At 37.6% G+C, this 144,179-nt stretch overlaps 5 protein-coding genes across 10 annotated transcripts in view; 1 reads left to right on the top strand and 4 right to left on the bottom strand.

Annotated features, from left to right (window-relative positions):
* palm1b (paralemmin 1b) overlaps positions 1-13,028 on the bottom strand; it is a 13,709-nt gene extending 681 nt beyond the window's left edge. Inside the window, exons 1-7 of one of the 3 annotated variants that reach the window (XM_043223854.1) lie at positions 12,546-13,028; positions 6,915-6,960; positions 4,939-5,019; positions 1,593-1,714; positions 1,456-1,513; positions 1,350-1,371; positions 1-1,084 (exon numbers count right to left, since the gene is read on the bottom strand). The exon at positions 1-1,084 is cut by the window's left edge and continues 681 nt beyond it. In XM_043223854.1, coding sequence (XP_043079789.1) covers positions 678-1,084; positions 1,350-1,371; positions 1,456-1,513; positions 1,593-1,714; positions 4,939-5,019; positions 6,915-6,959 — 735 coding nt within the window. In that variant the 5' untranslated portion in view covers position 6,960; positions 12,546-13,028 and the 3' untranslated portion in view covers positions 1-677. Of the gene's footprint in view, positions 1,085-1,349; positions 1,372-1,455; positions 1,514-1,592; positions 1,715-2,896; positions 2,970-4,938; positions 5,020-6,914; positions 6,961-12,545 lie in introns of those variants that run through there. The other 2 variants (XM_043223860.1, XM_043223867.1) reach the window with 2 other exon arrangements.
* A 7,310-nt stretch (positions 13,029-20,338) lies between these two features.
* Positions 20,339-33,162, bottom strand: plppr3a (phospholipid phosphatase related 3a). The gene is made up of 8 exons (XM_043254130.1): positions 31,872-33,162; positions 27,852-27,955; positions 26,511-26,696; positions 26,132-26,261; positions 25,116-25,311; positions 24,542-24,599; positions 23,050-23,223; positions 20,339-22,374 (listed from the first exon to the last, which is right to left on the bottom strand). Exons 1-8 carry the CDS (start codon positions 31,897-31,899, stop codon positions 21,061-21,063), a joined length of 2,190 nt encoding a protein of 729 aa, XP_043110065.1. The 5' UTR covers positions 31,900-33,162; the 3' UTR covers positions 20,339-21,060.
* A 5,924-nt stretch (positions 33,163-39,086) lies between these two features.
* On the bottom strand, positions 39,087-77,300 carry grin3ba (glutamate receptor, ionotropic, N-methyl-D-aspartate 3Ba). Its single transcript, XM_043256052.1, has 9 exons — positions 76,454-77,300; positions 58,914-59,551; positions 51,211-52,303; positions 50,004-50,149; positions 48,110-48,225; positions 45,740-45,891; positions 42,400-42,564; positions 41,999-42,069; positions 39,087-40,969 (listed from the first exon to the last, which is right to left on the bottom strand). Exons 1-9 carry the CDS (start codon positions 76,904-76,906, stop codon positions 40,438-40,440), a joined length of 3,366 nt encoding a protein of 1,121 aa, XP_043111987.1. The 5' UTR covers positions 76,907-77,300; the 3' UTR covers positions 39,087-40,437.
* Positions 77,301-94,674: 17,374 nt separating this feature from the next.
* On the top strand, positions 94,675-96,891 carry cldn11a (claudin 11a). The gene is made up of 3 exons (XM_043218296.1): positions 94,675-95,314; positions 95,655-95,819; positions 96,093-96,891. Exons 1-3 carry the CDS (start codon positions 95,089-95,091, stop codon positions 96,347-96,349), a joined length of 648 nt encoding a protein of 215 aa, XP_043074231.1. The 5' UTR covers positions 94,675-95,088; the 3' UTR covers positions 96,350-96,891.
* A 2,438-nt stretch (positions 96,892-99,329) lies between these two features.
* On the bottom strand, positions 99,330-120,995 carry slc7a14a (solute carrier family 7 member 14a). Of its 4 annotated transcripts, none has more exons than XM_043218259.1 (9): positions 120,279-120,995; positions 117,732-117,863; positions 111,008-111,492; positions 108,237-108,473; positions 106,266-106,483; positions 106,006-106,152; positions 104,488-104,696; positions 102,612-103,489; positions 99,330-102,287 (listed from the first exon to the last, which is right to left on the bottom strand). In XM_043218259.1, the coding sequence occupies exons 3-9, from the start codon at positions 111,309-111,311 to the stop codon at positions 101,908-101,910; spliced, it is 2,373 nt and encodes a 790-aa protein (XP_043074194.1). In that variant the 5' UTR covers positions 111,312-111,492; positions 117,732-117,863; positions 120,279-120,995; the 3' UTR covers positions 99,330-101,907. The 4 variants fall into 4 exon arrangements, with proteins under 4 accessions (XP_043074194.1, XP_043074212.1, XP_043074203.1 ...); XM_043218277.1 differs by having other exon boundaries at positions 120,453-120,995; XM_043218268.1 differs by lacking the exon at positions 117,732-117,863.
* Positions 120,996-144,179: the final 23,184 nt, after the last annotated feature.

Raw genomic sequence — 144,179 nt, 5'->3', positions numbered from 1 at the left:
AATTATTTATTTTAATAAAACGTGATTACATGTATTCTACCATAGCATGAACAGTCATAAATAATTGCATCATATTTACAAACATATCGGCCTACTATGTGGTGTAATGCAGAATGTATGATTGTGGACAAAGACGACACTCCATGTACCAGTGTTCACAGTGGTCTGAGATGATTTGGCAAAAACAAAAAACAAAACAAAAGGCTCAAAATATATATTAAAAGCATAACATTGTAATATCAATATAGTAATTTCTTCTCAGTTATAAAGTAATATCTTAAAAACACAAATGCATATGGGAGATAAATAGCTAGTTCATATATATCGAGACGTTCATCTTATTTTTCTTAAAACAAAATAAGGATGAGGGCCACAAAATTGTTCTTTTAACTGTGTTTTTGTCTAAAGCGGAATCTGTCGTGGTCCTCATTTTTCTGTTCTTCAACAAGCAAAATACTGGACTTCATAAGATTACATAATGAAAATATATGTATATATAGATATATAAATGTCAAGACAGAAATATAGAAAAATATTAATAGAAATAAAAAAAGAAATACATACTAGACAACAAAAGTTAATTATAAGTATACGGGGTATACTTATTCATTGTTGTGTTATGGTCAGGGGGTCAGTTTTCTGTCAGAGTCTTAACTTCAGGGTGAGCGGTTGCTCACTCACATGACTGTGCAGCACTTGCACGGCTGCTTTTCTTTCGAATTGCCTTCTTCTTTCGATTCCTCCTTCTTGGCTTCATCCTGAGCTTTGTCGGGACTGGAGGTGCTGCCGTTAGGTGGGGCCTGGTCCTCTTTGGCCCCTTCGTTCCCAGCTTTGCTCTCGCCGTCCTCAATGACCACAAATTCAGCTTTCACTGTCTCCTCTATGCCCAGCGTCTTCTTGGTCTCGGCCTCGTCCTCTACATTCTTGTAGCCCATGAACACCATGGTGACGGGATGCTCTGCGCTGGCATTCTCAATGGCTACGTCGGGGTTGGTGCACTGCAGTTTGGCCTCGATGCCTGTGATCTGTTTCTTGCTATTTTGATCTGCGTTCGGGCTGGGCTGCTGTATGCCGTTCTCAACTGCTGGGGACAGAAAAAGACACTCGTTCAACTTTCACTACTGTTCACGCCAAATGGAAGAATCGGTTAACGATTTAAATGAAGCTGCTATTCGGTATTTATTAATAAAACTATAATACAAACATTCATTGAACTCTGTTAGACCTGTTGGATCTTTCAAGAGTGAAATGACACGGTGGCCATTACTGCAAACAAACCGATAACAAGTCAATCCTTTCTGTTACGTTTATGCAGAGATGGAGAACTCAAAATATATTTCCACACTCACCCTTCGCTGGACCATCAGGTGCCTAGGAGAGAAGACATGACACAAAGTCATTATTATTATCAAAATTAAAACCTTTACTAAACTAACTAAAAACCTAATAGCTTACATTTTCTCCTTTATTCAAAGGCACTCCAGTCTCAAGCTCATCAATCTCCTGTTCTAGTCTGTTAAGGGAAAAGATAAGCGAACATGAGCAATGCATGCTAGAATAAGGTAGCAAATGACTAATTGACCGGTCTTAACCTGAGGATGGTCTGCTCCAGTAGTTTGGTCTTGGCTTCATCCTCTTGTAATTGTTTCTGTGCCTCGTCTTCTCCACTGGATGGCGCTCCGTCCAACAGCCACCGCTCTCTCAATGCCTTTGACTGTGGAAACAAACAACAGGGCTTAGAGATTTCTTTTTAAAGGATTTAACATCACTTCAACAGAATGAACAGATCTTGCAAATACTGCATGGTAAAAAATAATGAAATATTACAATTTAAAAGACTGTTTCTTATTTAAATATATTTGACACTGAAACGAAGCAAAGCTGAATTGCAAGCTTCAGTTTCACGTGATCCTTCAGAAACCTAATACGGTGCTCATTTTTGTACAAAGATTATCTTCAGTATTTTAGTAGTTTAAAAGAAGAGCATTTACATTATAAATGCATTTTTGCCGAGTAAGCTTGTGTGTGTATATGTATGTATAAAAATGGCCCCTAATTGCATTATATTGACAAAATGAATGCTTGAAAAATGAGTTAATGTCAGCCTGATTCATTGTGCTGACGTGAACAAATCTGCACCATTAAGGCTAGTGTAGCGCATGACCATTAGCTGTCCATTAGTTTTTCACTTTAGGGCATTCTCCATGGTTGCTAATGCACACTATGCACATTTCTGGATAGTGAAACATTTTGACAGGCGCCTGCTCAAACGGGGCTTCCTGCCAGAGCTCTGTTTTAGACTGGCAGGACCAGAATGAACCACTGCTGTCTGAAGAGAATTCTGACATCTGCGTCTGGCACAGGGATGGGAAATATTTCGGGTACAAGCATAGGTGGCACTAGAGATGGCAATGCACTGCAATTAGAAATGCGAGGCATCCTGCCACTCTGGATATCCTGACATGTAGCCTAATATAAACAAAGACTGCCCTACTTTTTTCACTGAATAATCTGTCACATTATGAGGCAAATGAAAACAGAGCGCTAGTGATTTATAAGCTTTTTTATGACAAACATATTCATCATCATCATTACAAACTGCCGCTGCCACCAGCGCTGCTTCTATTCTAGTGCAGCAGAGACTGTTCAACCTGCAGCAAACATCTGCTGAACATCAAACAGTGAACCCAAGACCCACGATAAGACAAAACAGAAGAGAAACATCACAGAGCCCTCGATAACACCTGTTGTTTCCTAAAGAGCTGAAAACCTGAACAACAAGGAAGCTGAGATGTAGATGATGACGTTATTTGAGAATGAAATTAATAAACGGATGAGTCGAGAAAAATTTTATAAAGCCGCCGTAGGGTTTAATATCTTTTTTCCTTTCATTCTTAGTTTCTACTGCACAGACAGCGGCGTCTGAGCTCTGCGAGGTTGACATCTGAAAGATTCATTCAGACAGGCCTCTAGAGAAGAAAATGAAAAGAAAGAAAGGAGAGGAAAGGTGAGATGAAAACCACGAAAGCATGAAGACAAAGGTCAATAGACAAACAAGAGACCTCATCTGCTAGACTAGAAAGAAGAGTATGGTAAATAAAAATATGAAGACAGCACGAGCGTTCAGTAATAGTAAACTATCGTTGCATTGTAAAGCTGAGGTCTGAGGATATCTTCTCTTGATTATCTTCACTTCTAATTAATTTTATAACCACTATGCTTTAGAGTGTGTGTGTGTGTGTGTGAACTATTTTTGTAAAGTTTAATGAAATCAAATATATTACTGAACTTGAAAAATTGATTCGCAGAATGTCAAAAAGAGTCATTCATGGAAAAAGCAGAGTCACATGAACTAAAAAAGACTGAGGCAATCGCTGACATTTTTGTGTGCACTCTGAAAATGACCAAATGGAAAAAACATGAGATCTTACGTTGTGCCTTCTTAAAATGTCTTACCTACTCCCTATTCTCACGAAACTGGGTCAGTTTTAGACGCAATCCTTCACATAGAATTAGCAACAAGTTACTTCATTTTGTATAATGTCTTGTGACTTCCACGTTCGAAACGGTCCGAAATGACCCTCTCCTGCTCTCTTTCTCGTCCCTCAGCCCCCTCCCTCAGCTTTGGCTTTGTGACTGCAAATTCTGGCACGATGACAGATGTGCTGACATCACCACACGTTCACACCCATCCACATGCACACGCAATACAATCCCAGCACAGGGGGAGGACAAAGGATCTGAGTGTCGCTCGGTAGGAAACTGAGGCCTGCTCCATTGTTCCCTATTGAGCAAAATCCCTTATGCACAAAAAAACAATGGTAGGTATAAAACTAACAAACAAAAAATATCACGTTGTGTCAGATAACAAAAGGGAAACAATCGCCTTGCCGGATACTTGGGAGATGAGGATAGGCACGCAGGCAAGTTATTTTTGACCACTGATCCTCTGTAGCAGACCTGGGATCTTTAGGATTTACATAAATTTAGCAGTTTTAATATTTTGGCTTAAATTTTCAAAGAAAATAACTGTGGTAATAATGCATGCTGGCATTCAGAGATCATAAATATTACACCATATATAAATTTATTTAAAAAGTGATTATACAACACCTGATTGTTTGGCTGTTGTACATAATTACATAATTTATTATTGCACGTTTAAAATATTTATGACTATGATTAAATATGCATGGATGTGTCTATGTAAAGCAAGGTTCTGATCTGTTAAGAAAAGTCAGAACCGTTACATTTTTATTATTTTTCTTAAAACACTTTCTTCTATTTAGGTCTAATTTGCAGAGCCAACTAATATATATATATATATATATATATATATATATATATATATATATATATATATATATTTATTTATTTTTTTTTTGTGCAAACAGAGGAGAAGAGAGGGCAAATTTCTGCTATAAAAACGGTTATAATTTTTGCTTTTTCATTTAATGCCTGTTGTTGTAAATATTTATAAATTATAAAATATTTTCTTTTACCGAGGTGTACTTTGTATGATTAACTTTAAATAAAATAAAAATAGTAATAAAATGAAAAGAATTTCATGATTCCCATGAAAAGTAAAAACTTTCTAAAAACTACAATTTGTGAGAGGTCTGACTTATCATAACAAGGCAGAACTTTAAGGGAGGATACAGATTTCTTCCCTCGTCCCCTCAAACAGGAAACTGCTGTTAAAACTTCCCCCTCTCCTTTCAGCAACTTCAAAATCCTGAAAAATCATTGTCACATTATGACTTTCAACACTAGGGCTTTAAATAGACATTTGAAGTGTGGGACCAGACAGACAGTAAATTACATAAGAGTGACGCGCCACAGCCCTCTGACTCTTCACCTCTGGGTTAAAACCACAGCAAACACCTGCTCAGCTTTTTAAAATGTATCCACAACCTATTAGCGGTTATGTCTTGGTACCTTGAGGTGCTGGAGTTGTCTGCGGTCATCCTCAAGTTGTCTTCTTTTGTTTTCAATCTCAGCCTCCCTCTTTCTCTTCTCCTGAAAGACAGACAACATATTAAACTGATGCAGAATCTCCCAGTTCACAAAATCAAATAACCAAGGAATATAGTTAAAGAAATGGTAAGAATTCATTATTATTAAACATTATTCACAATTTGATTTTAACATTGTTGACTGTATATATATATAAAATATATTTACTTTCAATTCCATTTTTTTATTTTATTAAATTTTTTTTGTACAATGTTATGTTTGTCTGTTTTATTGTCTAAATAGTTTTCTGTTTCATTTTATTTTGGTTTTAGTTTTTGTTATTTTATTACATCGAGCTAACCTAAATGAAAAATGAAAATGTGTGACTTGTTCAGAGGAGAGGATTAAATACAATCTAAATGAACTAATAACTAAAGCACCTTTTCTATTTCCACAGCAATATCAAGTAAATATCAATGATTCTGAATTACATAACACCGAAAAAGTTCTCATTTGAAACACTGTTTATAAACGACTCCAGTCAAAGCACTAGTTAATCTGTCAAATCTTAATTACCCAACAGTGGCTTCAAAATATATATTGTAACTGAATGTGTAATGCAGCAATCGAGTGATGCCCAGGCCACAAAACACTGACTCTGATAAAAGACAGTGACAGTATCTAAAAGCATCTAACGACATAAACCCCCTCTGCTCCTGTGTAAACATATTAGCCAAAGATTCATTAATCGGAAAAACGAAACTCTTGACCACGCACATCCTGGAAGCCTCCACTTTTCAGAGGACGGACAAATGACAGTTAAAGGCAACGTTAGTCTGGTCGTTCACAAGACAATGCTAAGCCCCATCAATAATTAAACTCACAGAAGTGCTTTAGTGCTGATGGCTGGACATGCATTAGCAGGTATAGATGGTCATGACGCACTGTGGCCATCAGTGCATCTGTATCCTGACATCTGTCCTCATGCTGATCCGGTGCGATTGTGTTGCGTAATGAGGAGTTTAGCTGGCAAAAGTTCTGAAAGCGCTAGTCACGTATGGTAGTATTTATTTATTTATTTATATTATAATTGTTAGAATAGATTTTTTGATTATAAATTACTTGGCCACGTTTTATTTTAAGGTCTAATAAACAGACAAAATATTAATTGGCATGCGAAAAAGCTGTCACGGTGTGGCTGAGGGAAGGAACGCTCGACGAGGATATAACTTTTAATTTTCTACACAAGAACAACTAATAATACAGGCAGGCAAGCAGGCAGGCAGGCAGACTTCCACACACATTAAAGAAGAACCTGAACTAAACCAAACTGGAACTTATAAACACATAGGAAATTACTAAATTAACAAGGCACACCTGAATACAATCAGACAATTAACAGAAAGTAGGGCGCACAGAGCACATGGGACAAGAAAAACAACAACAAAGAATCCATAGACCTGACAAAAGCAACCAGTTAATATTGAGAATTGGTCCCTACACTAAAGTGTTACCAATTCGGTATACACTACTGTTTAAATGGTGGGTTGGTGAGATATTTTCAGTCATTTGTGCATTTATTTGACAAAAAAAGTTAATAAAACAGTAATATTGTGAAATATGATTACAAGTTAAAACTGTTTACAATTTTAATATATTTACAACGTGTTTATTCCTTTTATGGTAAAACTGAATGTCATCCATCTTTGATGAATAGGAGTTTTAAAAGAACAGCACTTGTTTGAAACCATTAAAAATATCTTTACTAAATAATGCATCATTGCTGATTAAATGAATTGATTTATTTAAAAAATAATAATGATAATAATATACAATTGGTATTTATTCATTATTTTTATTATCAATTACTTTTAGTAATTAGTTGTGGCAAGCTTAATCGAAATAAACCGAATTTAATTAAATGAAAAGTATAATTAAAAGTGTAATTATTTACTTACAGCAATGGCTCGAAGTCTCTCTTCCTGTGACAAAGCTTCCGACATCCTGCAAAAGAAATATATACATATATTAACAATTTAAACAACAGGAGTAACTGAGTAATAGTTGACACTTTTATCTGAAAGCATAGCATTCAGTATAGCACTTCTGTTTCATAATGCATGGCCGGATCCCTGCCGGATCTTTAGACATACACATCATTTCCTCTTTAAATACACACATCTCACACTACCTTGTAGTACACTGCTATACCTGCAAGTTTGAACTAACATCTTGCACACTTCCGCAATGCATTATAGATGGACCACATGCTTCTCTCCTGTAAAATATGAGCCCGGCCGGTCAAGAGTGTTTTGCACTTCTATCCTTTGAGGAAAAACAGGTCGATGAGAATCGATAGAAGAAGTGGGCAGCTCTTTTTCTCTTCTCAGAAATCAAACTCCAGATATGAACCAATATCGGCATTTTTGGCAGCAGTGGAAAACACCGGTCCAACAGCTATAAAGGGAGAAGTTATGAATGGCATGCAAATTTCAAGACTGTTAACAGTCCTTTGCATTCCAACCTAAATTGATTCCAGAGCTCTAACATAAAGCCCAATCCAAGGGCAGACCAACGTGGCTGGCTCCAATAGTTCTCTATGACTTTGATATGGGCATGAATACTGTTAAAAGAGAAACCAAAACTCCTCTTTGCGGTCAAGACAGGGTTAATATTAATACAAGCAGTCCAAACATTTGTGGTTACATGCTTTTTGGCTACTTTGATAAGCATTCTGTGAAAAGGAGGCAAATCATACAATGCATGGATTGAGGAAACTTACAAAAAAAAAATCAAAGGAAAAGGGACACATGGATAAAAAAAAGAGGTCAGCTGTGGAATAGGGGCAGTGGAAAGCCATCTTGAACCTGGCACAATGACGTCTTTTGTCAAAGCCTGTTTTACTGCAAGCTTCTGCACTAGTCCACAGAAAAAGAGCTCCTCTACTAAAAAATTGGCTGCAGGGGAGAGTCATCCAGCTGATTGGTGATCTCAATGGCCCACCCGAACATAGCTAGTCACATGTTCACTCCCTCACAGGGAATGTTTGTCGATATGTTATCTCTCTCTGATTTCAGAGCTAAAGAATCATTTTACAATGGAACTGATCATGCAAGATAAAATCTAATGCTTCTCTACAATCAGACCAAAGGATTAACTGTTGACCGATGGAATAACTGTTGAACTCAAGCTCACCCCAAAACCTCTCCTTGGTGCAAAAACACTCAATGTTGCATTAACACCTGCATTTTAAACCACTAGTGTAGATAGTCACAAATGCAGCACTTGAGATCACGCCGAGGATGATTCATGAAGCAAGCCCACTCATGAAAAGTGGAGCAGCATGGACGGTAACAAAAGTGATAAGCAATGATTCAGGGATAACAGATAACAAAACATACATAACCATTTTCTCAAGGTCTAACAGGGCTGCCGAGCTGGTTGACCAATGAAATTCCACGATTTTTCATATGTATCAGATCTCTGAGATTAGATCTCTGTGTGGAACACTAGCTGTTGTCAAAAAAAACCCTCACTGTATTATTAATGTCCAAATAAATGCTTGGAAATGTAAAGTGATATTTTGACAAACTGCAGCAAAAGATACAAATAACTGACTTTTTTTATATCCATCATATCCAATAGATCTGCTTTGCTGCTGCTGTTGGTTATTGCTGTTTTTGTAGATTACTGCAGCTGCAAAGCAAATACAGGAACTTGCTGCAGCCAACACATATGCTTAGTGAGTATTTAAGACATAGTGCTGCTGCACACACACAGCATTCATAATAACCCACAGCACAGGTGGAGCTGGGGAAGGTGGAGGCTTTGAAAGGCTTTGGAACTCTGAAAGCACACTGGGATCTGATCTAGTGAATGCTAACCAGCAAGTATTAAGTAGCAACTTCATTGGCTGCATATGCAACATAAACCAATCATATTGCAAAGTAGTTTAACTGTGAATATCATCAGGATATGGCTACTATTATACATATAAATAGTGTATTATAAAAACAAAGACTGCACTCATAAAATAAATTTGTAGTACTAAAACAGAAAAACGTACGGTATGTAAATTCAAGATTTTACCTGTTATTATTTATTTGCACTACTCCTGTCCAAATAATCAGTTTCTGGAAATCTATAGTCTGACAAACATTTCTGTACAACTTCTAGCTGTTTGTTTAAACTGTATGGTCACAGCAGATTACTATCCTGAAATTAGATTAAAAAAAATATTAGCTAGCCTATATCAAATATGCATTATTAATACAAAATGACAATAATCTTCTTCCCATCAATAGCATGTATGTAATCATACCAGTTGTTGGGTTTGTTCAACTAATCTGCAATAAATTTCACTAGTTCAAAAACTCTTAGCAAATTAGTACAGTGCTGTATCAGTGGTTTAGGAATAAAGGAATAAGGAGAAACTCTTTGAAAAGTTTCAACACCATGCAGCCATTTCCTTTCGCCACATCTCATTGACAGCATTGGAAAAGCACTTGGGAGTCCAGGAAAAACACAACACTGGCCAGCTTTATCCAATCTGTGAAGTCTCCAGTGTGGGTGCACTTATCTTACAGCTTGTTTCCCCTCTCTAGTCCACTGCTGGGCAACACACTGAAGCCATGCTGTGACCTTTTCACTGGTTCACTCTCTGGCCAACAAAAGTGTTTGAAATGCCAAAAGTGACAAAGAGCAGCCAATAGATAATCATGGCTAGATTTCTATAGAGAAAATCAAATGCTTAAAAAACATGCCACAACATTAACCAAAGGCTCCTTTTTGTGTATATGAATTAAACTTGGGGCTAACAAAAATGTCTGGTCCTATTCATATGCATTGGGTTCCAATTACAAATTACAATGACAGTTACAACAAAGCAGGCACATCTTCTTGGTGATGTAAACCTCTCCTGAGAGTCCTCTCCTGGTAGATTTTAATGGCTTGTAGGATATATAACTCAATTTTAAGGGCCGCTACATTAAGCAAATCATGCCGTCTGCAGGGATTCTTGTTACTGCAAACTGCAGATGTTCAATCAGTTAATTTGTAGTGAAACAGGATTGCACTTTAAGAAAGCAATCCTGGCTAATCTTAGAAGCTTTCTGATGGTTGTTAAGAAACAAATTAAGGGACATTTGACACTTACAAAATATGCATGTTCAGGAAATCAAAACGTACCCTCTAAGAGCTAAAAAGTCCACCCAAACTAACTCAGGAACATGAAAAGAGTTACAGACTAAGTGCTGTTTGATTGCAAAGAATGTGGGAGGGAGACTTGAGAAACTTCAACATTTGGATTTTGAGAAAGCCCAGCTTGACTGGTAAAGGACTGTACCAGTAGTTTCATGTGCTCCCTTTTCTCTGAGACATGCAATGAGCCAGGTCTCAACCAACCATGGAGAGAAGAAAAGAAAGGGAGGATACAACCCCCAAAAGTTGTTAGACCATGAGTGCATACATACACATTTTAAACATAGAATGTAGGTCACCTTTTTAACCGGTAACACTTAAATAGTTTCTCTTGCCGTTTTCTAGAGATGGAATGAGATGACTCTTACAGTTCATAAAACTGCAGTGGATTTTCCACCCTAAGCAAAACACAGTCCATAAACACTTTCCAAAATATTCTGATGGACATTAGCTGGGTTGAAATGTGTGGTATTACGCTCATTAAGTGCGCACTCGTGTTTTGTAGCAGTCATTAAGATATTTTCATGAAGGCTGGAGTGAGCAGGAAGGGCTTGAGTAAATGAGGAGAGTCTGTTATGGGTTATTATCTGCTACAGAGTTCCGATAGAGAACAGAAGAGATATGGGTGAAAGGTTAAAACATCAGCGACAGTCCAGAGCTGTTCAGTCTGAGCTGTGTCAAATCACGGCAGCTGTCAGGAGTCTTTGCTGCTGGACGGCAACACCCATGAAGTGTCAGACCTCATGTGACTACTTGCGTTATACCAGATGTCATATTTAAACAGTGGTGTAAAATATATGAATGCACTCGTGTCACAGATTATACATTGATAGGGGATTCTTACATTTAATGCGAATTTTAAAAAATCAGATTAGAGATTATCCATAACATTACACATGCTTCTCAGCCAGGAATGTGACCCTGGCAGATAAGGGTTGCTGTGTTGGAAAAATGGCATAGATATTCTTTGGGTCCTTATTGGAAGCTTGCCGATTGAAACATTTATAAGTAATAATGTTGGTCTAATATTTACAAGCATGTTTCAATAGCTAATAGCATGTTCATTCAAAAATACAGTAGCTTGACAGTTATTAAAGGTTAAACGCAATACAGCCTGTAGTATTCCAAATATATAAGGCCAGCTATTTATGATATGTTTATCATATCACCGCACAGCATAGATTATCATTGTTGTTGCATAGCAGTATTGTTATGTCAGTGTTGACAGTGTGCCTTATGGGGAAGCATGTTAATTAATACAATATTAATTAATAAATATAACATTTTTAATAAACATCTGTGCAATTAAAAGCTACAAAATTGCCATGCGCTATTTAAATTATAAATTAAACTATTCTAAACACAGATAAGAAAATCCCCAAAAGCTTCTAACTCTAAGTTAAATTAAATGAAATCCTTTCCACAGAGCTTCTGCGGTTCTTCTTTATGAACTATGAGCACACACTCTAGGCTACAACATTTACAAGAGCACCAACCCTAATTCCAGCATCACCTTATTGATTTTTTCCCCCTTTAGGAACCTGCTTTTGTGGGTCCAATGACCCAGTGCCTCACATGTTTATGGGAGCGTAAACTTGACTGACAAAGCTTTGGCGTTGGACGCGTCCCAGGGTTGACATCACCGTCCAATTCCCGCTTCCAGCGCCTCTCGTTATTATCACACAAAACGATACGTTTCACAAATAAACTATTTTACGTAACGGTATAATACAAAACGCTTCACGGTTCCCGTCTCGCCCTTGGCGAAAATAAACCATTTCCATCTGGGGAATGAACGCACCGTGGACGCGGTGGGTGTGGAGAAGATTTGACACAGAAAAAAAACCCCGCATCAGAAGCCCCGTCAGACGCGAAGCGTATTTGATTTCACGCGCGGGGAAATTGTGTCAGAAAATGGCCAAAAATCCAAATGTATACGAAAACAGTTTACATCATATGCCGCTAAATCCAGGTCTACACGGCCATATTGGATCATCCCACCCAGTTTCATCAGTGTATCGCTAGATGTGGTTCTCCCACACCCGAGCACGTACTGCTGTTACACGGGGATGCGCTGCAAAGCGCACCAGCGTGTTATTGGGCCACAGAAGATACTTCAATTTATGTAAACGTATGATGACAGACATAACCTTTGCATATCTTATTAACCATTCTCTGCTCTCTGCGAACGTGCAAATGTAACTTATCTCGCATTGTTACATTGCAATCCTGTCATTTCGCGGTTGTTGCAATGCATTCTAGACATTCGGGCGATTTAAAGCGCCATCGCAACGCAAAGCTTTCGGCATAACAACAATACAGAGATGTCAGGGAACGAAAGACAATAAAACCCGCAGGAAACGAACAATTGTTCTGAAACGAATACTTACTCAGTGGTCAGACCGTTCCCTTTTGATAGCAAATGTTTCTCTCGCGCCCGCTCAGGAAAAAAAAACAAACCCCCGCTCGGAGGCGTAAACGATACAGGCGATCAATACGACTGGGTTACTACTATCTACTGATGGGCATAAATTCGGTTATTTTCTCGGGTTGCAAAAACGGTTCTTGGCGGGGACGTGTGCTCTCTGTTTTCCGGGGAGCGGCGCTCAACCCGACGGTCAGTGCGTTCTGGCGTCCCTTTGCAGCAGCGGATCTCTCACATGGCTTTAGGATGGAGCGCGCGACTGTTGACTCCACGGCAGCCGAGCCTTTGTTTCCCGCGCGACAGTGATTCCGCGAGCGTGTTAAGGGCAATGTCTGGCATCTCCTCCTCCGAGTGAGTGTGAGAGGAGACGCTTGGATACGCCTCCCTCCGGACACTCGAGGGGCTGTATAAACGATGTCAACACAAACCCAAAGCACACGACACATTCATTGTAGTTTTACAAATAGCCTAGCTGTATTGTAGCGTGACACGATTCGTGTTTGTGTTTACGTGTCACCTTATTAGCATATTCCCATGAACTTTTTATACTAAATAATCATTTTACACATTTTATTTATGTTAATATTGTTCAAATTGGAAATGAAAGCTTGTTTGAGCATTTTTTATAGTAGCCTATTATACAAAAATGAAGTGGGGGAAAAACGCACACCCATTTTTTTTTTGTTGTAGCCTAACTCTTTACAATAAGGTTTCATTTGTTAACATTAGTTAAGTGCATCAATTAATATAAACTAATAATTAAAACAGCATACTTCTAAAGCAATATTTAATCTTAATTTCAACATTTAGCCTACTAATAAAGCCTACTATTAAAAATTGTAATGCAAATCAAATCTGTATCTGTCAATAGCCTATTATTTAGACCTTTAGAACTTTAAAACCAACTATGAACATATTTTTAATTAGTTTGCTGTAACAAAGATCAGCGAACATGTTAACAAATGTATTGCTCATTGTTAGTTAGTCTAATAGCCTAACTAACCTATCAGTCTAATAGCCTTATGTTAACTAATGGGTCTTAAAAATAAAATTAAAATTATACCTTTTTTCTTTTACATTTGAACAGTAAGCTTAGACCAAGTTTTCTGAAGTGAAATTAAAGATTAAAGAGTAAAACACAGCCTACAGCAAACCCTATGGCGACTGAGAAAAGTGTTTGAAATATTCTTGATCATTCACAGTTTAAAGTGATCATATCACGAGGAATCACTGACAACCCAGATACTGTTAGTCCCAACATCAGAAGAGATAATAATAATAAAGAAAAAGAAGCTGAACAAACCCCGCAGTGTTCCTGGCTGCAAATAGTTCCTGTTTGTCTCTGCGTTATGTTTCCTTCTGAAGAATCCAAAGAAGGAACAAACAGATAAAGAAAAAAAAAAGTCATTTCAACATTAACCGTTTCAGTGCAAACTATTTTAAATATGCAGTATGCAAGTAGAGTATATTTAACATGTCCATAGGGCTGGTGAGCTTGTTTGCTTTAGCCCCTGCTGGTATTTGCTGGAACTGCATGGTGACAAAAAGCATTTTCCTCCACTGACACCCATTCAAAAGCGTGTTCTAAATAAGTACATTTCAGTGTGTGCTAACTAAGCAACTGTCACAGAGAGGAACTGAAACAGAGCTTGTCTAGGTATTATAAGATATCCTTAAGCAGACCTGAACCCAAATGTAATGCATGCACAGGGAGCATGTCTGTAGTGTTCTTATTGGCTAGAATTGGGTGGATTTCCAAATGCACAAATTGGTTAAAAACAGAAAGTATCAAGCCTGTTGTTGAAAAAGATTAAGTTCAAACAATATATTTCAGATAAATAGTTTATTAGTTTAAAACACTTAAAAAAAGTAAAAACAACAACAACAACAACAATCATGCCTGTCATGCTAATGCACATTCACATTCCACGCTAACTGATTAGCTTTGGTTGGGTTTTAGCTGGAGATGCTGATTTATGTTTCTGGTGGTTCTGTCAGTTTCTCAGGGTTTATGTTTTAGTTTTTTTGCACCCATCTCAATGCTGCTGTTATCTCTATAAATGCATATAATAATGCAATGTCAACTAATTATGGTGTTAGCCGAAGTTTAAACGTTCAATTATAAACTGCAAACGAATTGCAAAACCAAATTCTGTTGGAGCATTTTATGAGAGATCCACCAATTTGAGAGATTCCCAATCAATTTTTTTTTTGGTTAAAATGAATAAGGAATATACTGATTTCCGTGGTTCCTTGGTCACTGAGATGTAAGATGGGACTGCATATTTAGCTCCCATTTATATCCAAATGTCTAGTGCCATTGGACATGTGCATGAATGCATTACCCTGACTGTGCATGGCTTCTTGTTTTGGCCAATCTCCAATTATTTTAGCTGTACAAAAACCATCTGTTACACTGCTTGAAGGTCCAAACTGTTTGTTATCATATTTTTTTATCATTGTTTTTATTAAGCACAAATAGTTTAGCATTTTTTGACTTTATTTACTTACAAAAATGCCAGAGCATAATGGGATAATGGGAGCATAATTATTTATTAGCAGCGGCTACTGAACCAGAAGTATTGCACATTCATAGAAAATGAATTTACTTCCTTGTTGAAATATAATATGGATATGATCGACCTATCTCTGCTGTAATGTTTCTGATCAAGTGTTTATTTAATCTAGAATTACACTTTAAACCTCAGGGTATCATTAATGCATTTCTGAAGTAACGTTCTAATAATGCACCTTAAATAGTGACTAAAGCTTTTAAAAGTTCTGTTAAACGTTGAAAAGCAATTGCCAATTAAAATATGATCCTGGATCAACATTTTTTGTTGATCCTGAATCAACATTACTGTCAAAAAAAAAATAGACTTATTTCAATCCCTACCCCTAAACCTAACCCTACCAAAAATGTATTCCTGAAATCAGTGGGAAATGGTAGCTTATGAACAAGGACGTAGCAGCACCTAACCCTGTTCATAAGCCTAAAACCAATATTTCTCAAATCCGATTGGTTGATTGGAATATTGTTCCAGGATCAACAAGAATGTTGACTTGTACTTGGTGAAGTTATGGTCACTGAGCAGGCAAGACTTCTGATTTATGAATAGTGATTTTGCATGAATAGATAAAATGATTGTTGATGAAGTGTTGTAATGTATATCCATACAGTTTCACAGCAGTTTGTATATATCATATATAATTATATATATCATATATTATTTAACACACACAGACAGACACACACACACAAACACACATACACATTGTTTGTTGCTTGTACATCAGTGTCATTCATCTATCATTTCCTCTGAAATTATATTTTTGGATTAAAATGTTATTCCAGGGTCAATAAAATATGTTGACCGAGAAACACATAGAACTCAGCAATATCAGGACATGCATCTCCTTTTATGTCCAGCAGAAGAAATACATACAGGTTTGAGGGTGAGAAAATGAAGATTTATGTATTTTTTAGTTTGTGTGTTTATGTTACAAAAAAAAAAAAACATTCACAAAAGAATACAAATATATATCTGGAATTAGAGATAAATTTAAAGCCTACTTACAGACTGTAAATGTCACGCACTGGCATCCTGTCTCCTGCAGAGGGCGTAAAGGCTCCATTCAGGAAACAAGTACTTTCTCAAACGCAGGGGGTTATAAACATGACTTGCATGCATTTCCTCATATTAAGTGAGCGTTGTGTTTCCTGCGCTTTTTGTTTTCATCCATATACAAGATAAGATTTTAAACCTTAAGCGAATTCATGAGCAAATGCATTTTGTAATTTGCAGCTAGAACAAAATGCAGGCTGTTAAAAACATGGTGATCAAATGCAGTGACAATAGCATTGCCATAAAAGAAAGTTCTAATCCTCTAAAAATAACATGAGTACAGAGTTGTTCTTCTGGCCTGTGCATATAGACACGATTTCTGCTGTCGAAATTGTATTAATCAGCATTGGGAGATATTACTAAACACATGCGAGATTTAGTGATACTTTGAATGAATTGGACATTGTGTGTTCTCCTGGGAGACCACGATTCAAAAAGGCTGTTGCTACCTACATTTGTCGAGTCCTGCGTGCGTATTTGTGTTTATGAGCCAGCATAAATGTGAGAAAATAAAGATGTTAGTTATCCCTCTGATAACTTTAATATGAACCGGTCTGTTTCTGACATTTGAAGGTCAGCTCTCGTACGAGACCAATTCATTTAATCTCCGTTCTGCGAGGGAAGGGCTAGAGGTAGAAGAAAAAGGAAGTGAAGACTGAATCTCAAGCCTGTTAGCACTGCAGCAGCAGGGGTTTGCCATGGGGCTATCACACCTAAAGATCAAACAAGTGATGTATCTGCTCACACCAAAGACTTATTTTGGAATAAATTGAGTTAAAACTAATGCTTAACGTTTTTTTTCCTCCAAAGATGTAAGAGATTTGTTATACGCTTAAGGATACGTTCAGGGGGATTTTGAGGTTAGAAAGATGAATGGTGGCTTTTGGTTGATAATTGCTGTATTACTGGTATGGGAAATGAGACTGAAGCTGCTTGTAATTCATAAAACAGTAAGAGAGATGAAAGTAATTAAAAAAGGTTTGGTACTGTAGTCTGGAGGCCTTCGGTCCTCTGCTTTTCATACGACTACAGAGAACACACGAAATCCTTTGCTATTGTCCTTGTATTCTGTGAAAAAAAATAGTGTGTCACAAACTGTTGCCCTGTCTAGGAGTTTTTTTTTCACCAGCTTTCTGCTATTTTCGTGCAGAGCATCTGTGCCACAGAAATCACCTGGGTTTTGAGCTAGGAGAGGGCAGGAATCATGCAGTGGAGACCCAGCAGATTTTAGGACAGTAAATTCAAAGAGCAAGAACCTGCCATTGTTACCTTAAGGAGCTTTTCTTATCGATCTAACCCATAAACGTTGCTTTGTTAATGTTCATTAATATTTTTATTATCAATTATAATAAAATCCGTTCATTTAGCTTTTTACCACATAAAGCACAATTCGGGGCATTCCAAACATCGCTTTTGCCATTAATTTTAATAATCCAGTAGGGTTTTTGTAAGGGAGAGGATTCTTGCAACAGCTAGCGCTCCACACTGTCATCCACTCCGTCTGGAAATACGTGAAGAATCACAAAAATTGAGACAGACTACATCCAAGGAAAATTGTACCAACATCTCCAAGATATTTGAAGGAACCTTTGAAACGTTTGAATTCCTTGTGTGAAAATGCTGTAAATTGGATATGTCATGAGTTTATCAATTGATACCTATAACTGAATCAAATCAGTTTGCCGCATTTGCAAATCAGCTTTTGTTCTAGGTGCTTCACCATGCCATAGAAGAAACATCTTCTCTAAATGGTTCCACAAAGAACCTTTAACATCTGAAGAACCTTTCAGTTTCACAAAGAGTAATTCTTCAGATTATAAAAAGGTAAGAAAGAGATTATTTAAAGAACCTTTGAGCGAGTGGTTCTTCTGTGGCACTGGCATTTTAAAGCACGTTTATTTTTAAGTGTATTTGTTTATACTGCCACGTCATGCTGTAATATATTTCGTTTTAAATAAACGACCTATATTAGTAGTGAATCACTAAAATAAAAATAAAAACTGTGCATAATTTCACACAGTCTCATCTTGTTCTCCCTTCCTTGCCTGTTTTGAGAGGCCAGGTGTCTTACTCTCAGCAAACCAATTCACTGAAAATAAAACACATGCTACAAGTGAGACAATCGAGGAGGCATTTGCGCATTAGCAGTAATACAAGTGAAGTCTAGGCCTAATAAACAAATCACACTGACATTTCCTCCCTGCTCTCCGCCTGTGTATGCAGAACATGAACACATAAACAAGTAAGCATACAGTCCTCCCAATTATCTGCTGTAAGAACAGTGTAAGTGTGTCAGAGCGGCAGCCTGAAGGACATGCTCACAGCGATGTTACCGTTTAGAATCTTCATGCATCTGCAAGCAAATTCAAATCAATTCACTCATGCTCAAATCACCCTTCAGACCGCCTACACTTCATATTGTGATTGTGAGATGTAGTAGGCACACACATGTAAATGAGAGTAGGACAAGAAGTTGCATTTCCAAATGACTGTGATTTCATGTTATTTGCTTCTTTCTCTTAAATGAAATGTAGTCACTATTTGTTCTGAATAGCAATTCGTATACTGAAATAGCAGTGTGATGTTTCTTATCACCACTTTCAGCACACACTTGATGAATATAGGCAGTTGATATGGATTGAGAAATGTAGCTTTAGCTTCTCAGATGTTTCCTCACATTCACTAGTGAATTTTGATGCTTTTGTTACTGAATCAAAATGATGGACGGTAAAACTTTATTAAGCCAATTAGAGTTTGTTCTTGCCTTTCCATCTGTGGTCTTGTAATGTGTGCCAGCTTCTCCATTTGTGGCTTAATCTGTTTTATTAAGAAGTCGAGTTGTTCACCTCCTTTATCTGGTTAGATTGGGATATCATTTTCAAAAATTATTTACCAATACGGTTGCAAACGTTAACATTAGTTGATTAAACCTAATTTTTAAACCTTTGATGTAGAATACACTTCTTCTTCAATAAACATGTACATACTGTTAATATTAGAGCATTAATAATATTAAAGCCACATAGAGCACTTGTAGATTCTGTTTGACAATAACTGACAATGATTTAGTCTTCTTGGACTAAACCCCTTATTACTATTATAATACTGATCTCTAGCCCAGAACATTTTCACATTGTGTCCTGCAGGACAGTTTTGGTCTTGATTAATAAAATGAGTGTGATCTTGTCAAGAGGAAGATACCGAATGTCTCCTCAATCACAAGATATCGACAAATTTAACATTCCTGATATTATCTTACATTCTAGTCCAAAATATTTTGCACCACTTCTGTAAAAAGCTCAATCTCTGCATGTTTCTTCTTTTTGCTTCTTTTAATTTTGAATCACCACAAGGAGGTCAAGTCTGTGCTATAGGAGTGGCTCATACAAGTCACTTTTACAGAAGCCTAGGCTGCAGATCTTTTTATGACCCACTAAGGGAACATTCACTCTTCTATTAGAGCTGCAATATTGAGTCACAGTCTGACTTGGCCCAGGGCACTGAATGTTTAATGCACTATTCTGAAATGAGTATATGATTTGATCACTGTCTTTACAACAGGCATGTCACGCCATATTCTCTCCAAATATTTTAATAAACACAGTCCTTTCCTTAAATAGCCACACGGTAGGCCTCTTTTAGGACATTTGTGTCTTCAGCAGCTATGCTTTATACATTTTTAAAGATTAATATCACATTATGTTGGGTGTCTTTTTAGCAAATTCATTAAAAAGGGCCGATATGATCTGGGCAGTAATTTATAAATCAGGGCGTGTATTCACAAAACATTTTAAGGCTAAAAATAAGTCCTAACTTGTTGATTTCTGAAAAAAATCTAAAAAAAAATAGTGGGTGTGTCACTAAGGATTTAGGATTCCTATATTTTTGCTCTAGGAGTGCTTTACAAACGTTTTAGCACTAAAACTAGTTTCTAAATCTGTTATCTAAATGTTAAGAGTCCTGAAAATATCAACTCACAACTATACTAAAATGGATGTTAAATCTCACACCAAATAATCAAAGAAATACTGACTTATATTATGGATGTAGTACTGAAAATCTCACACATGGATCAAGGATTTTGACACAAAATGTCTATCGGAATACACTAGACTAACCGATTAAAAGCAGGTAGTATTATTACAATTTTATTTTTCAAAGTTTGTTACAAAAACCTTAACATTAGGGCAGCAAAATGAAAGAGACCATCCCTGCTGATATATAACAGTCCATCCAAAGTCAAGAAGACATAAATAAACACACATGCAACACGTACAAACAAGCAAGAGTACTTCATATTTTAGTATAAAAAGGAGAACGTGACTAGGCCTACTTAAAACTGATTCCATACACAGCAAAGTCATGGGACTGCTTACCTGTCCATATTCCCAGGATAAAACTGTCCCCAAATGAGTCTGAATCAATAAAGAACTAAAACATAACTTCTTGTACAACACAACATAAGTCTTTGTGTATGAATTAAAATGTAAACCTCAAATGTAAATATGGTTGGTTGTTATGTCTTTACTCATAAAAACGTAGCTTCTTGAAAGTGGCAAAGTTTTCTGGAAAGAACAGAAAGACGTAATGCATTAATTACAACTTGATTTTGTATTTCATTTTTTGAGGTTTGTGGGTCATCATTCCTCACAGATTGAGCATGTATACTCAGCAGCCTCCTCAAGTCTGTGTGATCCTTCTGGTGCTCCACCGCACTAATCCACCCCAGATGCTCCATGTGAGATAACCAAAAAGGCTGTCTTCTCTCGCCATCCACCGAAAACACAATTATTCACATTGGGTTCCACCCAAAAGAAGTCTGCTGCGTCTCTGCTTTGGCCTACAGTAACATCTTTAGTCTTTAAATGGCCTGTTTGTTTGCAAGTTCTTAAAGAAGTGGTCCGGCTCAGGGTGAGGCTGCCCAGGCTCCCAGTCTTTAGCTGAGATTGAGGAGTTACGATGAAGCGAGGAATCTCGACTTAGACTGCTGTCAAGAAGCAGGTCAGGATGAGGTGGTGGAGGAAGGATCCCAGGATCAGGATCACTTATAGAAGAGCAGAGGGAGTCTGTTTTCAGGGGACGATAATCACGGACACATTCCTGTCTAGGGAGCGTCCGGCTTGTCTCATGGACTTCAGTGCTGCCATTGGAGGTGCTCCTCCAATCCCACGTGTTTCCGTTACCTGAAGAAAGACGAACCACTGGGTGATGAGGAGCGTGAGCATCTACTGTGACAATGCTGCTCCTGTCTTGCTCCGATGGGATGCGGTAGTATGGAGACTCTGAGCCAGTGCTGGAGGTGGCACAGGATGAGGCGGTCTCTGAGGACTTTGGTGTGGAGATGCTACCTGGACCATGTTGCTTAGACATTGCAATCACCTGCATAACCCGCGGCTGGTTGGGTAGTCGTGGAGGTTCTGGTGTGGCGGCTGGCACTGGACCTCCTTTCTCCGTCATGGACAACCATTTTGCCCGTGTGATGGCGCTTTTAGGTGACACTGGTGGTGGTCTTGTGGCTTCCTCTGGGATATGAACCAACTGCGGGGCACCGGGCCTCTGAGGCATCATCGCCCTAGCTCCTGCTGTCGCCGTCGCTCCCCTATTGGCTTGCACGGTAGGATAAAGAGAGGACGGCATGCCCAGATCCTCTGGAGCTTCTCCTTCAATTCCTTCAACTCCCTCTGCAGTTGTTCCTTCCTCCTCTTCCTCATCCCTCAAGCTGAGACTGCGCATCTCCATTGATTTCTGCTTCCATTCGGACACCAGCTGTTTGGAACGCTGAGAGTCCATTGGCACATGGAAGGTCATGTGACGCTGAGCAGGCTCTTCCATAGCATTGGTGTTAGCACGGGGCAGTGTGTTACTGAAGGTCACCATGGTCTCCTTCCCCATTGGGCTGCGAGGAGCCAGGAGCTCAACATCTGCACTAGCCCTCTTCAGACTGCCCATTGAGGCCTTCTCACGACGCACCTTGCGGTTCAGGCCAGCAACATGTGGCGGGGCAGACAGCTCATCGTTGCTCTCAGAAGCATGGGCCTTTTGGTACACTGAATCATGTCCACGCTGTGTCAGTTCTCTTAGAGGATCTTTTTGTGGAGGAGGGGGCTGCTTCAGAGGCCTGTGGTAGGACTCTTCATTGGACCTAAAGTTCCCCACTGCATATAGTGCCTAGAGTGTGAGAAAGAGTTGTTATTTCAAGTTTAGCAAGAGTTCATTAGATATGTTTTACCTCATAAAGACAAACTGATTTGATTGCAAAAATGTGCTTATTTCACAGTTCATATTAGAACATTTGGCCATTAATAATAGAGAGTTGGTTATCTCTTTGCTGCTATAACAGCTTCTATATGAACCTGGGGAGGTCTTCTTCTAACATTTAGAGACACATTTATTTTGTGTTTCATTGTATTTTTTAATGTAAAAACTAACCACTTATAGGTATTCAGTCCTACTGTGTTTAGGTTTTATTACTTTTACTTTTTGCCTGTTGACTTTTTTTCTTGTACCTATTTACTATTGTAATGTAAATGACATTTTTAGAAATTGTTTTAACCCACTTGACTGGTTAGGGAGATTACAACACAAAAGCATATCAGAGGAAGAGAAGAAGCAAAGAGATGACATGGAGAGAGTGAAAAGGAGCTGTGAAATTGTTCCTGATGAATCCTGGAGGATTTCTCTTCCTCTAATAGAAAAGAAATCCTAAATATAGAGCTTGCAGTCGGCAGATTATAAAACAGTGAAAAGAGGAAGATAAATAAATCTTGATATCCTCTGCTAACCCAAAATCATGCTGTCAAAGCAAAAGTTGTTCGGAGAAGCAAAATAAAAACAAAGACTCACAAGATAAACAGCGATGCCAGCCCCTATCACAAATCCCACGTAGACGTCAATCGGGTGGCTCCGATACTGGGTGATTTGGGTCAAGCTCGCCAGGGCTGCTGCTATGGCAAACGCAAACACCAGCACGGGCTTCAGTAGCTTAGTACGGTCTGATATGGTGGCATTGAAGTACATCTGAGTAGAGAAAACATAAGTATCACAACAACATCACAACTGCTCTGGTAAAAACCTCATGAATATGAAATGACCTCTGAAATCTCAAATGAAACTTTTTTCGCTTAAAATTCTTTAAAACTTGTTTGTTTTAATTAAAGTGATAGTTCACCCCCAAAGTGAAAATTCTGTCATTAACTTTTTAACCTCACATCGTTCCAAACCCGTAAGACATTCATCTTCAGAATACAAATTAAGATATTTTTGATAAAATCTGAGAACTCCACAGACAGCAATGCCACTACCATGTTCAAAGCCCAAAAAGGTAGTGAGGTTGCAAAAATACTTCTTGTCTAAAAAAATTAAAATACTGACTAATGATCAACAATTTCTTCTCTGTTCAAGGTCATAAATATCTTAATTTATGTTCCAAACATGAACAAAGGTCTTACGCGTTCGGAACAACATGAGGCAGAATATTCATTTTGCGGTGAACTAGTGAAGTTGATGTTTCACTGTTAACCTGGACATTTTTACTTTAGCACTTTAGTAATACTCTTCTTTTTTAATGAATTTATAATGTTTCTAAATAAAATATTATTGGAGGTTTTAGCTTCTTTGATTATTGTTTTTTTCATTGACTTTGTCCAGGCATAAATTCCCTTCCATTCCATTTACTAGAATATGATATTTTTTGATGTTTGATCATAACAGAATCCAAGAGTTAAATCTAAAAATTTAGCCCAGCTATCTAATTTTACTTAAAAATTCTTCAATTTACTTAAATGATTGTGTTTGATATTTCAGACATACATACTTCCATGGCGAAATACATACAATTCCTATTCCACTTAGTTACACAGTTACCTCTGTTTCATTTTTTTTTTTTACAAAAACTGGTTTATATGTGTTTCTTAAGGTCTGCCACTTCTGTTCTATAGGATAACACTAATACCAATTAGAATTACCTAAAATACTCCAAATGTAGTTAAAGCAGCTTGACTGTCTCTCTTAACCGTCCAGAGAGAATGACTTCATTAACAGTTGGAATCCCACACTGAATTCAACGAGGCATAGCTAACAAAAGAAGACTAATGAGCATCTCAGGCTCTACGGCTGTGAGACGCCAAGCTGGGTGTAGACTATATACTCTACACTTATTAGGAAATCAGCAGAGGTCAATCAGTTGACAGTATTCTACGCTACTTAATGCTGGATCCTTCTAATAACAGTGCTTCCTCAGTGATCACAGTGGCACTTTTTTTTCAAATTACAAGCATTTCGCATTAGATCATTTTTAAATCAAAGTTCCCTGAGAAAAGCAAAGAGAAATGCTTACCGAGATGTAGACAGCTGCAAAGCCAGACAGAGTGGCGTGTTGGGAGGGGAAAGTTTTCCTGATAACACAGAGACAGACAAAAAAGAGGAAAAAGTGACAGCGACTTCAGTAACACATCACATGAATTATCACAGAGCGCAGCCAAGAGTTTTAGCACGTGAGGAAGAAATGTAAATGAGCCAAGGAAGAGATGAAGCAGAAAAGTGCTATGCCTCAGCAAGCAAAACACCATTTCATATCTTTTCCATAGCTTCCTCGCTCTGTGTCCCGCTTGACAAGGATTTGGGGAGAAAAAAGGCAAAAATCCATTTGTAATCCTTGTAGGAAAATGCCGCAAAGGGATAGAAACTAAAAACCTTGAAATAAACACAAAGAATATCTATTTTGTCATCCCGCTTAGTCCACACATTGGGTGTGCTGCACTACATGAGCAAAAATGCGTGTGAATTGCATACAAATAAACTACACTTTGTGTTTTTATATGCATATGCAAATCAGGTAGCACCTAAACACATCAACAAAATAAATTTACCCTGGCATATGCGAGAAGGCACGGTGTTGTTTGTGTATTCACCTTGCTGACAGGATGGCATACTGGTCCCGGCCTGAGCAGATGTCCTGGGTTATGTAGGGGTTTTTATCGCAGGCCACACCCGGCAGTGTGTAGTTGGGTTTGCACACAGTCAGGAAGAAGGGAGCGTGATAGCCAGTGGCCAGCTGGATAACGTCAGTCACCAATGCAGTGGCGCACAGCCCAAACACATGAACACCTGTGCGGGGACGAGAAACTGTCAGTGTGGAACCGTGTGAACAGAGCCAGACTTGTTTTTGTTTGTCTGTGTGAGTCTTGCATAGCCAAAACTCAACTGTATGCTTCTACCAAAATAGAAAAACCTGTAAACATGTTTGAATGCTGTCAGTGCATGACAGAAGAGGTCCCAACTCCTGAGTATTAAAGCTAAGAATGAGAGATCCAGTGGACTGTCAAATTGTTCGCAAGGAGTACCATCTAAAGCTTTTAACTAGTTGCTTATTAGCTTGCTTATTTAAAACATATTGGAATGCGTATTAGCATTTATTCTACGTGATCATATTCTACATCTCCAATGCTACCCAATACGAAAACTTAACATTTACCTTACATTAATGCAGCAAATTTTTTGAGGCCAAAGTTAGTAGTTAATGGTTTGTTAATTGAAGAATTGACTTAAAATAAAGTGTAACTAACGTGACTGTACTAACTTGATATTATTACACTGTTAAACTAGCAGTCAAACGTTTGGGATCAGTAAAAAATGCAATTAAAGTTAAATCTAATTAAAGTTAAGTTAAATCAGCAGAATGATTTTTGAAGGATCATGTGACACTGAAAATAAAATACAATTAAATTAAATACATAACATATATAAAAATAGAAAATAGTTGTTTTAAATTGTAATACTATTTCACATAAAATTTCTTTTAACTATATTTTGAATCAAATAAATACAGCTTTGAGACTTCTTTAAAAACATGGAAACATGTCTGACCCCCAAATATGATTTAATTGTAAAGTTTCCCATTCCTACAGTGAGGTATCTTTTAACATACCCACAAAGCGCACTGTTCTGCGTAAGAAGGAGTTGAAGTTGCAGCCTCCTGCATTTATACTCCCTTCTGTCCCAGAGCGAATCTTCAGTTTGGACTGCATGCAGTACATCAAGGCTTCACCCAGCATGATCTAAGCCAAAAATGCACAGAAGAATGAGAGCTGCCTGAAGCAACATTACAGAAATCCAATCTGTCAAGTGTTTAATTATGCTTTATACAAGATGTTAAAATTCAGTCACTGACCATGCATTTCACTGGCCATGCTGTTACTGTCCACATTGCATCAATGAATAGAGTAACAGGATTTTGTGTAATATTCACAGTAGCAACAGTGAGATAAATAGGTTAGGCCGTTTATGAATAGAGTATGAACACTCACAGACGCTGCCGGGCCAGCGAAGGCCAGGCTGAGCAGCATGAGCAGAGGGATGAGCTCGTCTCCTGTTTCCACATAGGGCATGCTCAGTGTGCGGTCATGGCAACGGAACCCAACTTTGGCTGGCTGTAATATGTCTGTCAGCTCCAAGAAGTAAAGAGAGATCATGGAGGATGCCACAATTGGCAGCTAAAAAGGGAAGAAATAGAGGAAGAATAGTTGGGTTATGGGAAAGGTGGCACAGGAGCGGATTATGCAGGGAAGAATCAGTCAACATTTACTGCATGGATACCTTCGTGAATTATTCATGCAAGCAGTATTAGGCATACAGTGGTCCCAAAAATGTTTGAACACTTAAGCCAAGTTTAAAAATGCATGAATGCCTTGGACTGAAATAACAAAACATTGCATTTTCTTGAGGAAAAAATATAAAGACTTTTTATATTTTTATATATTTTTATATATTCTTCAAACATTCAAAAACAAATTTATTTAAACTATTTTATCTATCTATCTATCTATCTATCTATCTATCTATCTATCTATCTATCTATCTATCTATCTATCAAACAACTATTATTATTTATCTATTAAACATATTGTTAGTAATGTGTTTAACAAAACTTTTAGTAACTAGCTAGAGGAACTGACTTTATGCAACCACTAAAACATAATTAATTGCAAAAAAAAAATAGTTCTGAGGAAATCTCTAGTATCATTTGTTTGCAGATGCCACTTTGTTTTATTTATTTGTTTGTAATCCAATTTAATTAAATTCAGAATAGTATATATTCAGGCATTTCCAGCATGTGTATAATTATCTAAGTAAACATTAAAAAATAGGTCTAGTTGTAAATACTGACATTTTACATTGATATTTCATATTTCAACATTTTTTCTTAATGTTTCCATCAATATTATCTCATAGAATACGAATAAAGCAGTTTAAGCCCAAATAATCCTTTGCTGAAATCCTGTTAAAACCTCTTAACCCTGGTTAAAACACGTACTTGACATCACCTACATAGGATAAGAAGTTGAGCATTCCCGTATCCCGCTAATGATTCATTATATGTCAAATAAATGGCATGTGTGTTAAATATCAGCTCTGTGACATTTTTGAAGTCATTTAATTCATCACCCAGCTAAAACCACAATTCATTTTACAGGCTCTTATGCTTCATCATGTCATTATATTATAACTCAAAACGGCCTTCTATGCAGATGAAGCAGTGGTGTGTCACACGTCATGCTATGCTTTGGGCAGTTCAGCGGTAAGATGAAGATATCGTGTAGAGAAATTTAAAGCGTCATCAAAACAACTGAAACGTGTTGATAGCACACCTCTACAAAGTAGAAACATGGCAGCAGGGTCATGCTGTCTTTGGGAGGCTTCTTCTTGGGCTTGTCTTTTGGAGACATCATTTTGGCATTTGGCCGAGTAAAATCTGAAAGTGAGAACAGAATAAGATCAAAAACAGGGTACCTACTAATAATAAAATGTCCCTCACATGGCTCTGGGGCTGAATAAAGGCCTCCTGTAGTGAATCCATGCCTTTTTGGAAGATAAATATCTCTTTCAAACACTTTTTTCTCACACCTCTTGGCCTGAACAATTTTTAATATAACTCAAATCGGATTCATCTGAAAGAAGAAAGTCACATATACCTAGATTGCTTCGGAGATGAGTAAAACACAGCCTAATTTAGATTTTTGAGCGAACTAACCCTTTAAGCAACGCTATCCTGACTAAGAGCTGTCTAAGAGAAAAACATCTGTGCCTATGCTCGTGGTATACAACTTCCTGCAACTTTTATTTGGCTCAACCTCAAATGGTCTTGGAACATCGAAGTGCTCGAATCAGCCTAGTAAATGGATAACTTGGCATGTTTATAATTTGTCTTGCCAAGCGCGCAAATATTCTGTGCTACTAATGCGAAAGGGGGGGCAAAGACAGATACAGGGAGTATAAAATGAATACATCCATTAAAGCATCATTAGGGTTAAAGTTAGATGATCTGTCTCATCACTGTGTACTTTAAATGACGGGGCATAACAAACAAACATTACGTATTCCTTGTATTTATTGGCCTTAAAATGAAAAACTGCATTTCACATTTGGAAAACTGATTTCTTTTTTATGGATATAGGTTACTTTCAGTAATGGTAATCAATTGGAAAACAAGACATGTTGTGAATAAAAGGCTCATCGCCTGTATCCTCATGCATTTAATGAAATACACTGGTCTTAAAAATAAAAAGAAACTACTTTTTGTTTCATGACACTGCAAGATATCATCCGTTCAGGATGTTCTGTAATGTCTAATGGCACCGCTTTTAAGGTTTCAGAAACAGAGCTTTATGCAGTCCAACCAGAAATGTTGAGATTGAGGTTTTGGACGATATTACAGCATTGTGGTGCTATGTAGGGAGGTAGACTGCATAGGCAGTCAATATCAGGATTCAATACTGCTGCCTAGGATCTGATTAAAACCAGTGCTGTGACTATTAGCACTGTTCAGTTCTGCATATGTCCACATAACCGCTTAGTGACTGAGCTTCCCTTACTGGAGTTACCTTGAGGAATTCAGTATTGACTTGGCATGCAATAGCCTGAATGGCCTCATCTCTCTCCAGGCGGACAGCTAATGAAAGTTGGGTGACACATGGTGGCCGTATCAGCTTCCACACCCCACGCTGCACAAACAAAGAAGGCTCTTTTCAAGGGAGAAGGGACTATTTATCCTGCGCAACTTTGTTTGTCTCTGAAGAGAGATGGGGATAAGGAGAGGGCCGGGAATGAACAGACTCAAGTCTGTGCTGTCAAGGAGTCTATTGGCTGGCAAATAAAAGGAGCTTAGCAATAAAGCAGCAATCAAGTCAGTCTGTGAGTCTCTTCAGCAATATGTCAGAGCTGGTGGGAAGCTTGCGTTGAATAAATACATACTAAATATAGAGACAATTAGAGATTTTTTCAGCTCATTTAAGTTATCCATCCTTTCCAGTGTTCCTTAATCAAAACCGGAAGAACGTTTGAAAATAACTTGAAAGAAAGTCTGCAGACTCTTAGATAATGTAAAATGTCTGCAGTGAAGTGAGGGAAGGGAATTACAGATATATTAATGGGTTGTGTAATTTAGGCAAAATCCTGCTTAGAAAAAAAACCTTTTTTATTTATTTTTTTCTCAAGGTATAAAAGCAATGTAGAGGTTTTTACCTTGGAAATCCACTCGTGATCTAACATCTGCCGAGGTATTTTTCTATCTTTTTAAGCAGAACTTTGCATTTTAATGAAAATACTAAATAGTATTTCAAATAAGTGCTGTCAAATGATCGTAATTAATCACATTTAAAATAAAAGGTTTTGTTTACATAGAGTAAACAAGAGTACAAACATTTTTAAAAAATTAAATTTCATTCCCGATCTCATTAAAGTGCGTATAAATAGTACGCCAAATAAAATGATTTAAGAACTATTTTATAATTTTTGTGATTTCTATGATTTCCTCTGATTTTAGGCATCACTCATGGGTAAGGTTAGGCTTAAAAAATAACTGTGATTTTAACAGTAAAAACTTGTTAAATTGTTAATGGTAAATTCCTGTAAAATTTACAGGGAAAACCTGTAAACTGACATTCCCAGAATTCCCTGCGTTGCATTTAAAATTTTGTAAAAATTTTTACTTTGAAATAATTATGTTTCTTCTTCTTCGTCTTTTTGAGTACGAGTTATGTTTATGAGTTAACTCATTATCTTAACGAGTTATGTTTATTAGGGTTGTATGTTACATGTAATGTTATTAAATGAATGTTTATTGCACATTTCACCGTGACGGTGTTTAGTGCTTGTGTGATAGACACTGAGCACCTTCTATATATGTACATATTTAAAAGCTGCTTGTGATAGGCTTTGGTTCATCATGTGACTTTCTCATCACCGCCTGCATTAATTTAAACTGTAAATTAAAAAATATTAAACTTAAAATGTTACCATATTTTTTTTTATGGTACTTGAATTCCAGCAACCCCAGCTGCCGTTTTTTTTACAGATTTTTTTTTTTTACAGTGTAGGTGTACAGGTATGGTCAAGACTAAAATTTGGGATTAAAATGTTGTTCCATAATCAAAAAAATATAGACCATGTCGAACTCAGCAAAATCAGGACGTGCCTTAGAACGTATCTGTACCTGCTGAGGGTCATCTGTACTAGATTATTAAACACATAAGACTTTATATTTATCACCCTTGGTATGATAGAGCTATGGACCTTTATGTTTGGTCGATGTCTAACTTGAGTTGCATACTGTTGCTATGGTTACTTGCTGGGTGAATGCAACTTCTTTTCCTGAGCCTCTTATTTAGTGCACTCTTTTACGTTTTTAGCTTTGACTTACTTCTATATGACATTTTGGTGACAGAAATGTTAACAATATGTAATGAAATGTGGGTTGCACTTTATTTTACAGTGGATGTACTTACAATGTACTTACAGAGTACTTATCCAAGAAAGTACTTGTAATATAAAGTAACTACAGGGTTAGTACATAGTTATTACCTAGTTGTTGTAATCACTACAATAAGTACATAGTATGTACACATGAGTTACGTGAATGTATAATAAAGCATTACTGAAGTGGGTTTGTACAGCCTATATTATTCGTAAAAATATTATATATATTATTAATGGGAAAATATAGACACCCATCTATCTTTAGGGACCCCCAAGCCCCAACCCCCAAACAAAACACACACACACACACACACACACACACTTCCCACCCTTGAATCACTCATCTACTGTACCAGCTGCGCCGCTGTCCACTACATGGTACTGAACTGCTGGGACTGAACAGTGCTCTGAACACATGGCTACAACCGAGACGTTCATCGCAGGAGGATGAAGAAGAGGGTCATCCTTGCAGAACACAGCTCACGCGACTGCACCGGACTAATTTAACCTTTGTTATTTTTTAGCGCATAAGGCACACATTAAATGAAAGCCCCGCTTAAAGTAGAATATAAAAATTTCCTCAGATTTTTTTTATTTCTCGAGCTCGCAGATTTGGCATTTCAAAATGTCCTCGTGGTCAGTTACCATCTCACACACACACACACACACACACACACACACACACACACACTCTCCTGAAATGGTGTCATGAATTATTCTGGGATGTCGTACAGAAACACCCAGCCTGATGCTAAAATTGAACTTTTTTTTTTATATTTAATGTGCATTTCGGAAAACAGACGTACAACCCCGGCGCGTAATCTTGATTCCACACGGCGGGTTTGAGCGTGTCTGCTTTTTAAGGGCTCCCGGGAACGAGCTCGGTCACCGTCAGACAGACACCGCTTTCTCACCTCTTTCTCGTTGATGTTGGAAATTCATCGACTCCCTCCGACCCCTTCGCCGTCGCTTGGTTCGTCTGTGGTGCTCCAGCTTTCCTCAATGCGACTTAATCCATTTCACGCTTGTACAAAATATCTTTGTGTTCACTTCCCCCTGTCCGCTGACGGTGAGTGAACGGATAAAAGTATGAATGGGGCTGGAGGCTCCGCTCGTATTTCCTCAACGTCGCGAAGTCCCAGAAGTAGATGGGAGTAATTTCCTCGCGATCGGGCCACTTTCTCGCGGAGATCTCGAGCGCGGAGCCCTCGGATGAGCGGATAGTAAACGAAACGGGAATGCAGTGACTGTGTAGGGCACCGTGAACACAAAAGGCTACTGGAAGGGGGTTTCTTGAGGGAGGGGACAGAAATGAGGGAGGAGGCGGTCCACTTTTTAACACAAACACGCGGAGAGCGTCTTAACCCCCGCTTATTTCCAGCCGTCAGCCCGTAACGTGTAACAAAAGAGACGTAGAGACGCGACAGATTGCGAGGGAGTCCCGTTCACGACCGCAAGGGTTAATTCGCGCGTCTCTTTGTGCGTGCGCGTCGACCGCTCAATCACGCCGGACGTTATCCGTACTTTTAGACGCCGAGACGTTCTTAACGGAGCACACGTCTCATGTGGACCCACATAAGCGCGCTCATGCTCTTTGCTTATTTGTCTGGGGTGGGGCAGCCTGAGGACCACGCGCTCCTTTGTGTCTAGGTATGTTTCCCGTCAGGAGCGGACAGCAGCACATGGCGCAGCACGCCTCCGGTGAGAACATGTCAGCGCGTCATCGCGGACGCACGCACGCACGCACGCACGCTCGCTCCTCGCCGCTCTTCGCTCGAGTGAACCTCGCTTCGTCCTAGAACCATAGGGTGACCGCGAGGGATCCTGGTCTGGGGTTGTTTTGCGTTTTCTGCAGCATTCGTGATATTTTGTTTAGCTTTATAAGGAAGATACAGCATACAGAATTAAAACATGACAGAACATAGCCTACTCATATCTCGTATTATGAAAATGGCAAAATGCAAAATCGAATTATAGGCAATGCATTCAGCCAATAAATATATACAGGAGAACTGTGTGTAAATGCTGTTTCAGCTTGATAAATGCCAGAAAACACATGTATTTTTGCAGCAATGTCCAACACTGTATTGTATGGTTCAAAATTATACATTTTTCTATTATGCCATTTTTTTTGGTTAGGATATTACGTAAATATCATGTTCCATAAAGATATTTGTAAATATCTTTCCATAAATAGGCCATATACCGTAATGGAATTTTTTGATGATTATGCATTCATGTGCTTTTCTCCATATTTAGATTCCTTGCACTCTCAGATTCCTATCAAACCATATGGAATGCTTATTTATTAAAGATTCAGATGATGTATAAATCTCAATTTCATAAAATTGACCATTATGACCGATTTCGTGGTCCAGGATCCCAAATCAGGTTTATTATAATAATGTTTAATGTAATCATCAGTGGAAGTGTTTTTGTATTTTTTTTAAATTTAGTTTTACTGCTTTTGGAAAACAATATTTTAACTCATATAACTTTAATATGTAGAATGTATTAAGAATATTTTAATGCTATTAATAAAATTGTAATAATTTAAGGTCTGCAGTCTTATTAACTTCAGAATGAATGTTCAAGATAAACAATATAGTTACAATTATCATTATTTTGTATGGATGAATTCCACTTCATTTTCATAGTTACTCAAATTGATCTGACCAAAATGTGTGTGTTTTTTTAAACAACAATAGTAAAAGACTAACTATTCATGGCCAAAAATAGGGTTCAAGAATTTCTGCTTTCCTACAAAAATATATACAATTTATAGAAAAATAAAAACTGTAATTTTTGTTCACGTTGAAACATTTGTTTACATTTGCTGATTACATGTGCGTTTGTAATGTATCATTGAATAACTAAACCATCACTATCCGACAAGTAAAAGGGCACTAAATGCAAACACGAATGCAAAACTCTACTGCAAGATCTCTGCTCCATTGCTCCAAATGTGCCATACCGGAAAACTGAAGCCAGGGTGAAAAAAAAGAAAGAAAAGAAATCAGCTCCTCCCCCTATGTCCCCCCCTCTCCCACACTAGAAGAATAGGGGGTCTCGTCTCAGCAGTGCTCTTACCGTTAGTTTCCCAGGAGACTGTGTGAGGCCTCTTGGGCAGTCCTCCTACACCTCAGGACTGGACCCAGCTGCAGAGAGTTAATAAAATCATCAGTCAGCCATTCAGCCTCACTCTTCACGTCCTCTCTGGCCAATTAGTCGCACACCCTTTGTGGCTCGACCGCCTTCACAACATGTTTCACGCTCTCATCAATTTCACACAGATTCATTTCAGACTCAAAATGGAGGATGAGGTGCTCCAAGTCACATATTCAAGAGCTTCTCTCTTGGATTCATTTCAGTTGAACGCTTTTGGGATCGGTTTGTATTCTGACAACTGACCTTATTATTGGTGTCCAGATATGCTGCTTTGGTCTCCCAGGTTCAATTTATGGACTGGCGTCGCGTGATTGTATTATGATTGATTTTTTTTTTGCCCAGCTCTCGCATCAAATCACATCTCATATGACCGTGTACTTGAAATGAATAAGAACTGCTGTGTAAATGTGCGGTGAGGGACCAACTCATATGTCAAGGTTTAAGTCCACTGGCATTTCCACGAGCATCCGGCTCTCTGGCTGCGTGTCCTGTTTTGGCGGATGCATGACATCATAGTGGCACCATTGCTGATAAGATTATGGAGGGATCTGAGCTGAGGTGGACGGATTAAAAAGGAGGGAAAATAGGGAATATTATAGTGCCACTTTATCACCGAGGACTGTTCACACCCAGTATGATAACTACAACAATAACTATAAAGTTTTAACAGTCATTCTAATTCTATGACAATACAGACATCCGCACCAGAACTATGAAATAATTTTTTCTTTCTAAAAAAAAAACAACATTTGAAATCCAACAAGTATCTATCAAGTATAACAAGTTTAAGGAGCATCCAGCATGTGTTTATAATAAACAGAAACATTTCTTTAATATACCGGTGTGGAGTCTAATATAGGCCTATTTATCGTTATAATTATCTTTATAGTTATCGTTCTTGGTGAGAATGGGCTTTAATACAGCAGAGTGTGTTTTTTCCCCTTTGAATCTTAATTTCTGTATTTTGAAGGGAGATATGCCACTAAAAACGAGAAAGAAATGGTGTATTATTCAGAAGTTTGTATTTACGCAAAACCTTTTTTTCTCTCAGTATTGCAAACAAGCAGTAGAGCCCTCTAGTGGAAGATGTCTGCCATCACAGCTGTTCACAGTATCGTTTGGGAACCTTTTTGACAAATGCAGAAGTGATGCAATTACATTTCAATAGTTTTCTGGAGGCAACAATTCAGTCAATGTGATTGAGAAACCAAAACAAGCATTCCATTATGTTTCCATACATTGCTTCTAACAGCAGAGGAGATAAGTTGTAAAACTGCAAACCAAATGTGCTGCATTCGTTATCATAATTTGCATCATTATAATATGTTCGCTTTTTTTTTTTTTCGTTTCTCCATCACTTTTGATGAAAGTGTTTTTTAAATAAATAATTATTTTGGAATCAGCCAAAGAAGTGAACTACAGACCCCACAAGCAAATGGGAAACTGAAAAATAAGAGTTCCAATTATACAAAGCTAAACTGCATGCCGTTATGCTGAATGTTTGCATTAACAATGGTACTGTAATTTATGTATATGCTTGTTATCACTTTATCAATCAAATAATGAACTTCCTATTAGTCTACCCTTTAAACTAGGTGCGTGAAGCAACACGTACAACACAGACACAATAAAACAGTAGTTTGTCAATGCGTTTAAGTGTAAGTGCAGACAGTGAAGTGCACAGCTTACTTTCGTATGACCTTTATGTCTGTTTTGAGTGATGTTGAATCACTGGGCTAGCTGAGAAGACGACAAGCTCCGTCTCCGCTAGGTTGAGCTGAAAGTGATGTTCTTTCACTCAGGCTGTGAGACGTCTGCCAAGTAAGCATAGATCCGTGCACTGCGGGTCGTCCATCTAGAACTAGGCGAATAGCTGCATGTCATCTGTGTAGCGGCTGAAGAAAAATCCATGTCTCTGGATGCTAGAGCTCAGTGTTGATGTGTACAATCAGAGGCGTATTCAGACAGGTGTAAAGCCCTGTACACTGAGATACTCCAGCACAGGGGTGTCAAACTCACTTCCCGGAGGAACATAACCCTGCGGAGTGTAGATTTAACCCTATAATTAAACGCACCATTTAATGATTCAGCTAATCAAGGCTTTCAGACTTACTTGAATGTTTAGAGTTTAGCTCTGACCCTAATCAAACTCACTTGAACAAGCTAATCAAGGTCCTCGGGATTATTAGAAAGTTACTGGGAGGCAAGTTATGAATACCAACAGAGCTACAGGACAGGCACTAAATCCCATAAAGCAAAGGTTATCAAAACCGTATAAAGCTATGAAAATTCAGTCAAGAACACTGAATGATTTGTCTCAACAGTAGGCATATTATGCTGTCACTTTAAGACTTAATTCAGACGTCCATCTTCCAACTGCTGGGAGAATACTTAAAGACATAACCTATAGTGTCTGTGAATACTTGTCAAAATGGAATTTTTTTACAATAATTTGTGCATTTGACTGTCTAAATAACAAAATAAAGGTTCACTATTAGCATCCATATTGTTTCATGAAGAACATCCATGTGAATTTACATTACACTGTTTTTTTCCCCACTTAAACACCTGTTGTGGGATTACGTATACGTTAGGTGAGCAACAAAAATGAACAACAGCAATGAGCATCAAAAGCCAGGTAATTTTGTCTCTAAAATCCTTGTTTTAATTGCTGCTCCTGGAGGGCCAACATCCTGCAAAGTTTAGCTCCGAGTTTCTTAAAGCTGTTAATAGAGGTCCTGAAGACCTTGATTCATTTTAAGTGGGTTTAATCAGGGTTGAAGCTAAACCGATTGGACTCCCCTGCTGTCTTATACAGTATGTCAAAGCTGATGTTACTAATGATAATGCAAACCAATAAAAACAGTCCGCATTTTTAAAAACGTGCTTTTCATTTTCCTATAAATGTGCACCATTCACAGAACTATTAAAACACAAATATTACATTTTATTCTCACTGTGGAATTATTCCTAACAGCCATCATCTGTCTTTCTCTGCACCTGATATTTTAACAGACCTACACTGGTGCTTGCTTTTTGTAGGAGTAGAAAAGCTTATTTTACAGCTGCTATTTGAAAGTTCAGGGTGAGTCTCTTGATTCTTTCTGTTTCTAGATTTGCGTTCGGTTTTCGTTTTCAGACATGTTGCATATTTAAAACTCGATTTAAGCTCAGCTCTATAAATTTGTCGCTAGATGTCGTCTATCCCCTTACTCGCTTTTGGGTACCACATTAAAGATAATGAAAGCCCTTTGCTCATTTCTTTCTTACTACAGCCCACCAGGTTTACATTATAATTTCTCTATAGAGACCGACAACCTACAAATAACATAAATGATCACACCGACTTGAATGTACAGTTGCACAGATAGCAATCGTTTTAAAGCGAGATCTGAACTAGCAACTACAGTTATTAATAACGGACAGATTTTTGTCCAGAAAGCATAGAGTGTCAGGCTGTGTGGGGTATGAAGCGTCGACATATGGCAGCTCTCACTCAGGTCATGTTGTGTAAACTGTAGCAGCAGGGTGGCACGACAGCTAAGGGCTACAGCGTGAGGCTCACGAGAATGATGAGCAGTGATCATAGAGGAGCTACAGATCAAAGACAAAACAGGAATAGGACAGGAATCGCTTACTGATTGTAACACTGGAACAACACGGTTTTCCTTTGAAGCTAACGATATGTAATATTAAAAGAGCTATACAAATAAACATTAAGTCTAGAATCGAACTGGCTGTCTAAATTAATTGACTTTTTTGGTCGCGCTTCATATTTAAAGGCCTTAACTGCTATGCGTTTACATCAACAAATAAGTACTACGTATTTATTGTATTCATATTGTATTGTAAAACACTTTTTGTAAGGTTAGGGACAGGTATGGTGGTCTGGGTAGGTTTAAAGGTGGGTTTAGGTGTAAGGGATTGGTGTAATTATAAATTAATTACTATATATATTTATAGTAATAAGTGTAACTATATATATTTATTTTAAATGTAAGTACAATGTAAAAACACAATGTTTGTACACAATAAGTGCATTGTACCAAATTAGTCATTTAAATGTAAGTATATAGTAGTTAAGGCCACATAATATAATATATTTTTTGTCAAGGATGTAAATGAGTACTATTGTTTAAAAAGTACAGCATCTCAGTTGTTTACTTCTTATCATGATTTAATAATTTTAAGATAAAAAAAGTCATTTTCTCAAGATTTCTCAAGAAGTCTAAAAAAAATAGTTTTCTCGTCATTTCAAGATAAGTTGTTTTCTTATGACCGTGATGTAACAAATGATCTTGACTTATTTTCTTGCGATCTCTTTAATTAAACCTAGTAATGATTAACCACTCATTCTGGAGTGTTCCGACTGGTAAACACTATTTGACATTTTGCCTATTTCCAAAATCAGATTTATGTTGCATTGATTCAATCAACGACTTCAGCCTGAAACACACTTGAGCTCCAAGACTAGCGAAGGCCGTCAAACACTGACACTAACCTTTTTATCAAACACTTAATGCCCAGCCAAGCATGCTCACACTCTGAAAAAACACAGCAACTCAACATAATGAGGTCATTGTTCATGAGTGTCCCAGCGGAAACTGGTTGCTCGTCTATCAGTCTGACAGTCTCCTCCTCAGCCCCCTGACAGTCCCCCTCAGACAGTTTGCTCTAAAAACTTACTTTGAAGTTCGCTCTGAAAATCAATGCGAGAACACCATCATCTTGCGACAGTGAAAAAGATTTTTGACAGCTACAACCAACACTTCAGACTGTTAACCTAGTTTAACACTGTTTACTAAACACCGATTTCAAAGATTTGCTGTTAAATCAAACATAAAGGGTCAAATATGTCACAGAAATGATATCCAACCAAAACGTCTAGCTGAGACCGTGTCTTAACAAACCAACTGCTGAAGACCAACTGCTAAAACTTATTTAACTAATAAATGTTTATTTGAAAATGTTTATTAATAATTGTAAATGCAATAACTCTTTCAGACTTGATAACATTTAGATTATATATAGGCCCGTGACATTTGAGGTTCAAACATCTCAAACAGGATCGTAATTTTATCACCGTTAAAACACACAAGCAAACGATATATTTATTCAAACGTTATAAGTGTGGAAAAAGTACACCACAGCAAGACAAGTGGTTTAATTAAAATGTAAAGTTTGGTCCATGGCAGCTTATTTCGGCCAGGAACCGCCCACTCAAACGGGAAGAGGCCACCTGATTGATGTATAAAATGACCAAACCAGTCTGTTTTGTTTTTATGTGCCCTTTTAGGACCACAGTTGTCCGAAATAGAATATATCATAATAATAAAACCGGAAAATGATATGCAGAGGAAAAAAAACAAGACTTGTTCATTTGTTCACTTGTAGTAAATAACAACTGTGTTGCACTAATTCGTCTTCTTGTTTTAATTCAAATAAATACATTACTACAGCATGGCCACTTTAACTTAAATGAGGGAATGAAAATAAAATAAAATGCTTATTAATTTTGAGGCCACATTATCAATGATTCATTGTCTAATTTAAATTCTTGTCTCAATGATTATATCGAAAAAACTTTAAAATAGCAGCAAATGTTTAGAATATGAATTTCTGTGTGAAATACTTTTATGGACATTGTTAAAAGTTCTGCTTGTGGATGTCTAGTTATCTTTCTGCTAAGTGCCTCGTGCCAAACCCTGCTGTTATTAACCTTGCAAACTTTGGCAAATCCAGTGATTATTTCCTCCTCAAAAGTGTTTATCGTATCAACCCCTGACCATGACTACTGATCAAAAAACATTGTGCCTTTGCTCCCAGAAGCTGCTAAACATCTACCAATCAGATCAGAACTGGAGTTGTTATTTTTGCGTCAGGCGGTCACTGAGCGGACTGTGGGCGGTCCGTGGGCCTGCCATCCGAGGAATTGTTGCTTATCCCACTAAGTAATCCCATTGAATTATTTACAAAATGAAGCCATTTTCATGCTGGACGTCTGTGGATGCAGATATTCACCTTGGCCAGCAGTGAATGGTTGCATTAAGTATCTGTTCTCTGTCCAGTTGCCTGGCTTTAAATGCGCACACACACACACACACACACACACACACACACAGATAAATGCTTTCTCTCTGTAGCTGGAAGTCAGCCAGACTGCAGGATTACAAGCAGAATCTCCATCACAGAGTGTTTTATCCATCACTGCAGCACTCCAGCAGTCACTGAGAAAGGAGAAGCCGGAAAACAACACGGCATGACTTCCCAGGTCAGAGAAGGTCCTGTGAGTGTCCCGACACATAGCGTACATCACCTCCCCTTATTGACGTCTTTGGTGAGGGTGTTGATGGTGGGATTAGATGCTGAGCTTGCTTGGGACTGACTGAGTCGTTGTCTTACCAGGGTCCGCTGGAGCTCGGCTCGCCTGGCCAGGGCGGCCCTGAGCTGGCCGCGAAACTCCTCAATCCTCCCCTGCAGCTCCCGCAGCTCCTCTTCCCAAGGCGTAGAGAGTCCAGAACACGCCGGGGGTGAGAGCACCAGGCTGAGACTGGGATTAGGACCGCCGTTGGAACACAACTGGGTGGGAGGGCTTCCCACCAACCCCCGCCGGCCCCTTTCTGGCCCGGTGGGCGGAGCTTGGAGTTGGTAGCTGTTGAGAGTCTCCAAGTTGAAGTGGACACGCTTGTTTTGCTCTTTGGCCTCTCGACCGGCCTTGGCGCTCTGGTTGTTCCACTTGGTTGTAAAAGTGGAAGGGGACGTGGAGGAGGTGGAGGGAGGAGGAGAGGAGGTGGAGGGTGGCAGGCGGTGGAGATTACAGTTCTCTGACAGGCACAAGGTGGGACTGAGAAGAAAACACAGCAGCAATCAGCGTTACAAGATGCAGGGACTCAGCACTTCACAAACAGACCCCACAATCAATGGAAACACGGAGACTCTTCAATATGCCATTAATGAAACAGTATCTACTCGCTTTTTTACTGGAGAGTCCAATATTGATTTTTTTCCCTTTGTGTTATAATTTCTTTCTTAGGGGTGTCTTTTAAACATAACACATAGTTTGAAGCTCTGTACTGTTTTATTATACACAGCGTGCTAATTATAGTATCATTAGCTCAAAATTAAGGGTGATGTGGTGATCTGGTGTCAGTCTATTATGTGACTGGTTACACAATCATAGAAATCCACTATAATTAAAAAGAGAAATAATACAGATTGGTGTCATGGAATGCTTGCTTGAAATTCAGTTTATTAATTTGGACTCTAATTTCACACTCCTGTCAGCCAATCAGATCCAAGAACCAGAAAGAGCTGTTGTATAAATATATATAATGTGTGTGTATATATATATATATATATATATATATATATATATATATATATATATATATATATGTGTGTGTGTGTGTGTGTGTGTATAATAAAAAAAAATATATGTGTGTGTGTTTATATATATTATGGTAGATAGATAGATAGATAGATAGATAGATAGATAGATAGATAGATAGATAGATAGATAGCAAAATAAATGTTCATGAAACTGAATGAAAATATATTGAAATGTATTAAGAAAGAGTTCATTGATTGATATGAGAGACACAAAACTAGCACAGCTGCATATTATTAGAAAATCGTTTGCCAGGGACAATGAATAATTATAGTTCAGTGTTCATTATACAGAAACATTTGACCACAGCATGCCACTAAATAGCCATAAGAACTGTCCCATTCAAGAATTCCAGAGAGTCTTATAATAAATTGCTGTAATTTGACAATAGCATCCGTGTCCGCTTTAGTAATAAGAATTACTACTTTCCATTGCCATTTTAAGTGTGGTAATTTGTCAATTTATAACGCAATAACCTTAACTTACCATCTGTCACTGCTCTCAACCTCTGATTTCCTCTCATCATCACAACCCATATTTAATGCACGGTGGATTTTCTGTAAAAAAAAAGGAAGGAGACAGAAACACAGTCATATATCAATTTATACATAATCAACTACAAGACATGCCTACCGCATGTAACCTCCTGACTTGTGCTTTCAGCTTCCTAACACTAGAGGGAGCAGATGCACCTGTGTTTACAACAGCGACATGCCTTCTCAAACAACACTTTAAATAAGACCTAAAAGAGATAAGAGTGAAATAGTAATTCCTTTACTTAACTGGCACTGATTTAGCATTATCAGCCTTTATACACTGATCTGTTTTTGAAGCTCGTTTTTCACGGTGTTCGTCAGGAGGAGCATATGGAGGCAGGCATTGCTCACCTGACTGGTGTGGAGCCAGTATTTGAATCTCTGCTGGTGGCGGAGGTGAGGCAGGATGAATCTGAAGAAAGTGTGCTCTCCCAGCAGAGTGAGTAAAGCACCTGCCACCCCCACACACAACAGCACAAACAGCCCCGAGAAATGCTGGATACCCATCTGCAGAGTCTGCACACACGTGAACAATAATACATAAATACACACGAGAACAGATCACAGTGCTCTGTTGCTGACTGCACCTTTTCCTCTGAGAATTGATCTTTTTTTTTGTGTGTGCTGCACTGCACAACTATTTTCAACATTGATAACAATAAGACATGGTTCTTTGAGCGACAAATCAGCATATTAGAATCATTTCGGAAGCACCGTGTGACGCTTAACGGCTGCAGCGTTGCATTACATAAATAAAATGCATTTCAAAATATATAAATATAGTAAACAGTACCACTATTGTTCTATTGCAGTCTATCTCACATTATTCATGCTTTTAATGCATTTTAAGCAAATAATGGAGCCTTGATACGAGAGACTTTTTTAAAAACGGTTTAAAAATCGTACTTACCCAAATATTTTAAATAGCGTTCCATTATTTGCTATGGATATATAGGATATTTTTCAATAGCATATACCTTCGTGACCATGCAGTCAGCGTTTGGCTCCACCGAGAGCCATTTTTAAGAGGCCGATGACAGTTTTCTGATGAAATATATCTTTTTCTTGCAAGCAACCTATAAATCACCAATACTTAATTTCATATTACAGCAGATGCTTTACCAGTGCTCTTTTTCTTCTTAAATGTTTAGCTCTCTCCAGGTATTATAGACCTTCTAGTGCCCGACCCAATGTTATTTTCCCCTCGGGTGTTAGAAACCCCAACGTACACAAAGGAATCCATCATTCCCCTGCAATGGCTTTGATCTGGAGGGAGAAGGAGTCCTGCTGACTAGAACTAATCACAATTTTATAAAGTATTGCTGTTATAATTGAAATGAAAGTCATACAGACTTGGGAGTAGTTGAAAAGGGGAAAATATTCCACTTCCTGTGCCTCATACGTGTGGGGCATGTTTGGCAATATCATTGGTCATCCAACACTGCACACACTGAGACTGCAGTCCCATGTTCACTGTGAGTGTGATCCTTCTTAACACATAACACGATTGGATACAGCCCTTTATCATGATGTCACTTTCCAGGAGTGTTATGGGGGATAGCGGCTCAATGCACAGGCATACGTGCAGCTGGTCAGTTAAAGTGCTCGGTGCACTTTAAACTGGCTGCTCTGATTTTATTTTTCAATTTACAGTAAGGATGAATATGTTAAGATTACATAATTTAAGTATTTTAAAACACATGTATTAACAAAAAGCAATATAGTATATTTGTAAATTAACATTAATCTATATTAGCATTATGTACTTTTTAAATGACTGTGTACTAACCTTTAAATTGATCATTTGATGTGATGCATTTAATGTGAACATGTTGTACAAACTCATATTAAGTACATTTTGAACACATTTTGGCCCACTCTAAGCCTATTTATACCATGACACTTGTCTCAACCTTACTAGTATCTCAATAGCAACAAATGTGTTTTGTAATACAGCATAAATTGTAATACAGCATTAAAGTATATTGTCCCTAATATTAAAAAAAAAAAAAAGAAACAAGTACACTTAAGCATTTTTCAAAAAATTGCATTTATAAATAAAATGCTTATGTGTACACCTTACAATAGGGTTTCAAACTACATTTGTTAACATGTTTAAACAGGGAAAACACTTCTACAGCATCTAATAATATTAATCAATGTTAATTTCTATATTTACTAACATATACTTAAAATCAATAGTTGCATGTTAAAATGTAACTTAATTTCTCTGTCCTGGTGTTTGTGATTAAAAGATGAATTTGCAATGTAATACATTTAAAATATACTAAATGTAACTGTAATATCGAATAACGCATTACAACAAGAATGAATATAATTAAGCACAAATATTGTTAGTTAACAGATCAAAATGTGTACGTCTTCAAGGATTATTAAAATTAAAGTTGTACTTGAAAATTCGAATGAAAGTGTATTTCCCTCTTTAGGTGTACTTATGCGCTCTTTTCATTCTATTAATATTATCTGCATATATATATATATATATATATATATATATATATATATATATATATATATATATATATATATATATATATATATATATATATATATATATATACACACATACATTTAAGATTTGATGTGTACATTGAATACAATTATACATAGATCTTTTTCACGTGGCTGCACTTAATGCCTTAACCTTTTTGTAATGTGCTACCTTCAATCCCGCTATATTAAAAAAGTATAAAAAATACTCCCACATAAAAATATAAAGGTACTTTTTTAGACAAATATGTGTGCAAATATGACTTTGGCTTCATACACTCTGCTGGCACAAAAAAACTACTGCTATGAACAACAAAGTATTATTAAAGAACAAATTCTGGCATTTGTTTATTTATCATTTATTTATTCATTTATTTTGAGAGTATGCCAGATGCAGCACTTAATGTTGGATTGTTGCTTTAAATTCCCCATCTCTTCCAACCCGCATCTTCGTGACTGGATACAACCCAAGATGCTGTTTGAAGAATTCTGACTAATTTAATTAAGACTGAATTACGTGAAGGAGATAAAATGCCGCTTTTTGCATTTGAAGCTCCTTCTATAAACAGCACTAGAATAAACATTCAAACTGGGGTGGGGGGGGGTTTGGTCTGCGAGGACCTCACAGTCGATCCTGTCCGCTTGTTTGGAGAATTTATTGCACAGCAAAGTAGTGGTTTTACAGCGCGGTGTCTGTGGTGACAGGACAGCTTGGCTCCGGAGCAAGAGAGAGCGGGAGCTTGAGATGAGTTCCAGCTGGCACGGGGGCCGAAAACAAATGTCATTGCTTGTGCTCATGAAGTCCCCCATTCATAACCACAGCTAGGTAATGAAGCCAGACTGTACGAGACAATGTCTTACAGGAGCGCTACAACTCCTGGGAGGTTATTGACTGAAGCTGCATTGATGGAGTGCGCTGGCGGCTGCTACTCACAGCCTCAGGTGTGCGGGGCGGTACGGCTGACAACGAGCCCTCGGGAATGAAAATGGATTGCGGTGGCCCGACGTCGCTCTGACAGAACGGCTATTAAACTGCAGGAGACAGTAATTCCAAACAAAGGGATTTTTCAGGGGGAAAAGAGCTCAAAGAGGAACTTGGTCAAGGGCAGAAGCGGCTCGCTCGCCTGTGAAGGAAAACACACGCACACATATTCCGCACGCTCTTTTTTTGAAGGCTCACCTCTGTCACTGCAAAAACCCTCTTTCCGCAGGGAACCACTTTATACCACTTGTCGTGCAGCATGTCCATGTAACCGTCAGACTTGTAGCGGCTGACATATTCAGAGACGTTGCGAGTGAGAGGGGAGTTCTGGGGCAGGCCGATGCCGTATCCTGAAAGCAACAAACAATAACAAAAGAACAACTTTACACATACAGCAAGACCCATGTATGCCTCTGGGGTTTTGTTAAAGAAACTGTTCACATTCTGGTGTGGATTGATTCTTCTATTATTAATACGTCAGAGAACCTTGAGAAGGAACAAACATGTTATGCAGCATGCCAGTCAGCACCTAAAACTAAGTGCACTTCTCTAAGGATTATAAAAAAAAAATATTTCAATTTTCTTTTCATTTGACAATATGAAGAGATGTACTTAAGGGAACAAGTCAACCCAATAATTAAAAACCGCAGAAAATTTACACTTGAATTCAGGCTGTTTAAGATGTAGATGGGTTTGTTACTTAGTGAGAACAGATTTGGAAAAATTTTGCATTACAGCTGATTTTATCATTCTGAAGGCACCCAAAGGTGTCACAAAGGTGTAATATTTAAGTGCACTTACTGTAAGTGGATTATTTAGTTATTGATATCTGAAAGTACAATTAAAAATATATATATAATACACTACACGTGCACATTTAACTCAATTGAGTGCACTTATTTTTCTCAAGGCGAAACCTAATGCATTAACATTATCAAATTGAACCTTACTGTAACCTGTAAACTTTCAAACCCTGAACTATTCTCTGACAAAGTTTTGAACATACTCTTTTTAGACAAACATATGAATTTCTCTTTTGCTAGAATATACCAAAAAAAAAGCACATAAAGGTCTGCCAGATCAATTATGCGGTGGGCTTTTGTTAAAGAGACCATCCACATTCTAGTGTGAATTGATACCTCTATTATTGATATGTCAGAGAGCCTTGAGAAGGAACAATCATGAATCTTTGGCACCCTGTGCCAGTGCACCATAGACGGAGTGTCTGTCATTGTGGCGTCTCTGCATCCAGGCAGCTGGAGAGATACGAGCGCAACTCTGACATCCACAAATTTCATCAAAGCCCTCGCCTCACCGGCAAACCCACACATCACTTCTGGCAAGCAATCCCTCCCCTCCTTTCAGCACGTGGCACAACATCCCTTGCATCCTGATAAACTTCTGTCCTCTCCTACTGAGTTTCACCACTGTATTTTACTCAGTTCGCTACAACCAATAAATGTGTGCTGTTGAACTCTTTGAAGAGGGGGCACCGGCGGGCTGCTGGAATATTCTTAATGGAGTGGATCCAGGCAGTCATAAAATGTGCTGTGGAAACTAATACAATAAGGGATTTTCCAGCAGCGTTAAAAGGACACGGTCCACTCTGAAGAGACAGTTTCTACTGAAGGCTGTTCTTTCAATTTGAGCAAAGCCTGTGAATTGAACTGATGCCTGTGGGGAATGTCAAAAGTACCATAATTCAGTACCAAGTCACGACAAAAACTGGGAACAAAAATAATTAAAAAGAAATACCAGGCTTTTTACAGTATCTATATAATTTTATTATTTACAAATATGTTGTACTATGCCAATAATAAATTTGACAGATATTAAAATATTTTTTTTAATCTATCTATCTATCTATCTATCTATCTATCTATCTATCTATCTATCTATCTATCTATCTATCTATCTATCTATCTATCTATCTATCACATTCAGTGTGTCACAATTCACAAGACCAATTTCCATATTGCGGCAAAAAACATCCTACTCAACACACTTTTTATTGTGACAGCCTCAGACTCCGTTTTTTCGCCTGCATGGTTTGATTATGCACCTCGCTGTTTACAGGTTTTACAGACCCTGACGGAGCTGTCCATTTCAGGCCAGCAGACGTGATAGCAAAGGTTTAGTCTTGATCATCCATCTAATAAAAAGCCGGCTCAAAGGCGTAAGGGAAGGTTTTGGCAGATAGCAGGGCAAATTCCTATGCATGCAGCAGGAGATAACATCCGGATGAAGGGGTGCGGACACGCCTGGGTGACTGCCATGAAACCCATCTACACCCTGTAATAGCTTCCCCTTATGAAATGACATGTGTCAAACCTGACTTGCTTCGATTTGGAGGGTAATTACAACAGCCTTGAGGTGAATTCATGGATAGCTCTTAATGTGGGGTGGAATTCTAATAGTGTATCTGTAGGAAGTGTTAGAAACACCTTGTGCCCTTTGAGAGAACAACTTCACAGGCTTTTGTAAGCTAATATAATTCAATACGGCATGGCTGGAGGTGCTAGACTCCTCAAAGACAGCAATATGTCTCAGTGGCACAGGGGTCCTTACCTTCAATAGCAAACGGTTTTCCTACAGTTAGGAGTTTGCAGTCTGCATCTATGGACACCTCGTAGTCCAGCAAAGCCTTATCCATGATGAAGGCATCTAGCTGAGGGGGATCTGTCCTTCAACACACAGAGGAGGATAGTCAGAGCCAAACAAAACAGACACCGCCAGCCAAACTTATGCTAATTGCTACTGACTTTAAATGACTTGAAAAGTTGATTGCAAGAAGCCTGAACCAAACCCAAACCCTGTAGCTATAAACTGCTTAAATCTTCTGGCTTTAGTTAGATTTACTGAATAGAATGTGTTTTCTTGTGTATTATGTGTGTAACTTTCCCCGCAGACATGTTTTTTAAGCAATCTTTGAATAGTTTGCGCCAGAGCTTTGTTTCTTTATAAAAGCTTACATTGCAAAGGCTGTTACCATAAAGAGGTTTATATTGCAACTTATTAATAAGGGTGGCAAAATAAAGACATGCTGCTTTAGCTAATAACAGTGGCTAATAATAGGGTTCAGTAAAGCCAATTACAAAAACTCGGCATGGGTTGCATCATCCCAAAATGAAAAAAAAAAAAAAATCCCAAATCAAAAACTAAAACATTTCAAAAAGCATTACGCATTCTGCTGCATATGGGAATTCAAGTTTGGTAAACTCTGACCTGTAGATGTGGATTTGTCTAGTTGTTGAAAGTACTATATGTTATTTGTTATTTATTAAAAAGTAAAACCCTAGAGCATGTCTTCATATCCTGTTAGCTGTTTATCTCAGAAGAAATGTTGAATTCTCAATGTCTAGCGTGAGGCAATGCATGCTCATCAGCTGACCTCTATTTTACCTTAAGCGTGACAGAAAATAAAGTGCAGGGAAATTTTGCAGGATCAAACTAAGACTCTTATGCAACTTCTTTTAAAGGGAAAAAAACTGTCCGGTTGCTTGTCTTAAAAAATCTCACCTCCAAGAATATCTCCCAACTATGCCTGCAATCTCAACTCTAAAAAATGCTGACCATGTAAGGTGTCTCTTATGAATTCAACAGAAGAATTTCTGACATGGAAGAAAACTGCTGTCAATCATAAAAGACAGGAAGTACAAAGCAAAATACAGCACTATGTGGGAGCCTGTGTGTGTTTGCACACGCCTGCTAGCGTACGTTTGCCGGGGAGTTATCTGTTGTCTCAGAAGAAAACCTTTGGCCTCATTCAGCAACTTTAGATTTGACTTGAGAGTGACTGCCTCTCTTCTCAGCTTGGAGTCTGCAGCAGTCCCTGTTCTTTCAGGGATGAATGGAAAAAGACTACAGACAGAAAGCCTGGAGAGCAGACACTTGTTGCTGTCGACTCGGTTTGTTCAAACCCAGCGAGCTGAATGGTGCGCATAATTCCTCATGAAAGAAGAATAATATTGATGGCGCGTCATACAAAACAGATGTCAGCAGCTCTTGAGGGTGGGAATTGAACGTTGGCCTCTTATTGTGACCATATTTATCGTGGTAGTATGCGCCTGCAGCTTTTGTTGTCTGTGTCTCTGGCAGCACCGTGCAATTACTGAGCTCGATTTCCCTTTAGGCTTTTTTCAAGATGCACATCTCCTGTTAAAGCTTTATTTGTTTTCTGCATGTTGCGCTCCTGCTCAGCACCACTTGATTTCATTGAGTTTAAAGTATATGAATGTGTCTCTGCGAGTGTTTAAGATGATAGCTTTCTAAATATTCTTTATTGCAAGTGTTTCATTCAAACTAAAAAGGTTGTTTAGAAATTCACTTTGATCATTTCATTAGATTTACCACACTCTCTCTCTCTCTCTCTTTTTACCGTTATCTTTTCATTGGACTTTCCACCACTGCTACGTTCAATTGCCTGTTATCTTTTGTTTCTCTCCTGGGTCTAAACACTTACTTGAGTGTAGAGACTCCATCCGGAGTGGTGGGCTTATTGAAGCGCCTCATGTACTCGTGCATCTCAGGAAAGCTCTTTTTCACATAGTCCTCAGCACTGCTCTCTCGAACTGTGCCGAAGCGAAACCCTAGAGATGGGTGATGGAGCTTGAAAAGAGCAATGAAAAGTAAATTGATTGTGGGAGAAAGGTTTAAAAATATAATCCAAGAGCTTACAAAAAAGTTCCATGGTACTAACATAGTTTTTTTGAACCATGGTACACTCATGTTTTTGCGGACACATAACACTTTCACCACTGATTAAAAGCTTGGGGTATTTTTAACTACATTTATTGAGCAAAAATGCATTAAACTGATCAAAAGAGATTATACATTTGTACAAAAACTTTCTATTCATCAAAAAATCCTGATGAAAAATATATATTAAAAACTTAAAAAACTGTTGTTTTAAATTGCAATAATATTTCACAGTATTACTGTTTTACTGTTTTTGATTAAACAAATGTAACCTGGGTGAACATAAGATAATTATTATTATATATTTTTGCTGTAGTGTGTCAGTGGGAAATATCAGTTTACATTTGCAAACATTACTTTCATCATTAATTGTAATCGTTGCATGAATAATTAAGAAGAACAGACAAAATCAAGAAGAATCGTGGGAGCGGGATAAAATTTATATAAACTGAGGATGATTTTAAAAAATAATGTCATAAAAATATTTGATTAATTAATTAACTTCTAATAACTTGCACTTGCACACAGCGTTTCAGGTAGCTTTCCAGGAATGTTTCTTCAAGCATCTTGGAGACGTTGCCACAGTCCTTCTGTCTTAGTTTGTTCTGATTCTTCATGTAATTGCAGACAGACTGGTTGCTGATGAGATCTCTATGTGGAGCACTGGCTGTTGTCAGACTGCTTGTGCATACAAAAATCTCACTGGATTATTGCGATTAATGGCAAAATGAATATTTGGAAATGTAAACTGATATTTCCTACTGGCACACTACAGCAAAATATAGAAATAGCCTAGTTTGTTTGTGAAAATACTAATGGCCTAAGACTGCACAGTAGTGTATGCAGTATGTACAACATTTCTGCAACTGTTTTACTTCCGTATTGTGACGTACTACTGAGAGAAACAGAATATTAAATGAGTAAACTAGAGGGTGCAGCTTGTTTTTCTACTTTGAATTGCAGTGTTTTACCTTGACATCATGAATCCCTGACACCTCCTCAAAGGTCTTCTCCCCTACCATAACAGCTGCTAGGTTGGCTGTGTAACTGGACAGAACCAGCAGGCAAAATATGGCCCAAAGGTTCATGAGGAAGCGGCCCGTCCAGCACTTTGGAGTTTTACTGGCAACGGTTCGGCCGAACAGGATGGCGTAGCAGAGGTTCAGTGCTGAAGAGTAAGAAAAGACCCTGATGCGGTTGCGTCCGTGAGGGGTCATGCCAAACGGACTGTTCCACTCGTAAAGTGTGATGAAAAGGGCTGTGATGTGCAATGCCACAAAGATGCCAACCCACATGGACCAGTGAAGCGGCCACATGAAGGCACCAATGGGTGCAGCCGTGTCCTTGCTCCGCACCAGGATCCCCAGACTGGTGGAGAAGAAGGGGCTGGTGAAGTCTATCACTCTGCTTCGAGCCGAGTTGATGCTAAAGCTGGTGACGGCCATGTCCGCCACACCACTTAGCAGATCGCCCACCAACCCAGTCCATCTACCTCCTTTCCCTGCCCCATACTTCCCATCTCCTACAATGTAAAGATCAAACTGGAAGTGCATGTCCTCCGCTAACTTCTCCAGAAGGTCGATGCAGTATCCATAGCAGCATTTTCGCATGTCATTTGGCAGTGAACTGCTGTTGGTTTGCTCCAGCTCTCTGAACAGCTGGTTGAGGACTTCTGAGCTGTTGGTTTGAGGGTCAAGGCACAGCTGACCTGCCGGACACTGGCCTTCCTCATCCACCTCCCGCGTGAACACAAATGGGTGCTCGACCAAGGTCACGACCCGCAATCTGCTCCCTGCCACTGGGAGTCCGGCTTGCCAGCGGCCGCCGAGCCTGATCTCTGGGCCATCCTCTCGGTGGTGTTGGGTCATGCCTGGCCACAGGCCCTGCTCTTCCAATTCCAGACGGCCCGACTGCCAGCTTGCCACGGTCACCCAACTTGGCTGGCCCAGAGGGTCTCGCTGTAGACTCCATATGTGGAAGCGCTGGGAGGTAAGAACCCTGGAGAGGGAGCGCTGCACTCGCACTGGGCCTGTCAGCCCCGTGAAAGAAGTGTTCGACAAGAACCTGAGCACAGCAGGGACATAAGCATTGTGAGGAGAATATATATGCATCCAGAGAAAGCAAAGACAGTGATGAGATGACAGAGCAAAAAAATTCTGCTGAATCTCCAGCGGACTGAATCCTACACATGAGCCAGGGGAGATAACTAGTGAAAACAAGTGAACGGAATAAAGGTAGTGTACAAAAGTCAATCTATACTAGACTTATAAAAAGCAATTTTAGTTGTTTTAAGTTTATTCATATTATTGATGATTGATTTTAATTGGATTATATGGATAAAGTAGTTCCAGTGTCGTTAATTGCATCAGTTCAATATAAAATATGACAAAATCATGTTAACTTTGAAGTCTACTGTAGCATATTTGATGCACAGGCCTCTAAATTATTAATATGTTTAAAGCTTTGATGAAAAACCTTTTATATGCAATCTACTACTATACTTGCTTACTGTAAACTTGATTATTAGTTCATGCTTTTCTAGCAAGTAAAGGGCATTTTAGCAAAAAAAAAAAACTTTTACTGGACCGAAGCAACATTTTGTGGGTATTTAATATAATACAGCTGTTTTTTGAGGAGCTTTGTTTGTACATCTCTCAATAATTATTGTACCGGAATGCATTATATGTTTATCCTCACCACAATAAACACTAAAGAGCTTTAATCATAAGTAAAGAATTTAAATGTCATCTTACAAAGACATTGTTTAAAGATATGACTGACAACTGCTGAGGTATAAAAGCCTGAGCATCAAATATGATACTCAAAAAAGAATTATCCAAACTTTCATTTAGATTTTGTCTAAAGTTCCAATATGGTTCCATATAAAAATAGATTTTTCTGACTATTGTTTCATATTTCAGGCATTACAGGGTTAAACGCCACAGTAACTGCAGATGATTCATTCAGAACCAATGAGTTTCTGTGGGTGTCTTACAAATTACTTTACATTTATCAAAACAAGACCAGCTAAGAGTTAAAAATGTCAGCCTTGTGTGAAAATGCTATTTGCTCAGTCGATCGCGTGCTTAAATACAGCAGAAGCAGAAGCAGCTCAGGGAATCTGCATCTGACAGGCATGGCACGTCTTATTGATCACAGAGAACAGCCTCTGATTCACAAAATGTGACCACAAAACCAGTCATAAGTGTATTTTTTCTTTAGATTTATAAACCATCTTTCCATCGATGTCTGTTTATGACAGGACAATGTTTGATTAACTGGATTCTGAGGGTGCAAAAACCCCTTCAAAATAAAATTGATAAAATTGCCTAAAGTTGTCCAAATGAAGTTCTTAGCAACGCATATTACTAACCAAAAATTAAGTTTTAATATATTCATGGAACATGATCTTTTCTTAATATCCTAATGATTTTTGGCATAAAAGAACAATCTACAATTTTGATCCATACATTTTATTTTTGGCTATTACTACAAATATACTCTAGTGACTTTAGACTAGTTTTGTGGGCCTCGGTCACAAATGTGCTTACAAATGCAGATTCAAGGTGCAGTTCACTATTTTTGCAAAGTTGTAAATCCGAAAGATGAATTAAGGCATTATCTCCCAAAATAAAGAATCGAGAATTATACAGCCTTTATAATTTGTTAGTAATTTGACTGTGAACAACTTGACCCAACCCAACATGACATTTTACTGACGACTGCTGTACACGGTGGACCAATCACAACACCTTGCGCCATTTGACCAATCACATTGAGCACAATAGGCTCATGGCTCATGGAAAGGAGGGGTTTAGAGAAACTGAGTCTTAGAACAGCTTGAAACGAATCGTTGGAGAACCAAGGGATAATGATATTAAATGCATATTTTGAGAAAGCGTTTTTTCACTTTGCGGGCATGTAAATCTTTTGTAGGAAACTCCCAAAATAATATTAAAAGCTTTAAAAATGGCATAATAGGGGCACTTTAAATTCAAGCAGTAACATATGGTCATCAATAAAGAATCTTGCTTCATTAATCATTCAAAATATACATAATTGGTCACTGCAGTTATCATCAAAGTTTAATTTTTAGAAAAACGTGGAATGTTTAAAAAACACTTAGTAGCATATCTTATCTCTCTGTAGTATGACCCTATGGAAAATGAAATGAGATCAAAATAACTGAAATTGTTTGGTGATTACCCTGGCTGTCATGAAATAATATATAAATGTGTGTGTGTGCAAGTTAAATAAGGATTTGAACCCAGGTCCCCTCGCATACTAAACGAAAATTACACCTCTAGACGATCTTGTCTCACTATTACAGAAAAAAGTGGTACAACTGTCACATAGTGCCCCTTGGAATAAAAATAAGGCACATGGTGCGTCTGCCAAGATTTAAATAATTATTTCTTATTCAAGAGCACCAGCTTTTCAACTGAACATTCCAAAATGTTTCATCTTAAATTCTCAAACAACATTTTTCACAGCAGGAGAAAAGAATAAGAACAGAAGGAAATATAGATCACTCTTGAAGCACACTGAAGTTCAAGGCTTTCTTCAAAGGCATAAGGACAGAAGGGCAGGATTATGACCTGAGTAGCGTGAATCACACTAAATCTTTGGAACCGGTATATGACCTTTGACAGCCAATGTATTTAACCGCAGAGCTCCCGCCATATTAGTTCTGTTAACATCCATCAGAGAGTAGTAAACAAACAAATAAATATATAGAGCGTGGTTTATAGGTGAAGAACCCTCTGTGCCGCTCCAGATATTATACTCTTATATTCTGCATAGAACACATAATTATGATTCCTTACACAGCCTATAGCCACACTGTTTTTATGGCAAAATGTATGCCATGAATTAGTTCAATGATCGATTTTCGTCAATAAATCAGCTGAGGATGTAGAGTAGTCAAAGGGCTGCTGGGCAATGTCTGGGTCACGAAGGGAAGATGAAAAATCAAGAGTGAAAGAGGCTTGTGATGTGTGGCTAAATGAGGCCGTAAATGATATGCACTCTGTGTGACCATAACTGCACACTTCCATTAAAACAGAGCAGAACAGAGAAAATAAAAGCAGAAAAAATTGATTGCCTGGATCATTAATTTCTCCTGATAGCCCTGAGTTTGACCCGTTGAGAACACTTGATCTGGTGTGAAAGCAGAAGTTAAAAGACGGGAGATAATGTGTTAGCCATCGCAACAAAGCCGATTTCCTTACCGAGATTTCTATCCGTGTGACTATTATTGAACGTTTAGCACCGCAGAGGAACAATAATCCCCGTGTTGCGTTGTTTTCAGATGCTCACATGCCTGCGCTTCAGTGCTGCACGCTCATTTCTCAGAGCAAATACATTTCTTACCGTGGGGGCGGGGGAGGAGGGGGGTCTCACACTGTGAGGTGAATATTAAAGATTACATCACTGCTTTCAATCAGATGGAAAATCTCAGGGGTCCTCTGTCACACATTTTTTTTCATTTTTTAAAAGTTTACTTATCTGAGCAAGTCTCATATAACAGCGGCACTTTAATCTTACATCTGAAGATGGCTTTCTTCTTTTTTTTTTTTTTTTTTTGCCACAAAAAAAATCTCATTTGTGGAAGTGAGCAGATAGGTAAGGCTTCTTCCAGTCTTCAGTGATAAGAGTTCTCCTATAGTGTGTACAGGGACTTGATCACAATCCGAGAAAACTCTACTATTTGTTTTCCAGTTTTATACACCTTAGATGGCACCTAAAAATTGCAGCTCTTAGTACTGAGTTCCAAAAATCATTTGCATTTTTAATATTTCAATATATTTCATTTGACAGTGGAACTGTTTGCCTATAGGTTTTACCTTGTTTTATCAGCACAAGCTCTTTAAGTATCTTGATTTTGAAGCTAAATAATGACACTTCTGTCTTCTGTAGCTCTCATTTCATAACTGATAAACTGACTAAAGCCGAATAATGAAAAGAGCTGGTTTACAGCAGAATTGGAATTTTTCCCATGTTTGATACATAACCGATTCGGTTATTTTATTGTTTATTACTTTGAAGCTGCTTTAAGCACTATTTAAATGAAAGGCAACTTGATACCTTGACATTTATCGACATTTAGCTTACAGTACAGCAATGTAAACCTTTCAAAAAATAATCATAATAAAATATTTTTATAATAATAAAAGCAGCATGAATGAATGATTTCATATATCTGTGAAAATAGTACCAAAGAAGCAGCAATATTTACAGTAATAACACTAATAATAATTTCTCCTATGTTTGTAAATATTTAGACCATCACCTACACAACAATCTTTGTATTCTGTGATACTAATAGACAAGCCTCTCACAGCCTCATCCACTAACACAATGCATCAAGCTGAGAGGCAGTGGAAAGCAGGCTCTGTGAGCTCTTGACATTGAACCGGACACTGGCATTGAAGATGAAGAAAGAGCCTGGCGACCTGAATGCAGAAAGGTTTTCGTCCTGTTTATGGAGGTCAGTGAGTGGAGAGGACGCAGCAGTGTCACAAATGGCTTCCACATCGCTGCAAATGCATCACTGTGTAACTGCTAACTTGACGGTTTATGTAAATGCATACAGGGATATGGTTTTGATTAAGAAGGTATAAATGTATTGAAAATGCCCCTGAGTCAGTTAATTGCATTTTAAAGTCTCCGGTGGCTCCATCAGGAAAATAACTTTAAGATATGAAGCCATACCGTGGCCGAGACAGAATATTCCTGTAACTTAATACTAGTGGCTGGAATACTAATAGAGTCATTCTCCTTGGAGAGTATTTACAACCTTATAATTCCCTTAATGTAAAGCATGCTTAATTTGTCTGTGCACACTAATGACTAAAGGTGAATTTAAAGCCTGAAATGACTACACTGCGTGATCAGATAACAAATTAATTCATGATTACGAGATAAGATAACATTTTAAAGTATTGACAAATGTTGGAGAAGCTAATTTAAAACTGGATATAGCAGTTAAGCCACAATAAAGCAACACTTAATAAAACAGTTAGCAAGACTACTTAAAAAACTAAAAATAATTGTAGTAATTTCTTGTATTACAAAAAAAGCTAATTATGCATTAAATATCAAAATGCGTAATATGAAAAAGGCTTTATATTGAGTAAGATATAACAATTCCATGTTAAAAAGAGACCTGTATTAAATGTATGTAAACCATTAGCAGTGACATTTTTCAGCAAAAAGTCTTCCGCATTATACGTCAGCTCACTGCATCCTTAAATAGATGTGTCATGACACAGTGCTTTAATTTTCGGTTTGCACACAACAGTGTGACCTATGATATTAGATTCTTTGAGACATAAGACTGTGCATAGTTGTTTTCTTCACTAATGGCTAATTCTAAAACAATCTCCAGATCCCCTGTAGATAATTGAATTTGAAGGCCAGGGGTCTGTAAGCCACACATGTGTCACATGCACATTCCACATTAATCAGAAACGTGAAACATGGTAATTGGGGTGCAAAATGTGTGCTTTAATTTTCAATTTGCATACGTAACCTACAGCATTTGACTTTTTAAGACATAGGCCTATATTTCCTTGCATAGATGTTTCCTTTGCTAATCTCCCATTTTGACTCAAGTCCAATGATTGGACTTGAACACTATAGTATAACTGACATGTAATGGAGATGATTTTTGCTGAAAATGTCATTGCTAATGGTTTACATGCTTTTATTACAGGTCTCTTTTTTTATATGTAATTGGTATGTGGTACCCATGGATTCATGTAAGCCACACATTTGTTAAAAAGTACACACTATTCGAAAACATGAAACGTGGTAAATGGTGTGTAACTCACAATATTTTACTCTTTAAGAACCATAATCTTCAATAGATCAACCATAGTTGTTTCCTTCACTGATTTCCTAATCTGAAACAATCACCAGCTTTATTATCAATAACTAGGATCATGGGCACATGTATCACACTTACACACTAATCAGAAATGTGAAACATGATAAATGTGGGTACCTGTGCAATCTCTGTGTTTTCATTTTTAGTTTGCAGCCTGCTCACATTTGTGACATTGCCTAATACATTAGAATTTTTAGAAGACACAAACTTTAATAAATAAAAAAATGTTTAGTTATTGTCTTCCATAATGTCCTATTCTAACACAATCTCCATCTTTATTAGGAATGACTAGGCATGATGGTCATGGGATCATATAAAACTGCATAAGTGTCATAAAAATTGCACACTAATCAGAAATGTAAACGTGGTAAATGTGCATTATGTCTGCTTCTTTAAGAAACACAAACCTTAATAAATAAACCATGTTTCACTAATGTCCTATTCTAACACAATCTCCCTCTTTATTGTGAATAACCAGGCTTGAGGGTCATGGAATCATATAACCCTGCATAAGTGTCACATAAAAATTGCACACTAATCAGAAATGTCAAACATGGTAAATTAGAGGGTACATGTGCTCTACGTAGCCTATTAGTTATAATGTGACATAAACAACATGGATATAGCAACGCTAAATGCTATATCGGTGTTGTTTATGTCTCATTATAACTAAACTGGCTTGTTGCTGAAAAAACAGCTTGTTACTGGAAATCGGACTTTGTTTATGAATAGTTTTGTTATCGCTACGTGGTAAGCTGTAAAATGTTATACATGTAAGCTTACCTGGCAAGGTATTGTCCAGAGGAGGGAAGCTCATGTTTATTGGGCTTGTCGAAGCAATTGACCATGTTCTGGATGAGAGCCAGGTCTGGTCTCACCATGGTGGCAGCGTACACAGCTCTGCCAATAAGCTGCAGGGTATCCCTAATGTAGAAGTTCAGAGGCTTGCGATTTACCTCCCCATAAGCCAGAAGACCCAGGGGGGAGCCAATGGAGTGTAGAGAATCCAGACTAAGCGGGTATCCCATGATCCAGTGCATTGGAGGCAATGCAGCGCTCAACTGGTGGGCGCTGCGCAGCACTCTTGCTGTACATTCAGGGTCGGAGCCGAAAAGCACCACAGACGACGCTGGAACAGAAGGAGTCCTGCTGAGGAGCTGTGAGAGGAGCTCCATTACCTTGTCTTCGTTCAAGTTTTCTTCCAGTCTGGACAGGTTGAGGGTCTCCCACAGGTGCCAGTGGGCTCCATTCAAGCCCCAATGACCCCGCTGTTCAAGTTCTTCCAGCATTCCCGTGTTTCCACCTCCCGAACAAAGAATGCCCGCTCCGCCCTGCCAGCCTCCCTTCAGCAACACCGCCAACAGCAGCTCTGACAGTCCTGATGGGGGCGTACGTGTCATCATCTGTAAATGGAAGCGGTTCTGAAAACAGAACACACATACAATTAGGTCTAGGGCTGAACGATTAAGCTGCACAAAGCTGAAACTATATGATATGGCTTAATGCAACTTGAAAGTGCAATTGCATTGAACGCTTAGTTCCCCACAAAATGAAAATTATGTAAATTAATTAATCACCCTCATATCATTCCAAACCCATAAGACCTCTGACCCTTCATAAACTATACAACTGAAATGACAGTCCATGTGACATCAGCAGTTTTGCAACGGTAGGAGAATACTTTTATTTGCACAAAGAAAACAAAAAGAAGAGAATTAAACGACTGCACACATTGTGATAATCTCTAAAATGGCAGAAGTCATAAATTGGGGGAGAAGAATGGTTGAGTAAATTATGTACATTTTTGTTTACTTTGCGCAATAAAAGTATTCTCCTATCGTTGCAAAACTAAAGTTGAGCTACTGATGTCACATGGCCTATTTTACAGATGTATTTACTGTGTTTCTGGACCTGGATTATTTTAGTTGTATTGCTGTCTATAGAGGGTCAGATAGCTCTCTGATTTCGGCAAAAATATCTCAATTTGTGTTCTGAAGATGAATGAAGGTCTTGGAAGATTTGGAACGACATGAAGGTAAGTAATTAATGACAGAATTTTATTTTGGAGTAAATTAACCTTTTAACACAAATATATGCAGTGTGAAATGCTTGTGTGTTTTGTTACGCACAAGCTGATTGTGATCCAGAGTTTTCAGTGTTTGAGAACAGCTCAGTTCACAGGATATGCTGCTCCACATGTACTGAGTTTTAGTTGCTTATAACGTGCATTCTGGGGAAGCACCAACAATCTTTCCAAACTTTTTGTTTTGTATATACCAGTTGCTGTCCACAAAAGAGAAGTTTTAAGACAGGGGTGTAAAACTGGGTTCATGTAGGGTCACAGCCCTACAGAGTTTAGTTTCAAACACACCTGATACAGCAAATCAATTCCTTCAGGCTTATTTGAAAACTACATGGTATGTGTTTTTGAGCAGAATTGGAATTAAACTCTGCAGTGTTGTTTTGCACCCCTGCTATAAGAGCTCCCTGCTCAATGGTTCAACAGTTTAACAGCCATTAATATACATAATGTAATTTTAAACACGTGCTGTATATTACTTTTATTATAATATTTTAATACTATTTTTGCATTTTAAAATGAAATATTAGTGTAGTGATATTTATCATTTGTTTAATATATTTTATTTAGTTACAAAAGGCCAATACTCAATAAAATACTAATAATTTATAAACATATTTTACATTGAAAATACAATTTTTATTAGAAAAAAAGTGCAACAAAACTAAGAAATAAAGAAATTGAATTGCAATTAGATAAGGTCTCCCCACTGACTCATCAAAACAAAAAACAAATCCCACCAAAAAAATACAGATATCTTCAGGCTGCAAATGCGTATTGTATTCCCTAATGACTCTACGTTTGAATAAGTAAGAGGGAAGTCTGGGGAGAGTGTTAGATCTCCTGTGACTTCCATCTCCCAAAGCTGCCTTATAGGCAAATAGAGGAATATATTACTTACTCTGAACTTATGATGACCTCATACTCAAGAACACTGAACACAACATTCGTATTGATGCAATCTTGGAAACATTTGAATCACTTGAATAAAAACCAGACACTAAAACAGTAAGGAAGAGCCGTCAGCTCTCATCTGAAATTGCTCCTGGCCATTTCTGCGCAGACACTCTGCTGTTTCTGATGTGGACTGACAGGGAGGCGTGCATGAATGTGCCGTGAGAGTGAAAGATTGGATGCTTGGGTGTTCTGAGGAGGAGAGCGACTGTTTGAACCTAGTGGGGGGCTGCGAGCGAGCAGCACGGGGCTGCGGAGCTGAAGAGGAGTCCCCACGCAAAGTTAAAACCTGTGTGACTGGAATAACATTACCGCCAGCGGCTCTGACATGCGTCCCTGTGACTTTCACTGCTACTTAGGGCACACGAATTAGCACGCATGCTGACGACTCCATGTGGCGATGCCAAACCGGATGAATTTGAAGAAGAAAGATAAAAACACGCCATTCATTTGGTCTCCAAGTTCTGCTCTGCTGAAACAAAAGAATAGGGCTTCAAAAAACAGAAATGGACCAAGGGGGTCCCAGGGTTCTGTTGGGTACATATGGGAGCTTAGATAAGAAGAGAGAACTGGGGCAGGCTTATCTTTTATTTACCAGTAAATCCAGGTGATGCCAGGTGAATAGCAAACGAACAAGCAAACAAACAAACAAACACCTTCTATGTGAAGGCAAACTTTCAGCCTTCAGGCCTCTCATTGCTCAATCGATCTGAAAACAGCTGCTCCTCCAAACAATACCTGCGCCCGGTAGGACTTTACCCTTCTCACGTCTAAATGGATCCACAAGCTGACAGCATCTGAGCAGCATGAGCAGTTTGATTTGTTCTCCCCGTCTTGGAAGTTTAGCGGGAAATGTCTATTTCCATTTCCACTTTTCCCACACCTTGCGAGCAATTTCCACAATCTGTCTTAACACCGGGGAGAAATAAATGGGAGCTGTTTTTTCTCCTGACGTCTCATAAATGGTCCAAATGCTGTAGAGTAACATTTCATTAATATCTAATACAGCGGCATACAGGTTTCGCAAACTAATACAAACAGTAGTTTGGCCATCAAATTATGGTGCAGGTGTGAAGGACGGATGTGCTGAATCTATCTGCCACTCTCACACCGCAACGCCACCTGATCCATAAACAAACCATAATTGAGCAGAGAAATTGGAAATTACTGCCTATCTACCTGAAACAGACGCTAAACTCTAGTAAAACCCAATGATTTCTGCTCTGATAGATGGTGGTTTGGTGAGGAACCTAATTTTGAAATTAAGGACTGTTTTACACATTCTGCATTTAATTTCACAAATTACCGCCAAATAGCAGGGATGTGCAAAGCTACAGATTTTCATACATTACTAGACAGTGAGTTGACAGAATGACTAACTGGTTAATTTACTCACCTATAATTGTTCTAAACCGCCATTACTTTTTTTGTTTTGGCTACGACTAACTTTCATAGACCTTTTTCACATTCTTGGGGTTTCTTCAAGAGCAGTGAATGTGTACCAGAGATATATATTATTTGTATCCCCCATTTGCTCAAATAGTGATAGAAAAAATAGTGTTTTCACAATTGTCCAAGGAAAAAAAATTTGGAGACTGACAATGGCAGTAAGAAGGTCTCCCATTGATGCCACATTAAAAACACCCTTGCATTAGCGTTGACTAAATTCTTTATTTTTGTAATTTGATGCAAATGTGATATAATACTGTAATACAAAGTACTTTGTTGGTAAAACAAACAGCATATGCTAGTTAGCCATGTTTTGAAGCATGGCTGCTGGTTTGAGCTGGTTTAAGCTGGTCCTGAGCGGGAGCTAGTTGCTTAGGACAAGCTTGGGACCAGCACATGACTAACTAAAGGCCAGCTTAAACCAGCAGCCATTCTTCAAAACGTAGACTACCTAACCATCATATACTATTTTTTTCAACAGTATAATCTAAGTATAAAACACTTTCAAGGATTTATGATTCTAATGACTGTTGAAATACAATCACAATCTTGTAAAAAGGCTCCATTGTACAGACAAAACACAACACTGAAACATTTCTCAAAATATCTTCTTTTATGTTTTAATCAATTTTTTTGAACTATCCCTTGAAGGAAACCCTGTATAATATGTGTTTGGGTCATTTCCACCACACAGGTTTTTGTCAGGGCACTGCCATTGACAAAGGGTAATTATCCTGAGTTGTGACATAAGAAAAACCCATTGGGACCCACTTTTAAGTGCTCTGGTAAAATATCTACTATTTTATCAGAATTAAAGGCTACTAATGCTGAGAGACGTTTCAAAGATGGTCAGATGACAACTGGCAGAAGGGGCTAACAGGGCCAGGCAAAAAAGTCAGATCTTTAACCCTTGGGTCTTGCTTTGAGTAACAGCCTGAGGGAGCATAACAGAATGAAACAGAAACCAGGTGTCAAGATGTGTTTCTAAAAGCAAAACTATTTTTAACTTGACACGCCACATCAAAAACACAACATTTGGGGTGCAAAATATGACGCAACAGCCTAAAATTTTTATCTGCATGTATATACAGACTAACATTTAAAAAACAGCAGACATCGAACAGCCCATGGTAAATAGTACCTTAAATGTCAGATATTCAACAAATTAGGCTAAATATCTATAACCTTTAATATCACACAAATTTCAGAGTCAACACAAAAATGGTAACCTTGGGATTCTGCTAAATAATAGGCCATTGTTCACATCAGGCGATCTGAAGCCCAATAGTAATTGCCTTGACATTTATATGCAGACTTGTTAACAGAAGCTGTGTTTTGATGCAGTGCTTTAATAGACATGAATTTAAAGACCAATTCCCTGAGGCTAGACGTTTGCAATGCTAAAATCTGCTCTGAAAAGAAGCTACAAAAAATAAAATCAGACCTTGCCGACCTCACTAATTCAGTAATTGGTTTGTGGGCGACTAGTCAACCATCCTGACTCATCCTTATTCTGTAATCAACTTTTTTTTTTTTCATCTTCTTAGTTCCACAGTGTTGTGCCAAAGTGCTTTAATGTCGTAAAAATGCTTATCTTGATATAAAATTCTGCCTCACAATGTTTTGAGGAAAGAAATATGATGGCAGAGAGAAATGTGAGGGAAAGATACATCGATACTGCGTCTCCTCTATTAAGAGTGACAGTAACTTAATTAAGAAAGACCACTGTGTGAACCGCTAAAAGATTTGCCAACATGAATAATTTTGAAATACCTACACAGGCTTGCAAAAAATTACAACAGAATTAAAATTAGTCTCTCTTTGGATCTCCGAGTGACATATATAGAGGATCATGCGGGGATAAAGCAGTGATTTATGCAATATATTATTATATATATAAATTGTTTGGGGTGTTATGACCTGAGGAGTGATTTATGCTCATGTATCTACACTATTTATGTAAAATAGTATAGAAAAAAGGGTTTAGCATAATAAAAAATGGTGAGCAGCTTATATATGTGATGTCAAGAGTAGCTATCATGCTTCGTAAAGTGTTCATGTGGCCTGAAAGCAATGCTTAAATACTTGCTCAATCTGCCATATTGAGTGGCATCCCCTCTGTGTTTAGTTAGCCACATCATTAGGCATAAGCTTGTGTTAGCAAACGTGTGACATCCCCAAGTCTCCAACTGCACCCGAGGCTCACTTCAGCATCAGATAAGCAGAGAGATGGCAGCTCTTCATAATCACTGCATTATCATCAAAGTGCCTCATGTCTTGTTTTACATTTCTGATTTGCTATGATAACAATTAAAACATGAAAGAAAAGAAACTTCTGATGCACAGTGTCCACTACTAAACTCATACTCAAGCCACCATGTATGACAGCTTTTAACCCTTACTTATGATGATTCTGTATGTCTGTATGTCTTTACTATATGTCTCTGGCTACATTCAAATATGCATAATTCCTTATGATATATTAGGTGAAAAAGACAGGGGGAAAAAATCCAGATTATATTTATATTATTTTAACTTTTTTATCATTTGTTTGCAGTTTTGAACAAGAATAATTTAATATTGTGTGTGTGTGCTTATATTATGTATAAACTTCAATAGTAAGATTTTCTCTCACAAAAAAATTATATATATATATAATTTAATATATATATATATATATATATATATATATATATATATATATATATATATATATATATATATATATATATATATATAATATAATGTATTTTTTAGGTAAAGGAAGATTCTTATTTTGTATTTGTATTTATTTTGTTCTGTGCTTTAATAATTTATGAATCATAGAGTTAATTGATTGCTTTAGGAATTAGGCATGATTAGTGGTAATCAATTGCAGTGAGATCAGAATGCTAAAAATTCTATGTGTCAAAAGCTGTGACTAAAACCGCATATTAATTTTCTTATCTTAACTGTGCATATGTGGTACAGGAATCAAAACTTTACATGGTGTAATGATGAAAGAGAAACCAAAGCCAAGAAACCCAAAGCTCAGCTCTTTCAGCAGCTGCCAGTGTGAGCATTTTGCCCCAAACTGTGATTGTTTTCTTCTCCAAGGGCGGAAAGTGTTTTTTTCCCCCCCTTGTTACTGCTGCTTGTTACATTTTTTTTGTGTATATCACTACATCACTGTCCTGTGTGCACCGCTGCAGCCAGTTTGCATCTGAAGTATAATGGCATTTCTGTGTTATTAAATGTTAGCTGCCTAGACTCCGACCTGTTATTAGTCTTGATAACATTTCCAAATCTTGTTTGCTCCACAGTGACCCTAATATGACACTGCAAAAATGTCCCATTCCTTGAGTGAAAGAAAAGCCCATAAATTTAGAACACCATAGGATAGAAAACAGCACTGTAATGAGGCTTTGAAATCAAAATATTTTTTTTTACACTTTATAATAAGAGCGATCACTCACATTAGGCCTGGTGAATAGTGCACTACGCACTCCCACTGGGCGATAAAGTAATATTTGAAAATGAAAGCCATTTGGGGAAATGCGAGTTTATGAATGAGGTGATTTACCAAATGATCCTGTCCAAATTCACCAGAACAGAATCTTAAACATGCACCAGCGCACGCCAGAGGAATGAGTCCTCGGTGAAGGTGCGAAAAGTGTCAGACAGCAAAACAATGAGTTTGACAAATTCTTTGGACATTAGTTTGACGTATTACTCGAGAAATTAGATTACAATCATAAAGCTTCATCTATTACTTTTTCATTAAATGGAAACTGCTACAAAGGCTGGCAAAATATGCGCGGCTCCCTGCTTGGGAATTAGATATACCCTTTCAGATATTCCAGCAGAGAAATTTAAAAGATCTAGGGAATAAACTTTAGCGGCGGCCTTTCTGTTAATTCCAAAGACAGTCCTCGAAGAGATGTGATTTAGTGCTGTGCTTAAGGACCTAATGTTGACAAAGCAGGAGTGCGCTCTTGGTAACTCTCAAAGGTCTGGGTCATCCTTACAAGGTTTGGTATTTAAACTAGTATGTAATTTTGCCTCAATGCCAATAAATAAATATACCAACTCGTCTGCCATTGGGCAAACAGGTAGCCCTGTCCAAAGTTCCTGTCATTGGTTCTGTCTGAAACTAACATGTTGAACTACACAAACTGCAATTTTTACACATTTTTGAACTTATTGTTGTGTCTGCGAATTGAATAGGGATAGAAAGTACGGTCACACTTCATATTAGGGGGCTTTCAATACTATGTACCTGCATAAAAAAATAAGTACAATGTACTTATTGTGTTCATACTGTATTGCAAAACTGCAATTGAGGTGGGATACGGGTCTGGTTAAGAATAGGTTTGGTGCTCTACATAGGTTTAAGGTGGGTTAAGGTGTAAGGAATCGGTCAACGGTATAATTACAAATTACAATAAGTACAATATAAGTATAATATACACAATAAGTGCATTGTACCAAATGATTAATGCAAATACAAATTTTAAGTCGTTAATGCTGCCTAATTTAAAATTGTTTTATCCCCTTGAAAAACATTTTTAAATGCCCGTTTCAAATTTATGATGGCAAAAAAGTACTAAAAACAAATGACTTTTTTAGTTCTTATGTTAATTATGTAATAACACTAAAAGCTACAATTTAATATAGCAGAACACTGATTAATACATTGTATTAACATCATAATTAGATACCTTTGGGAAAGCTATCTAAATAATTATCTAAAGACAAAATAAAAGTATAATGAAAATCTAATTATATGTTCCTGCTGCTCATCCAAAAAGTGCCTGCTTAATTGGCTTCAGTTAAGTCAGCCTGATAAGAAAAGGTTAACGTTAACTTTTCTGTTTAATTTCAACAAGTCTGAATGCTATTAGTGCTCCGATGGCCAGATGAGACCTTTTCACCAGATCAGATGCCTTCTTACCTGCACCTCTACCGAAATACGTTCCTCAGTTACAGGAAATCTACATATAAAGTACACTTGGGAGCAATTTGTTCAAACCAACACCCTCTAAATCCTCATTTGTCACTCTCTGAAACAGTGTTCAAAAATCCTTTTAACTGTGATGTAAATAAATGTACAGAGCCGTGTTAAAACTTTCAGATCACTAAGAAGTTCATTAGCATTACTTCCGCAAGGCGTGCGCTGCGTTTTGCTCAATTAGCAAGGAAAGCACTAAGCAGTGAGAGCTGCCATCCACAGTCAGCCTGAAGTGCATTGAAATCCTCTCTCTGTATATGCAGCCCGCTCGGCCCGGCCTCATCTAGGCGCTTCGTATGCAAAGCTGCTCTCAGAATGTTGACTGATAGCGTTTGAAACGTGCAAAGGACATCACAAGTAAAGAGTAATCTTTTCAGGCTTTACGCAAAAATATCTTCAGTGAAACGGGTATCTGATTTAAAGCCTGGCCGACGGTAGGCCTGCTCCACGGTGGGCTTCCGAAAAGATCCTAATGTATGATGCATGACGTGTAATGTGTCCCAGGATTAATGACATGATTAATTATCCATTAATAATTGATAAAATTTTAATTAACTTGAGGATAAATTTATGATTTGAGTAACCCTGTTAAGCCTGACCCATGAAACGTTGCTACATGTAAGTTGATGGTGTCGCTAAAAAACTATGATATAAAAGATATAAACTGGCTTTATTATTGCTAATGGCTGGAAAGCCAATTATGATGATGGCTTGTGATAAAGTGAGAGGATTTAACAAAATATTGTTTTTTTTCTATGGGTGTCTTCAGTTAAAAACGTAGATTCACGACAACTGCTTTTAAGCTCACGTTCCAATTGCTCATTTTTGGAAAGCGCCACAGCACCTCTCTGTTTGTCATCGCTGAATTTCCCTAATCCAAAGACTATTGGTCTGTTCTTTGCAGATAATGATGATTTCATGCTTGGATCAGTCATCCCTTTTCAAGTTTTGGTTGACATTTACATGGTCTCTGCTCAAAAAGAATAACATTTTGCAATCGATGTCTGAATACGGCAGGCCTGAATCCTCCCAGGAGGTCGGGATGCCAAAAAACAGAGTCTGTTGGTGGGTGGAAATTTATCAGGCTGTGGCGAGATGAAGGCTTCTGGTTGGTGGCTTTGGGAAGAGTATATAAAAGTCTGCAGCAGGACATATGAACGTAAAGATGATCTAAAATTCAGCAAGAAGGAGACTGTTATTCTAAGATATAGGTGATTTGATGGATATATTGCTCCGAGACTGAAAGCAATGAATTCTGGAGAAGGTGTATCATTTGGGACTAAAAGCAGATAGAGCTAGAGTTATCTTTGTAAGTCTTCTGGACTGAAGTATTCATTTCATTAGACTCTCTTAAAGTTCAATGGGCTTTTCAACCCATTTTATGCAAAGAAATTACAGATATGATTATTCACTCTCGAACATAAAGGCTGCTATTTATTAAAATGTCAATTTAATGTTAACAGAAAGGCTCTACGATTGCAGGGCTGTCAATTTAATGTTAATTTGGCAAGAGTAATTGTGCAAAAAATGTGTTAAAGTTATTTTTAATACAAGACGTGTTTGTCATTTTCTTGATTGAATGCCACTGCTGACGAACATGATGCAGGACGACTTATGTAGCCTATATTGGAATACATGTACATGCCCCTAATATTCAAGATGTAGATTCAATGTCCAAAAAAATGTATTAACCAATATCTGCACAATTGCAAAAGTGATACTGTTTTTCCTGTTTATTAAACAAGGAGTTCCTATTGTTACATGTTAAATGCAATTTCGTCTGTTTGCTCGAGTTCGATTCTATTCAGAATCTTTTGAATCATTCGGTATCTTTCTAAAGCTACATTTTTGTTTTGCCCAATTAATGTTTTTCTTAATTAATACAATAATAACTTTATCTTTTGTGAGGCAATTTCTCAGGTAAAAACATCATGGCAATAATAAATTAGAATAAAAAATAATAATTGTTCAAAGGCATGATGAATGAATATATGTATGTATTTCGCACATATATAAAATAGCATATCTATAACCCTCTTGAAAGGTTATAAATAATAAACACAAAACCAATACCTACATACAATATTGTGTCTAATTTTTAAAATGGTGGTTCGTTTTTTAACAAGACCAAAATGGCAAAAGGACATACCTTTCATCTGCTGTCTATTCAAAGTAGTTGGTGGTTTGATGGATTTCCAGTGGAAGAAAATACGATGGCTAGCTAATGAAGAGTGAAAGTCTATTATTTTTGTTTGGCATTAAATGTAAAATCAGTTTCTAACTGTAAAAGCAATAGTTTTACCTGTCAGCGCTTCCTCGTGCAGGGCATCTGAACCCTCATTAAATCATGATGAGAGAGTGATTCATTATTAATGACGGCTGATGTTCAAGTGTTTCATAATGCCTGCGGTTTCAAAGGTGAAGCTGTAAATAAATATGGGCAGTTGACATCTGCACCCTTAAGTCCTCTTTGTCGTCTATATAGAGGAAAACAATGTTATTGGAGATGTCAAGGCAGTGCAGGTCATGTTTTCAGATTCCCTTGAAATGGCAAACCGTAGATGAAAAAAAAAAGATGAAAGTTAACAAGAATTCTGATAGCCAAGCAGTGTGCATTTAGGGGGGCTGGACAACCTTGCAAGAAGGTGCAGGAAGGCACAAAAGGTAATTCAGCACAATGTCTGCAATCATCAGCAACACGCAGCCAACAGTAAGTGAGTCTGACAGAGCTGAATAAACACTTCCGTGCGGCTGTCTCCGCGTATCCCCGGTTAGCACTGAGAGTATCTTAGAAGACAAGCTCCATATTGCACTGTAACTGCAAAAAAACATTAAAAGCTTAAGGTCGACCCCGCTTCAGGCACATTACATTACAGGGAAAACATTTTTAGTTATCTGAATGAGGGTGGATACTAATGAATCTGTAGGTGAAAAGTCTACTGCTGCTTCAGAGAAAAACTGTGTTAATTTCTCCTTTCTCAACTGCCATTAAAAACAATAAAAGCTTTGACGAGCGATATAAATCCTAACTGCTCGTAAAATAAGTAGAACTAAAAGTGCCGCTGGTGTTGGAAGAAATACTCTGGGTTCAATACAAGTTAAACTCAATCACTAGAATTTGTAATATAATGTTGATTAACAATTAATTGCCTTCACCCTGTTTAAAAAAGCAAAAAAATGAAAGGGGCAATTTTAAAACCACCAAAATTAGCATTTTAATCTGCACCCTTTTGCATTTTCAGATCGTGATTATGTGTTTCCATATCTATTAACATGACATGTTAATTAAACAAAATGTTACTTTGTGTTATGTTACCTTAGCATTAAATTACAAACAGATAACTAAATGTAACATTTTTCGCTCGCTTGATCAACACTCTCTTTATTTGCTCCTCTTTTGTAAGGTCATTTTGTTCACCTATAACGGTGATCCCTTTACAGCTCAAAATTTTCTTCATTTTATTGTAAAATTATTCTCCATTTTTATTTAATTTTTAAGGAGCAACAAAACAAGTTTTTTGTAGCAGACATCATGCCACAGATGCTGTCGAATGAACTTAACTTGTTCTACACTCTGAATACTCCTCTAAGTGCAGGAGCGTATTTTACGAACCGATGCAAGTTAAATAAGGCCTCACTTACAGCTTAACTGAGGCAGAGGCATTTTTGTACGGGAGTGCATGCGCAGTTATTAATAAGCATGATAGCAGAGCTGAGTTTGTGTGCCTCATGCATGATGGGAACGGTTGTCACATCTTCCGTCTTGTTATCCAGCCCAAGTCTCTTTTTTTCCTATCCCTTCAAAAAAGGGGAAGATAATTGAAACATACTCACGAGAGAGTTGGGTGAAAGAGATAAGACAAAACTAATGGAAATAAAAAGAAGAGGGAGAAGAGATGGAAAATGACTTACAGAGAGACTTTGACACACAGAAGGGAACTTTGCATCAAAAGTACCCATAGTGCTAAACTGTAATACCCGCTTATGCAAATCTCTCCCCCATTCAGAATAGATGCCGTTTGCAGGTTCCCATGCCAAAACGAACAGACGCTGCTGTTTCTCTTTCTGTGTGTTTTCTCCATCATCAAAGCAATCAGAGAGGCTATAAGATTGCAGATTGAGATACGGACCCCAACCAGAGCCAAGCTGAATGGATCCTTCAAAGGAAAATTGATTTATAATGTCAGTGAGATGATCGAACTGATAAAAAGATCAACAGACTGTTCATTGTTTCGCTATGAGCAGTGAAGTACGCTATGATTAGCACAATAAAAACAGCATCAAATATTCATTCCATAACAAAACAAGAATTAGCCGCTCTGGAGAGGCATCGCTGGCATCAGTGGAGCCTGGTCAGCGCTGTGCCCACCGTAATGCTGCCAACAGCCAAAATAAAGACAATGAATCATTTCTGTCATGAGATCTGAACGGCAGAGAGATTCGTTCAACGAAGCACCGTATTCAGAAGCAAAGTGAAAACTCAATCACCTTATATTGAGGGATCAGGCACCACTTCAAAGCTCACCTCAGGCAGAAAGAGGGTTGAATTTTCAAAGACACACATTTTAGAGAGGAAATAAGGTATAAGGTCGGGAAAGAGTCATAAGTACCTCAGGGCACAGTCGTGCCACTTATTGGAAACAGACTTTTAGATTCAATTAAACTCTCATATTCTTGCAACTGCATCAAAATAGAGAAAAACTCTTTTTTTAAGACACATACACCAGCTCGCAGCGTCTAAAAACGTCCCTCAGCTTACTTGCTCAATTAGTTTTGATGGGTCAGAGCATTCTCGGCTTACAGTATATGGGCATTAACCCAAATCCAGATGGTATTAAACCACATACGCGGCTGTGTATTAAATCGTATGAATGTGCTGGGGTGCTGTAATGCTAAGTGCCTGGCAACACTGAGCCATCTCGGCCCCATGAGCGCAGCTCGCAGCATTCTTCCTCACCTGGCTGATGCACCACGCTCTTCCCGCATCCTTACTGTCACAGACCTCAGCGGCCCATCTGTGCTTATCTCAGCCCTGCACATGTGGGAGATTACAGACCATCTCCTCCAGGTATTTCACACTTTATTTACACCCTCGGCCTCCATAATGGAGCGATCCAGGCTGCAGACAATCACAGCAGCAATGCTCCGATGATCAGCATTGTTCCGGCAGGGAATAGGTGGTGACTTGCATGCATGTGTGCATGGCATTGTATCAACAGAAGGAGCGCAGACCACCTCTATGACTAATAAGTGCTTGCGCGCCAGGTGCTTTTAATATTTCTTTAGTGCAGTGCACAGAAATGAGTAATGTTGTATGGTTTACTTCAGCCATGCATTTTACATGCTACACTGCGCATGCAAATAACGGACAAGAAGGGTTTGTGCTCATTTTCCTTAAAATTCAATTTCAACACAATATCACGGCACTCCATTTTACAATGTGCGTTGCGATAATGTATCTACTCTTGCATCACTTTCTTTGACTTTGGGGCCATTTACACAGAACACATTTTAACATTCGTACTGAAATGCTTCCCGTCGCTCCTATGGAATGATAGAGTTTTTATACTTTTAATTTCAACTTTTAAATTCAAAAGCACATTCTGTGTGAATGATCCTTTGCAATCTACAAAGTGTGCCATGTCATTTACAGCATAAATACAGTATAGAACAGATCCGGTCCTCGAATAGGAGCGCTGATATACACTGAACAGTGCTGGGACAGTTATATCACTTCAGTTGTCTGTGTTTGCATGTTTCAGACAGGCTGTGTGTAAGTGGTGGAGATTTTTTCAGTGTTACACTGATATGACAGTAGGTGGCAGCAAGTTACTGTCTTTATGAGTTATTCAGTGAATTATTAATTCAACCCCCTTATTCAAAATGCTGGTTTATATCAAAACAAGCGAGTCTCTTTAGGAATAAAGACACGGAATCAGTCGACATAATTGCACTAAACTAAAGTATCTAAACTAAACCGAGACCATTCTTCCTATATATTTTGCTATTTAATACTTTAAAGTGCTTTGACACAATCTGTATTGGTAAAAGCGCTATATAAATAAAGATGACTTGACTTGACTAGCTTGGGTCCATTAGATACACACATCAGCATTTTGCTGGAAAAAGTAGGCCACCCTGATATTTTTTTTTGCATACTGTTTTATGAATACTGTGAATTTTGACATAATCCTTTTTCACGTGTTTTATGACTTTTTTCTATGTGAGTTTTTGAATCTTTGATTGAAGTAACTCGTTCACAACACAGATTCATTCAGTAGTAGAGCTGCTTTACACATGTGACTTTATTTACAATGTGCTTCTTAATTGATTTATTTTGTTACCTTTGTACTGATATTAAGAAGCTGTATATGTCCATGCACTATATGTTGCTCAAATACACAAAAAACAAGTGAAATGCACAAAAGAAAGTCGCAATATTGGGTCTGAAACAAAAGCTACTCAACATTAGTTTATTTTTCATTAAATCTAAATATATTCATTTGACGACTTGGTCCTCACCCCTGGTTTAGAGATTCAAAATGTATACTGTTAAGAAACCCCTGCTCTGTGGTATCAATTTTCCAAAGGTTACTCTTTTCCACGATTGCTGCAAGACTGCAGTGGCAAAAGGTCATGCTATAACATAATGAGGGGGCATCTACAAGATAACGGTAGCTTTTCACAAATTAATGTCTTCATTTAGGTGCGCATGAATAAGGTCATTCTCGGTCCACTCTGAATGTTACGAACTGGAGTTTAACTGAAAAATCAACATTTGGATAGTCTCAACAGCCCTCTTGAATTAAGGATTCATTAAGCTTAATAACCTTCCAGTAGTTGTCCACTGGTGAGCTAACAAAGGGGCATAATTGAGAAAGGCCTTTGGATTAGAATGTGATTTCATTCAAAGGGACAAAATGAGTTTTGCATGTGCTAATCTTCCTTTTGTGCTTGGGAATATTTGCTACTGAAGGGAGACAAGTTAATGAGCATTCAAGCGTAGATGAGCAGAGGAATTTTCCCAAACGAAACAGGCCTGGCATATTTGGTCAGCAAACAAAATTATTTAAGACACGCTAAGAATATGGTAATCTACCCAGCGTTTGATTGGCTCTGGGGCATATATAGTCACGGAAATGAAAAATATTTCATGGGAAACACTCAGATTGCAAATTCAGAGGAGTGCTATGTAGAAGACACTAGTGGATGGCTATTTCAGAGCCGAAAGGATACGTTATTCTTCAAGGATAGAGAATATTGCTTTTGAAAAGCATTCAGACAGCGTAATATCCTGGGGTTGAGTCCTAAAATATATGAGCATCCTTCTCCCCGTGCTAGTCAGGGAAATTTATAGCATCAAATATATCTTTTAATTTGTTAAAGTAATTTGGAAAGTTAACGACTCCACAGTGATGGCATGAGCCAAGCCTCGCTCTGTCAAGAAAAAGATGGGCACTAATGATTTCACACTTCCTGAGGGCTGTGTCAAAATGAAGCAATCACAAACATTTTGCTAATAATTTTCATTAATCACATAAATGGCCTTGGTTATGTTTTTTCGCCCTGGCTAAGAATAACACTATATAAGAAGCGGCTTTTACAAGCAACGCAGCCGTAAAATGTACAGGACACAAAAGCCTTTTGACTGACACTTTATAAGATGTAGGATAAATCACGCTGTTATGAAGGAGCATCTTAAAAGATGAGTCTCTCTGCTGACCCGCTGTTCACGGCTCTTTATGCAAAATCAGGGGTGCCTTTGTTCCTTTGTGTCCATATGCTGGCAGAGTTTGACGGGAGGAAAATCTTTTGAGGTTTCCCTGCCAGGAGAAACCGCTGCAACTGGCTGCACTGCTGGAGACAGAAACAACTGGTGCGACTGGCATCCGCTCTGTTTGCTGCTTAGAATACTAACGAGAGTCAGCGCGCTTCAATCCTGAGCCCTAAACAGTGTTAGGATTGTTCCACTGGAATACATCAGGACCTCTGTGTCCGGCCCCTGGACAAAAACACCTGAAATACATGCCACATCTCTAACTCTTACAGACTCGAGCCTCTCTATATGTCCCAGACATGCAATAGGTTTACAGGATAAAAGTATCCGGTTAATAATTTCACATCTGGCTTACGCAAATGACCGAACTGGTATCAACTCTGGTGTCTATCGGTGGGTTCTCAAACTGCTTTGCACAATCACTGCTCAAAATGAGACAGTGCAGACCTACATCAGAGTGAATTACACGTATATGCTGTTTTATATTTTAGAGTTGTTCGATGTTGTTTTATGTAGTTTTCTATAACCGTTCCAAATTCTGTTTGCTGTTTATGTTTACCATTTTAATTCAGAATTTTTAAAAGGAAACAGGCGTGGGAGGTGGCTTGGAAGAAGGCCTAATAATTAATTTGAAATAATCAGAATTCATAAAACCCCACGTTTAAAATGGGTGTTGACAACATTAGACACTCAGTGTAGCTATTTGACATTCATTTACACATTTTAGGAATAAGCTGTAGATTTCTGACAGCCTTATTATGTTTAAGACTAATTATCCAACAATATATTTAAGTTTGACACACACTGTGGAAAAAAAAAAAAAAAAACGCTGAAACAAAACATTTCCCGGTTGTCATGCACTATTTTATGATGCTGATTATGCCTCAATAACAAGAATAACAGCTGAGAAGAGTATACTTGATATAGCTTACCGAATAATAAAAACAACCAGCATAAGGAAAATGCACGCTGACATCGAAAGCAAGACCGACGCCGGAACAGTTTAGTCATGTCTTCCTTAAAATCAAAAGAACGCTTTGGATAAAAGTAAAGAATACGAGTTTGCTGCTTACCTGTGTCTTAAGAGGTTCGCCCTGTTCAATGATGCTGATGAAAGGTATTTCCAAAAACGAGGACATGAACTCCACTTGTACGAGCTCCTCGTGGCTCTGAGGGAAGGCAAGCACCGCCGAGACTCCCTGAACAACGATATCCTGACACACGCACCTGAACATGGACTCCGGGTCTCCATTGAGCGGTTCCCGGGACAATACTTCCAAGCTCAGGTTGTACGGTAAGAAGTTGTTCCCACTTTGCCGGAGGTGGACCAGGGCGCGGTTGAGAGCGCCCTGTATCCTGGACTGCTGGCGGGTCGGCAGGAGCGCACCCAAGCGCACTGTGTGCCCAATGCGTGCCAGAATGTGACAGGGCTGGGGATGCAGATGACAAGGATAAATAAACATCTGGAGCGCGACCTGGAGCCCGACGTGAAGGTATGCCAAGAATCTGGAGAGCAATAAATTCATCCTGCTCCTTTCGCAACTGGATTGAGGTTTCGTCACAAGATGGCATCGCTCTATTCTTGTCCAGTTGTTTTTGTCCTTAATGGTTTTACGCGCACGCGGATAAAGCCTCGGTTAAGATGCAAGTAGCGCAACCATTCCGTCTACTCCAAGTGCTGAAGGCGAGGAGGTGCTGTGCGCGCCGTTGAGGGAGGAGGTGCTGTGCCACTGGAGATCTTCTCAGCATCACCGAGCTCAGAGGGAGGACAGTTGTGGCCACGCCAGGTTTGCTAGAAGATCAGATCGGGAAGAATTAAGCTTTACTGAGTGTCACTTGCGAAACGTTATTAAATGTCTTAAAACCTTCACTTCATTAAATAGGCTAAAAGGGGCACTCTGTATTTTTTGCTTTATAAAAACTGTCACACTTAAGTAAACTAACAGCATTTTGGGGGAAAATGTAATTAAAACGAGCTTACGACTCAAGGCACTTTTACAAATAATAATAATAAAAATAATAAATAAATAAATAATAATCTTTTATTGTAAGTAAAGCGGGTCGCCCCTCTTGGCCGCTGCCATGTTGACATCACGTGATCTGTTGTGTCATGCAATTAAGCAAGTTACTGCTATGTAATAATAGCAAACAGGTCTCATAAAAATATGTACCCCTGTGCACTTTTTGTGCGGCACAGTTTTTACGTGCCTTACTGCACGTTTCACCGCAGTTTCAAAGAGAAATGCCCACTGAGTGACTCTAAAACACTGGTTCAATACGTGAACCCTGGCACATTTGTATTGTTCGTTGTACGTTGATATACTGCAGAATTAAAATATCTGTGGATTATTACTAAAAGTTAATGCTTTATCAAGTTGCAAATATGCCCTACACCAAATCCAACCCTAAAACTACTCAATAGTGTTAACGAACACAAAACTGATATTTTCAACTTCCTTTTACGCAGATTTGAAATGTTTGTTAAATTGTAGTTACACGGGTTCTGAACAGAGCCCCTCGCCTCTCAAGAACATCTCCGTACTCCGTGAGCTATAAAGATTTTACTGCCTCTAGAGTTCATTTATTTTGGAAGTATTTTCGTGTCTTGCTAAAAAGTACACCAAGGTACGTTTACGCCAAAAGGCCAGGTAACAACATAATAATAATAATAATAATACATGTATATTTATATTTTGCCTTCATACTTGCTTTTCACAGTGGATCAAGTACATTGGTCACAGCCTCAGCAAAATGTCATCCATACACCAACATAAACTACCAACAAATTTGAAAGATATTAAGATTAAATTCAAGACAATACAAGAATGTAAAATATACTGATATTAAAACAACATTGCTGTTAGTAAAATGATTTCCTGCATCCAGATGCGAGTATAAAGTCAAAATCCACTTCTATCAGGACAAATACGAGCCGGCTAAATGCAAAGGTAAGGCAAAAACTCCCCGAGAGCAGCTTTAAGTTGAGATAGGTGCAAAATCCTCTACGCTCCAGTGGTCGCCAAGCCAAATATATATCTTTTTACAGTTAATGATTTCAGTGAAGTCTTAAAAAGAGATGAAGAGGTGACTGAGGCAGTAATTGCCTCCTGAATTCAGGCGGTTTGGCGCAGTTCAAGGACAATACCCTATTCATAAATTAATTAAATAATAATTCCATGCAAACACGGATGCTCTGTTGAGAAGAATTAATTTACAGTGGCCTTTGTTTGCTATAGAACACTAATCCAAACATATTAACTTGTCACTCTTTTTGAGAGCAAAACTGAAACACAATGTAATAGATTTTTTTGTTCATCAAAAACGAGAGTTACAATACAATCCTTTGATTTAGACAGACCATTAGTTTTTTTCAATTAATTTTACATTTTAACATTTCAAGAACCCGTTAACAGAGCATTTAAATTTGGTGCTGTAGGCACCGTAGTGCATTTTTTTCACCACTGGTGGTTAATATGTTGCAATAAGCTCATTAAAATATAGTTTTCTCCTTAGTAATTAAACAGAAAATGTATATCTGCCATAAACTTCTCATTACACAATGCTTCCATAACAGGAATGGACTCTATAGAAAACGATGCACATATGCATTCAACTGAGGAAGAAATGAAAACGTGCCCTTTTCACCTGTGATTGAACAGTTGAAAGATGAACAAGCTGCTAGAAGGAAATAGTTAGGTTTAATAACATCATCAGATTATCATACAGATCAAATCCTTTTTTTTTTCTTTCGTGCGACTAGTTCATTTCCCGTCTGACAAGAAACATATTAGCACCGCAATGCGTGAAACTGTTTTTAAGCAATTACTTGTGGAGTTTGAAAAGCTTCGCACCCTCAAATCCATTTGCTAGTAATAATAGCTTGGATGTCAAAGACTAATTGAGGATTAGAGACCACTGACTGAGTAAAAAGCATATGAACCATTTCAAAATTCGGGCAGCATGTCCTTTGTGCAGCAGAAGGCTACTTTTGACAGTTTATACTGCGTGCGCTACAGACATCTCATAAAAATGTCAGTTTACTCTATCTGGCCCATACGGCGGTATGCAGTCTATTTCAGTAACTAATCTATCAGTTAATCTCTTTTCCTGTTCTTAACCACACCCCAGTCGTTTCTTCCTGAACAGCATCACCAAAACCATTTGCGTTTGCGCCTAATGGTCGTGTACTGTTATGTCTGTCTGATGTCTGACACTAACATGCAACTAGTGATGCTTGCTTGATTGTTTTTTCAGCTCCACTGCATGCAAACCCACATTTCAGGATATTTCAGAGATGCAGGTGATTTTGAGGGTAAATCAAAATTTCACAAGACACCTACGCAACTGTCCTGTCCTGACACATGGATCGCTCCACTTGGTTTTTCAGCAGAGGTATGCGATTGTCTTTTACTCACCTTCAAACTGACTCGAGCGGTGAGAATAAATATTCACATACGTCCTTCCAGACGGCTCGTATCACTGGACCCTCCCAGTAGTCAATTGTATTCGACTTGATTTAATATATAAATTAATGGATTACACTTTAATCAGAAAACCAATTAAAACAAACGTTTATCTAGGAGGGATTACACCCACCTTATTTAACACATGCGAGCGCCCATATAGATAATCCTCCTCAGTCTCTCCCTATGACTTCACTCTCTTATTGTGACATACGCATACATTAGACATTCCTGCGTTTACGATGCAACAGTTGAGTCAATGAGTTCTGAAATTGAATTTTGAGAGGTACCTCAGAAAAAGCCTCTGAGCAGAAGCTCTGCAATTACAGCATGGATAAATGTAGCATCGGTGCTGTTTCTGTCTAACCGCATGTCGCAGCACTCCATAATCTCCCATAATGCTCTATAGGACGCGTACAGGAGAGCGATGCTTTTAAATATCATTCTGCGACATCTGCATTCTCGGCACATCCTACGTGACTAATTTCAACACAATCTTTTGTGTCCGCCTGACAGTTCAGCCGCACACCGGATGCCGTGAACCATCAGGACACGCAGCTTGAGAGGAAAGGAGCTAAAATGGATAATTCTATTAAAATCTGAAGTGCTATGTACTCATATATTATAAGAGAATTTGCTAGGGGCGAAGCGGTTGATTTTCCTTACTGTGCTAAAAAGATGATGTTCTTGCTTGGCACAGTCTTTCAACTCAAACCAATGACTTTGTGAAAACGGGAACATCATAAACCTTCTCCCTTCCCTGACTTGTGTGTGAGATGAAGAGTAATTTGGACTTCAAATTAGGGTCGGCGTGCATAAATAGCGAGCACAGCGGGAGGGTATCTATATAAAACCTCATTTCATTTGGTCAAACACTCTATAACCCCTCTCCGTTTTATCAGACCGAGCAAACATGGCTCTGATAAAAACTAATGAGTTTCATGCGGTTAATTAACTTAACTTCATATTATTAAGGTGTAAAGCACTGTGACTGCACATTTGCTAGAGCATAAGAAGTTGAAAGAGTTTGTGAAAACTCAACATACCATTTAGTAGTGCACTTTTTGGAAATAGCGAATATAAAATGAACAGAGAAGCACTGCAGATCAAACTTTGGTTTAATATGGAAAATGTCTCGTCCCCGGCTGAAACACAAAGTTGTGTTCTGTGCGTTAAAGTTTAATGAAGGCCATGGTTCTGTATTTCAAGGAATATTTCCCTACATGCACTATGTAAATACATACATCTCACCCTGCCGCTGGGCAGGCTAGTATTGCTGAGCTGAATTTATTTTTGCCATGGTTCAGACATACTTATCAGATCCACAAAACCCTCACTGCCTGTGTATATTTATATATATGTGTGTGTGTGTGTAGACTATGTGCATGTCACAGTTTATAGCCACCATCATTTGAAATAACCTGCTCGCTTCCCTTCTTTTTCCCTGTAAGGGTGCAGGGAGCTGGAGGTTTGATTTAGTTACATGTACCAAAAGCCTGCTTTACCCTTTGGATGATAAGTGAATCATCAAAGGGATACTATTTAGTCGCGTTTAAAAGCACTGTGCACTCATCATTTGTTGATTGTGTTTGTTTGAATCTCAATCCAAGTCTTGGTTTGGCAGGTCACTGCTGTTTGTGTTTATACATTTTTTAATTATGAGGAAGTTATACAGTTAATGGAGTCATTAACTCGGTTCCAAAACCCAGTGCTCCTAAAGGAGATGCCTATTTGTAAAGAACAGTGTCCCTCCACACCGGAAACACAGTTCACAACTGTTTTTCTAAGCTAAGAAAGGCAGTTCTGTCAGCATAAAAATATATAGCACACACAAACTGTAGATTTTACAGTTGATCACATGGAACTGAATACTGGAGTAACGGCTGCTAAAATTTGGTTTCGTCATCACAAATTATATATTTTTAAATTGAGTTTATATTTGATGAAACAAATTCAGGTGAGAGTTCTAAATTAAATTCTGACCAACCCCAAACATTTGAACAATACATTTCTATACACATAAGCCTTCTGAAGCAATACAAAAGCATTTCAGACAGACTGAAATTCTGTAACTAATGTATTTGACTAAAGTAGAACAATTCATGAACAAATCATGGGTTCAAACTGAAATATTTTTTATGATTCTTAAAACCAAAGGATAGCAGGAAAGTATTTTTAAAACCGAAAAAGTATCTCTAGTTCATCAGAGTGGTTTCCTTTGGAAAGGTTTTCTTCACTACATTCTCCAAGCATAATTTCTTACATTTTACTGCGCTACATTTCATTAGTAAAAGTTAGGGTTACATTTTTAAAAACATTAAAAATGTATGTAAAGCTTTTCTTGCAAGTATTGGGTGCTGAACAAACTGAAAATCCATTCACATCAGGTGAGCTTCTAGCCACTGAGACACGAAAACTCAGTAAGTCAAAAACTGATGCAGTGCAATTTGGGAATTCAGACTAGTTTTATGCATTAAAACTAGTTTAAGAAGATAAAAATGTAGTATATCTAGTATATCTTTGAATCGCTTTTACCCGAGTAAAAGAAAGAAATACATTTATTTACTAATTAAGTATTAAATTAATGTTTAATATGAAATGTAGTGCCGTTAAAAGTACAATAATTTGCTTTGGAATGTTGTGAAGTAAAGTTCTTAAAGAAAAACACTGATCACATGCTGACACTTGAAAAGTACTTTTGCAAAGTAAAAATACCGTTCGCCTCTGCATAAAACAAGACTGAATTCTGATTCGTTCACAAATTGCACTGCTTTAGTTCACCTCTCTCGGTGGATAGAGGCTCACCTGATGTAAAAGGATTTTCAGTTTGTTCAGCGCCCAAGAAAAGCTTTACATACCACATAGCCAAATTTATGATTTTTTAAAACGATGCTTTTGCACGTTCTTCATTACAGTTTTATGCTGCTTTTGAGCAGTCATTTTTAATTGCTCGGAAAAGAACAACCAATGCATTATTCAAAATGTATCGTGTTTTGCATCCTCCGAGAAAGCCATATGGGTTTTGAAACTACACAATGGTGAATAAATGATGACCGGTTCTTCATTTTTGTGGCGGTCTACGCCTTTAAAACCATGTTCCTCGTTGACGCATATCCGAGAGGCTGCCCTTTGGATGAGAGGTAATTGAGGTCGGTGGTAGTGTGCGTGAAAACAGAAGCTCCGCTGCACATGAATCTTGGAATTTCGTTGAACCTTCTCAGTCTTATCATCCTCCTCCTCTCTAATAGGGCATTCCTCAGTGATCTCATCAAACCAAGAAGCAAAGTATATGTACCTTTTGAGATGATTAGCCCGCCAAGCATTTCATTAACCCTACCTAAGTGATTAAAAGGGGCAGATCCATTGATCCCCTTTGTGGTTCATGCATTATTACTTGGAGACCGTCTTCGTGTAACATCTCTGATTTCCCTGCCCTTCGTATGATGATTTGCAGGCAGTGACCTTTCGCAGATTTGGAGGTGTTGAGAACAGCCAGAGTGTTCATGCAGAACGCTGGCACGAGACGAGAGAGACGCCAGAGTCTAGTCATGCCTGCTGCTCTGCTTACCCGACCTTTCCTGTACCCCCATCTCGCGCACTTGGCTCTTGTGAGATCACAGAGAGGTGAGGTGCCTCTTTCTAATAAATCGCAGAGAGGTAAAAAAGAATCTGCTCCGTGCAGCATTATGCAGCCTTATGCAAGCACAAACCAAAAGCAGAACAATAATGTGCTTTGACAGAGCTTGACATAAGCCTTTTTCATAGAGTACTGAAAAGCTAATGAGTGGTATAAGAGCACTGAAAGAGCCCGTAATAATGGATGCTGTCTGCTTTAATGCTTTTCAGGTGCGTTCGGCGTCTAGCTTTCACAGAGAGGCTGGAGTCTTGCCGGCAATATAAAGAAAGCCAGAGAGCTATAGATTTTATGACAAGCATCAGTCTTCCAGTCCTGAATTATAGTGGAACCGGAAAGCTTCAATACTTTGGAAATATTTTCAAATGTTCATCTTATATATGCTTTTTCACTGAGGCTAAGAACATGCTGAATCCCAGAGGAACGTGTTGATTGTTTCTTTCCATACATGATTGCTTCAGATACATATATTGAGCTTTGAAGGAAAAAAAAAAAAAAAAACTCAACAGACTGTTAAAAAGTACAACATAACCGTGTATCCTCTATTAATATAATTATATAAATACAGGTAAATCAATTATCATTTTTAAATATGCAAGTGTCAGGATTATTATAGTAATCTAAAAGTAAAACCATAAATATATTTTTTTAGTTCTTGAAGTAAAATAACCTTCATCTGAAGTAAAATACTTTAAGGCAACACAAAGTTTAAATAAAAATGTTAGAAAACTTTATATATGTAATTTGTTAAAAATATAATTTAATAAAATTTGAAAACATTATTAAAATGTTAATTTAAATATTAATCAAATAATAGCATTTTAGCCATACTAAAATAACACTAAATCGTTGTCTAAAATATGACAGTTTAAAATGATGATTATTGTATGTGTATATATGTATGTGTATATATGTATATATATATATATATATATATATATATATATATATATATATATATATATATATATATATATATATATATATATATATATATAACCTTATTGTTTTAACCAATAATGAAAGTTATTATTATGTAAACTATCCAAAATTATGTGTTTAAAATTTCGTGAAACCGAATGGACTTCTCCACAATATTTATTTCAAAGTATGAATCAAGCATTGCCATCTCATCCTTTTAGGTCAGCAAATTTAATAAACTTGGACTGCTACAGCTGATTACATTTCTTATTAATGATGATCAAGCGCCGGATACATCACAAGGCTGGTATATCTGCCTCCGTAACGCTCCATCTTGATTTTATTCCCCCACTAATGCTTTCTGAAATCAAATTAGGAACAACCTGATTAATCTCACCCATTATTTCTGTTTCATAATTTCATGTACTTGGAAAAAAAAAAAAAAAACTGGAGTTGTCCCAAGAACGCTGCTTTATGATTGAAAGTACAAAAATAAAAAAAACAGTTTTGGTAAAGTATTTCAGGAGTCTGAAGAATTAAATGAGTAAAACGTGGTCACAGAGCCAAGCTGAATGAAAGAATGAATGCTTTATTTCAGTCTGAACCTCTGCCAAAAATGTTCCAAATGAACAGATTCACCAAATTACCAAAGTAATTTTAATAATGGATTCTGTTCCAAAGACGGATCAATCATGTGTTTTGCAGCATCCACTTTTTATGACGGCACTAGACTGGAAGTAGGGCTCATAAAGATTGTGTTTGATCTGCGTCGAGTCATTTTTAACACATAAACATCTTAAGAGCCTATCACTCCTCTTTCTCTACGCAGAGACCAGAGCAAGAACTCTGCAGACAGCATTTGGCTGTTTTTCTATTGCTCCTCTACTCCCCAAAGCCTAAGTTCAAGTAGCACATTAAAAAGTCCTTCAAATTTTCACGAGTCAAAAGTTTCTGCAGATTTCGCTGCCCCAAGATGTTCCATTTGTCCCTTACATCCTTAAATATCATCACTCGCTGTACTGGATCACTAAATCATCTGAACTGCCTACTCATCCAAAAGGAAATTCAAATGACTTGAATCGGGCCGGTGAATCACTTCTCCAGAGAGAGCAGTCACGGCCAAGTCTGACATCATAGCCAAGCTTAACTGAAAGCTTGGAATCAGAAACATCATGAACTTGGCAAAAAATAAAAGGAACTGGCCTCTGTGACCTTCTAACCTGACCTTTCAGAAGCAAGATCAACAGAACAGAAATTGTGTCTCGTATACGTAAGCTCATACATAAATCATTTTTCTCATTTTTGTCATCCTCATATTGTTCCAAACCTTGGCTTTTTATTTTCAATTACAGTAAATGGGTACTGGGGCTTTCAAAATTCATAAAGGATGCAAAAACACACCATTCATCGCGCAGTAGCTGCATGGAAGAAGCAACCAGAATGTTTTTCAAAACACTTTAATCTCCTTTAGTGTTAAGGTCTTTGCACGAAAAGTCTGAAACTCTCACGCAAGAGATTCGCACGTTAAAAAAAATATGACCTCACGTTGTGTGAATCACATTTACATATTCTTCTACCTTATACTGTACAGTGCTTTGATGCAACCTGTGTTGATAAAAGCGCTATATAAATAAAAATGATTGATTAAAATGATTGATTTACACACTGCATCTGAAAACTTTCTCTGTCATAAAAAAAATATTGATCAGGTTCAATTTTCAGCTTTTTCGCATTTGTAGCAAGCATTTTGACAGGAAAAGATGACAAATATGAAAAAACTTAAAAAAAAACAAAAAACCCAGCACATTAAAATCTGGGACTTGATGTGCAAAAACCTTTACACTGAAGAAAATCAAATATATTTATATTGTCAAAAATGCACTACTGTTAACAAGTCTGTGTTCTACAGATTATTTGATAAGGCTAAAAATAAAAGGCAAAATATTAAAAATAAATAGTAAAAACGCTGATAAAACATTGAGCAGTTGAGATTGGACGTTTAAAATATATTACATGTGTTTATTTACCATTACGTGAATTATGACAATGTTCAATTTTAAGTTAAATATTCCTGTAATGAAGGACTGTACTGTAGAGGTACTTGAATGACAGTGGAGTAAAATTTCATGGAACAGGATTTATGTGCGGTATACAAGTGCACAGGTTACAAGCATGCACACACTTCCTAAGATAAGCACCTTAAAGTATACGAATAAATTTTCAATGTTCCCTTTGATGTCACTGTATCTTTGGGGTAAACGTTGTTTGCATACCTCAGCAGGGTTGTTTCAGTAGGGCTTCTTAACATGCAGCGGCTTTTTTCCAAGCTCCGTGTTTGTTATGCTTGGCATTGCCCGCACCACGCCACAGTCTCCCAATCCTTTGGTGATTAGGCTGTTGATATCAGCTGCTTAATGACTTCCTGCATTTGTGTGGGACCTGAGAGGTGTAGATTTAAGCTTCTGACAGTGGTGAGGGATGGATGAAGAGATGGAGAAGAGCAATTCTTCAGCTGTGTGCTGCGTCAGGGGGATTGCACCGCCAAGGACGGTCAAATGCACACTGGCGATACGAAAGCCTTGATTTATAATGTCAAACTTACAATGTAAATTCAGAGGTTTGGTAACCTTTTTAATGGGTCTGGCTCATTAATGTCTTTAAAAAGAAGATTCACTTTATAGAAAATTAATCTTGGGGGATAAATAGAAATACTTTATGATCCCAGAGGAGAAGTTCACTTTTCTAGAGAGATAAACCACTGAAATGCACGTAAGCAATCGATGACCATAAAACCTTACTCCTTAAAAGGTGCTGTGTGTACGTTTTTGACTATGGTATGTTTATATAGCTGTTTCTCGCTCTAAAAAAAATTTATATTAGTCAGTAATATATATATTAGCCAATGTGTGTTTTGTAGATTAAGGGCTGGAATTACAGCACCCATTTCAACAGCTAGCTGGCAGTATTATATACTGAACCTTTTAGGATCCTGCCCACTTCCAGTTGATGGAAAACACAGCATATTGCTGTCAAGGAATCATGTTATGTTTACATAGCCGTTTCTCTAAAACTCTGAAAAGTGCATTCATTTTAACAGCTAACTGTCCATCATATATCTTATATATACACAAGATATATGTACTGAACGCATGGGAAGAGCGACCAAAAGATTCTTCAAAATGTTTATTTTATGTTGCATGCATCAAAACATTCTTCATATGTTTTAAGATGGGTAAGATTTTGTCAATGATTTTCAAAGAAAACCCTCACGCTTATCAAGGCTGCATTTTTCTGATTTCAAAAAATTCAATGTTCTGAAACTATTTTGAATTTTAATATAATGCAATTTATTTCTGTGATCGCAAAGCTGAATTTCAAGAGCCATTAATCCCGTTTTTAGTGCCACGTGGTGCTTCAGAAATCATTCCAATGTGTTAATTTGCTAAAGAAACCATTCTTACTTTTATCAGTCGTAATCAACATTGCTGCTGCTTAATGTTTTTTGCTGAAGATATGATTTGTTGTTTTGCAGGATGCGTTGACAGCAGGAGTTCTAAAACAACTAATTTTCCGCACGGTATTTTTATAACGCTTTTAAAAAAATAATTGTAATAGTTTGTTTCCTGTAGCATTCTGAGGGGTCTCAAACAGTAAAACTGACACAGAAAACAAATATTTCCAATTATTTTATATTTTCAGAAAGTGTGCATTTACCCAAGTTGGAATATTGTTTTTTAACAAATCTCAATACACTCCTAATGAACTCTCTACGCAGAAAACAGAATGTGCCATTTCGATGTGTATTCTGAATTGTTTTTCATTTCAAGAACATATTGTTTCCTTTTGTGTACTTATTACAATACCCACTTGCATTACAAGTGAAACAATTGTTATCAGCAGAGAAAAATGTACACATGTTGGTTGAGTTTTCAGGCAACACAAGTTAATTAATAATACAGAGCAGCAGCGGAAGGAGGCAGGCAGCGTAATTTGAGTTTAATCTCTATGTGAGGAAATGACATTCAGAGTTATTCTTACCTCACCGTTTCCATCCGCCTTCGACAGGAAGCTCAGAACTTACTGATATTAAGTCTTTCTCTTCTAAATGACTTAAAGCATTGTGTTAAAATGATCAAATATTGATGGATCATATTAAAACAGGTGCGTTGCTAAAATAATAAGTCTCTTAATAACCCTTCGGGTTACAGGAAACCAAAAGAGGAACTCCTTAAGAGCAACGCAGACGTCAGAGCGCCATGAAAGATTTTCCAGACGGTTTGATATGCTTGAGGAAAGATGTAACTTTTTTTTTTTTTGATCCGAGAATAACTTTAGTGTTGACAAGCGGGTAATGGTTTTAGGTTTGACTATGACAAAATGAAGTCACATCATGCTTTCATATTGTGCCAGAGGCTTTGGTTCTTCCCTCAGCTTCGTACGAGTTACCAAAGCAAGGATTACTGTCTCAGTTGTTGACAGTAAAATATTTCAACCAGACTTACTGTATTGTCGAGTGCGGATACAAACCTGATACTAGGAAGCTATCGCTGAAAACCCGATGCAATTGTTTCGTGCCTGTCAAAGTGAACAGAGGACCCAACCTGCGCTGTAGGATCTTCCCAGATTACTATGTCACTGCAAAAGATGAGAGAACAATGAATTGCAAATAAAACATTTTCCCACAAATAAAAAACGGTGACAATTTGCTTATCCACTCCCTGCTGGCAGAGATGTATAAACAGACATCTGGATGTTAAGCAGAAGAGGATATAGGCCCGGGAATAACGGTTTAGTTATCCGTGGCATATCCACAGCGGTTTGTTGTCTTGTGCGCTGAGCAAAACAAATCGCTGCATAATATGCAGCGGAGGATGGCAGCGGTAAATCTGAGGCTTGCAGAGAATGATGAACACACAGACCAGAGCGCACAGACTCAGAGAAAGTGCATCCTGGGGTTCTCTCTCTCTAAACGCCCACTGTGCCCCCCATTAGCAATGAATTGTAGTTAGTGTTCATTAGGGCACAGATGCCTCTCTGCGGGCTGCTGGGAGCCGCTGGTCCTGCTCATTGATCACGATGAGTTTGAGAGTTGCTACCTCCAGTCCTGCCCTCTGCCTACTGTGAGCTGTGAACGTGACTCTGGGAAAATCAATCGTTCAAATTATTTCTTTACTAACCCTGAGCAGGTAGGGTAAACGTAAACGGTAAAATGTGAAAATAACGGTTTGTTTAAGAACAGACTGAAAGCAGAATTCTTTGCGAAAGATTGTCGGCAGTCTTAAAGTTCACTGGTCGAAACATTGCGCCGTTATTTTTAAAACTTTACTTTCAGTTTGCAGACATTATTGTTTCTTTGTTTATTAGTAGTTACGACATCTAACATCTTAAGCCTTTTAACTACAACCAACTAAGTCAACCAACTGAGTTGACTAGTTAACTAGCTAGTGGCAACAAGCTAGGCTACCTAGTTAGCTTATCTACCTTGTTGAGAAAAGAAAACAGCATATGCTAGTTATGTTTTTGCAGCTTTAATGCTGGGTTGAGATGGTTTACGCTGGTCATGTGCTGGCCCAGCAAAGGACAAGCATAAACTAGCTTAAAGCAAAACATGCCCAACCAGCATAGAAACACAAAAATGTGAACTGCGTTTATAGATTTGAGTTTAAAAATTGAGTTCATAAATAAATAAGTCATGAATTCTAATTGCTACTGACAATAAACAACAGTAAAAAAATTAAGTAGCATAGTAACTTACTTTTTATACCCATCAGTTAAATCCTCTTCCCACTCTGACGATCCTCTCGTGGTTTTGCTCAATTTGATTTAGAAACAAATAAATTCATTGATTCTCCTAAGTTGTTGAAACAGGAACTGCTGCTATCAGATCAGTCTTTGGTAGGCTACAATATGGCATCTTTCAGTGCGATTTATGCACCGATTCAGGCCCATTTACAATAGTGCGTTTTTGTTTGTTTTAGTAGGAACTGATCCTCGTTTACACTGACGGAGTTTGCGAGCTAAAATGGAGTCTGCGGCGTTTTCAAGGTCTCCGTTGGAAAACACCGGAGTAGTGCAAATCATAGGCGTAATAGTAGCAAAAGTGCATTTTCAAACGTAAACGCACTAACGTTTGCGTAGCAAAATAAAAGTTTTCAAAGAAATAAAAGTTTTTAAATAAATCTCTCGTTAACCATAACTCTTCTGCGACAATGTCGGTGAAGTCTCGAAAACAGCATCAGTTTAATTTGAGAATGAATCATTGAATCGAATGAATTTGTGAATCACTTATATGAGATACTGCGTCGACCTGGATCAGTTAAAAAAATTCGCAATAGACCTGCGACCAATCGGTTCATTGGATCGTTGGTGACTAGAAAACTGCAAATGGATCAGTTCAAATAAGTCCAATTCGCGAATCAATTGTTATTTTTGAATTCCAAAATAAAGGCAGAATTAGTAGTTAGTATTTAAAATATTGTTATTTAAATGCTTTGAGATGCTAAAAGCTTACAGATAATAAAAAAATAATAATTAGCCCACTGAAAAAAAATCCATCACTGTTGCATATACGCAGAACCTGATTTTGCGGAGCTGACAAACAGCAGAGCTGGATCAAACACCGAGCTGGATCTCTGAATCTGTCAAATATATCACAATTTATATTATATCATGAAATGCACTGCAAAAAGAAAATGCTTTTCTAGCTTAGAGTTTCCAGCCAAAATATCTAGAAATTCTTAAATCAAGAAGGATTTTCTAGACAAGTAAAAAATAGTTTTTAAGTCAAAAAAATAATCAGCCAATGGAGTCTGTTTAAAATTAATATTTTTCTTAAACCAATGGCAGGTATTTGGCTTGCTCTAAGCAAAAAATCACTTAATTTTGACTTTGATTTTTTTTTTTTTCTGAAAACAAGACTATAATTTTTACTTATAAACCCTTTCATCATTTATATATTGACTGGAAAAGAGACAAAAAAAAATCTAGCATTTTTTTTACAGTATACATTCATATCAGTTAATAATGTATACATTTATAGTTCCAAGAACCAGTTCATAATTTTAGTGTAGTTTAGATTTATAATCAGTGTTTGGTGCTTGTACAATAGCATCATTAAATCTGATTTTAGGAATTACTTACGGGGAAAGTTAGGTTTAGGTGTAGAGATATGGTCAAGACAAAATTTGGGGATTAAAATGTTGTTCCAAGCACGAAAATCTCAGCAAACTCAGGACATGCTTGCATGCACTAACCTATATGTGGCAAACACGCATTTTGCGTTAAAGAGTATAATAACCTTCAGCTAGAAGGAAGGAGGAAGGACACAATAAGCAAATGTCCCATCACTAGAGAATATATTTGAATATAATGAGAGACAGTGCATGAAATTACACATTTATTTATAGGATGACTCCTAGTGTCTAAATGCCATTTCGTTTGAATAGAGCCTAAACTAATGTGCTCTACCCATAATATAAGATGAATTGCCAGAAGCGTAGCATAGATCAACGTTATGTGCGATGCTGATTGTTTAATAAATCTCCTCAACGACTGGTTATGCTGCTTTTGATATTGACGCGTTATGGTTGACATTTTCTGGTGCACTCACGCTTAGATACTCCTGATGAAGATGGCGAACTCTATCATTGAACGCTGCATCAGCGTTAAAAACCATGCGAGTGTCAAGTCAATAACAGTGGTTTTGATGGTCCCAAAATCAATCACTGCAGTGCCAGTGAAGACCGGTGTCTGTATCTGCCTGAGGAATATTCACAAGCTGTTACCGGTGTCTCTCATCTGCTCACAACAGAGCTGCTGCCTATATATTAGGACTGATATGAGGGCTGTAATTCAGTGATAGAGATAAAAGCCTCAATGATTTGATCACATGTCTCCTCCTTAGGTGATATAAAGATGTCCGGGTCCGCCCGCAAAGGTGCTTACACAGCACAAGTCAGTTACGCAATACATTTTGATCATCATCTTGCACTGTCAGGCCGACGTCAAAGCACATTTCATTAGCTTAATTTTCATGTTCCAATGCTGCCATGTTCCTTAAGCAAATGATGAATTGCCCGAGATCTTGGTGAGGCGGTTTTATACAGCCCCCCCCCGAGGATCGAGTGAATGACTGATATAGAGGAACAAGGGCGTTTCTGACAGCTTATTACATCCACAAGCAGGGGTCTAATAAGGTAAACAAAAGAAGACCCGCATTTTCAATGAAATGCGGGAAATACCAGATGTTATCCACTTAATTCATTCCTGATTAGACGACGAGTGGGAAGACTTTTGAAACTAATGTAAAACTGCTATTGTTATTCAGGTTATGGATTGTCTCCACAACAATGAGGCAGAGCTGCAAGGAATGAAGCATAAGCTAAAGATTAGATTAGAACATGCTCAGAATATTTGAAAAAGATTAACACGAACACGCAGAGGTCAAGGTCTGCCTGTCATTCAAGCTTGCCGTAAATATACATAAGTCTATTTTATGCAGCTTTATTTATTTGTTTGTACAGCTATGTAAGGAGTCGTTTACTAAGAGCTGTTGAATTATTATTATTATTATTCCATTTTTGTCACACCTAAAGACATTGTTCAGATGTTTTGTTTCTTGTGCGTAATCTCATCCAAAGCTTCTGTCTTGAGGCATTAATACGCTTGGGGGAAAGGGTTCAAAGGGTTCAAAACAATGTCTACACACTATGATTTAAATAGTAAAATGAAACAAAATAAATAGGCACGTCATTTTATCATGTTGATTGTTGTATTTATTTGATAGTGTCTTTGTCTGTCTTTCTGTAGGCTTTAATGAAAGATATTTTTATAAATATATAATAAATAATACAAATTCATCTTCAGCTGTGTGTTTCCTTAAAAATAACTCTAGACAGAACTTGTGTCACCAATATATAATATATTATAGAAATATTTTCATGCACAGCCTTTATGTCACACTTTTTATTGACTAATAACTAGATAACCTGGTAAATTTCGAAAAGGTAAATAAAAATACTGTCTCCAGATATCCTTGGTGTTTGAAGTCAAACGAGTCCCTCTAGTGGATGAAAAGAGACTAATTTCTCACTTTCAGCTTTAAGCAGAGCAGACATGGTCTACCTGATTGGAAAAATGTATTATTTGATGTTGGTTGATTGTTATGCAGAATTTATAATTGATTACCGCATTCTCGACAAAGAAGAAACCCCAAGAGAATGCACCGCACATTCAGGAAACAATTTGTCCAGCAACCCTAGTGTATATTTAGAAGCAGATACAGATCAAACATACACTTCAAAGACCTGCATCATCTTTTCTTTAACAAAAGCCCTCAGGCTTCAGAAAAACAAATTAAATCTAGGGTGGTTCTACAACGGGGAGACTATTCTTTTTGCTGCAACCAAAACACTAAAGGCATACATAACATAGCATGAATAACTCTGTTCTTTTATATTTATGTGCAGCTTTCAACACCGTCAGCGTCCACGCTGGCAGTGATATCTAAATCAGACCTTTGTTTGTAGTCTTGGAAAAGAGGTCCTACTGAGGACTGTGGCCCTCGACCACCCGCATGCTTAATCACTGCTACGGTACTTCAAGGATCAGCCCTTAGACCCTATTTTTTGACCATCTACATCAGATCACACAGAAAACTCATCCATTCCCAATGAAACGCTGCTGATATCTCTATATCCAATTCCCCCTACTGTTTCTTCATCTGCAATCTCAGACAGGATCGCCACATGCCTCTGTGATTTATTAGCCTGGATGATTAATTCAAGACTGAGCACTGATTCCCTCTAGCCGGGATGTCCTCTATATCCATCATACGTAGGTCACACAGTCGATGCACGTATGTTTCAGAGCTCATCTTCAGTGACCACATTACGATGACTAGAAATAATTCAATATTCATTTTAGATGCACACATATTTGTTGCCTCAGTGTATCAATCAGTGCGCACCTTTTAAAAGTCTGTTTTTATGGATTGTTATTATATTATACATTATTAGGATTTTAAAAAAATACATTTAATTGTATTTATTATGTATTTTCTTTCTTTTTTAAATACATAAAAAATAATGTTATAATGTCATCCTCAAGTATTAGAAAAAATAAATTCACAAACGATCCACACGTGCAAGAAATCAGCCACCAGAGGGCAGCATCTATCACAAATCCAGCAATGACACGATAAAGTCAGAGGCGCTGCACTGTTATCAAAGCCACTAATATAACTCTTTACAGCACTCAGCATATCGACAAGTCATTCGTAAAGCGTGATTTGTCAGTTTTGTTCTATATACTTGTCCTTTAGTATTGCATTACAGGCTACAAACATTACAGGGGAAAAGGAAGAGAGTGAAAAATAAAGATAAGGTGTAACGTTGGGAAGTGTCTGTTCTCGCGTGATTGGCTGACAGTTCTTTTGTGTCTGTACTTCCACTATAAAAGCTCGGCTAACGTTTTCTCTCACATTGTATGAGCTTGGAATACCGCGCAACGTAAGGATCTACAAAATCAACATGCTTTTTACGCCATGGATTAACATACCTGGATATTGCTACCTATAATTTTTTTTTGCCAAGTAACCTGTCTGGTTTTAGTTCTTCTGATTATCAGCTACTTTAAAGAATACTTTTTTTCTCCCCGACTGTTGGACTCGTTTTTGCGCACACTGTACACTATGGCAAACACTTGCTTGCAGTTCACGGGTTTTGTGATGAGCTTTCTCGGTTGGATCGGACTTATCATCGCCACTGCCACTAATGAATGGGTAGCCACTTGTAAATATAACATGAACACCTGTAAGAAGATGGATGAGCTGGAGGCCAAAGGTTTGTGGGCGAACTGTGTGATCTCTACTGCGCTGTATCACTGCAGCACACTCACGCAGATCCTCGAGCTGCCAGGTACGCATTAAATAGTAAAGCGTTAAACTATTTTATTTATTTATTTTTGGGGTTAAAGGTGAAAACCATTACAAAATAATGTTTCAATATTTAATACATGAGCGTAACAAAAATGATTTAGTTTATAAGGTAAAGTAACATCACATGAAATAAGTAAACCTTCATGTTTAAATGTTTTTAAATTATTTTAATAACTACAGCATCTTTACATAAACTATTTTTGTGTGAATGTGTATATATCTCACATATGTAAATGCAGTTAATTAATCTAGAATGTATTTAACTGAATTGTTTTAGTATTACGAAATCGAGAATGAAATGTCTTTTTTTTCTTCCTCAGCGTATATCCAGACGTCTCGAGCTTTAATGGTCACGGCATCGATTCTCGGGTTGCCTGCTGTCGCGCTCGTGCTCATGTCCATGTCCTGTATTAACCTCGGAAGTGAACCAGAAAGCGCCAAGAACAAGCGATCGGTGCTCGGAGGAACCATAATACTGCTGACTGGTAAGTTAATACTTGTGTTAAGGTCAGAAAAAGTACAATTACATACCATTACCACGGCACTTGGTAATCTTTAGCGAAGATGTTCGCTAAATAGGTAGAAAACGTCTCATTTCTGTAATAATGAGACTCCGAGGACAATTTGTATTAGTGTCTGTTGAGCTGTTTAACCCTTCTAATGTGTCTTTCTCTCGCTTACATTAATGTCATAATGCAACATGATACAAAAAAAGCAAAAATGTTATGTTTTTTTAAAAAGTGCCTTGTCCTTCCCAGCTTTTTGCGGCGTCGTCTCCACCGTGTGGTTTCCCATCGGGGCCCACCACGAGAGGGGCTTGATGTCCTTCGGCTTCTCCCTGTATTCGGGCTGGGTGGGCACTGCACTTTGTTTGCTGGGAGGCTGTATGATCACCTGCTGTTCAGTGGACACCCCCGCTACATACACTGACAACAACCGATTCTACTACTCCAAACAGGGCCCGGCTCATTCCGGCCCCACCTCCACTAACCACGCCAAAAGTGCTCACGTCTGAGCTTCGGGATTGCTGCTCAGATCTGATTTCTACTCTGTTTCTGCTCTCTCTCTTTTTCCACTGTTTCTTGTTTCAGCAATGTCTCTATCTGCAGTGGCGGCTCTTTGGATAGTCATCGTTCGGCTGCGCTCTGACCTTTTGACACGGCAGCGGGGTTAGTCACCCAAAGGTTACATAATGAAGGACAGTTACTGTTGAAGGACCTGCAATGAAGGATTCAGTGTTTAAAGGGTCTTCTACTGATTCTGCTCAGTACAATGTGCCATTTCAAGTCCTATTTTTGTAGCGAGAAATGAGTTTTTGCATTTTTATATGAATACTAACAGTATTGCCAGTGTTGTTTTTATTCTAAATCTTTCAGTTTATTTCAGTCTGTTTGTACAGCTATATTTTCAATTTGGTTCATTTCGGAATAGCCGCCCAAACAAAACTGCACCAAAATTGGACCAAAGCAGTGATTATTTAGCAATACTATTTATTGTAATACTTGTATGCAGTTTTTATTAAATTTGTTGTAATAAACAATGCTGTTCATGTGAAAATGCCTGTGTTTTTTAATTATAGGTGATATGTCATTTTTATAAATAAACCCTCTGTGCTGGGAAACTGAACGGCTCTCGGTAGGACCGTATGCTGTTGAGAATGCAGCATCTGCTGTCAGATGCCTAGGCAGGTGTAGTGCATCATCATTAAACCTCTCATTCATTCCCACTAAAAGCACTCAAGAAGCACATACAGTTCAGGCACCCAAGACATGTACGCATATCGATTTCTCTAACTCCAATGAGAAACTTGGCCCATTACGACCAATGGGCAACTCAATGACTGGCAGACAGCGCTGATTAAAGGTTAACGGTCACATTTGGCCATAAAGGAAGATTTATGCTCGGGTTGCGAAGAGTCTCCGTCTTTGTTCTCTGGTTGGGGTCCTTGCGATGAATGCTTCCTGTTACACATGGAGGATATTAACAGCTGAACGTTTTTATACATTGTGTAAAAAAGAAAACAGCAAATTTAATTCTTACAGCATGATTTATCTGTGCAGGGTGGTGTTTAGATGTCAAATATTGCTTTTCGCAGTCTTTGGTTAGAGGTAGTTTGGGGTGAAGAAAATTCAGTGAGAAAATTGTAATGGAAATCTACAGTTTTTTCTTTTCCAGATATGGCTGCAAATATCAACTTAAAAGAAGCAGGGGAAACAGAAAAAGCAGGGATAGCCTTCAATAAAGAGAAGTTGTTTAGCACTTTTTTTAAAGGGTCATGAAACACTAAATAGTTTAACAAATACTGTGTGTTGCAGATAATAACATGGTACTTCATTTGAACAGTAAAGTAGATCATTTAAGAATTTATGATCTATTTAGTATTTGATGTCACGAACAAATAAGTCCCCTGCCTAAACGTGTCTGCCCAGTGATTGCATTGGATGAAGCCTTTCAATGTGTGCCTGATTAGAAAACCTACACACTTGGCTCATGCTATCTTAATTATGTTAATGTGACTCTAATCATCTTTACATTTTACATTATAATTTCACAAAGCTGTAAAGTGTGAAATATTCCTCATTCTTTAACTGCACAGCACACTAGCTTAGCATACCACTAGCCAGTTAGCCTGCTAGTTTAATGCAGCTATCATCTTTAAGAATTTAAGAACATGCAAATAATAAAATGTAACAATTAAAGATGTATTGTACAATAAATCAGGCTACAGTAGTGAACCGAGAGCATAAAAGACTAGTGAAGCCATTTTTTAGAGAGAACCAGCTATTCATCTTGAGTCAGAATCAACAGGATATTTTTTTGCATACTAATGTCTTTGTCAGGTATCTCTTTCTACGTCCACTTCTGTGTAAGTTTCAAAAGTTCTGAAAACTGATTCATGGTGGGTTTCATGACCCTTTAATGCTCTTTGCATAATTTTAGAAAGGGTATATCAGCATTTGTACAAACATAGGTCAACTTCATTCACTAATAAAAGTGCTTTAGGGGTCAACATCTTGCAAGAGAATATTCATATTCTAATGTAAATATACAGCAACCATGACTCACTAAATTTAGCTTCACTGGTTTTCCTTGGAAAACTGATAGTAGCTTATAAATTACAAAACTGTGTATTGATACTTAATACTCCAGTAAAAAAAAAATCTCACAGTATGAGACTAACCTTGAACTGACCAGAAAAATAAGCAGTTTCCAGAATGTTCTGAAAACACAGGCTTCTTACAGGAAATCACTGATACTTTGAGCAGTGAGTTAATATCACCTTTTGCATAAGGATTAGGATGTGCTAGTATTAAAGCAACTAATACGTTTGCATAAGCATAAAAGTGCAGAATATTTACACGTTTTTAAGCATTTAAGGAAATATTTAGCGTCTACCACACACCATCAAAGCATTTACCGTCATCCTCACATCCAGGATTAGCACCAGGATATTTTGCATCAGAAAAAGGGGAGGCTTCCCCCCAAAACAGATGACGTACAATATAAGGACATCACATTTAAGTCTGACTCAGGCTGATGACAGATGACACAAATGACGTCCTATGAGTGCCTCATAGGAATAACACTTATGAAGACCCTCCCACAAAAGGAGCGTGCTTCAGGTTGTGTCGATGTCTGCGCCATACAGACAGACAGTGTCTGAACTGTATGAATTGAACATAACAACATGCTTTGAGATCTCCAAACCATATTGTACTACATCGACCACCATTGCGGCAATGATAATGGAACAGTACGTCTCGATCTGTTCAACTCATTCCTCTGCATAGCCAGCGGCGGCCCTCCCAGTATGACCATGTTTGTTTTGTGCTCAGGTACGACCCTCGGATCGCTGTTATTCTAGGCTCGGCGCTCCACCCCACAGGAAACCGAGCGGGCTTACACAAGCCACCCATGTGAGGATATTTGTTACCTCTGATTTCGGGTTGTGTGAGACCGCCTTAAAGCGAAAGGAAAACCAAGAGTCATTCTTATCTGATCTGCAATAAATGACTTTCATTGTTGCATGGAAGCAATATTAACATCTCATTACACAGTGCAACGGGAGAGCAAAACCACAAGTAGAAGAAACAATAAATAGATTCTTTAAAAAAATCATTGAAACCAGAATACATCCACTTCATACCAAAATATACAGCAGAAACAAAGATCAGATTTGCAAGGGAAGCCAATCTCCACATTTCCTGAACAAATACCGAACAAACTATGATAGCAGGAAAGATAGTTTACGAAGTACAAACACTGTACCTTTTCTCAGAGACAAATAACAAATAGTAGCTGACTTTAAAAGCAATAGTGGAAACATTTTTTTCTTTTTACAGACAGATTTTTAATAAAATATTTCTGTACGTAGGTTTTTAATCTTATTTAAAGGGAAAGTTATGAAAATTCTGTCATTATTTACTCAAAAACATGACTTCTGGTGAACTCAAAACAGCATCATTGAATACCGTTGTACAGACAAGAAAAAGATTTTCGAATATCTTTGATTTGAGGTGAGTAAATGCTGACAGAACATTCATTTTGGGCTGAACTATCCCTTTAAAAACTTGCCCTCTTTAAGTCTATTCTTATGTGCTAATATTTATTTAAATCAAAACTATGAAATCAAAATCCAAACGTCTCCAGTTACGGTTTTAGAAATAGCTCATTAAAAATATATGCTTTCACCACTTTTCTTTAGAAGTTCTTCTGAACCCACAAAACACCACCGGCGGTGGCTACGCTACCCAGCGGAGAACCTGAAGGTATGAAATGCCTGTAAAAAAATACTTCTCTTCGATATCGCACATCTCCACACTGTTATATGGTGTTCTACTCTACGGAAGTAAAATGGTGTCTTTTGTCGGATACAGTAAACAAAGGTTGCAGACTTTGGCTTGCTTTGTAAACAGAGGCCACTTGGGTTAGGAGGGTTTCGAGGGGTGTACGGTGGGCAGGCTGCTACCCTCGTCTCTCAGAATGCTACATTTGAGAGTTACATCAAGTCTTTCAACGGTCACCACACATGCAAATACTCACAAACATAGTTTTACTCCGGGCCCGTTTGTTCTGAACATGCTACACATTCAGCAAAATGCCACGGCAAAGACAAAGAATCACATCATAGACCAGATGCAAGGAACAAAACCAACCCAGGCCCCAAAATGAAACTCTATAGAGCCAGTTTGCAAATCATTTATGGTAACGCGATGTTTGGTTTTTTATCATTTCAACATATTTGAGGGACATACATTTAAGCAGTATGGTATGATGTGCTCACTGCATGTTGAACACATGTGGCCTTCCAAATTTATAGATTTGAGGCCTGGCTTGGTTGTTTTTGTTGTTTTTTTTTTTTTGCCTATTTCGGCTGGCAGAGCTGTAGCACAGATAGAGTTAGACTGGACAGATCAATCGAACGCCACGTGAATTATGGGGGAAGAGCAGAAGAGCACAGCCAGATAAAGAATTCACAACACGCTCCCCACCACATGCAAATTTCACTCCCTCTGTTTTCCTACACCTTTTTTTTTTTTTATCGGACACACTGACCAGCCGAGAGACACAAATCGTACTGTGGTCACACCGTCAGTATTTACACAGAGCTGCCTGCTTGCAAGGATGAAGTGGAGTCACTGCCACATAGGATGGATGGATGGATGGTCGATGGTGACACAGGACGGCTGACAGGCACCATCACCAGGAAAACAAACCCATGGATATGACAGCATCAACAGAAATGACAAACAAACACGCATGGACATCTTGATGGTCAAATTTAAACCACACACTGACAGATGAAGGCACTATTGCAAGCAAAGTCCAATTACTATTTGTGACAACCTACAGTCCAAACCTCACTTGGGCTAGATGTTAGAGCGGAAGAGAACAAGGCCTTTGATTCAACTGGGTCACTCATAACTTGTCAGCAATTATGGCTATCTTCTATCTTTGCTTCTCGAAACAAACTTTTTGTATGCAGTATTGAAACAGCTGCTTACTGAATAACAAAAGTGTGCAAATCGCTTTAAGTGTTTTAGAGGCTTCACATGTTTTCTGGTTTGATATCAACCCCACCTAATGCTGGGGTTAATAGACTACAGGAAGTGACCTGTGAACGGACATCCTCCTGACAGCTGAAAGACGCTAATATCGGGAACGGCTGTGGGAGTGTGATAACTAACAGGACAGTAATAAACTACGCACCGGGGTAATAAATTCCATGCTAGTTACTGTAATTTGAGTTAGGGGGACTTTCAAGTGAAAGACAATAGATTAGATATTTAAGTGCTGAAGAGTTTGATAACATGATTAAGTGAGAATTAGGGATCAAACTGTTAAAATTGATTTTAAAAAAGAAGGAATATTTGGGCTGTTTAAGTTCTGTGTGGTCAAAAAAAGCCTTCTAAAAGTTAAATCCCATTTTATGCATTCTCGTTAATCTATTAGAAGTGAAAAAGGGCTGCAAATGAAGGAATAAAAATAAAATACAAACTCATTGCAGAGTATTAACAACCTAGCCCAAGGGTTCTGCAGTTGTTGGCAGGCGAGTACATTCGGATTACATTCTCATTCCAAGGGATCGTCCAAATCGTCATCGACCACCAGCGCCTCAAAGCCCGGACTGGGTTTGCTGGCTTTGCTTTTGGCCCTGCTGTGTGAGGAGGAAGAGGAGGTCCTGTGGTTGTCCACCCTGTCCAGGCCATCAGACTGAGGCTCGCTCTGTTCCTGCTGTCGTTGCTGTTTCTGGTGCCCACCTTTGCCCTCATGGGAGCCCCAGCTTTGGTACGGCCCTCCTTCTCCAGAAGGGTACAGATCGTCATCCACTGCGAAGTTGTCATCCACACCCATGTCGTAGCGCTGGTATGTGCTGGCGTGGGCCTCCTCCTCGCGTGCCGTGATCTCCAGGGTGCTGTTCCACATGCCGTAGCCGAAGTAGATCAAAACACCTGCAGAGACGAGCACACAGAGACAACACAAACATTGCACACATGCATAAGCTACTGCACAAATGTTACTGATGAGTGTTTTCTCCCACTCATCAAAGGTTTATCTCAGTCATATATAGCAATTGAGTAATAGTGGAAGTATTAGTCTGCTTATGTATGAGAGAGGAGACCGTTAGAGATTAGTGGTGACTGATAGTGTCTAGCGGTTACAGAGAGTTGGAACATGTGGGTCATTCCTGTTTTGACCTCTACTGTAATTTAATGTAATTTAAGGAAGTATTTGTCTGTTTAAACCTGTCTATTTAAAATAATCCTGAAACTCACCCACAAAGCACCACACACCAAAACGGATCCATGTGATGGTGGAGAGCTTGAGCATGAGGTAAACGTTTACCAGCATGGCCGAGGCCGGGACGAAGGGAACGCAGGGAGCCATGTAGGGCAGGCGCTTGGGGTTCTCCGGCTGCTGAATGATGATGAAGATCAGGAGCGTGATGACCAGCATCAGCAGCACCAACAGCAACACGGCCCACCACTGACCATCAGCGATCTGACCCGACCCGAAGATGATGAGGGAGCAGAAGCAGAAGATGAGGATGAAGAGCAGAATGACACAGCGGGTGACGATACGACCAGTGGCCATGGTGGGCCGGTCCATCTTGCCCGGCAGGCCGAGTCGAATGCGCATGGTGTAATAGCGAGGCCCTAGCAGCTTCTTCAGCTTCAGCAGGTACACGCTATCTGTCTCGTCTGACTCAATGCCGGAGGACATGTCCACTGTGCCATAGTTGGGGTGACTGGCGGTGTAGGTGGACTTGTCAGGTTTACCGATCAGCATCTCATTGTCTCCTAAAGACGGCAAGTTCTTGGCTCCGCAAGTGTTTGTTGGAGCTCCTCCGTAATCTTCACCCTCGCTGACCGGAGAACAGGCTTCCTTCTCACACTCGGCCAAAACTCCCTCTTTACGCTTTGCGTTCTGCTCAGAGAGGAAGTTGACGAATCCGTGAATGTCTCCTTCAGGCTGGTAACGCAGCAGTAGTACACAAACTGACACCAGCGTGTAGGCTAGCAGAGTGCCAATGGACATCATCTCGATCAGGTCCCTCAGACTGACGAGCAAGGCCAAGAGAGCAGAGAGGAAGCCAGACACCACACAGGCCACTGCAGGAGTCTCTGTGTATGTGCTCACATGGGCCAGGAACCTACAAACACACAGATAAAACCTTCAGTCCTCCATTCACAAAGAGCAGTACTATGGAGGTGAAGTGAGAGTGCTGATCTTTTTACTGGACAATTTCAAAAGGTACAAATATGTACCAATTAGGTACTATTATTACATTTTAGGTACTAACACAGTATGTACCTTTAGAGGAAAATAAAGTGCAAAGGTGTACTGCACTAATAAAAACTTCAGTACCTTTTTTTCCTGTGTGTATCGACTACTCAACCCTCAATCAGTGATTGAAATAAAAAGTGTTTTAACTTCAGAAAAAAATGCATCTATACATCTATATATCTATATATATATATATATATATATATATATAGCACTGAAAAAAACATGTACATGTTTCTTGAGCACCAAATCACCATATTTATATCACCATGGAAGTTCATGATACTTAAGTAATGACAAATTAGTTTTGCCATCGTAAGAATTACATTATTATTACATACCAGTTATTTTAAATCAAAATAATATAATACAATTATTAGTTTTACTATTAATAACAATTTTTATTGTATTTGTTTAAATACTGGCAGTGTTTTATTCATAGTTTTATTTTTGGTCACTAAAAAAATATAGATCCTCGCCATTAAATTTGAGAAAATCATAGAAGTGTGAATGCATTTTGAGATGCTTCGAGAAGGTGTTACTACCAGGTGTAAATGGCGATCCATCTTGTCTGACCACCTGTGACAGGCGCACTGATGTAAATACCAGGTGTAAACAGGATGAATCATCCAAACATTCATTTTATCAAAGAAGTCTTACAACATACCCATTATTCTGGCTTTGATTTAAAATGTCAGGGCTCTGAGTAGCATTTCTTTTCAGACTGCGTGATGACAGGAGCTTGCTTCTCCAGCAGAGAATGATATTTAAATGCCATTTTAATCATTCGCAACATATAATAGAGACAGAAGGATCACATAGCATCACAGACCATTACTTAACTCCGCTTTTTTCTTTTATTACCTGAAGAGCAAACCATCTCCAGCCATGGCATAGATGACTCTCGGCAATGGGAAGAGAGAGCCCAACAGACTGACTGTCAGTCCTGCAATGGAGCCGATGGCCACTATATATTTGGCAGTTTGAAAGCCATGTAAAGAAAACATCTCCATCAGTGGAGCATCCGTGTCAATGTCAGTGTAGGGGACCATCAGAGTAAGGATCACACTCACCTGTGAGAAAGACAGAAAGATTGAATGATTCAGTGACCTGACAAACGTAAGATTTCAAATGTTGAGAATCTTTGGAAGAATGTAAAGCAGTGTGAACTACTAGACCAATAGAGGACTACCACAATTTATTTAAATGTTTATGAACACAAGACAGGAAAGATCAAGCTGTTTTTGTGACATAGTTTTTTTGTTTGTTTGTTTTTTACTTTGATTGGTAGAAAGCACTGAGTTCTGAAAGCTGCAGTCTATTTACTTAGTACAATAAACTTTTTTATATCAAAAGATCAATGACCCTTTCTTTCCACGTGACCCATTTAATAAATCCAAGAAAATGCTATTTTTATCTGTAACACAAGGACACACTTATGCACACAAACATACAGACAAAGAAATGAAATGCCTGGCTAAAATTAGCCTCTACGACAACAAAATGAGATATGGAACCCTAATTAACAAGTTTGCTCCTCATCAGACAGTCCTGGAGGCGTGAAAATGAAGAGCAATTTTAGTAAATGCAATTTCATTCCTGCTAAAACCAAAACCACGTGAGAAAAACAGGAGAGAGTGGAAAAAATAAAAAGATAGTTTAGAGGGAAACCAAGAAAATAGAAATGTAATATATGGAATATATTGTTCTGAGATGCAGAAAAGATGTCTGTTGGTGAATTAACACCCAGTGCGTTACTATGACAACCTCCTACAGACAGATAGCAGCGAGAGCTTTAATAAATTCAGACATGCTGCATGAAGAGAATAATCAATGACTGTCCATAAACACAAAGAAATTAACAAAGAAAAGTCATGCCACTGCACATTATCTTTTTAAATAAAAGATAGAGAGATAAATAAAAGATAGTCGAGGTAACAACAGACAAAAATGGGTTAAACTTCATATCAGGTGGCCTTAACTACTACGTACTTACAACAAAAAAATCATATTGTATTGCGAAACACTTTTGCTGCTATTGATGTGGGATACAGGTAAGATCAGCGATAGGTTTGGTGGTATGGGTAGATTTAATGGTGGGTTAATGTGTAAGGGATGGGTAATCAGTGTACTTATAAATTCAAGTACAGAAAGTATGGATGTAATTACATATAGTTAATTACATTTATGTGCACAATAAGTGCATTGTATTAAATTAATTAAGACCACCTAATATAAAGTGGAACCAAAAAATATCTTACCTGACCCAAATTAAATGTATCGTCACCAATAGTTTTAACTGGAAATTCAAAATGGCAACATACAGAATTGTCTCAAACTTCATATACGGAGAAAATAACTTTAGAGATGGTATATACTCACAGAGACGTAAGCAGTGAGACAGGTGACCAGAGAGGCAGTGATGGCGTAGGGGATGGATGTGTTGGGACTCTTGGCTTCCTCTCCGGTGGTGGCTATGATGTCAAACCCAATAAAGGCATAAAAGCAAGTGGCTGCACCCTGCATGACCTGTTTGGCAGAGCGGTTTATTACAGTTACAAGACAATGCAATTTCCTCCTCAGTGTTTATGCTGAGAGGCACTAACTGTGCTAATGGATTGAACTTCAATAATTGATCTTACCCCTGACCAGCCATAAGGCAGGAACCGCCCCTCATCCCAGTTGCTGCCACTGACGAAGAACAGGCCTGCGATCATTATGAACACCCACACCACCAGATTGATGACATTCAGCACGTTGTTGAACCCGACAGAATTCTTCACGCCTAGGGCAACTATTACTGTGACCAGGATGACTATGACCAGGGCCAGGATGTCCGGATACGCCTGCTCTCCTTTACCTGCGAGACAATGAAGGAAGAACTTACAATGCATTACACGGTTAAGTCAGTTCTGATGATAAGATATGGTCTGAAAGTTTAAATAAACTTAAAAAGCATTGGATTGTTAAGTTTATTTAGACTTCATTCTTTTCTAACCTATGCAGTTGATAACATAGATAGATAGATAGATAGATAGATAGATAGATAGATAGATAGATAGATAGATAGATGTCTCTGAGATGACAGTACTGAATTTGGACAGCTGTTTTCACATCTTGACCACAGACAGTCCTCATACGACCCCTCAGTGTCATCATGAATAAACCATGCATTTCTAAAAATACACAGAATACTAACCAGGTCTTAAGCGTAAATGACTATGAAGCGTATCGTGACTGCTACATGTGTGCAGAGAGACACACAGATGGAGGGATACTTGATTCTCAGAGGAAAGGATTGGAAAAGTAAGAGATTTTGCAACAGCTGCTGGCTGAGTAAGATTGTGTATTTTGGCATGATATGCCATGTTTTGTCAGACACAATAGTGTATATGTAATATCTGTCTGCAAACCAAACACGCCATGCAAGAAGCAAATGTTGTCTTACTTTCTAGTGTAACCATTATCAATAATTCATTCCTTCACCTGAGAACTTTTCGAAGATCTATGAGGTTTTGATGCCAAGAACACCAAAATATGGCAGTGCCCTTGTTAGGGGCCTTCTCCTAAAATCTAAAGACAGCTATACACACTGATGTGAGAGAAATGTGTGATAATCTAAAATATAATAAATAATTGTTATTGCTTCACTGAAACCTAAAAAATACTTTTTCACCACTATTATTCATTTATTCATGTGTGAAACGTTTGAAAAGATGATTGCATAACCGACTGCGCAATCAGCATTCAAGAAACATGTAAGCATTTTTCACATGAATATTAAGAAAAAAAAGAATGTCAAGATCCAAAATTTGCTTTAGATCATAACTGCTTTAAAAAAATATTTCTGTAAAGCAAATGCCTAACCTAAGAAAGTGTTTATTTCTCCTCTTCAGAAATGTAAGTGGAGCAGCTGTTTCACAGTTCAAAGCTGGAAGGGAGGTTGCTCTGTTTTTTAACAAGCTTACCTCACATTGTCACCAGACTATTGACTGTTAAAGTTAGAGGTGCCTTTACTTTTCTGCAGCACCATTAACTCCAGTCTATTGATAAATTAAGCTTACTGTAACTTGTGTTATAATAGCTGAGTGAGTGTGTTGGTATGTATGTGTCAAGGTTACTAGTGTGTCACTTTCAAATTATTTCTTTGAAAACCGCAACACTCAGTGACATAAACTCAATCGTTTAACTGAACTGGAAAACACAATGGATTTAATAATAATAAGGGACTGCCAAGTATGTTATTGTGAAATAAAAGAGGCTTCTTTTTGCAGTATTTAAAGAAACGTTCACCTAAAAATGAAAATTTGCTGAAATCTTACGAACCCACTGTATGAACGGAGAGATTTATTAGAGAGATTTCAGATTTGGAGAGAACTATCTGTGAATGAGTTGCTCCTCTGCATATTCATAATAACATATGATCATGTGGATAACAGCTGTTTAGGCTATCATTCTGACGGCACCCATTCACTGCAGGGCATCCATCAGTGAGCAAGTGATGTAATGCTATATTCCTCCTAATCCATTCTGATTTTTGGGTAAACTACCCCGGTCTCGGAATTTGATGATTATGTTTCAAGCAGAAATTCATAAAAATGAATGCAACTCACCCAAGCCGTTGAGCGTTCCTATGTGCTGGATCATGAAGCCGCTGATACTGTGATTGGCCAGCGAGTCAAACATACTGCTGAGTGCACTGGCACCTGCTGCTGTACCAATCAGGTACTCCAAAATCAGATTCCAGCCAATGAAAAAAGCCACAAATTCTCCCACTGTCACATAGCTGTAAGTGTAGGCCGATCCTGTGGTTTTAGGCACACGCACACCAAATTCAGCGTAGCACACCCCTGAGGAGAGATGGAAACGGATACTGTAACACCTGCACTCCTGGAGGTTATCAAGCATGCAACTCTCTAACCGGTTGCTGAGATGGAATGATTGATTGTATTTTTTTCTGGAGTGCCAGATCAATTCTTAAATGTCAAACTCGTAGAATCCCAGTGGACCAGATAACTGGAGGAAAATCCCTCTTTACACACCGAATCCCTGTAAACCCCACTTCTGTGGAAAAGATAAGGATTATCTGTTCCTACATTCATTTCAAGGTGTGCTCTCTGACATCAGTCCTATAAGGCAGTACATATTATTTAAGCTGATGTAATGTGATGTATTTTGGAGTAAAACTTGAATTTATCAGATTTAATTAAAGTTCACTTAAAAATGCGGTTATGGATTTTGATGTTTGTCTATCACAGAGAAACCAGGAAACATGCATTAGAAAATTTCTGTAAACAGGGATAATTTTAATTTAATTTTGAATTAAAATGATATTGTGTCAATTCTTAAGACAAGGAGATGGTGAATAGATTTTATGATTTTTATGTGATGTGCATTTATGTCTTTTTTTTTTAAATTGGCATTTCTATTATGCAAGGATGGACAATTTATATACATTTATATAACATTTCTAATAATTCAACATTTACATTGGCCTCCACTAATATTGGCACCATTGGCAAATATGAACAAAAGCGGCTGTGAAAATAAATCTGCAATGTTAACCTTTTTGATCTTTCGTTAAAAATATTCACAAATTTCTAACCTTGTCAGGGTGTGTTTTAGAGAGAAGGAGCACTCAATGAGAATATAAAGTTGACGATTTTAATCATGCACACATAAAATAATAATACCTTGGGCAGGTAGCCATACATGCAGATAAACTAAACCACAATAAACATCGACGAGATCGGACAAACAGAACTGAAACCACAGGACTTAAATACACAACATAAATACTTCATAAACGAGACACAGCTGAACACGATAACACATTAACTAAAAGTAGGTCACACAGGGAACATGGCACACGACAAAAACAACAACACAGAGTCCACGTGTGTGACAAATCTATCATTGAAATAAAACAATTAAAAGTGGGGAAAATTTCATTGTAAAATAAATGTTTTTTTCTCGTTCATGTTTTCCACAATTAACACCCAATTATTGCATTGTCCTTTTCCCAAGGTAACAGCTATACGTTTTCTCCTATAATGCCTGGATGGCTGGACAATTACATGCTCCTAGTGTGCTAGAAAATGTAAATATGAATGGGAATTTACTTCAGAGATAAGAATTTGTGTTCATGTATTGGATAAAAACATTTATTTCTATACTCTCCATTTCAATTATTTTATTTTACTTAAGTAAATTTAAGGTTAGAATTTATGTGAATTTTTTGAATGAAAGATCAATGATGCAGATTTATTTTCATAGCCTTTGAACATATTTACCAATGGTGCCAGTATTAGTGGGGGAAACTGTAAATTTTAAATAAATGACAATCATCAAAGAACCAAGTATTGTAATTTACAACAAACATTTTAAGCAGTACTGTTTCACAATATTACTGTTTCAATGCATTTTTGATCAAATGAATGGTGATACATTTTTTTTTTAACCATTAAATTTTTTTAAGGAAAATTATAGTAGTTCTAAACCTGTATGAATTTCTTTGTTCTGCCTAACATAAAGGAAGATATTTTGAAAAAAGTGTAACCAGGCAGTTTTGGGTCACCATTGGCTTCCATGGTATTATTTTCCTACTGTACAAAGCAGTACTGACCAAAAACAGCCTGATTACTTTTTTTCTTCAAAATATCTTTTGGCTGAACAAATAAATTCAGTTTGGGGGAGCAAGTGAAGACAGAATTTTGTGTTTTTGGGTGATCTATTCCTGTAAAAATTTTTTTTCTTGGAATTACTCCTGGAATTTACTTGGAATTCATTTTAATTTAGAGCTTGATTTTTGTGAACATTTTAAAAAAAGATAAAAAGCAAAACATTTTTTGATTAAAAGTTTTACTAAAAGATTTAATAATTACCAAATGTGCCAATATTACTGTAGGACACTATATCTAAAAGCTACATGGAATGATAAATACAAGTGCTGTCTGAAATCTGTTTCTCTTTCCATGAGTGGAAAGGTCAACTGCATACAGGAAAAAATATCCCTTTCATTTTTCCCTCCTTTTCATTTTTGGGTTCTTTATGTTTGAATCCACAGGGAAAACTAAATGGATTTTCTCTCTAACTCTATTTTGGGTGCTGCCTGCTGTGCACAGCTTCAACCTGTAAACCTAATGAGCCAGTTCAGCGTGCGTCATCACGACACGTCAGGAGGCATAAAGATATACATGTGTTCACTCAGCTAAAGCCTGACTCAGGATCAGTGAAAAAACGCCGCTAGCCACAACACAATGACACTACCGAGGCGGTGCTTCACTGGGGGCAGGTTTACATGAAGATGACGGACCTCTTTACTCTGTGTTTTTCTCTTTTGTGTCTGACTGACTGGAACAGGAAGTGGGGGGGGTGCTCTCACCTGACAGGATGGAGGCCACAGCAGCGATGATGAAAGACACAATGACCCCGGGCCCTGCCATTTCCTTAGCCACCAGTCCAGACACCACATACATGCCAGTGCCCACACAGCTTCCCACTCCCAAAGACACGAGGTCCACGGTGGAGAGAACGCGGGCAAGTTTAGTGCCGTGAGCTCCAGTGCCTCCCGTGCTCTCAAGCATGGACTCCACCGGCTTCGTGCGCAGGACGCGAGACTGGAAGGCAAACCAGTTGGCCCCCCATTGAACTCGCCGCGGGTCAAGTTTGGCAAAGAGCCCGCTCATCTTGTAGCCTGGTTATGGGGCAAAGGGCTGCAAGAAATGGAGCTGATACTTTGAGAAGATCTGAAGAAGCTTTGGGGTTTGGTCTCGTAGAATGGGAGGTCACACAGAAAGCAGCTGAGATGTTCAGTGTCCTTCAGAGGAGCATCATTACCACATGCTTCCACACGAAGGTGAAGCAACGCTGTGAACAAAATGAGACAACAGTGTGATCCATCATTATTCATGTTTTTCTAAAAACTACATGCATGCAAGGATAGGTGAAATTGAAAGAAAAGACATAAACATTAAATACTGCTTTTATTTACATCACAAATTAATTAACAGAGTTTCCACAAATTAACACTGATAATAATAATAAGAAAATTTTTAAGAAGGATTAAATTTATTTCAGAAGAATCATGTAAAGAATGGGACACTGTCTAGAGCCATGTTGTATATACACATGTACACACATGTTATTTTTAAATGTAATAATATTTCACAATACTACCAGTTTATTGGTGAGTATGTTTTTTTGAAACATTTAAAAATATTACCACCCCTAAACTTTTGAAAGGTAAAGTACATTTATAATAGATAAAAAATATTTTTAATAATACAATTTTTTAATAATAAAACATAGTCATAATATCATACCTGATAAAGTATAATATCATATATTTTCTTAAATAATAACAGTACAATTTTATGATACCGATTCATATTAATATAATCTTTTTCACAGTAGCAGTGAAATAATTATTATAATTCCTCTAAAATATTTTTTTTCCTTTTTATTTCCAATACCATTCATTATCATTCTGTGATTTTTCCCAAAAAGTCACTTTAAGAAGCAAATCGAAGGCTTTGACTAAAACTAAAACGTTTCTGTTGTAGCAAAAGCCTCTTCATGCTAACCTTGAGGTGCTGTATTCACTAGATTTACATTTACCCACCTGATTAAATACTAATGCAGGCAAGAAGCCCTTTTTATCCATCACTGATCCTCATGAAAGAAAGGCCTGTTAGCTTTGTCTAATACATGAATGAATGCTTTGCACAACGTCAAACATGTAAACACGTATTTTGCTGCCATTGCAGGTCACAAAAAAAACAGATAAGAACTTGTCATGGATGGATCTGGCTGACAAAATGAGACTTTCATCAGACATATCATCAAATAGATCATCTATATGCTAATAATATGTTGCATTCAATTCAACACAGCTTTTAGATTTGGAAACAGAACGGAAACTGTTTATGCCATCTTCTTCCATCATTCATTATAACATTCGTTATAAACACACTGTTGTGATGTAGAGCTATAGTGAAGTTTCATTAGTCCTTCATTTCCAGTCCACCTGACGAATCAGTTCAGAAATCTCAATAAAGTGCCCTTATTTTGAAAATGACCTTTTATGCGGTGTGTGACACAGCTCTAAGTGAATGAAAACATCCCGCAAAGTTTAAATCTGAAAGCACACCATGTATAAAATTATTGTACTTAACAGAAATAAACATTAGCATATTACCCACCCACTTGTTGGTCTGAATAAAAATGCAAATTCATTCTTTGCCACTAGGCGTTGCTTTAGTAGTGTACAAATAGCTGTTTCCATTGCAATTTTATCAGGCATTGCGGGCATGATCAAATGAAAATGAGACCAATATCAGACCAGTCACCGCAGATCATGCAAAGATGGGTTTGAAAAAAAAAATTAATCGCTTGAACGTCGTTAAACAAATAAGGTAAAAAATAAATGCATATTATAAGACAACAAAGGTGTTTTCTTGACCTTGCTTGTATGTCAACCTGTTGTTGGGGACCAAAACCAAAATACGAATCTTTCATTACCCATAAATATTTAAAAAATAACCTTCAGTAGGTGGCATTAAAAGCAATGTTCTTTTTGTAAGAGTTTGCAGATTTGATATCTTTGAGGGCCTCTTGATAGGAAAGAGCTGAAGATAACATCAAGACCCATGTTGAACACCAATAAAATGTGCTGATGAGTCCTGGTGTGCAGCCAAATAGGAACAGATGAAGAACTAAACCCAGCCTGTTCGTTCCAGCTCTAAACGGTTTTATTTCCTATCTGACATTCTTTCTCCTCTGATCTTTTCTCTCTCAAACCTGTTTCATTCCACCAACTCCATTTTTTTACACCTCATTTTATAGTCCTTTCCTCTTTTCTTTCACCACTAGCCCAGTTCCTTCCCTTTTAACTCATCAATCCTGTCACTTTGAAGGCTTTTGATGGCTTCTCCCAGCTGCAACGATACTCTCTCTCCTTCATCCCATGTCTAACTGTCTGCAGAATGACTGTAACAGATCGCAGTGAAGTCTGTCCATCACAGTGACTAAAGCACATGGCTGCTGACCAAGATAATGATTTGCCTAGGTCTACAACCATACAGCAGCCACATGGAACATGACTGTCAGCTCTATTGCTATTAAATGACCTAATTGCATGATGATTTATATTGTGGTTTCCTCCCTTATAAGATGTTGTCCTCCCTGTTGGGATGCAAATGTAAAAGTAAACGCTATTTAAAAATTATATGCCATTTGACAGCAGTGTGCAGTATAAAGATACTGTATGAAGCGTACGTCACCCAGCATCATATCTGAACCTGTCATAGTCACATTACACTGATGTTGTTTGTCTCTTTAGGCTGCTAGCAGAGTATGTATTGCCACTGACCTTCTGATACATGTACATATAAATGGTGGCCTGAGGTTTAACACTGAGCACTGGTATAATTCAAAGTGACAAGATGAAACCATAAAGAACCAACATACACGGCTCTGCCTATATATAATACTTTCCACGTGCATTCTATGCAATGGACACACAACACAAAATATATTTGAGCAGGAAATCATAGTTATATTCAGTGTCAGTGGTTAACAACAGAAGCACACAGTTTTATTACAAAATAAAACGTAACTGGAATCTGTGATCTAATTTAACACATGAACACATGAAATTATGAAAGTATGAAATTACAACATGAAAATGTTAACAATTACAAATGTTGTGATCTGATTTGATTGATTTCTTCTTAATGCTGGATGCAGAAGAGGACACATGTTTATTTGATAACTGGTTCATTTGGGCTTATATATATGCTTAATTTTTTTTTCCAAAGGAACCTTCCCAACACTGTAACCAGTGTTCTGGTTGCCACTTGAACATATGGCCACTTTTTACATATAAAAATATGTACCCCTCTGCACTTTTTGTGCAACAAAGTTTTTACGTGCCTTACTGCACATTTCACCGCAGTTTCAAAGAGGAATGTCCACGGAGTGACTCTAAAACACCGGTTCAATACGTGCACGGAGGCATGTTTTTGGCACATTGCATTTTCATTGCATTGATATGGGTATGTATTGCAACAGCTCAGAATTCAAATATCCGGGGACTGTCGCTAAAAGCTAATGTTCTGTCATGTTAGAAATATGCCCTACATCAAATCCAACCCTAAACCTACCCAATAGTGTTAACAAATTCAAAACTGATATAAAAAGCCATTTTTTTGATGCAACCCTGCCATTTCAACTCAATTTACACAGATTTGAACCGGAACTCCTCGCCTCTCAAGAACATCTCCATACTCTGTGAGCTACCGAACAAACCTACTGTCTATGGAAAGACATAGATATGAAGCTGGATAAGTGTGATGCTTACATTTAAAAGCATCAGCTTTATTAATATTGTTCATAACACGATATTCTTAAAGCAACTGTGCAAAAAATAATCTTTATTAATCAAAACTCTGTAAATTTGTGTGAAAAGGAATAGAATATGTCAGAGTTTTACTGCCTCTAGTGTTCATTTCTTTTGGAAATTGCAGTGATAAGTACTTCTTGGTAAGTTTTTTCATGTCTTGCTAAAACCCAGGTACGTTCAAGCCATGAGGCCGGGTAGTAAAAATCATATGCGAGTTGGCTATGATAATCATGTTACAGTACAAGCTAATATACACGTGAAGCAAGTGTATTATTTTATTACAGAGCCAGAAAAAGCTAACCAATCAGGTGGAGCCCCAGGTGGATTTCAAGTTCACCTAAATCAGTCACGGCTATCATTTAGGAATCAGGATACAGTGTGATTGGTAAGAGAGCGAGGGAAAGCGTTTGGCCATCTGCAGGCAATGTGAGAAGAATTGATTTCCATTGTGAGATCATTGTGTGGGAAAAGAGAGTGGGCGTTTTTACAGCTTTAGTCAAGGAGGTCTGATTGATTGGACGGCTGCCAGTGTGCATGTAAACGACAGTATTCGTTACAAACCAGATATTCCTCATGTGAGGAATAAAACACACCATAGAATTGTTTGGCTTCACCGATCAAGCTGTACAACCTAACATATGATAAATGTTTCTGTTCGGCTTCTAACCGATACTGATTTATCTGATGGTATTTACAGCTACTTTTTATTCAAAAACAAATACGCCATCGCTACACCCTAAATAAAACTTTGAGACCTGGTCTATTCACATGCTGATAAAAAATTCAGGACATTTTTATTTAGCTCTAACACACTGTCACATGGTCCAGTCATAAGCAATACAACATTCGGTCTGTCACATGGTTAGACACATAGCTGCTTTAAACACTAATGCTCAAATTGCAGTCTCTTTTATCTTTTAGATATCGACTTTCATGACATCTATGAAACCATCAGCCCAATAATCATGACTTAATGCCGAAATAACCTTCAAACTTTAAAACTTTAAGTAAGCTGCCATGACATAACGACAGTGAGATCTGAACCCACGGCTCCAGATGAGAACCTGACACCTCAACTACTCACTTTCCATTCACACTACATAATTCTGCACTTTAATCACTCTTGCTAATTACAGGGTGAATTTACAAGTCAATTAAAACCTTCTCACTTGCATCATTTCACCTTGTGTAACACTGCCGCTATCTGCATTCAGAATGAGAAACCGAGATCTCTCACCCCACTATTATTCAGCTTTATACTTTAACCTGACAGTACAAGATACAGCAAAACGCAGCAGAGCTACGGCAGCAGCAGATGGTGAATAGAAATGGTAGTCAGAACTGCACTGCTCAAATTATGTAGAAGGTTTCAGATTGCATGTGTTTTTTTATTGTGGTGTCTAGCCAATATATACCTTGGCAGAAGAAAACACTAAGACTGTTCAACAGGCTGTCTTCAATGCTGTCTTTTTTATTGTTTTAAAATGCCAGGATTAGGATACGAGTCCTTGTTTGGAATTACAGACATATCTTAAATTTAATTATGCACATTCAGGTGGAAGAATGCATAATGTGTTGGAATATTTTACATTTATATAAAAAATTCAACACAAAATTTATTTACTGCAGCTTTGTTTGGAGTTTAGAATGAGGATCAGAAACTAATTTGATAATATAAATTCAAAAGCAATTCAAAAGCAATTCAAAAGCAAATTATCTAATTTGATAATATAAATTCAAAAGTTCAAAAGTTTGCCATTTTAAGATATTTGTAATACATTTTTATGCACACTTTTAAATACACTAAAATTGCTAAACAATTAAAAAATTCTTCAGAAAAACCTTTCAGAAAAATCATTTTAATATACTGATTCCATACACTTCTTCTTTATATATATTATTATTATTTTTTTAATATTTTATATTTATATATACATATATATATTTTTTGTTTTCTATTTCGACGCTGGACGGTTGTAAAAAGCATTTCACTGCATGTCGTACCATGTATTTATGTGTATGTGACAAATAAAATTTGAATTTGAATTTGAATTTAATTTGGTGTTCAATAAACACTTTAAAAATGTGTACTTTTTGGAGAAAAGTATTACTTTTTATTGAAAAAAATCTTACTGACCCAACACTCAGCATAGAGAATAGATAAATCGATAGATAGACAACCCACTTATGTAAAGCAATGCTTTGTTGAGTTTCGTCTTTTCTTTTCTCTTCTTTTTTTTTTTTTGCATAAATAAACATAAACAAGCTTCATCTAAAAATGTACCTGTCACCCCACCCAAAAGACTTTCTTCCACAACTCAGATCTTTCCTCAGGGCGGTATAGTTCAACTCCTCCCTTCTTCTAGCCTTCCCTGCTCCCCTCCTCCTTCTCCTCCTCCTCCTCCTCCTCCTCCAGGCCGCTGCACTGTTACATAAACTGGCTGCTGAGTGGAGTGAATCTGCCTGGCACGAACACTAACACCATTTCAGGCCATCGGATTTATTGCTCCCTCTCTTCCCTATTACAATTCACATCTCTAAGTAACAGGGCACAGTCAGAGCCAAAGTCAGACAAATATTTGACCACGGCACTCTAAAACTGCTGCTTTTGCAGCATGATGTTGCTAAACGTTTGACATGGGAACAATATGGTACTGAAGGAATAGTTCACCCATAAATGAAAATTTGCTGAAAAAGTACTCACCCTCGGGTCATCTAAGATGTAGATGAGTCTGTTTTACTGGAACAGATGGAGAAGCAATTTAGCATTACATCACTTGCTCACCAAAGCATCCTTTGCAGCGAATGGGTGACATCGGAAAGAGAGTCCAAACAGCTGATGAAAACATCAAAAACAATGCACAAGTAATCCACACAACTCCAGTTTTTTGTCTTGTAAAGCAAAAAGGCATGTTTGTAAGAATTAAACGCTTCATTAAGGTGTTTTAGCTTTAAACCACTGCAGTCCATAATCCATAACAACGCTTCGTCCAGTGAAACGGTCCATCCACTGTTGACCTCTCATATACACCAACCATACACCAACATATTTGTTTAGAAATACTTCTGTGTATTTGCTCGTAAAGGGTGCTTGATGTTTGCATATTTGACTTCTGATTCAGACAAGGTTTGTATTTTAAACAGTTAAAAGATTAATCATATCATTAAACACCTTAAAGACAGATTCATTTCTTATAATCACACAGCATTTCACTCATTCTGACGGCACCCATTCACTGCAGAAGATTCACTGATGAGCAGCTGATGTAAAGCTGAATTTCTACAAATCTGTTCCGATAAAGAAACGAACCCAACTACACCTCGGATGGTCTGAATATGTCAAGTTTTCCTTTAATTGATCAGATGTCTGTAATTAACAACAAACACTATTAAGGCAATGGTTGATATCTACAGTAGTAAAACCAATTAAATAAAAGCACTTTACGCTATAAACAATCCACTTTAAAGATCGCATTTTGGTCTTTGTAATGAAATAACGGGTATTTATCTATGTATAGAGCTCAGCTGTACACACTGAATTATGTCTCATGCTCACTATCATTAGCCATGCAGTGCTGCAGGTGGTCCTAATTGACAGAAAGCCTTTAATTGTATTACAGCATGTGCGCAAACAGTACCAGTGACATCACAATGGTGGTGGTAGCCTAATGGGAGCCTACACTAGTCTGGCTCATTGAGGAAAAAAGCAAGTCATGCCCATGAGTCAGAGCTGAAAAAACAAATTACAAGCATGTGACTTTTTAGAAGCCGAAGCACAAAAAAGCATTCACAAATGCAATGTTAAATAGCTCATGGTTAATTAAGTGTATGTTTTTTGTTTGTTTGTTTGTTTTTTGAGAGTCTTGTCCATTCAATTAAAAAATACAAAAAATTAATTTATTTAATGTAAAAAAAGGGACAGTTTGTGTTATTTTTTGTAAAACTGTAAAAAACTGTACAAATGACTTTTTGGAAGTACATTTCATAATATAAGGTAATATTAGGTTCCATGTTATGCAATAAAAAAGTTACCTAGAAGTCCCTGCTTGATGTACAACATTTGAATATCTTTTACTGAAAAAAAAAATCTTATGTTATCAGTTATGCTGTGTTTAATGTTACATTTTAGTAATAGTATTACATTAGTACTTGTAGCATTATTATTAACACGCTCAATATTACCATTATCTTCTGCCTTGTGCACAAGAATAAAATTAACACCATTCAGTATAATACAGTACATAAAAAACATGGTGGGTTGCAGTGTGATAAAAACATGAGCGCACAGCGCAGCCCGATAAATCAGAATAAATAAGCTCAATAAAAATCACGATCAATAAGACCCACAAATACATAAAGATTGATTATACAATAAAACAGCAGAGACCTCATAACCTAATACAAAGGGACGACGGGAATGACAATAATTTCCAATTCTATTTAACTGCTTAAAGACGGTTCACAAGCAGAACGACCAAAGATCAAACCACTTCTAAGGAGGTGGCAAACATCAATCCCTACACAACTAATTCCTACCAAAGAACAGAGAGATTGCATCTCTTTCGATCAAACAGTATAGAAGTCTCCTTGCCAACTATTTTTGCAAGAAGTAGTCTAATGTTACACTAAAAACAACTTGATATTGTACGTGCGTGTTTCAGCACCACGGTCAGCGCCGCTGTATTTTACACGCCCGATTATAAACAAAGCAGCATCCATGAGTAACTGCCATCATGTCATTGGAGATTAACCTCGTTTCACTGCCTAGAGCTCCGCTACAGACACACACACAGGCGGCGTAATCAAAAGAAACCCTTGCTTATCTAAAAGCCCCAGTCATTAATAATGTAGATACGCCTTTCTATTGCATAAAAAGCAATGTAGACGTTCACTTGATAGCGATCTCGCAACGCCCCTCCCGTAAACACAGCCAGCTGATACTACAAACAAAATGTTTCTTTTCGTCTCGTTCCGTTTCTTTTTCTTTTTTGATATCATGCAGTGGTTTAAATGCAATCAATGACGAGTCAACATCTGTTTCAAATAAAGTTCGTCGCAATAACGTATCGTCGTTATCCCAAGAGAGTTGCTCTCAAACACAGGCGAATTCAGTCGCCGCTAAATCCACGAATGATTTTCACGCGCTGATTCTTTGTGGCTGGAAACTGTAGAGAGTCCGTATATGACTCCGATTTGGGCTGAAAGAGTCTAGTGAGGTCTAAGGTGCATCCCGACCTAGGTCGACACTTACCTTCCAGGCTGCCGCTGTCCAGCTGTGCCGATGCTGATGTGCGGTGCTGCGGCTCACGGCAGCGCGACACGGTGGCGTAGTCCAAAGGCAGGTGGATAACAAGCAGGAGGCATTTCCGTTTGCCTACCGTATAATTCTCATCATAAACGCTACCAGTGATTTATCATAACTTACCGCAGCACTGAAGGCGAAAAAATCATCATTGTAGGGATTAAGGTCGTCGCAGGGAGGGATGCTTCACCGGTGCTGCAAAAAGGGACGCGCGCTCGTGTAGTAACGTAGGGGTTAAATTATTCAGACGCTGCTTCCACGTGATAAGCGAGCAAATTCATAATTTATTGTCGCCGTCCACGTCAACGACGTTATGATATCATTGCGTGAGAACATCGAGCCATCTTTTGCGACGGGCAAAATTAACGATCCGTCATCGTTCCGCCATCAGAAGCACGTTGGGAAGGAAACAGGAAGCGCGCTCGCTGCATCAAATGGAAAAATGCAAAATCCGGAAGATGAAAAGCGAGGGAGCTGTTGTATATGTTGTAAATCTACTCGAGTACATCCCCCCCACCCCCTCTTTTTTGTAAGGTATGCATTTAAAATGTAACATTTAATAATGACATTTACACATTTAAGTCGTGGAATCTGCAACTCATCCCTAAGTTAAATGCAAAGAGTGATGTTTATTACCACCTATCACTGTAAAAAATTAAATAAAATAGATTACTGTATACCGTATAAAGATGATATATATTTGATATCGTAATAAAGAGTGCAATACTTGCCATTTCTTTGTGATTATTTGCACAATTCACCAGAAGTTTTCGTAAAAAGGTTTGGTTTTTATTTATTTATTTAAATTTGTGTAATCTATTTCATTTTAATCCTGTATGATTTTATTTTAGCGATTTTTTATTTTTATTTTGTTTCATCCCATAAAATCTCAATTCATATTTAAATAATATATTTAGAAATGGTAAACACTTACAGAATATTATGCAACATAGAATAAATGTAAATGATAGAAACTATACCTTACAAATCATATAAGCTGCTACTGAAAGGGGAAAAAAAACTTTCTTCCTTAATGATGGTTAAATCTGAGTGTGCCTACTGTCCACATTACCTGTGTCTATTGTTTATTAAGTCCAATCTCTTAAAATCATCAAATTCAATTTGCATGCATGAGTCACGCAGCGTTACATCCTGAAAAATACTCAGTGGCTGGAGAACATTGTTCAGTAAAAGACACGTGTTTCCCCTGGAGCAGGATTTTAAACACATGGCCTCAGTTCAGTGTGATGGGTCACAGTTTCAGATCTTTTGCTGTTGCCCTTTTTTTTCGTGGTGAAAATGTCAAATACCCCGCAGTTCTCAAGCCATGTGTGTGTGATGAGCCTTTCTCTGCAGAGAATATTTGGTGGAGGGAAAGCATCTCCATCAAATCTGTGCTCTCAGACAGGCCTCAGGACCCAACCTCTCTGTTTTAGTTGTCACGTGTAATAAGGGCTGAATTGCTTTTGGTAAAGCAGTCCTCATTATAAAACCCGTAAGTTTGATTCAGCTGTTTCTGTTGTATTCTAGTGCCAATCAATATGGAATCAGGTTTCCTAATGCGTAAAGAGATTGTTATTCAAGCAGATTATGAAAATGTCAAATGTCAATCAGATCAGCAGATGCACGGACAGGAAATATCTTCAATTTCAGCTGCCACACAATATTCAGTCTGGTGTCATTTCAGAAAATTAGACATTTTATTTCAGCTAACAATCGTTTTTTAACGATTAATAAATTAACAACTACAGTCAAGAAGTTATGACAGTTATTTCCAAGCCCAAAATGCTAGCAACTCTGTCACAGAATTGATGTTTCAGAGCCTGTCTGCTTTCATTTCGAGGGAGCTGAGCTGAGCGTTTTGGTCTTGCCACTAATTGGCAGAGCTCAGATGTCACCCGTGGTCCCGCTTCTCTTTGAGGCCCAGACTCGCCTCAGGAGCGAGACCCTGTCGCCTGCTCATTATCATTAGCGGTTTGCCCTGATTGCTCAGATGGTGCTAGGCCTGCACCCAGGGATTTTAATGCCAAGCCTCCTGTGATGAAGAACAAGAAGAACCCTGGCTATGTATGCAAGCAGGGGATAGGCCAATCAGGAGGAATGACCGACCTTTCAAAAGGGTGATAGAGTCGTAAGAATAGTACACATCATTTCCTAGCCGAATGTAGGATGGTCATTACTGAGAGAAACCAAACTATAAAAGACTTTCATTGCCATTGTGTTTGATTTGTTTCAACTTTAATTAGTTTGGTTTGTCATGTATTTTTAAGGATGCAACGACATTACATTTCTGTCTGTTACAGACCGTCTCAAAACTATGAGAGCTTGTTTCTGCCACAGAATAAAACGTTTGAAAAAAGTGATCGCAGCTTTTTATCTTGCAGTTCTGATTTTCTTTCTCACAACAGCAAGTTAACATATTGCAATTTCTTGCAAGACCCAGAATTGCAAGAAATAACGTCAGGATTGTGAGAAAGCCTGTCAAATCTCAGTTATGAAAAATACAGTAATAATGTAGAATTGCGGGATGATTTTTTTCAAAAAACAATTTTTAATATGATATCAAAATTAGTTTAGGCATTGCAATATTATAATGTAAAGTAACAAAAACATTCATACATTCATTAAGAAAAAGAAACATTTCACAGTAATGCATATTACATTTAACAGTGCCATATTAATCATTCATATAATATATATACAAGCACTGTTTCCCAAATAAGCTAAATTATCAAACAAGCTAAAAATATAGATTTGGAACATTGGGATCAAGAAACTAAAACACAAAATATAAAATCAAATCATGAATCAGAAGAATATCTCCAGCGTTTTAGAGACATGAAGCAGAGAGAAATCCTGGCCAAGTACAGGCTCAGTGATCACAGTCTAGCCATCGAGAGCGGCAGACACAGAAAGAGCATGGTTACCCAGACAGAAAAAGAGTGTGTGCCTAGGAGAAGGACAGAGAGCAGCACTGGCTGCAAGATATGTGTGTGTGTGTCTCCTAACTGTCCACGCTAACCCTCAGCCTGTGTGTGTTTATATGTTAAAAGCTGTGGTGGGAAATGTTGACACGTTCTAATTTGTTACGCTGTTAAATTAAGTTTAAATTTGTTATAATTTTTCACTAATATTTACATTTTGTTTATTGTTATTATTATATTTCTCCACATATATTCTACATTTTGGCAATATCGTACGCCAATAAAGCAACTGGCATGACTGCAAATTATTTATCCATCATAAATAATGTTATGCTAAATGTATAATATTGACCGATAACTCTAATGCTAACCAACATAATAATATTGAACGACAACACTAATATTGAACAACAATTAATTGAAAATATTGGCTAAACTCACTACATATTCTTATCACACGATTACAAAATCATTTGTGTGCACTTTTGATTGCACACTTCTGAAAACACTTAATGGCTGTCCATAATGCGTAAGAATTGAATATTATGAGATTCTTGGTAATTACGGTTTATTCTAAGTGCAACTGCACCCTCTTAGTCCCATTGTGATCTTATTTATTGTCTGGGTAGTTTCCACTAGAACCAGTTTTTCTTACAGTAAATAAAATAAATGGTCACCATCTTCTCTACAGATGGACTGTTTCAAGATGTTTGGGACACCTCTGACTCCACAATCCAACTAATAGCTTTGCCTATATGAAATCCATTACAAAATCCTCGTGATTTAATGAGCATTCCCACATTCTCTTGCACTCTGTGAATTGCAGCAGACTTAAGCATTTCTGACTGCTTGCTGCAAGATCACAAAAAGAGCATCAGGACGGCAGATGACTCAGAAAGGCTTGGACATGGCCAGAAAGTTTAAAGTCATAACCAACTTGTCATATGCCAAAGACACGCAAAAAAGGGAGTATAAGTGAAAAACATTTTCTTTTGGAGAAAGCACTGTTGCTTGAACAGTTTTTATTAAGCTTTTGTCACTGGGGATCTCTCTATGGAGAAGAACCCTGCGCTGATTCTCTGTTCCAAGAGGGAGCTCGACAGGTCTGCTGTGATTGGATGTTTCTTTTTCATCAGTCATCCAGTGGGAGGGCCAAGCTCCTATCAGTAAAGCAGGGCACCATCTGGTGCTAGAGTTATCCAGGCTGAAGTGGGATGGGGTGGGGAGTTGGGGAGAGGGGTTCATAAGGAGAGCTAATTAATGGAAACACTGTAATGGGCAGGATGTCAGAAAGGCAATGATTCCTCCCAGCCTTTGATCAATACAAATTAGTCATACATTCACTTAAAGCGCATTATGAAAATGAAGAACTAAATGTCATTTAGAGAGCAGATATAACCCGACACATTACAATTATGTAACTACGAAAGTCCTAAATGGTGTGTTTTAAAAACAAATGCATTTACTCGAGTCTATTGTTTCAAATTTATTTTCTTTAATATCTAAAGTACCTAAGTTCGCTCTGGATGAGCAGAAAATTGGTTTAAAGCAGCAGCTTTTATGAGGGAAGTGGCTCTCGAAAGTGGAAATGTTTCGATGAAGGCGTTTAATTGTGCGTGGCTGATTACTGTTGACACACTGAAGGCCTCTTGGTGTACTTATGTGGCAGAATCATTACCAAAATGTAAACTTGCGCAAAGAAGAACGTCTGCTGGAAAATGAATGTAAACAATTGGAATTACACAGAGGAAATTGTTCTCTCAACCAAATCATCAGAAATGTGAATAATCACACCCTGACCACATCCACACTAACATAGCACTTTACTATGGGCAAAACACCACGACAAGCCGCAGAACAGAAATCTTTTATATTTATATATTTATAAAAATACTCATTTACAGTATTTATGAGGGGTGTAATGATACTCAAAAATCAGAGTTTGGTATGTACCTCATGTTTGACATCATGGGTCTGTAGGGAAAGGTTATATTTTTAAATATAATAATCAACAAATTACAAATCTTGTAAGTAAATTGCACATAATCCAGTTTTTAAATTAACTTCTAAATTACACATTTTTTTTAGGCTATTTGTTGTTGAAATATATTTGCACAGTGGCTGTCATAACTTGTTTCATAACTTAAATGACAACATAACTTGTTGTCATAACTTGTAAAAATAATTTAAATAAAGATCAATACCAAACATTTTCTGTACGAATATGTGTACCGTTTCACCTCTAATATTCATCATATAATTAAGTGAATAAAAAACACAATAAATGATGCCATGTATATGAATTATGTATTGTAATATAATGTTTATATATTTTTTTATTTTGTACAATTTTTAGGCAAATGCTCTGAATGATATATTTACTTTTCTTTTTTTATTAGTCTTGCATACCTTGGTGTCACGCTGAAAGATGTTGCAGGCCTATTGTTTGGCTGGTTTACATGAAATGAAATGATATCGGGAGTATTAGGCCTACCCATGATGCCTGCCAAAACAGGATCAGACTTCAAAGGCAGCAGACACAGAAAGCACATAAAGCTAATTTGATCTTTTATATCTTCATTTCTCCATCTTTTACCACTGTTTTTAATTGCTCTCAATTCTTTGGTAAATCCTGATGATCTCAATGCGGTTTCCATAGTAACTATATCTGCAGTGCATGAACAGCATTGTAGTTGCTGTGGGAACAGAGGTCGACTCACCTCAAAAAGAGATAGTGATTATATGCATGGAACTTCAGCCCTTTTATTATAACTTACTGAGGACACACACAAACACACACACACTTAGCTACAGTAGGAAATGGCCGCAGGAGAAAGAATCGTAAGGCCCGTACACACCAAGCACAATAAATAAAAGATAACTATCCACCTTTTTCTTCAAGGAGGAAGTAAGCCTATGGGTGAAGCTTTCGGTTCATTAGATGCTTAATCTTGAGGAGAATAACAGTGCAGTAAACTGTAAAACTGCCAGTGTGTTCATCATTTATATAATACATTAAAGTAACATGATAAGTCACATGAATCGTCAATATCAAGTAGCAAAATGGACTGTTTTGTACAGCTAAGAATAGCTGGACTCAAATGAAACCGGAAGCTAGACCCATAGAATCTGCAAATGGCCAAATGGTCATTTATACGTCAAGAAAAAGGTGGATAAAGATAATGATATTAGCATCATCACCAGCGAATGATATCGACTGCACACCCGCGTCTGCCACTTTAAATTCTCCAGCTCATTACAGCAGGATTGATTCTGATTGGCTGTCAATGTTGGTAGCGATCATCAGCTAGAAAAAGTCGTTCTGAAAATGATTTCAATTGCCAACAATATCGTGCCTTTATTGTTATTCTTTAACTCTTTAATACTGGGAATGATTTTTAAAACTGTATCTTTATTGTTATCTTTAGTTATCGTGCTTGGTGTGAACTGGCCTTTACTATGGTGATCGGCTACTGGAAATCATACTAGGCTAAATGATTCCTGCAGTGAAAGCGCTGGCCGTGACCGTATACATACTACAGCCTACACGCAGTATGCTTAAAAAACCCTTAAAAAGTTGTGACTGAGACTGTACTGGTTGTGGTGAGTAGGTGTAAAAACTATCTTGTCGGATAAGTTTCTGTTTACACCTACACAGCTGTCCAGGCACATTTACTTCTGGTCTGACTCCCTCCTACAGGCCCTTCTTGGAAGTCAACTGGACGGAACGCTCTATGATATTAGTGTCTAAACCCCCATATATCCAATCCAAACCACCATGTGCGTTTCCTTTCCTTTTAAATAATGCAATATCTATTAAGAATTCATTTAGCCAGAGTTCATTTGTCAGACTTGTGTGTTTAATATTCATAATATTATGGTTGTGAAGATTTATTGTGTAATTAAAGATGGCGGCCTTTTGGATTGGCGTTACGGAAAACCTCTCCTGCTATACTCAGTATTACTCAATCTTCTATGGAAAGACAATCCGAATTACGTACAAACCTTGTGCTTTGTGCTCCACTGCTACTCTTTTATATATAAAATACGACTGCGTATGTCAAATTTCCTGTATGTCAAAGACAAAATACTATTTAGATACTATGTAGAAGTAGTAGAACTATTAAGATACGCATCAGCATATATACTAGCATGATATATACTCTTGCTCTCTCATAAGTCCTTAAAATATAGCAAAAGTTTTACATGAAGGCCAACAATGAATTGGAATTGTTAGTTAATATAGCACACCTTCTTGAATAGAGTTGATTCTCTTTTAGACCAGAGAGAGAGAGAGCCCTTCAAACGAAGATTTTTTGGGAGCACACTACAAACGACTGTATGATTGTGCTGCAACGTCTTCAAGTCTGATCAGGCCGATTACCATTACAGACGTACACTAAACCCTTCTGAGAGAGAGAGAGAGAGAGAGAGAGAGAGAGAGAGAAGTTGCGTCTGAGTGAGTTCACTGCAGACACAGCGATTTTATCCTCTCGTTGCAGGAAAATATAATAAAGCAATTCAGTATTTAAACTGTATTTCTGTATTTAAATAAAAGTCGTGGGGCAGCATTGACAAGTTCCTTTATACCTGAATGTGATATCTGTGCAATCTCTGATGTGTATGTGTTTGTGTGTCAGTGCAGCACATTAATAAAACAAGCGATATTAATATTGAACGGTTATGTACACCAGCAGCTGTTTTTTTGAAAGTTACTTTGGAAATGTAATAGGTTACATATTACAAGTTACCCTATTCAAAAGTAGTGTAACTTTTCAATTACTTTATTAAAGTAATGTAACCTATTATATTTGATTACTTTTTGGTGACTTTTCTAATATTTCGAACTGTTAATCATTCTGAAACATTTAAATCAGGCCAGGTTAACTTTACAGTAACACTGTACACTTCCTGTCAGACTTTCAAAATCCTTCATTACTTGAATTAAGATTATAACAATAGATAATGCACACCTGGCTGGATGTACATTATCCCACTTATTACATTTACATATTTGAACCCAACGCTGGCTCAACACTTCTTATTCACTTTGAGATCCTTCTGAGGTTAAATACAATTTTAAAATCATAGTAAGAAATAGATCAATAGCTATGATACTGGTTTTGAAGTCAAATCTTTGCATAGTTATGACAAGAAACACTGGCATCTAACAATGCCATGGTAAAAAAAAAAAACATGCCAAACATGCCATTTTATACTCTTTGTGCTTTGTCACAATAGGTACGTATTATACTACGTAAATTAAGGTGATTGATTGACCTTAAAAAAATAAACATATGCCATGAAGCCAGACTGGAAATGAAACAGTTATCGAATAAACATGTGTCCTAAATTCCAGAAACATTGGTGTTTCATTTTGTGTGTGTGATATAACCTCCTTTTGTAATCATTAACGTTTTCAAAAATTAAACTAACTAACTAAACTCAGGTAATGTTAACACCAGCCTCTCCTAATATAACACTCACATGAGTTCAGGAAGTCCAAATAAAGCATGTTATTCAAATAAAAACAATACATATATGTTACTAATATCATTCAGAAAGATAATAACCTACTCAAACATATATGAGAAAGAAAAGAAAAAAAAGAAAGAAAAAAGAAATGTATAAGTTTATCACTGGTTGATCGCGAGTTATCATACTGGAACAGAGACAAAGAGATGAGTAACAACAAAAACAACAGCACCTGCCGTCTATAAACACTGCACTGGTCAAACAGGAAATTAAACTAGCTAAGTAAACTCAGGTAATGTTAACACCAGCCTCTCCCAACCAGAAATACAAGCAATATGAAAATATTGAGCATATGTGCTTGTGACACACCAGTTCAACTGTGAGTTTTTCTCTTTTTGTCAGTGAACTCTCTATCGGAAGACAAAAAAAAAAAACACCCCAAGGTTGTTATGCACTAAGCAAAATTGTGAGTTTCCTATTTGAATATCATTTGGCACGGAGAATTCAAAGTACAGGTCAGATAGAGTGTTCCGTGCTTTGAGTATAATCTCGGTGACGTCCTTGAATGAGCTCCAAACATGTTGCCAATTATATCTGGTATCAAAGGTCACTGGTGCAGGGGCTAAAAAAACAAAGAGAGTGAGAGAAACAGACAAAGAATATGACATAAAAACATAACAGCACATTTTGGTCATGTAGGTGTCATGAATAATGAGTTTGAGGTCTGCAGGAGTGAACGGGCAGCTGTATGATAGTCCTCTGGCAGTAACCGCTGCTGCTATTAGATGATATAAATAGTCAGTTTACAAGAAACAAAGAGAGATTTAAAAGAAAGGGAGAGGAAAGATTTTCATTTAATAGGGTCTTGCTAACAAGACCTGCGCGTCTATTATTCATCCCTTGTTGTGAAGTTTACATGGATCGTTTTCTTTGGCTGACAGAGGAAACAATTAGGCTGCGGGAGACAATGGATATGAGTCTTATAAGTAGGAATAAACATAAACCTACAAAGGAAGACAAATCCTTTCTGTTAACCCAGATGACTCAACATTATACTGCTGTATACACAGTGATTTTCTAAGTTTAACATTTCATTTAGGCAGATTATTGCTCGCATGAAACCTTACATTACAGCTGCAATTAATTGGTCACATGAGGGAACACTTTCACCTGATCTGTTGCATCAAAAATGGCTAACTGAATATCTAGGTTGACCTCTGCACCCTCAGCTTAGCCCAGGGCTTGTCATCTGCTCATCACAAACAGTGCCCATGACTACCCTTTTGTGCCCTTCGTTGCTTTCACAATGAAACCAACAGCTATTTGAAATGGCCGGGTCCCTTCAGATTATCAAAGCCTTAGAAAAACAAGCCCATGCTCGTGTGACCACCTGCAACCTGAATCTGCTTTACTCTGCACCATATGTTTGTGTTAGCACAGCTGGCTTTCTATGACCAGGGATGTGCACCTCCTCTTCAAGTTGGGTCAAATCTCCTGAAGCTCCAGCTGTATCTGAACTCCATCAGCTACTGTCCTCATGTTACTGCTGCCTCATCCTCAGGCCTGAAACAACCTGATATCTGACCTTTCATATCAAAACAACATCTTTTTTTCCACACTGATGCAACACAGATTCAGGGGATCTGTTAGTTAGCCTGACAAAACTGTGGACTATTTAGGGCTAGAAAGTGGCCCATTCTATTAAAATAAAAACGACGGCAAGAGAAATGTAATCTTATTTGAAATGTAATATTTTGGTTCAGTTTTTCCTATAGTGAATAGATTTTATATTGGACATCATAGAGACCTGAAACAAAATAATAAGAATCCTCATTTTACATCTTTATACTTTGAATGTAGTGAAAATGCGCTTTAAATAAACAAAATAAAGTAACTTTTTAGAGTACTTAGACATAATTTGTGTTTGTTGTTAAAGCATGGATTTATATAATTACAAATATTTGTTATTACATCTTACCCTTTTAGCTGCAAATACACACACACAGTCAATATTTACATGTATATATTTATATTTATAACATTTATGTTATATATAAATATATTTAATATATAAACAACTTTTTTGAATAATAATACATATATTATGTGAACAAAAGCTTGCATTTTGGATGCAATGAAGTGTTTGATAGTACTAATAAATTACGTATAACATGTTATGTTCGTTAATTAAATGTGAAATTGTATTTTCTTGTAAAAAAATATATCCAATCTTTGATCTTTGACTTTACAAAATAAATTTTTATTTGTTTTAATTGTTTATATAACTCATTATGTCTGGGCAACTTTAACTGTACATGATACATTTTTTTACTATAAGCCAAATATTCAATAAAGTATAAATATTAGCCACATTTCTAAATTATATATCTATTTCCTGTGATATATAGTATAGTTTGACTGAGCGCTCTTCCTCCTATTTATTTCGCTATTCTAACAAATGTACATTTATGCAGCCAGTTGCCTTTTTGGCATGTTTTTTTTTACTGTTTTCCTGCAATCCTATCTGTAAATTACACACGGTATCCTAACAGATAGGTTTCTGCAGGTATAATGGACCTTTGCACACGTCATGTGTGTTAGATATCTTTTCTCATGTTATGGTTTTCTATTTGAAGTCATGGTGTTTTGTAATTATGTCTAAATGCATGTGTGTGATACGAAGCAGAGCTTGTTATGCTTAGCTGTATTTCAGACTGCTGCCAGACAGTGAGACATAACTCACGAGCTAAGATTGATGTCTCAACACAAGCTGGAAGGAGACGTGATATTTCCTTGCCTTGTGCAGGAGAAGAAAATGAAAATAAACACACCATTGGGAAGTTAATAATGTGGAGCAGTGCTGATAATCACAGGAAAAGGGATCTTTTTTTTCTAATTGCCATGTGAGGAAAAAGAAAAGAGCAAACAGAACCGTGAGAGTGGAAGATCATGTCTCCAGAGTTAACAGATAAGTGGTTGGTGAGGCGATGACAACAAGAGATAGCGAGAAATGTTTGTCAGAAGAGCATAGTCACGTCATTAGGAAAGAATTATCTCATTTTTTCTCTTATGCCTTCCTAGGAATTCTTTTAAACTAGAGGAACTGAGTTACAGGAATGGTCACTACAGCAGGGAGAAACAATGGCAAACAGATTTAATAACATGCAACTACTCAAACAAACGTGTAGAGTTATGATACCAAAATAAAGGGCATTTAAAGAACAAACGGCATGATCAAGATGATAAAATATGAAAAAGATATGACAGATGTATATATATATATATATATATATACCAATTAATGAGGAAACACTAAAACAAAACATATATTATGCTACATTTTTATTCATATATCTATTTATTATTTATTTTGTATTTTAGATACAGTCTGAGTTAGTTTTGTTTTATACTTTTACATGATCATACTTTAACTAGACTAAAGTATAAACTGGATAAGACTTGCTTAGTTGAATGAATGAATGAATGAACGAATGAATGAACAAATAAATAAATAAATTAAACAATAAATAAGCTGACCTAAATTAAAAATGTATTACTTACTGATTTGGCCTACATTAACAATTTAGCTTGGATTACACTTTAAAAAAGAAATTTAAGACTACATTAACCGGATGACTAATACCATTCCTCAATTAATAAATGTCTCATTGTTTACTTTTATATGCTGAGCAATTTTGCTACTGTGTTGGGTTGCCATTTCATGTGCAATATTAATTCTGGGTCTTAAGACAGAGGTTTAACATGACGAATGCAGCATAAAAGAACTGAACTAAAAGAAAAACAACAGCGAGAGGAGGCACAGAGCCCGAAGGCTCAAGCAGATATCAGAAGAAAAATATGTCTGCTTTTTGTGGAATAAACACAAGGTTAGAGCCATCCAGAGATGACACTCATTCATCACAGCAAACAATAGGCACACTGAAAAGTTAATTGAGCAGTGATGGACCATTTGTGAAGCCATACAAAGAATTCCCCCCAAAAAAACCCTTCACAATTGTATCTTCAAACATGAGTGAGTGACATTACATAATGCCTGACTTCCAGAGGCCTTGTTGGAGACATGTGGACCTCTTTAGCCCCTATCATGAATTGCTCATTGTTTGATTCAATGATGCATCCCTTGTCATAGTCCTGATGAAGGGAGTAGATCCAGGCCAAGGCCAGCACAAAGGGCTGTAATGTCAGCATCAGAGGAGGGGAGGATGAGAACAAAACTGTGGAGGCTGGAGCGAGGTATAAAAACACTGCAGGCTGCCAGAGAGTGTTATGGTGTTATGAAGAGACCTGGCTGAAAAAAACATCTGCTTGTTATTGAGGCCTTGAAACTGAGTCTAAGCTATTGTTTCGTTCCTTTGAAAGAGCTGAAGGCGCAACACCTTGATCACCATGAAGTGTGCAAAGCAGGTACACGGCGTCTCATGAAAAAAACATAATTTTTACCGGATAATATTCTACAGCAAATAAATACCCGGTAGCTTGTTAACTGTAACTTACCGTAACATTTACAGTGAATGGTTAAGCAAATGGTTTAGCATCATATTAAAAGCAATTCTATTGTAGAATACATGTCAAATTAAAGCTTTCTGTAAGTAAAAACCATAGAATTTACAGTGAAAACCCCAGAAACCGATATGTGACATATTTGATTTAGTTTTGTTCCCTCTTATTTTTGTCATTAGTAATACACATTAGGGTTTTATATATTATATATATAACATTATTTAATGAATGCTTATTACATTATTTCAGTATTGGGAGTGTATTTTCTTCTCTTGTGTTTATCACCCTATGCACAATCCATTCACAGCTGTCATTTTTTCCAGCGTACTTAACAGGATGTTTTTTTATGGCATACAAAAATATGTGCTACAGTATCAAAATTCTCTCACTCTTGCCCCAGGCAAGCAGGTCATCCTTATAGTTTAGCTCTGACAAACACACACACACACACACACACACACACAAAAGCTGATAACAAATTCTTCCTGAGAACAGAGAGTCCTCTTTTTAAAAATATTGCAAGCATTAGTCACCTCTTAATCCTCCAGGTGGTCAAATCCACTTGTGTGGAAACAGATAATTTTTCTTTATTTTCTTTCAGAAAATCAGAGCACTGACCGCAGACAAAGACAACAGCCCCTGTGGTTTGAGCAACTGAAACAGACTTTTAACCGAATTCCACAAAAGACTCAAATAAAAAAGCTGAAACGCAAATAGTCAAGAAAACAGCATGTAAGCTTGCCTTGTTTTGGTCTCATTAGAGTCACATATCATAATGTACAAGTTAATGTTTCTATTATGCGTTATGAGAGATCTCATTTCAAACATGCTGGCGGATCACATGAAAACAATGTACTGTAGGCACGATCCAATCCAAATGAGGCCACAGGTATAACTGCAATGCTTTCTAACCTCATTTAGAGAAATATAATTCATATACTTATGAAGAATCATGCAGCAGTTTCTGAGCATGTGAACTAGTGCTGACAGTGTTGGACTCATAGTCTGAATGATTGTGCCATAAGCAAGATAAATGAGGCCTCTACCTCCATTTACCCAAATGCTCTTTTGTTCTTTAAGCTCTCTGATGTACGAGGCACTTCATCTCTTTTCTCCACCTGCACGTCATTTGCTAAAGACGGTGAGAGCAAGAGAGCCAGACTGCTGTTTCAACACCAATAAGGTGAAGCAAAATGAAGGGAAGGTGCTGTCAGTTTAACACGCAAAAACAGATTTCATAAGGGAAATATATTCAGTTTAATCCTAAATCTAGAGTGTGTCTAGTGCAAACAGTAAAAGGTACTAATAAAACAAATAACACAAGCACCGACTTCAAACATTTAGGCCCAATAAGATTTAAAATTTCTCCTAGGAGCTGCATTCATTTAATCAAAAATACAGCAAAGCAGAAATATGTTTTTCAATTGATGTCTCACATGATTTTACAAAAATCATTGTAATATACTGATTTTCTGTTTAAAAACATTTTTGTTAATGTTAAAAAAAACAGCTTTTATTTGATTCAATTTAGAACATGCAGAATAAGGGGATTCATTTCTTAAAAAATAACTTTATTAATTTATTTTAATGATTGATTTAATTATTTAGAGCTATATTTGTGCAAAACAAAGTGTTCTAAATGGACAAAAAAGTAAACTCAATTTACACATCAGAGAGATTTTTATTTAGACGAGCATTGTCTAAATATTGCTCTGGCTCTCTTGGGCAATTCTGTTTTGTCATTCTAAACCTTCTTTTTGGGGGAAAAAGTAGCTGCAGTTGACTCAAGAGCTCATCTATTTTAATAAGAATTACTGACACTCCGAAAAAGAAATGCTAATTTATCCGTCACTAGTTTATTTACTCCCCATCGTTTATTTACAATCTCACTACTTTGTGAGTATAGATCAACACATTCCTAATTATGTGCAATTCTGTGTGATTAAATCTTATAAACAGAGAGTTGGTGAAAATAACACGAACAAGAGCTGAATGAATGTGAGTCATCGTTACGTGAATGAGTTTCACCAGAGCCCCACTCCCTCATGTTGAAGGAAAAAAATCAGTCGTGCACTGCACTTGATCTGACATGAAGTGACCTAGACAGAGCTGGACGTCCATGCAGGCCTTGTGGTGGGAAATACAACTATGCTGGGAGTGTTGGGAAAATTAGTGGGAGAAATGTGGCTGGACACCAGGAGGAACACTCCCCTACTGCACAACATGAGAATAACAGCCTACGAATGCAAAACAATCGAGTGTCTGTGCACATCACAACCACGAAACAAGGGTGAACAGAGAGAGAATGGGTTCAAATTATTTTATATTTATCAAAAAGATAATAATAATTTAACAAAAACTATAACAATACTAGCAAAAATACATAAAAATGAAATATTGCAAAGAAAATACACTCCATGTGAAAATAGGACAAGGTTTGCAAAGGTTAATGCACCTGTGCCTACATTTAGCCATTTCCCTCTCCTAAGACTCATCTGATGTTGTGCAACAATCACCCACACAAAATGAGGGAGTACAATAAAAAAGGATTTTAGCATGAATTGATTCAGGATGTTGAATAGTGCTTTTAACAGCCCCGGTAATGCTAAAGTCCACAAACACAATTGAAACCTACAATTTATGTCTATTTAGTCACTGTGATAATGCCAGCCTGCCAGTGCTGGCACAGATTGAGAGCAGTTTGAGGTCTGCACAAATTGCTTAAGGCTGTCTCTGTGCAATCAGCACTCTATAGCCAGGTCACGACCTTCCAGGGCACTTCCTGCCCAGAAGGCAGCAAGGATGAGGAATATAACAGGATGGATTTAAAGATTTCTAAAAATATCAGATTGGTTTAATCCACATTAGCCCAGCATGCTGGTGTATAAAGTCAAATACTGGCTTGATTTGATCTCTGCTAGACTTATCTCTACCATATTTTGGATTAACGCTGATTAAAGGCATTTGTAAATGGTCATGTAAGAGTAAAATGTCTGATCTGCACAATTAAGGGGTCAGGGTTTGTTGGTATATTTTATAACTTCACAATTATGTTGACAACAATGTCTTTTGATAATTTGTTAAACAACAAATCACAAGCATTTATTGAATTAGTAATGTAATAGAGTCTATTTTTTAATATTATTATGGTTTATGAGCTCACTGGTATAGTTTAACTTTATTCTGGTAAATAGAGATGTGATAAAACGTGTTAACTACAGTGACATTACATTAATGATGCTTTTCACAATATCAAATGTAATTCTGTCATGTAAGAGTTACCAAACAAAGCATATAAAAAGGTCTGTAATTTGAGTTGGGGTAGTGTTTCCCCATCAAGAGTGAGTTCTTTCTGCTAAAAAATGAAAACAGGTTGTGACATAGCCATGCACTTCACATTCATGTCATCCAGCAGATCAGTCACAGAAGAAGAGAACTTCTTTTGCAGTGAGTGTATAAAATAGTTTTTGAATTTTGGAACTTAATATATTTTAAAATATAATTTCTGAGGGGAAAGTAGAATTTTCACAGTCTTCAGTATCACACCATCCTTCAGAAATATCTTAATATTCAGATTTTTTGTGCAAGAAACATTTCTACATTATTATACAATATTTCTGCATATTAAACATTATTATCAGTTGTTAAAGACATTTGTGCCGCTTAATATGTTTGTGGTAACCATGATACAGTTTTGTCAGTATTTTTAAAGTTTAAAAGAACAGAACTATAAAACTAACGCCTGCCAAATGTAAAAACCAAAAACCACAGGAAGTCATTTTTACATTCATCAGAATTTACAACTAAAATATAGACCTCACACACAATGAAAAACGACAGCGAAAAGAATTGCTCGATCGCAGGAGGTCAAGGTTTTCTTTCAGTGAAATAAAAGCCTTGATTTACAGTAATAACATACTCTTAGGTACGTTGACTGACAGATTCCCTAAACAACAGAGTGTTGCATAATGTGCAAAGCCATGTGTGTGTTTTCTTAGAAAGGAAAGTCTCAATTACACAAGGTGCCATTTCTCCAGCCCAGGCACACAGAACGCAAACCCCTGTGTAGATAGAAATCTCTAGGTAGGAACATAAGATCGCTGTTCATTTCGACTACAAAACAAGCGCAGGTTTCACAGCTGGTGCACATTAGAGTGGGACGTGGTGAATCAAAGCGAGGAAAAATGAGAGGGTGGGCAATGGACCATCGTGCAGATGGATAAACGCCTATGCCAACAGAATGTTCCCAAACTAACATTCCTACTAAAAATACACACGGCGGTGATGAAGCGACTGAGCGCCGCACACCGGTGACGCGTGAGGAATCAGACGCAAAGCTGAGCTACCGCTGGAAACAACGTCCTGAAAAGGTTCGCTACTTTGATCATCCAGTTACAAAGATCATAATGCCACTGGAGCACAACAGCAGTTGAAAGGGTTTGCATTTCGCGAGAGCAAACTTGATCTATCTCCATCTTCAGGCCTCCAGGAGGAGCGGCTTTGATCTGCCTGCTCTGCATGTTTCAGTAGAGATGACCAGCCGAGAGGGAAAACAGTGGAATCGGGGCTTGGGGCCAGAATAAGCAGGTCTGCTGGGGAGCTCGGTCAAGATCTTACATATTTATTGCACTTCAGCATTATAGGGTGTCCTGACGCCTCCTTGCTTGCCTCACAAGTAGGAGAGCATGTTTTGGAGTAGTAAGGATGCTTCCTGCTGGGATGCCATACATATCAACGAGTGATAAACATGCCATAAGACACATGCACACTATATTAGAGAGCAGGCCGTGTTTCAGAGCTCCTAGTTTTAAAGGGAGCACAACAACAGGGGAAGGGTGCAGGCTGCAGCACATGCATCCACTCTTTGGCGATTCAATGACCTTAGACCAAGGGTGGGCAACTGTGGTATTCAAGATCTTCTTTCCTGCAGAGTTTAGCTTCAACCTTAATCAAACACACCTGAACAGTCTAATCAAGGGTTGCAAGAAAGCTACGTGCATGTGAGTTTGATCAATGTTGGGGGTAATCTCTCAAGGAAAGTGGATCCTGAGGGCCAGAGTTGCCCACCACTGATTTAGACAAGGAGTCTTTCCATTGATGGTCCAGTGAAGCATATTAGTTAGTTAGTTTAGTGTATTGTGCTTTCAGAAATTCTTTTTGTATCTGTGGCCACAGATAATGCAACAGTAATACAAACAAACAATGCAACCAGCATCAAAAAACATATTTTTCACAATAACAGAATCACTTTCCATGGATGTGAAATGAAAACTGTGATATACTGGAGCTATACTGGAGGTTATAAAAGATCTTTGTGCACAAGCAGTCTGTAATAATGGTACCCCGTACCTTTGACCAGATGGTAATAACTCATATCCACATCTATAAAAGAGGATGTGCTGCATTCCAAAGAATTGCATGGCTTTTCCTTACAGCTCAAGAGTCACATAGTTTTGTCATACTGCATTTGCGATCTTATTTGGTTTGTTCTTATTTACAGACAGTGACACATATCTGTAAGAAATGTATTTATGTATTCACACCACACTGTCAAAGCTTATGCATGAAATACAATCATTGCAGCCCTTTCATGTAAACAGCTGCTGTAATTACATCCATTTCAATTTTGTATCAGTGATTGTCCCTGGATTTCTTTCATTTCGCTGATGTTTATCTGAAGGAAACTAGATTGACACCAATCAACAAATTCATCAACACATCTATATGATATTCGACTTTTTCTTCAGAGATCAAACCAACAAAAAGCTGTATCATCTGCATATCTGACAACCAAAACATTTGTTTGTATAGTGAATAAATATCACCGGGCCTTTTAGGCCTCATGTATTGGTAACAATAGGGGAAGACAAAGCGGAGTTTACCGTAACACGCTGTAATCTATCAGTCAAGAAAGACTCAATCCATCTAATGAGTTTGCATGAAACAGTTTGTAGACAGACAGAGTGCAACCTAGGATTGATTTTAGTAAGCAGCTGCAGCCTTAACAAATCACTTTGTATTGTAGATCCATATTCTAATCCAGAAGTAGTTTGCAAAACAACTTCTCCCTTTCCAGTACTTTTGCATAAAACAGTGCATATTAGTATTTAGAGAAGTAATATGTTATTTACTTTTTACAGATGAATAAGATAAAAAGTTCCATAGGGGTACTAGTGAGAAGCTGTTGCACCCTTAAAGGTACATGTTTTGATAAAGTTTTCAGACAGTGTACTTAAAACCTTGTGGGGTTGTGCTTTACAGCTGTTTTAGATTCCAATCAAGTTTCCAACACCACCCTCATATTCTTCCTAATGTACTGGGGTGTGGTTTTCTTTCCTGTGTTAAGCCAGTGGTTCCCATTTCTAGTTCAGTTTGTGATGTCTCTCTTATCTGACACACATAATCACTAATCAGCTTGATTAGAAAGACCCCCAACATGTGCAGTGTTGGGGGTTCAGGAATCACTGGGTTAAGGCAATACTACAACAAAACCAACACCTAAAAAGAATAGTTGTGATAGTTAATATTTGGATTAATATTTTAAGTTCATTGTTTAACTAAACTTATTAAAACATAAATAAACATTATTATTCACCACAAAAAGTTTAGGCCTGAATGCTAATGTTTAACTAAATTAAAATCTTTTCAAGCACCCTACAGTATGTGACTAGAGGCAGTTCCCCTTAATATAAAGTATGAGATGGAGGTAATGGAGAGAATAAAAGCAGAATCCACTGGGAAGTCCTGTTCAAAAGCCTCATTCATACACATCTGTTCTGAGAAGTACCCCAGGGTCAGAAGAGATTTCACCCCAATCAAAGAATTCCTGACATTTCTAATTCAATTATAGTATTTCAGCCCTCGATCTCATTCATTCACTCATATTTTTTGTGTTCTGTCCACTGCATGAGCCAGACATAAAGCCATCATGACAGATCAGACATGATGAAAAAATGGGACAAAAACATAAAATGACACAATAGACCAATTATAGTAATGGCCTTAGCAGTCTAGGTCTAATATTCCCACACTCCTGTGCTCAAAGATGTTTTGCGAATACTGATGCGAAAAGGTTGATTGTTTTCACACTTGACTGATGTTTATTATTCAGTGTCGACAGTGATGAGGTTCCCAACAACGACAGGAACAGTGAGAGATGTTTAGTCAGTTCATTCCGCAGCTGTCCGGAATATTCCAGCTGGCCTCTTTTTCCATGACCAAACGTTATCTACACCATTAATATGAAGCACGCCGCACTGTAAGCCACAACACTTACTGGGAACCGCTCTGCTTGTCCTAGACCTTTTTATTTTGTTTTCATGCTTCAGGAACAATGTCCTGGCTCAAGTCTAAAAGAAATGTAGTTTCTCAACCCCCTCTCAATTCCCAACCTTTAGCACTTTTTTGTGTGCACAGGCTGCTGCAGCGAGAAGGATATCCTTTATCATATCAAAACATTTTGGATGTGTCTGGAAACTTCCAATCACCAGAGCTGCAAGTTCTCTTTTTGAATTTTGGGGGACTGAAAATATAAATACGAGACTATAATGTACATTAATTAATAAGCATCAACACAAACACACCTCCATAACATTATTTTTCCTACTTTTCCAAAGCGCCTTTCTTAGAAGGAGAAGCAGCCATGTGCTCAAGTGGAAAAAGTTGTTTTATCCCTTTGAATTGCTCTGATATGCCAAGAAGATTCTTTTGATGTAGAGACATACCCATTTGGTTAAACAGTCTTATCCTGGCTCCATAAAACTCTTCTGCCATGTACGGTGAGTTTCAAGCAATATGTTGTTCCAAATCTGTATATCTTTGTTTCTTCTGTGGAACAAAAACTGAGAAATTTTGACGAATGTGCTGGTTGTTTCTTTCTGTGCATAAAAAGACAAAAGTTTCAAAACTTCAATATATGATTCATCTTTCTTCGCAGAAGAGAATATAAGTAATATAAATAAATACAAGTTTTGGATAGGATGGATAAAATCGGGTCTAAATGTAAGCTTGCAGTCAAATGAAAAAAATTGTTCACCCAAAAATTAAAATTACTCACCCTCAAGGCATGCAAAATATATATATATATATTTGGCCTTCATCTTTCAAAAGAATCCAGTCAGAGTTATATGGGTGGTGGGGTTTTTTTCAACAGTACAAAAGAAATTCAATTAAATTAAAATTTGCCTCACACAGCTCCCGGAGGTTAATAAAGGTGTAGCAAATCAATAAAAAAAAAATATCAGAAATACATTTTTCTCAATAAAATCAATCAATTTTACAATTTAGAATATTAGTTGTTCACTGTAGCCATTGACTTCCACAGTATATGGAAAATAAAAAGTCGAAGTATTGGCTACCAACAACTGTTCTTCAGTATACCGTATCTCATTTTGTGTTCAACATAAGAAACAACTCATACAGGTTTGGAACATGTGGACGGTGAGTAACTGATCACAGACTTTTCACTCACATCTATGATCTTATGATTTAAACAAGGGGGAGTCTTTAAGTGGCACACTGTGAAGCTTAACTACGCTTAGCTAAGCTTATATGAAAACTACGGAACATTCTGTTTCTGTAAGCATAAAGACATATCTGATGATTCGTTAACATGACGCTTCCCGGGTGACCACCTTCCACAGATAAAGTGATGACGTCCTGTCAAGGCCAAGCAAAAATATCAAGCACTCCCATGAGAGCGGCGCCCTTCAACCTGGGTGCACTGTATTCCGGAGCTGTTATTTTCTTAACTCTGCAAGACTCAGCTCTTCAAACAAGCACAGAGCTTAACATGTGCGGCTGATTTTGCCTCCATGAGGAACATTTCATTCAGTCTGAGTCCAAACAGAGTCCACAAGGCAGTCCTAACTAGTTTAAGTAGAAAAACAGTCTTACATACCGCACGTAAGTAGTCTTACGTAAGATGCCCTTAGCAAGCAACGGCCAATTCCTCACCTGCATTTCACAGTGCTGCCAAATGTAAGAATTACTGATATAGTTTAAACTTGGACCCTCTTCAAAGAGATTAGAGGTTTTACTTGAGAAAACCGTGAAATATTCCACGTTTAATCACCCTCGCGGGTTTTCTATTTGTTTTTTCTCTCTCTCTCTCTCTCTCTCTCTCTGCTCAGATGGAGAATTACTCCAGGCTGTTCAGGGGAGATGTCGAACGCCGTCAGCACTTTCTACACACACTCCATCATTCTGCAAACATGAAAATCATAAAATTATGAAAGACTAACACATCATAGAGAACTACTCGACCTAGCCAATATAAAGTCTCAGAGATAGTCATCACATGAGCGTTTGATGAAAGTGTCCTTGTTGAACTACAAGCTTTTATCTCTTTCTACGTACAAATCTGTCCTCCCTATGTCAAAGTCAACGTCACTTTGACTCTTTGAGTCTTGCTATTGCCCTTTTTCGCAAACAGCAGCACAACCTACTTCATGTGACTAAACCACAGCTTAAACTACATTACTCTCCATCCTTCCAAACTGTAGCCCGTGAGAGCAACAGCAGAAATGTGTTTTTTTGAAAATTCAGGATTAGTAAAAGATGAGACCTCTTTCACCAAAATCAACCTGTGATATTTGAGCAAGTGTTTCCCGGCAGCTGCTGGTTTTTACTCTGTCTATCGGACACAAAATAACAGAAAACCAAAGCGCCTCTATATAAACAAAATAACCTGAAATTGAGGAAATCACGGTTTATTACTGCTCTCCGGGAGCGTTTGATTTATGGCAGATTCATCAGGGCGAACAGACAAAAATACCAATTATTTTAGCACAGTTTGTCTAGGATGGTTTTAGGTATATCATAAATGAACAGAAAAGACTTCAGTTTATGATACATAGTTGTAATCTGGTGGCAGAAGAAAATAAACACCTGTTGGGCAAAATTTAAAATGAGTCAGAGCGTGTATTGGAGAAATGAGCGGGTTCTGGACTGGAGCGATGCTGTCTGAAACAGCACTCAAAGCCTGCTTTAAGCTATTAGAGAAATTCTGTCTCATCTGTTTTCAATACAGACAAGCTTCCATCACCCCCTTCTATCTCTGTCTCTCTTTTCCTCCTGAAGCCATGCTTATTGATTTGCTGGAGAACACAGAGCCATATGTGTATGAAGGGCATCTTATGAAAGCATACCAGTGCTTCTGAAATACTGCTTACAGTCGCAGAGAATGATAAGACCATATTTATGGATGCACTGATATTAAAAACCAGGTGACAGTAATTCAGACAATCATCTACTTATTATGTCTGATAAGTGAAAAATTGCCAGAATTAAAATATGTCTAAAACAATAATAATTAAAAAAAAAAAAAATATATATATATATATATATATATATGACTGAAGACTTACAGTATAAATTCTTGTTGTTGTTAAAGATGAACTTATAAGTGACTATAACATGACACAAAAAAATGTAATGGTAGATGTAAAGAGGAAATAAGCATGCAAAATTAAATGTTCAGTATCCAACAGATACGAAATTTTAGTAAAACCAATAACAAAAGTGTATGAATCACAGTGTTGTTATTGTTAATTAAAACTAAGATGATTAAATATTATTTTGTTAATTTGATTATTCTGAATTAAAACTGAAATGATTAACTAATTAAGTGCAAAAAAACAAGAAATGTTACTGTGACAACTAACTGAAAAAGTCTAAACTGAAGTTCTAAAATGAACTTAAAAATAATAATAAACCTAAACATAAATAAATACAATTATTTACATAAAAACAAATAAAAATGGAAAACAGTAGCTTAATAGTAAAATGAACGCTGAATCTAAATATTAATAGATACTAATAGTATATAAATAATACTAAAATAACCATGATGAATCATGCATCTTTCAAACACACAGAGAAATCGTATAACATCTGCCAGACAAATCCTATTGTAAATGTAGAGTTAAGT

The sequence above is a fragment of the Puntigrus tetrazona genome, chromosome 2, assembly GCF_018831695.1.
Source record: "Puntigrus tetrazona isolate hp1 chromosome 2, ASM1883169v1, whole genome shotgun sequence".
In the NCBI taxonomy this organism is placed as follows: Eukaryota; Metazoa; Chordata; class Actinopteri; order Cypriniformes; family Cyprinidae; genus Puntigrus; species Puntigrus tetrazona.
The sequence above is the reverse complement of the archived record's forward strand: the minus strand, read 5'-3'. Positions and strand labels throughout refer to the sequence as shown.

Bases quoted from the DNA above. Each gene is read 5' to 3' on its own strand.
- plppr3a (XM_043254130.1), bottom strand. From the start codon at position 31,899: ATGAATTTCCAACATCAACGAGAAAGAG. The intron at 25,312-26,131 runs GTATGTTAAAAG...GTCCCCGCACAG, and splicing joins CAGAACAGTGCGCTTTGTGG to GTGTTCATGTGTTTGGGCTG. The intron at 23,224-24,541 runs GTAAGCATTTCT...TTCTCTACTCAG, and splicing joins TTGCAGCTGTCTACATCTCG to ATGTACTTCAATGCCACCAT.
- grin3ba (XM_043256052.1), bottom strand. From the start codon at position 76,906: ATGAATTTATTGCTCTCCAGATTCTTGGCATACCTTCACGTCGGGCTC. The intron at 45,892-48,109 runs GTAAGGACCCCT...TGTTGCTTTCAG, and splicing joins AAAACCGTTTGCTATTGAAG to GATACGGCATCGGCCTGCCC. The intron at 40,970-41,998 runs GTAAGTTAAGGT...TTTTCTTCTCAG, and splicing joins GTTGAGAGCAGTGACAGATG to TCCCACCTTGTGCCTGTCAG.
- cldn11a (XM_043218296.1), top strand. From the start codon at position 95,089: ATGGCAAACACTTGCTTGCAGTTCACGGGTTTTGTGATGAGCTTTCTC. The intron at 95,315-95,654 runs GTACGCATTAAA...TTTCTTCCTCAG, and splicing joins GCAGATCCTCGAGCTGCCAG to CGTATATCCAGACGTCTCGA. The intron at 95,820-96,092 runs GTAAGTTAATAC...TGTCCTTCCCAG, and splicing joins AACCATAATACTGCTGACTG to CTTTTTGCGGCGTCGTCTCC.
- slc7a14a (XM_043218259.1), bottom strand. From the start codon at position 111,311: ATGAGCGGGCTCTTTGCCAAACTTGACCCGCGGCGAGTTCAATGGGGG. The intron at 108,474-111,007 runs GTGAGAGCACCC...ATCTCTCCTCAG, and splicing joins TGTGGCCTCCATCCTGTCAG to GGGTGTGCTACGCTGAATTT. The intron at 103,490-104,487 runs GTAATAAAAGAA...GTGTGTTTGTAG, and splicing joins GGAGATGGTTTGCTCTTCAG to GTTCCTGGCCCATGTGAGCA.